The 144,179-nt window shown below is 42.0% G+C and overlaps 1 protein-coding gene across 1 annotated transcript; it reads right to left on the bottom strand.

Annotated features, from left to right (window-relative positions):
• Nucleotides 1-29,325: 29,325 nt before the first annotated feature.
• Nucleotides 29,326-133,715, bottom strand: PXDC1 (PX domain containing 1). The gene is made up of 5 exons (XM_089682213.1): nt 131,437-133,715; nt 80,829-80,920; nt 73,919-74,036; nt 56,544-56,655; nt 29,326-31,364 (listed from the first exon to the last, which is right to left on the bottom strand). The coding sequence occupies exons 1-5, from the start codon at nt 131,690-131,692 to the stop codon at nt 31,247-31,249; spliced, it is 696 nt and encodes a 231-aa protein (XP_089538339.1). The 5' UTR covers nt 131,693-133,715; the 3' UTR covers nt 29,326-31,246.
• Nucleotides 133,716-144,179: the final 10,464 nt, after the last annotated feature.

The following is a 144,179-nucleotide window of genomic DNA, read 5'->3' as shown; positions in this document are numbered from 1 at the left end:
ATAAAGTGACCTTATAAAATTAGAGAATTCAATTTATTACATGACATTTTCATCACTTAACCAAATTCCTCTTCCAAACCTCCATGAACTCCTTTGAAAGTTTGAAGAAATATCAGTGTAGTGCAACCCATGAGGGTCACTGGCTGATGATGGTCAGAGGCACAGTCATTGCACACTTCCAGCACAGATGTCGATGATGATGACCAAAGTTCTCCATCACTAGTGCAGGTTGCCAGTACACAGAGCACAGTCCAGGCACACTGACAAAAACAGCAGTCTACGGGATTTTCTTTTTTTGTGATTTTATTAAGTAACTTGGAAGGGGTGTAGGGTGGTATAGGATATTCCAGAACCACTAACAGAAAGAAGAATACGCACTTCTATATGTTGCAAACATCAAGAACAGATCCTCTGCTCAGCTCAAGGTATAATTCTGCCGTGACAGCCTAGTGGAGGCCAGAAGTATGTACCCCTCAGGAGGGGAACTACTTGACCCAAGTTCAGAGGACCTTTCTCCCATGAGAAAACCAAAGGAAACTAACTGTATGAACCTTTCAAGAGAGGAACTAATTAGCCCAAAGTTAGCATAAAGTCTTTCTGAGAAACTAGACTAGTTGGTGTGCACCGCTCAGGAGAGGACCTATGTGGCCCAGCAAACCCAATAGTCCACAGTCACCAGGACCTTGCAGTGAAACAGTACTTACGAGGCTAAGGGAGCAGTTGTGCCCATTCAGCTTCCTCCAGGTGCCTTCCACTGATATTGCACAGAGCAGTCTCTTACATCTTTTTCTGAAGTCCCCCACCTGTGCTGTTTGCTCCTCCGAATGCCTTCTCAGCAAGCCATGTGCTGAGGGGGTACCTGTGCACACATGCACCTGACCCAGGCTGTGTACATCCATAGACACACACGGTGCGCGTTGGCCCTGCCCCCATCCCTCCTTATTAGATGTGACTGACAATGGCTTCCACTGTTTACAGAGTCTCCTGTGAGAGCAGGGAGTGAAGAGAGAATAGCTGGATCGTTAGAGGAGATAGGTAAGTGTTTAAAGACAGTGGTTGAAACAAATGGTGAAATGTTTCACATAACTTTAAAGCTGGAGTAAATTCTTCATTGTGATTTTTACCTACAAGTAAGCATATAATAAAGCCTACCTATAGGTTAAATGAATATCTCCCAAATGTGCACCATTTAGGAGATATTCGCTTGTTTGGCAGCTGGTGGCGTCACCGGTCCATGTGCTCTGAAGGGAAGGCATACCCATTCTTTCGTGACTCCCAGACTGATGTCATCATGGCTCAGCCATTCAAACGGCCATGAACCGGGAAATAAGACTGGATGAAGATGGAAGCCTCTGCAGCAGTGACAGCACACTGCTGGAGGGCTTAGTTTCAAGGTAAGTACTCCATAATGTGCTAGTATGAAATGTATGCTTGCACATTATGCCTTTACCTTGCAGGGAGAAAGTTTTTTTTTTTTCGTTTCAATGCTTACTACGGCTTTAATGCAGGGAAACTTTAGAAAAACTTTAAAAATATATAGCTAAAGCCTTCAACTTCCTTCCAATTGACCAGTGGCAAAACAGCTTCATATTATAGCTTGGTCATTTCTCTTTTGCAGTAGTACACTGTATTGTTTTAAAAGTTTAAAGGATACGTTCACCTTTGGAACATGTTATATGTTACACCCGTTTTTAGGGTGGAACATGTAACATGTTTCCATAGCTACAGCCTTGCCTGCCACCCCCTTTCCCCTCCCACTGACAGATAGTACGGGGAGAAGACTTTTCTCTTTTTCCAACCAGGCTAACTAGGTAAGTTTCCCTGTACTATATGTCAGATTTGAAAACAAATCTGGGCTCTGCCCACATGGCTGCATCACTCATTTACAGAGTTCTGTGAATGAGTGTCTACAAGTCCCGACAGCCTTAGCGGCTGTGGGCTTAAAGTTTTCAATGAACTACCATGGCACTGTGGAGTGCTGTAGTAGTTCATTCAGGTTTCCTGTCAGAATATCTGTTTGCTCATACATCCTGTACGGCAAGCAGATATTCTGACAGGTCTGCAATCCAAGCTGCAATCCAAGCTGGTTGATCAACAGCTTGAGGATCTCCCCATCACCACTGATCTTGTGTTCAGATGGATACCGCATCATAATCATCCTTAGGGGCCCCTAAAATTGGACTTTGCTACAACATTCACCTGGAGGTATGTATCTCTATTAATAACAATATATGCCTGGGTATATGTACAAGATTCCACCAAGACTCTTGTTGGGTCCTTTGCTAGTAATACAGTATCTCTTTGTACATTTCCATGCTGGTGTGCATCTTTATACTTGTGGTTAATGTTACATGTGGTTGCAGTAGTTCCCATGCTTCCAATTACTTTGATTAGATTACTATTTAATTTCCCAGGAAGGGAATCCCCTCTGTTCACAGAGGCCCAGTCCTGGGAGGAGGCACTTCCAACTTAGGGTTCTGGTTTTCTTTTCTACTTACAGGTTTAGAGCACTATCCTGTTAGGGGAGGGTCATATCTCATACCCCCCTTCCGAAAGATTGATAGTCTTACTGCACAGACCCAACATTTTAAAGGGTATTGGTTACAATCTAAATTTACCCAAACTCAACCTTTTAAAAAAGAAATGTTCCCCCTAAAAACATACATACAACTGCCACCCCCTTCCTAGTCAGAGTGACCTTACTGGCCACGGTGGCAATCTTTTTGGACATTGGAATGTCAGTTGGCAGTGCTTGGCCATGAAGTCAGAGAAAGTAATTCCGTAGCGTGCACAAAATAAATTTTTTGTGATATCTGTACTTGGTCAGGACATTTAATTTCAAATGTTTGAATTATAGGACAGGTTTTCTTGAGTTTGCTTAGTAACCTAAACCCAGCTCTATTTCAACTCTGAACTTTAAGACAAAAGTTTAAAGTGGTTGCAATGGCTTAAGGTTTTTTATTTTCATGCATTCTATGCATAAAGGTAAAAAACCTTCTGTGTACAGCAGCCCCCCCAGCCCCCTCAATACTTACCTGAGCCTCATAACGATCCCGCAATTGGAATGGCAGCCTCAGCTGTCATGGGTCTCTGCCTCCTCATTGGCTGAGACAGCAAGCGGGAGCCATTGACTTCCACTACTGTCAATCACAGCCAGTCAGCCAAGGAGGAGAGAGGGGGTCGGGGCCAAGCCATGGCTCCGTGTGTGAATGGACACATGGAGATGCCGGTGCCCCATAGCAAGCTGCTTGTCGATCACAGCCAGTCAGCCAATGAGGAGAGAGGGGGTGGGGCCAAGCCATGGCTCCGTGTGTGAATGGACATGTGGAGATGCAGTTGACCTGTAGCAAGTTGCTTGCTTTGGGGGCACCCGACGGACAAGAGGAGCCAGGAGAGCCTGTGGGGGACCCAAGAAGAGAAGGATCTCGGCTGCTCTGTACAAAACCACTGCACACAGCAGGTAAGTATAGACATGTTTGTTATTTTACAACAAAAAAAATAAACCTTTAGAATCACTTTATTAAAAATCAGATAACTTTAAAAAGCACTTTTTGAGGATTTATGACACATGCTGTTTAGTATGTCTTTCCCCTTGGTCAATTACTGGACTTAAAAATCCCCTCTCGAAGGCATACTTTCTGTATTTGCAGCATATGCCCATGTGCGTACAGGTGCTTTTGCAACCCCCAGTGCATAACCGCTTAAAGCCGCATGTTCTAATTCTTCTCAATGGGCAGCTGAACGCGGCAACAACAGGTCCCAGGAAATTGATTATGCAAGCTCTGCATGCTGCATGGAACCTGTGATCAGGCCTTACTTACTGTCCCAAAGACCCATTAGAAAGCTAGAAAAACTCTCCCATCGTAAGATTCCCTCTTGAGCTTCATTTACACTTGCGGTTGGGGCACAGTAATGCACAGTCATGTGGTTGAGTCATCTTTTAACCCCCCCCCCAAATGCTCCCCCTTTAAACTGCAATGGCATTGCACATACACGTCATGACCGTGATGCTTTGCCTTCCCCTTACCTCCTGTTCTTGTGGCAAGACTAAAATTTTGGATTTCTACTCCATAAGAATGATCACTAGTGCAAATAGAGAGGGTGACGGTGACACAAACAGCAATAAAAACTGCCCCCACTCGATCCAAAACAAAAAAATGTTCTCTTTACATACATTTTAAGCTCACCCTTTTCTATGAAAATAAAATTATATTCCAAAATAGGAGCCTCATATATTACAATGGAAGCACATGTAAAATTAATAACCAACCCTAGACCTGTCTGTCCCCATGCTGCCTGGTACATCTGTCAATTGCTTGGTAACACAAATTGCTAATCAGCCAATCACATGGCAGCAATTCAGTGCATTTAGGCATCTGGGAATGGTGAAGACAACTTGTTCAAACCAAGCATCAGAATAGGGAAGAAAGGAGATTTAAATGACTTTGAACATGGCATGGTTGTTGGTGCCAGACGGGCTGGCCTGAGTATTTAAAAAACTGCTGATCTACTGGAATTTTCGCACACAACCATCTCTAGGGTTTCCAGAAAATGGTCTGAAAAAGAAAAAATATCTAATGAGCGGCAGTTGTGTGAATGTAAATGCCTGGTTGATGTCAGAGATCAGAGGAGAATGGGCAGACTGGTTCAAGATGATAGAAAGGCAACAGTAACCAATGGCAATATGGGCCAAAATCTCTGGGGAATGTTTCCAACACCTTGTTGAATCTATGCCATGAAGAATTAAGGCAGTTCTGAAGGCAAAAGCAAGGTGTACCTAACAAAGTGGCTGGTGAGTGTAGATCAATTATGGGAGATCACTTCTCATACAAGGGTGCAGTTAACCAGCCCGTCAATACTTTCATCTCTTCATTATAGCTGATGAAGGGTTCCCTGTGAAGCAGACAGTTGGCGGTTTAGGCAGAGGCAACCAGTCAATACCTCCTTCTCATATAGAACGCACACTTGGAAGTAGCACATGATCAGCAGTTCAGACAGAATCTGTTGAAGTCATTTTTTGCAATGATTACACTGTTCAACAAATTTTTATTTTTTGCCAGTTTTGGAAACAAAAGGATCCATTTCTTAATGAATTTCACATTCTGAGTTCAAATATAACAATGAAATTTGTCAATTGGCTCTAGTTTTTCTGTAAACGGAAAGTTTTCTACTATAGGCGTAATGACTACATAATGCACAAAAATTATATAGATAGATGTCTTTCCACAAATATAAAGCAAGTGATATTGACTACATAACAAAGCCTAAATGGCATAATATATTGCATAGGATTACCAAGAAAAATTATAGCCATAAGCTAAGTTGAATCATTTTAATACTTAGGATTCTCACTAGTTTTGTCTTCAGTTTGTGTCGGTTTTGCTTCTCTTGGCTTTTCTCTTGTATTCGAGGAAAGGGCTATCTCTTACAACTGTCCAGCAATAGTCAGCAAGCATTGATGGGCTCCATTTACCTCTCTGTGTTCATCACTCACTGCTCCACAGTTTGGTAGGAAAAAATCCAGATGCGAATGTAGAAAATGAATTTTTAGAGACATGTTGCAACCCAGATTTCTGTAAGTCTGGATGAGTTTTTCTACCACTTTCTTGTAGTCTGGTGTTTTATTGTTTCCAAGAAAATTTGATGTCACTGATACAAATGCTGTCCAGGCAGCCTTTTCCTTTCCACGCAACAGAGAAAGAAACTCACCATCATGAATAAGTTTACGAATCTGTGGCCCAACAAAGACTCCTTCATTTATTTTTGCAGCACTAAGTGCTGGAAATTTGCTAATCAGGTACTTGAAACCTGCTTTATTCTTGTCCATTGCCTTAACAAAGTTTTTCATTAATCCCAAATTGATGTGTAATGGAGGTAATAAGATCTTATTGCTGTCTACAAGTGCTGGATAGTTAACATTTTTTTCTCCAGGCTGCAATGACTGGCGTAATGGCCAGTCTCTTTTGGCATAGTGCATTTCTCTCGCACGACTGTCCCACTCACAGAGGAAGCAGCAGTACTTAGTATATCCACCTTGAAGTCCAAGTAGGATAGCAATCACCTTCAGGTCACCACAAATCGACCATTGATGTTCATCATAGTTGATGCACCTTAAAAGCTCTTTCAATTTTTCATACGTTTCTTTCATTGAAACTGCGTAAGCAACTGGAACTGACGGCAGCTGATTGCCATTATGGAGCAAAACAGCTTTAAGACTCGCATTTGAAGCATCAATGAACAGCCTCCACTCATCGGGATCATAGCATACGCCGATGGCTGAGATTAAACCATGAACATTGTTACATACAGCAATATCACCTTCCTGGACGAAGAATGGGATCAGATCTTTCTGACGATGACGGTAGAAAGACGTACGAACATCACTTGCTAGGAGATTCCACTGTTGTAGTCTTGACCCCAAAAGCTCTGCCTTGTTCTTCGGAAGATCCAGGTCTCTGATAAGATCGCTCAATTCCACTTGTGTAATGAGGTGTGGTTCAGTGGGTGTGGATGGAAGAAAGTCTGGGTCATGTGAGGTTGACGGTTGATGACTACACGCTTCAGGTTCTTCCTCACTTGACTCAACCACGAAGGATTCTGGTGCTTTAGGAATTGGTAGCCCCTCTCCATGAGGAACTGGACGTATTGCCGATGGAATATTTGGATAGTGCACAGATAACTTTTTCTTCTTATTTAGCCCTTTTGTTGGAGGCACCATACAAAAGTAACAATTACTAACATGATCTGTTGGCTCTCTCCAAATCATTGGCACAGCGAAAGGCATAGATGCCTTTTTTCCATTCAACCATTGCTCCAGTGCCGTCCCACAAGAATTGCAGCATATATGTGGTGCCCAGCTCTTGTCCCGGTCTCCTATCTTCCAGCCAAAATACAAGTTGTAGGCTTTCTTAATCATTCCTGTTATCCTCCTTTTTTGTGAGATAAAAGTAATTTCACCGCAGATATAGCAGAAATTATCTGCTTTATTCACACAAGTTCGAGGCATTACTGAGTAGCCTATATAAGCATAAAACGAAATGTAAAGACGCTGTCGAACTACAATCAGCTACAGATACTGCAGCTTTTATGCAGTGAAGTGATGCAATTAAAGGCTAATATTGCATCATCTCAGTATACATGCAATTTTCTATTGGTCACCAGTATCAATTGCGCAATATGCAGCTGAAGTTGCATCATAATTTTGAATGGCTTACGTCATTAGATGGGTGAATATATCATGGAAACTAGAGCCAATCAACATTTTTTAGGGTCATTTTCGTTTTCAGCACCCCAAAATTATGTAAGATTAGCTAATTTTATGCCCAAAACTTTTTACCTGTTGAACAGTGTTATCTATCTGGATATTAGGCATCATAGGGATGCAGTTTTAGAGTTTATGGCCACTTTAAAGTGGACAAGTGTTTATAAATTATATATATTGTAAGCTCCAAGGAGCAGGGCCCTCCTAACCCTCTTGTATTGAACTGTATTGTTGCTGTATTGTCTCCCGTTATATTGTAAAGTGCTGAGCAAACTGTTGGCGCTATATAAATCCTGTATTAACTGCTTGCCGACCCGCCGCAGTGTTTTTACTGCGGCAGGGCGGCACCTGTACGCACAGCGCTGTCTTTTAACGTCGCTGTGCAAAACAGGTAGGCGGCGCGCGCGAGACCCACCCTACCTGTCCCGCCGATCGTGGCAGCGGGTGTCCATCACCGGCTTTCGGCAGGTCATTTCCCGCCGGGTGCCGGCGATTACAAGTAATCACTGACAGATAGCACGGCTGAAGTATTTACATTGCAGCTCTGCTGTCAGGGATCCCCTCGATCCCCGCCGCGATGGTCCCGGCGCAGGCGCAGTGTGCCGCCCTGTGCAGGGACTCGAGCATTAGGTCCGGGCCAGCCGCGGCGTTCGAGTTCGCGCATGCGCAGTAGAAGCCGCGGCTGCCCGCTGGGCACCAATGGCAGCGCAGGGCGGGATATTTAAATGGCCCTGAGCTGTCATTCAGTGCCTTGTGGTCTTACCTGTATCCTGTATCTGCGAACCTGTGAATTGTAAGTTGCTGACCCGGATTGTGCTTTGACCTTGCTGTATTTCTCCTGCCCTGACCCTTGCTTTGCCTGACCTCTCTCTTGAATGCCGCCTATTGGATCTGACCTGCTGTTGCTGACCTGGCGTGTGACCCGACTATTCTCTGCCCACTGCCTTGTACCGTACCGTCCTCCCTGTTACCGACCCGGCTTGTCTGACCTCGCACCTGCTCAGCCATCCATCCGTCCATCCCTCCCAGTGGGGTCTTCTGACCTCCTCATATCAGGCTCTTCCCCGCGGGAGCCCTCGGCGATTACCACTAACGGGTTTGCCCAGTAGTCACGACCTGGTCTCGGGGGGCTCCAAGTCCATCCCACCATCAGGGGCCCTGGTGAACAAGCACCCTGGGACTTAGACTCCGTGCTCTGGGAACGCCTATTTAGTGGAGTGCTAGTGGTACCGCCGGGTGGTCCCTTACATCTGCTATCTGTCAGTTCAGAGCACGCTGAACCTGAGAGAAGACTTTATCTCTCGGGATCAGCATGTTCCTGTGAAGTACACACCCCCGCCCACTAGTAAAACACTCCCCTCACACAGTTAACCCTTTCAGTGCCTAATAAAAGTTAACCCCTTCCTCCCCAGTGCCATTAGTACAGTGTCAGTGTTTTTTTTTTTCACTGATCACTGTATTGGTGTCACTGGGATGTCAATGACCCCAAGGCAGTTCCCCCACAGTGTCAAAATGTCTGCTGCAGTCCCACAGTCCCGCCATAAGTCACTGATCACTGTCATAAATCGCTGATCACCGCCATAAGTCACTGATTGTCCGTTAAACTAGCGCAGTGCTGTATAGCAAAAAAATGGCGTAAATTGCAGTATCTATACCAGGGGTGGCGAACACGAGGCTCTCGAGCCGCGTGCGGCTCCCGGCCAAAATGAATGCGGCTCTTTGCCTCTTATCATATTTTGTATACTGTGGCTCTTTGCCAAGTTTCATTGTTCTTCTTTGTTCTTTGATCTTACCTGTTCCTCTATCCAGCGACGCGCTGTCTTCCGGCTTCGGTAGTGTGGGCACTGGGCATGACAGCCGGGTGCCAAGTGCGCAAGCGCAAGAAGCGGTGCTTTTTGTGAATGGTAAGGCGGTACCTGGGACACATGACAGATCCCAGAAGCCGCCGGACCAATCACAAAGCGCAAGTGCTTTCTCGCTCATGCGCACTGGGCACCCGGCTGTCATGCCGAGCGCCATTACAAAAGCCGGGAAGACAGCGTGCGGCTGGATCGAGGAACAGGTAAGATCAAACAAAAACTCTGCGGAAGTAAGAGCGGGTACCTGTCAAATTCAGGTACCCGCTCCCCACCTCCTCACCTCCCCAAAGGTCAGCAGTCATCTGTACTGTCCGCAGTCTTTGGTCATCCCTGTGCTGTCTGCAGTCTCTGGTCATCCCTGTGCTGTCCGCAGTCTCTGGTCATCCCTGTGCTGTCCGCAGTCTTTGGTCATCCCTGTGTTTTGTAAGGGGAAGAAATTGTTATGGTGAATAATATGGTTTTAATTATGTGTTTTTGTGTGAGTGTTTGTCTGTTTTGGCAGGTCACTGCATGGTGTGGCTCTCTGACTTTCACAGTTTAAAATTTTGGCTCTTTGTGTCTAACTTGTTCGCCACCCCTGATCTATACCATAATTTGTAGACGCTATAACTTTCACACAAAGCAATCAATATATTTTACCAAAAACATGTAGCAGAATACATGTTGGCCTAAATTTATAACTAACTTTGAGTTTACTATATATTTTTTATAGCTGAAAGTAAAAAATATCGTTTTTCTTTAAAATTTTTGGTCTTTTTTTGTTTATAACGTGAAAAATAAAAAGCGCACAGGTGATCAAATACCACTGAAAGAAAGCTCTATTTGTGTGAAAAAAGGACGTAAATTTTGTTTGGGTGCAGCATTGCATGACCGCGCAATCATCAGTTGAATTAGTGCAGCGCCGAGTAGCAAAAAGAGGTCTGGTGAGGAATGGGGGGTAAATCCTCAGGAGGGCAAGTGGTTAATAATAATAATAATAATAATAATAGTAAGCTAATATTTCCAGTGGTGTTTCAACATAGTATCTTTTTCCATCAACGTTAGGATTAAAATAATGCCATTCAGTTTAAACAGTGCAAAAGTAACCCATCTTGTTTGTACTGTTTGATAAATGCATTCTAAAGCTACTCTGTTCTGACCCATCTGACAGAAGGACCACCAGGGATTATGATTTAGAGGAAGGTTCGGCCTAATGCTGCATGCCTAAAGCTACTGTTGCCTTTTTGGGCTTTGCACTAAAACATCAAACATGAAAATAAAAAGTGAAGTGTCTGAGTCAGAATTGTGAAGGGGGTTTTGCATAGTTTACTGTATGCCCTTTACACTGGACAAGTCATAGGTAAGGATAACACGTTTAATTGGCTGTAGGTTGCCAGCTGCTTTCTAGAAAAAATACAGTGCTTCCAGCAATACACGTAATTGCCAGTGCATTTTATACAAGGTAATCCTTTTCTACAGTGTACTTTGGTTACCTCTTTTCAAACATACTGTAGTCTTAAGTGCATAGTCTTTTATAATCTTTAGTTCAAGGGTGTAGCATAAGTCCTTTATGGTCATTGTTGGGGCTGGAAAAATGGAAAAGAAATTTTAAAGCAAACCTGTATTTTGACCATGCAAGAAAAAAATCGATTTTAATGGATTTTATCAAGGCATTTCTGATTTAGATAAATTTGGTTTATACCTCCACCTTGGACACTGGCAAACCAAAAAAAAATCTTTAATAGTCTCACTGCCCGGGAGATTGCTAATCACTTCAAAAATAAGATTGATACAATTCGTGACGAGATCTCCACTGTACAGATATCTCCCTCACCCTACACTCCTTGTCCACCTGCACAATCTATACTTAGTATACTTAGTTTGTCATCTTCGCCCTGGGAGCTAGATGACCTTGTCCTGGCACCACACACAGGGCAGTCAATAGATCTCCACCTTCTCACTCAACACATTGCTGAAATCGGATTCCCTTACAGACTCAGCCTCGATCCACAGTGTATAGCTGGCTGCTTTGTTGCAGTTCTGACCCTGTCCTCTCTTCTTCTGACCCCTGTCCTCTACCCTGCTGACCCTCTGTACCCTGCCCTGCTGACCTCTGTCCTCCATCCTGCTGACCCCCATACACTGCCCTTCTGACCACTGTCCTCTGTCCTGCTGACCCCTTTTCTGTGCCTTGCTGACCCCCTTTTTTCTGCCCTACCCTGTTCCCCACCCTGCTGACCTCTGTTATCTGGTCTGTTGACCCCTGTCCTTTGCCTTGCTGACCCCTATCTTCTGTCCTACTGAACCCCTGTATACTGCCCTACTGACTCTTACACACTCCCCTGCTGATCTCCCATCCTCTGCTTGCTGACCCCTATCCTGTGCCCTACTGAACCCCTGTATACTGCCCCACTGACTCTTGTACACCCCCCTGCTGATCTCCCATCCTCTGCCTGGCTGACCCCTATTTTGTGCCCTACTGACCTGACCTGCTAACCCCTGTACACTGCCTTAATAATCCGCTGAAACTTCCCTACAAACTAATGGCCTCTGTTCTCTGCCCTACAAACTGCTGTCCCTATGTCTCTGCCCTGCTGGCCCCCCTGTACACTGCCCTACTGACTTCTATACACTGCCCTGTTTAACTTGCATCCTCTGCCACCCTGATGTTTTTTTACTGCACCCCCACATCATCCAGGCTAGATCCAGCCCTGGCATAGACACACTGATTTTACTGTTGTGGGTTTAGTAACAATGTAATCCCTGCACTGCCTTCTCTATGTTGTACACCATACTGCATATTAATGTTGTATTCATTTATTACAGGTAATGAAATAGCGCTGTCAATTTACACAGTGATTTACATATACATTGTACATTCACATCAGTCCCTAACCCTCAAGGGGTGCACAATCTAACTTCCATTCATACATTCACATACTAGGGCCAATTTAGACAAGATCCAATTAACCTACCAGCATGTACATTATGGTTCTGAACTCTGCACTAACGTAAGGGAATTCCTGTATGTGACTGGCGCATAGAAATGTGCACAGGTGCATTGCTAATGAAAATGAGCATAGGCTCACGCATGCAGGAAAGATGTGTGCACACGGGTGCATGAACGCGGGAGCGTGCTCACAGTTTCTGGCGCCAGACGGACTATTTAATGAAGGCTCTTACTCTCTGTCGCTGACTGGTCTTCAGCTATTTCTTTGTGTCCTGCTGTATCCTGTGTGTTATCCGTTGCTGACTCAGCTTGCCATTGACCTGCTCTTGGATCCTGTTTATGCTTCTGCTCATTGGTTTCTAAACCTGGCTTCCTCCTGACCTCGTCCCTGTCTGATGTTCCGGTACCTCATTGCCTGCTCATTGCTGACCCTGGCTATTACTTTGACTACACTTCCGGCTCCAGTTCAGCTCTACAGTCCTGCCGAGTGCTTGTCCTGGCTATCTATTATATCAGCTCCGGTTGTCACGGTGTGTTCAGGCCTCATGCTTCTTAAAAGGTCCGGCAAGCCATGCACTCAGATCTTTCAGTTCCAGTGGAGTGCTTCCTTAACCTCAGCTGGTCGTCCCTGCATCTTCTCTGTTCCTGACCGAATGCCCTGCTTGATTTACCAAGGTTACACCTTTAGCCGCAAATTCTGCAATCACCATCCACAGGCACTCGTGTTTCTCCTGTCCATCGGCACCATCTGTTCCACCTTCAGTGGGGCCTGGGCTGGAGATACAAGAGAGGCTGACCTTGTCAATTCAGACTTCTGTCAGGTTTGTGACAACTGTATACACTCTATTGTATGTTATAGTCCTGACCACTGCACTGTATATGCTATGAAGTACATTATACTCCTGACCCCTGCACTGCATTCACTATGTTGTACATTACACTCCTGCCCCCAGCACTGTCTATGCTATGTTGCACATTTTAGTACATAGTAAGAATTAGTGGTGCGCACATGTAAAATAATTACTGTTAAAAATTGAGAAATTGAAAAAGTGAGCAAGTTGGTTTGTGATTTATGTACATCAGGTTTATGTCACAGATAATTTATGGTATTTTGTTTTAATATTGACTACGCAGATTTTCTTTCACTTTACACTTTAATAAGACATGGTTATTTTCCCTGTCTCCTAGTAAAATCTGTAGAAAACAATAAAAGAAACTGTTTTGTTGAATATCCTGGGATATCTACTGTTAGCGATTTTAGTAACAACTTTTGATCCACAGCAAGTTCAATCGTTTGATCTTGAAGCATGGGCAAGCTAGGCATAAGCCTAACCCCTTGAAATCTGAAAGAGTACCATATACCAATATTATATGTATCAAGTGTATACATATTTGGGCTCTTTGTAATCAGAATAAAGATATCAATATATGTTAGCAAATTAATATTGGTAGCTAGTATGTTATGCATTCACATTTAATGTGTTATTTTCTTTGTTTCTCCATTAACAGTACAAATTACATCACAAGGCTTGATAAAACAGCTATGCCAAATTAAAACCTAGTTTGTCCTGAAACAGGGGCGGACTGACCATTTGGAAACTCGGCACTGCCCGAGGGCCCCGGGTCAGGAGGGCGCCCCATGAGATGCCCCTGGTATCTTTTTCATAGGTTTTTTTGAGTTTGGGCAAGGACACAGGGGCCCCATGATCCCCTATTGCCCGGGGGTCCCATGAGTTGTTAGTCTGCCCCTGTCCTGAAAAGAAGAGTTTGGAGTATTACTGTTAAAACTCAACTCCAACCAATGTTCAAACTTCCACTAACAGTTGACCGTGGAATATTTACTAGCAACAAAATTTCATGGATGGACTTATTGCACAGGTGGCAACCTATCATGGTACCATGCTTGAATTCACTGAGCTCCTGAGAGCGACCCATTCTTTCACAAGTGTTTGTAGAAGCAGTCTGCATGCCTGGGTGCTTGATTTTATACACCTGTGGCCATGGAGGTGATTGGAACTCCTAAATCCAGTGATTTGGATTGGTGTCCCAATACTTTTGGCAATATATATATGTATGTGCTAGGGGATGCTTTGAAAGGGGAGAGGGCTATTGCTAGCGGTGGGGGTCCGATATGTGCTGGGGTGGCGCTTTGGGAGGGGAAAGAGCTAGTGCTAGCAGGGGGGTGGAGGGAGATTGATATGTGCTGGGGGTGCTCCGGGAGGGGAGAGGGCTACTGCTAGCATGGGGGAGTTAGATATGTGCTGGGAGAGGTTTGTAAGGGGAGAGGGTCAGATATGTCCTGGGGGGGCACTTTAGGAGGAAAGAGGGCTAGTGTTAGCAGGGGGATCAGATATGTGCTGGGGGTGGTTTGGGAGGGGAGAGAGCTAGTGCTAACATGGGGGATGAAGTGGTCGGATATGTAAAGGGGGGCACTTTGGGAGGGGAGAAGGAGTTGGATATGTGCTGGGGGGAGTTTTGGGAGGGAGGGGGCTAATGCTAGTGGGGGGGTTGGGGGTCAGATATATGCTGGGGGGGTGCTCTGGGAGGGGAGAGGGCTTGTGCCAGCACATATCCACTTAACCCCCAATCACTCCACGAAAAGTACATCTTTTTTAACTCGTCCCCTTCCCAGCCACTCTGTGCCCCTCCCTCCCCTGTCCATCTACAGAGTATAATAACCTTTCTACAGATTTCAGATCAGCGTGTGTCCCTTCTCCCCCCTCCTTCTGTATGTGTAAACAGAGCTTTGGCCAATTCATCTGGGAGTGAGATGGGCTGCCAGCGGGGAGGGAAGACATTCAGGAGATAGACAAGCAGACTTGTCACAGGTTAGCATGCCCCTGCTGATGGTCCTGGCACAATCCCTTTTGAATAATGTGCCGGATCTAAGGCAGACAGAAACCCGTACACATCATTCAAAACCTGGACCATCCGGGTTAAACCTGTACAGGTGGCAACCCTGCGCAGCCTCCTGCCTTCAGCCTCACATCTTCCTCCCTGTATTCCACCAAACATCTCTTGCAGCTGAGCAGGCTCCAACAATTTTAATGGTGTCCTAGCCCCTTTCTAACCACCTGTTGGAGATTGGCCACGATCCCTCAAGAGTGCAAGCCTGCTACTCCTCAGATCCACCCACTGCCTCTAAGACCTTCCTCCAAAACCCTAGAGCAGGGGTAAATTCCAGAGGGACCATCCTGCAGAGCCTCTCAGCTCCTGACCGCAATTTGACCTTCTGGCCATTATACCCAGGCAGCTATTCAGCCTTGGTCACATGACAGCCCAGCCTCCTTTGTCTCCTTTTTCTCCTTAGTCTGGAGTGTTGCCTCTACAGTAAATGAGCAGCCACAATTTAATGCAAAGGTATCCAAACTTTTGACTTTCCTGGGCCACACTGGAAGAAGAGGAATTGCCTTGGGCCACACATAAAATACACTAACAATAAGGACAGATGATGAGCTATCCTATTTTATTATAAAAGTAAAAGGGCAACATACAACTAGAGCAATATTTGACACTGTTTTTGATAAACGAATGCATCAATATCTGGTTCGAAAGATGTAGTAGCAATCCTCAATGAATTCTTAAGGTGCTCATCAGATGTTTTGGTTCATCCCCTTCATTACAATGATCGTTCTTTTACAGCTCATCGGACTACAAGGCTCAGCTACAACTAAAATAACCCCACCACAGGTTTTTGGCAGATAGGAATATTAAACATAATGTCCCTAGATATTTTGCTGATTTTCATGGAAAATCCTCTGAGGGTCTTAGAATAAGGATCGAGTCCATTTCTAGCAAATTACCACCTGCTGAACATTTAAAAAAATTGTGCAAGCAAGAGACCTTCACACTGAACTTGCTAACCTCAGGGGGCTTAAATGAAGAAAGAGAGATTAACACAGACATTTCATTATGTGCCTGTAGTCAGTAAGTTCCCGATATGTACCATCTCTTCCTCTAGTGGCATTTTATTATTATTACTATTATTGTTCTTTTACCATTACTAGTATTTTTCTTTTTTGCATTATTTTTCACTAGTTCCAGTGTCCAGTGTTTCAGAAGTTCCAGTATCCAGTGTTTCACTAGTTCCAGTGTCCAGTGCTTCACTAGTTCCATTGTCCAGTGTTTCACTAATTCCAGTGTCCACTGTTTCAGTAGTTCCAGTGTCCAGTGTTTCACTAGTTCTAGTGTCCAGTGTTTCAGTAATTCCAGTGTCTAGTGTTTCTCTAGTTCCAGTGTCCAGTGTTTCAGTAGTTCCAGTGTCCAGTGTTTCACTAGTTCCAGTGTCCAGTGTTTCAGTAGTTCCAGTGTCCAGTGTTTCTCTAGTTCCAGTGTCCAGTGTTTCACTAGTTCCAGTGTCCAGTGTTTCACTAATTCCAGTGTCCAGTGTTTCAGTAGTTCCAGTGTCCAGTGTTTCACTAGTTCCAGTGTCCAGTGTTTCACTAATTCCAGTGTCCATTCTTTCAGTAGTTCCAGTGTCCAGTGTTTCTCTAGTTCCAGTGTCCAGTGTTTCACTAGTTCCAGTGTCCAGTGTTTCACTAATTCCAGTGTCCAGTGTTTCACTAGTTCCAGTGTCCAGTGTTTCACTAGTTCCAATGTCCAGTGTTTCAGTAGTTCCAGTGTCCAGTGTTTCACTAATTCCAGTGTCCAGTGTTTCAGTAGTTCCAGTGTCCAGTGTTTCACTAGTTCCAGTGTCCAGTGTTTCAGTAGTTCCAGTGTCCAGTGTTTCTCTAGTTCCAGTGTCCAGTGTTTTACTAGTTCCAGTGTCCAGTGTTTCACTAATTCCAGTGTCCAGTGTTTCAGTACTTCCAGTGTCCAGTGTTTCACTAGTTCCAGTGTCCAGTGTTTCAGTAGTTCCAGTGTCCAGTGTTTTACTAGTTCCAGTGTCCAGTGTTTCAGTACTTCCAGTGTCCAGTGTTTCAGTAGTTCCAGTGTCCAGTGTTTCACTAGTTCCAGTGTCCAGTGTTTCACTAGTTCCAGTGTTTCTCTTGTTCCAGTGTCCAGTGTTTCACTAGTTCCAGTGTCCAGAGTTTCAGTAGTTCCAGTGTCCACCAGAGGGTGTCTCTCAGCAGCCAACAGTTCCTGGCAACCAGTAATAACCTGATTCCGGCTGCTGGGAGCATATTCAGCCCTCATGCACGCTTAACGTTTTTACCCCTCATACACACTTGACGTTTTGAATAACGCTTGTAACGTTAGCTATGTAAAGTCACATTAAAACCGTGAGTTTTTCAGCTTTTTTTAGCATTTTTGCATTAGCGTTTAGCGGCATTTAGCTGCGTTTAGCTGCATTTTCCCACATTTGCGTTTTTTAGCATTTTTTTTTTTACCAAAAGCCCTCTTGCACACTTGACATTTTGATAATGCTGGTAACATTAGCTGTGTAAAGTTACGTTAAAAATGTGAGTTTTGCTGCTTTTTTTTTTAGCATTTTAGCATTACGATTTACCTGCGTTTTTCCACGTTTAGGGGTGGTTTTCCGTGTTTGCGTTTTTTTTTTACAAAAAAAACATTTTTTTCTGGTCAAAAAAACTTACAAAAATGCTTGTTTGCAGCGTTTTATCACGTTTTGCTGTGACTTTCATGGACACATAGGATAACATGCTGGGGGGTTTACTAGCTGTAGAGAAAAAACTCAAAAGCCAAAAAAAGCAGCTGTAAAAACGTCAAGTGTGCATGAGGGCCAAAAAAAAATGGGGGGGGGGGGGGGTAAAAAAAATTTCAAAAAAGCTGGTGTGTGGCGTTTTATCGCAGTTTACCGTGTTTTGTTGCGTTTTTCAGTGTTAGAGCGTTTTTACAGCTAAAAACCTCCTCTAGAAATGCACTAGTCCTGGGTTTTGTTCCAGCCAAAAAGTGTTGCTTACAGTCTATGTGTGCATGGACACATAAGTTAACATGCTGGGGAGTTTAATGGCTGTAGAAAAAAACATCAAAAGCCAAAAAAAGCAGCTGTAAAAACGTAAAGTGTGCATGAGGGCAAAACAAATGTTGGGGGGGGGGTCAAAAAAAGTCCAAAAATGCTGGTTTGCAGCGTTTTACCACAGTTTACCATGTTTTTCAGCATTAGAGCGTTTTCCAGCTAAAAAACTCCTCTAGAAACTGACTAGTCCTGGGTTTTTTTCAAGCCAAAAAACATTGATTACAGTGTATGTGTGCATGGACACATAGGATAACATGCTGGGGAGTTTACTAGCTGTAGAAAAAAATGTCAAAAGCCAAAAACAGCAGCTGTGAAAATGTCAAGTGTGCATGAGGGCTCAGTCTTTCCTCTGGTACTCCATCTTGCATCGGTGTTCTGTCAGGTGCCTTGAGCCATGTGCTTCATGACCTGATACCCTATCCCTGTTCCTGATCCTTCACTGGCCTGCTTCTTCCTACTCTGGTGTTCCCTGTCCTGGCTTGCTTCCTTCTACCTGACCTTCTGTGTATGACCTTGGCTCTGACACTGACGACTCTTAGCCTTACCCTGCTATTTGTATATAGTTAGCTTGGTTTAGGTAGTTTATTTATTTTGATCACTCTACTCATTAGATTTACTGGTTTAGGTTCATGGGTTTTTGGTACCTTGGTGTATTGGATGCGTGTTTATACTTTATTGTATAGTTATTTTACTAGTATTGTCTTTAACCGCTTGCCTTCCAGAAGGTTTACCCTCCTTCCTGACCAGGTCATTTTTTGCGTTACGGTGCTGCGTTACTTTAACTGACAATTGAGCGGTCATGCGACACTGCACCCAAATGAAATTTACGTCCTTTTTTTCCCACAAATTGAGCTTTCTTTTGGGGTATTTGATCACCTGTGTGTTATTTTTTTCACAATAAAAAAAGACTGACAATTTTGAGAAAAAAAACATGTCCAGTAAAAATAAATTTAAAAAATCAAATTTCGTCATAAATTTAGGCCAAAATGTATTCTGCTACGTCTTTGCTAGTAAAAAAAAATCCCAATACATATAAATTAATTGAAAGATGTAGCGTTTACAAATGGTGGTATATATTCTGGGATTTTTTTACTAGTAATGGCGGCGATCAGCGCATTATAGCGGAACTGCAGTGGGAATTCTGACACTGGGGGGGAACCGACTTGGTGTCACTGACATCCCCAGTGACACCAATACAGTGATCAGTACTAATAAAAAGCACTGACACTGTACTAATGGCACTGGGCAGGAAGGAGTTAACATGCGGGGCGATCAAAGGGTTAACTGTGGGCTGTTTTACTGTAAGCTGTGTGCTGTGTGTGTTTTCAACTGTAAGCACACTGCTTTGTATGGTTCTGCTATGCTATGCAGAGCCATACAAAGCAGTGTGCAGGAGCTGACAGGGGAGAGAACTGTATTGTTTACATACAGTTCTCTCCCCCCTTCAGTAAAGCTTGGCGATCACAGGGTGCCACCGAATAATCACCAACCAGGACCCAGTGATTGACAGCCGAGGCCACGAATGTATACGTGATTTTGCGCACCCCTTCCACCCTGTAGCAGTATATCTGCTATAGGGCGGCGAGAAAACAGTTAACATTATTTATATACCATATTTGCACCTGGTGTTCTCTGTGCAAGTCTATACATTTCTGGTGTATTCTGTTTCACATTATACTGTAGCACACCCTTGGGTGATGCTTGGCTAGATATGTAGGTTCAGCTCCCACCTGAATCTGGTGACACCTCCGATTATACCCAGAACACTCCGACACTCTGAGAATATTTTTTATGGGTTTTATTGAAGAAGACAAACCCTGAAAAAGAACTAGCTGATTTAACACAGGTAATGTACATAAAACACAGATACCACTTTGCATAACACAGTTAGTAAGAAGTCACAATTCACCCGCCAAAGACTCCAAAAACTGACTAGTATCACACTGACTAGGGTGACATATGAGAGTGACATTGACACATGAAACAATAACTGTTAATGAGATTTAGCAGTTTATTGACATATGTTATAGCAGTGCTATCTAAAGCAGAAATATCCTACCTAACCACTGGCCAGTGAGATGAAACTTAAAGTCTCTCAACGTTGGGGCCCTTTAATCAATGGAAGAGCGCTCACTCTCTGCATGGGAGAGTATTTGTAATCCAGGGGTAGCAGGATAGCACAGTCTCCTTTAAGCAGAATCCTCCAGTGAACATTGCAATAGGACAAAACAACACTTCAAAAAATCTTTACCATACAGGTGAAATCCTGATGTACTGACACTTGCTCAGTATATTCAGAGCAGCAAGCTTCTGTGGGGATTTGGAACTAAACACACTCTTCAGCCACAGCACAAGTTTTTAGGAGACAATCACCAGTAATATTCAGAGACAGAGTTCTCTCATCAATCAGCAGCAGGAATAGCTAATTCTGAGCAGCTTGGGCTTTCCAAGATCTGTGTCACTCTGAGAATTAGAGAGCAGGCTTTCTCATGACCATTCTCCAGAGATGAACAGCAAATGCAGCAATATCAAAATCCCCTTTCATCACTGAGTTCTCACTGTTTCTGGATTGTCCTCTAGATAGCATTAGACAGTAGTAGAAATCCTCTCTCTTTCAGCAGCTCCAAACCTTGAGAGACACATGCACTTGAGTGGCTGTAATCCTGAGTGTCAGGCAGGACAATCCTTGATTTGCACACTGTCCTCCTGCAACAATTTCTCTGCTACACACTCCCAGCCCAGCCCATGGGCTCTAGCAGCACAGAGAGTGAGATTCTGTGACTTTACACCAGGAGCCCTTGCTCCATGCGGTCCCCTGAAAATGTCTGCTACCCCACATGTGCTTCTTCTTCCTTTTTCCTCTCCACAGACAATCATAAGTTCAGCTGCAACAGTGCTGCTATGGGTGGATCCTTCTCAGCTGTAGCAACAACCAATCAGAGCACAGTCCTGCTTTCCCTGTCTGTCACTCACAAGGGAAAAGAAAAAAAATGCTTTGCAACTGCTGTTTAAGATTTAAAGCAACCAGCACATCTCTACAATACCATCATATGAGATTCCTGACATAACACCAAGGCCAGCGACCAGGATCATTGCACAGGAAAACCCTTTTGATTCTTCTATTAATTGCTGCAAGATGCTTCCAGAGAAGGAGATCGGGACCTTTCCGTGAGTACCCTCAGAAATCCTCATCAACTGCTCCCTCTTTTTCATCATCTCTCAGTTCTTCTTTTCCATCAGCTGCACCCCCTTTTCACAGCCCTGCAATCACTTGCAGAGCTTCAGCGTCTAAGATAAAAAGGAAAGGAAATTCTCCTCAACTCACACAGTTCTGTCACTATTCACTCCTGCCTCCATGCCTGCTGATGAGGTCAATTCTGCCTCTACATCTGCTGATCCAGTCCAGTCTGCCCCTACAATGGCCAGTGTGGTCCAGTCTGCCTCTATGCCTGCCAATACGGTCCAGCCTCTACTCATGCCAATACGGTTGTCTGCCTCTGCACCTGACAATGCGGTCCAGTCTGCCTCTATGCCTGCTGCTCCAGTCCAGTCTGCCTCTACACCTCCTGATCCAGTCCAATCATCCTCTACACCTGCTGGTTTGGTCCAGTTTGCCTCCACGCCTGCAGATCTGGTCCAGTCTGCCAGTCCGGTCCAGTCTGCTTCCACATCCATTATCATATATTATCAAGCCCATGCCGACTGAGCCTCCTGCTTTTTCATATTCGGGACTTTCAGTAACCTGGCTTTACCACACATCTACTCAAGCCTGTCTATGAAGTTCCATCCATCCAATGGATAGACTGCCTCATTTATCCAGGTGGAGTCCTTGACCATTTCTTCAAATTACTCTGCACCCTGCCTGTGTTCCAACTACCCAGTTTGGTTCCAGTGAAATACTACCCACTATCCTGCCTGATGTTACTGGCCCTCCTTCTTCTGTCCAGTTTGGCTCCATAGATCCTCTGCCTGCTAAAGAACATGACCTCACTGAGCCTCTTACCGCTGCTCAACCTTATGGTTCTGTGCCTGTTGCTTAGACTGGTGGTTATGTGCTGCTACCCAGCCTGATGGTTCCATGTCCACTGCTTAGTCTGATTATTCTGTACCTGCTGCCCAGCCTGATGGTTCTGTGCCTGCTGTCCAGCTTCATGGTTCCATGCCTGATGCCTAGCATGATGGTTCCGTGCCTGTTGCCTAGCCTGACTCTGATGGTCTGGTGCTCAATATCCAGCATGCCTATGATGGTCTGGTGCCCAATAACTAGCCTGCCACTAATGGTCCAGGGCTTGATCTCCAGCCTTTCTCTAAAGGTCTGGTGCTCGATGTTCAGCCTGCCTCTCATGGTCCAGTGCCCAATGTCAAGCCTGCCTCTGATGGTCTGGTGTCCGATGTCCAGCCTGCCTCTCATGGTCCTGAGCCCAATGTCCAGCCTGCCTCTCATGGTCCCATGCCTGATGTCCAGCCTGCCTGGAATGGTCCAATGCTCGATGTCCAGCCTGCCCTCGATGGTTTGGCGCCCAATGCTCAGCCTGATGCGTCATTGCTTGATGCCTGGCCAGTCTCTGATGGTCCATTGCCTGATGCTCAGCCTGCCTTGGATGGGCCACTGCTTGATGCCCAGCCTGCCTCTGATGGTCTTCTGCCCAATGTGCTGCGCAGGCTCTGATGATCTGGTGCTTGATGCCCAGCCTGTCACTGATGGTCCAGTGCCCGATGTCAAGCCTGGTCATGATGGTCTGGTGCCCGATATCCATCCTGTCTCTAATGGTCCAGTGCCCAATGCCCAATGCCCAGCCTATCTCTAAAGGTCTGGTGCCTGATGTCCAGCCTGCCACTCATGGTCTGATGCCTGATGTCCAGTCTGCCACTGATAGTCCAATGCCCGATGTCCAGCTTGCCTCTGATCGTCTGGTGCCCAATGTCCAGCCTGCCTCTCATGGTCCAGTGCCTGCTGTCCAGCCTGCCTCTGATGGTCAGGTGCTCAATGTCCAGCCTGCTTCTCATGGTCCTGAGCCCAATGTCCAGCCTGCCTCTCATGGTCTGATGCCTGAAGTCCAGCCTGCCTCTGATGATCCAGTGCCTGATGTCCAGCCTGCCTCTGATGGTCCACTGCCTGATGCCCAGCTTGCCTCGGATGGTCCGCTACCTGATGCCTAGCCTACCTCGGATGGTCCGCTGCCTGATGCCCAGCCTGCCTCTGATGGTCCACTGCCTGATGCCCAGTTTGCTTCTAATGGTCCACTGCCTGATGCCCAGCCTGCCCCTGATGGCCTGCTGCCTGATGTTCAGCCTGACTTTAGCAAGCCTCTACTTGTTGCCCAGCCTGATTTTTCTAACTCTATGCCTGCTGTCCAGCTGGATTCTAGTGCAAAGGCTGGACTTCCACCTGCTGATGGGTCTGAGGCTTCTGAGTTTCCATTATTGTCCTGTGCCTGGTGTGGATTGCCTGTTTGGCCTGAGATTCTTTTCATAGTCAGCTTGTTTAGGTCTCTCTTGCAGCATGTTGCTCCTGTGGCAGCAAAGCCTGTTGGTCCAAACATAACTTCTGTAACTGATCTGGTAGTGGTAGGCTCCTGGGGAGTGCCATTTGTGCCTTGCCATAGCCCGGATGCAATTGCTACAATTCCAGGTGCACTAGGGGCCCCCGAGTCAAGTAACCAGTGCCTTGGAGAGACCTAAGTGGCCTCTAGTGTGCAGAATAAGTCCTAGGAACCAGGCAAGCTATGCGATTTTAACACAACACTCCGGTATCAGAATTGTGGTGTTGTCAAAAGACCCCATGGCTAAGGATGCACATACGCTACGATACTCCAGCGTTGAGATAGCTATCTTGAGAGACTTGAGGTATCAAATTTCTTATCTCTCTGAGAATCTGACCAACAGGACATCCAGCCAGTCACTAAACCATAGTGTTGGGGTACCCAGTCAGCTGTCAGACCCTGGTGGTGGGGCGTCTAGCCTGTTATTTTCATCCCAGTGGCAGGGCATCTCATTAAGAATCCGGAAGTTCTTTGGCCTATGAGGAACTTACTCTTTGGATTTATTCAGCAGGCCAATATCTCTTATGGACTCGTGTAACTAAGACTGGTTGGTGCGTCTGAAAGCTGATCCTGAATGGGGGGGAACTGTCAGAAATAGGATCACCTGCTAGTGGCACTGTGGCTCCTAGACCTATAGGCTGTAGCTGCAGTGTCCACCAACAGGTGCCTCTCAGCAGCCAGCAGTTCTTGGCAGTTAGTCATCACCTGAAGCTACTTGCTTGGGGCATATTTAGTCCCTCATCTGCTACTCCATCTTGGCTTGGTATTCTGTCATGTGCCCTTGAGATGTGTGCCTGTACCTGCTACCCTGCTTTTGTTCCTGATCCTTTGCCAGCCTGCTTCTTCCTGCTCTGGAGTTCCCTCTCCCTGTCCTGGCCTGTTCCCTGCTTCCTCTGCCAGAACCACTTAGCCTCACCCTGCCATATGTGAAGTGTGATTTGGATGCCTGGTTAGATCAGACTGTACTCCAGAGCACTTCCACCACTTGTAAGGAAGAAAAAGAGGGCCTGTCTCTTCAAGATTGAAAGAGACAAATCACAGAAACTCTTATTTCTGTCTGAGGCCTTGAACTGAATCACAGCACATGTCGGGAGAACCATAGGAGGGTGCCCTGGGTCTGGAAAGAGACTAACATTGCTTCATGTTCTTTCTTCAAGGGCTCCAACCTTTCTTCTTTTTCATCACTCACTGGCCAGTGGGAAAAAAGCAGGGAGTGTAAGGGAACTGTATATACTATTGCTAGGTAAAAGCAATTCAGTTCTGTTAACTACAGATAGAATACTGCAGTTGTTTAACCATGTCTCTCAGAGTAACATTATTGTCTTATAATTATTTATACATGTACAGTTACTAATCTTCTCTTCATTCAGTCTTGGCTTGGCCTAATCATTTCTTTGAAAAATATCAGGGTAAGTGCTGGGTGAGCAAGGTGTGTCATCTTCAGATGTGCACAGAGATCACAAAATCTCAAAATACCTTTGGAGGTAGTGCTACAGTTGCAAGGTCTTTTTTAAAAAAAGTCCATATGGGGGAATGCTTTTCAGGAATCATGGAAAGAACATGTTAAATGCTTCTCTCAGTTAGCCAATGTAACAGGCTTGCTCAATATGATGCACCATGAGATATCCACAGCTACCCTTCTCCTTTAAGCTCGCCCTTCACCCAAGTTGGAAGGGATAATGTGATATTTCCCACACCTGCAGGGATCATGTATTTTTCAAGGCTAATTATCCTAGGCCTTTTGGTTTAGTAGCATTATTATTGCCAGGAGACTGATGAAATTCTAAAAGGCTTTGCAGTAACAGAGGCAATTTTCAAATTAGCATAAATATGCTACATCTTTTTTTGCGGGAATGTGAAGTTTCCCTTTGAATGCCAGTTGGTATGCTCATTGAATATGCACCTAATTTGAACTAAATTTGGGCTCATTAGCCATTGGTGCTCACAGCATGGCTCTGGAAACTTTTGGCACAGTTTTATGAGGATTCAGTCTAGCCAGACCCACATAAAATTGTATATCACAATTTGATCCATTCTCACCCTGTCAGGCAGTTCTGAGTCCTATTCAGTGGGCTGAAAATGATGTATTTTGAAGTGACAGAAATGTGACTTTTAAGCATTTCAACAGAGATATGACCAGAGAAAAATACAGATCATTCCAAGGGCATCAAATATAATGGCATATGCAAGACACTGTGAACTGTGTAATAGTCTCTAACTCTAAGAGAAGTGTTGATTTGGTTCCATTCTTGTCTTTGTACTGAATACCTAACCTCTAAAAGGCGTGTTTTATTACATTCTATTTCTAAACATCTAATTCAAACTCGAGAGTAAACTGATTTTCATTTTCAGCTGAGAAAACCCTGACATATTTTGCCTTGTTGTCAAGGCTACATGCTACCAATGCAATTCAAAGCAAGGAATACATTTTTATGTAGTGAGTTTTCTATTTTGGGTGCTTCATCACCAGCCAACTCCTACTCACTAATTCTCAGTCTGTGAATATAGAGGTCAGTAGATGACACAACAATGTCACCAGTAGACTAAATTACTGACTGGCATAAGCCTGCAATACTTAGATGGAAAAGAACAAATACTTTCCATCATTGTAAAGCAACAGTAATCTAAAATTGCAAGGGATTTAAAAACAAAATATACTTTTCAACTGTACTTTTAACAGTACTCTTTTTCAATGGGCTGGTAAACAAAATATAACAAACATAGTTTGTATAAAACAACTACAAATAGTATTCACAAATATGAAAAGTTCTGTACTTGCACAGTAAATGATTTCATTGATATTTTTGTAACTCTGTTGTACTATGTAAGGTTTTTTTTTAGATTAAAATGTATGTCATGATAAAATAAAATATATATAAATGCAGTGTATCTCTGCAGTACATGCACATTTCCCTATGTTTTATCCCTTTAAAACCCTGCAAGTATAGAAAAATACCCTTTGATCTGCCAGAAATGCACTTAAGTCTTGTTGTAAGCTGAAAACACACAGTATTTTCTGTGGACTGAGTGGTGTTGGCTTGGCTAAGTGTTCTTTGCTTCAATGACATATTTACTCTACCAAAAGGAAACAATAAGGCCAAGTTAAATTTTAGGAATTATATGCACTTTAAGTGGCAACTGGCAATATTCTATTATAGGAGTATAAAAAAAAATGGGTGGGTAAACCTGAGTCATAGGCTGCTATGTCCCTGAACTATATCAAAAAGAAAATCGTCTCCCATGGGACTTTAATGCAGCCATGGCAACATAAATACGTAAAAAAATATATTTTTATTGGTAAAAAATTCATTATTACAAAAGAAATATTAAAACCAATTTTATATCTCTGGCTTCAGAAAGACCTGGAATTAGCAGGTACAATTGTTTCAAAGAAAACAATAAGTAATACACTCAACTGCCATGGCGTGTATGCATGCTCACCACGCAAGACTCCATTGCTGAAGAAAAAGCATGTTGAAGCTTGTCTGCTGCACAACATTTAGACAAGCCTGTGAAATACTAGAATATAGTCTGGTCAGATAAGGCCAAAATTGAACTCTTTGGATGCCATAATACACACCATGTTTGGAGGTCAAATGGCACTGCACATCACCCCAAAAACACCATAATAATAGTGAAGTTTGGAGGTGGGGACATCATGGTGTGGGGCTGTTTTTCAGCATACAGTACCGGCCAACTTCATAGCAAGGATGAATGGAAAAATGTACCATGACATTCTTGATGAAACTCTGCTGCCATCTACCAAGATGATGAGGGTGACGTGAGGGTGGATATTTCAGCAAGACAATGATCTCAAACACAAAGCCAAGGAAAATCTCAATTGGTTTCAAAGAAAGAAAATAAAGCTGCTAGAATGGCCCAGCCAATCACTTGACTTGAATCCAATAGAAAAACTATGGAAAGAACTAAGGACCAGAGTTCATGGAGGAGGCCCACGGAACCTTCAAGATTTGAAGACTGTGTGGAAGATTGGGCCAAAATCACACCTGAGCAATGCATGCGACTAGTTTCTCCATACAGGAGGTGTCCTGAAGCTGTCATTGCCAACAAAGGATTTTGTACAAAGTATTAAATGAATTTCAGTTAGCGTGTTCAATACTTTTTCCTGTGTCTTTCCATTTTATTCCACATAACTTAATTTCTGAACGTATTTGTTTTGGTTTCTTTGTGTGTATGGATTGCATGGTTTGTTACCGACATGTGGTGAAAATTTCATGTCAATAGCACCTTTAGAAATGTATTTACTGATTAAAATGGTGATGTGTTGAATACTTATTTTACCTGCTGTATATATATATATATATATATATATATATATATTAGGAGAGGGGAGGAGACAGCGTTAGGGGTAGTTAGGTGTAAGTTAGAATTCCAATTTAATGGATTTCACACATCATAAGACAACACCATTTTTTCTATTGAAAATTATTGTAAGCCACATATTCTGAGGTCCAAACAATGATGGAATAAGGGTTTACACTTATGGCCTCACCTTAATAAACTATCACCAGCTTTATTTAACACATTTGGAAAAGCTCCCTAACATATTTATGAGTTGTTCATCAAACCTCTTTTGCATAAACTAACTTGTATGCTTAGGCACCATGAAAATGGCTTCATTTGCATGGGCTGGGGGGCACTTGGACAACACATATGACACTTTGAAAAAAAAAAAAAAGGTGTACAAAACTATCTTGTGGCCCCTGAATTTCAGAGCTTAGGCTACTATGACATTTAGAAGTTTGTAAAAGGCTCAATTTAAGGTAACAAATAAAAAATAATTTATTTATTTTCCTTTTTACATTCTAAATAATAAAGTTACAAGGTAAAAATCTGTACAGTGAGTTGTTCGGATTCACTTGTAATTTGGATGGAAATAGAGTGAGACCCTCAAGTTATTCATGTCATCTATCTTCTAATTTTGTTACATGTTAAAGTAAATGTAAAGCTAAAACTTATTTTTTCTTCATTTTGGATACAGTAGGGAATGGTTAATATCCCTCTTAATTTTATTTCCCATCTCAAGTCATAATGGGAATATTTTTCCTTTACTTCTGATCTTGTTCACTTAAAAGAAAGAACGAGGAAATCTCTCCAAAATGAGCTACATCTCCTCTCTGATGTATGTCACTGGAACAAGTGTCCACATTGGAAGACTTTCCCTTATTCCTGTTTTCTTTCACTTTCAGTACCGATGACAATGGTCACCAGGACATAGGACAGAGAATGAAAGCGAATCTCCCAAAGGACACAGACAGCAATAGAAAAACTCACAGTGGTTCTAACTTCAAATGGTTCTATCCAAAAGAAAAAAAATAGCTTTTCCATACACTTTAGGTCTTAGAATGTGATGAGCACTAGGATTTGAGAAAGACTATAGCAGTGAGAGCCAAAAGAGCCTTTGAGGCTATACTTTATTGCAAGAATGGTCTATTCAGGTATCTCCCTGGAGAGATTGTAAGTGACCCAGAGCTCACTAGTTGAACAACGGTAGACTTTGTATGGCTGGCAATTACTATAAAGTTAGGACCAACCCAGCAGCCATTTTATCTATTGACATGGGGAGCTCCATGGTTTGCCATATCATCAATGAGAACTAAAAAAAAGATTTGGCCAGAAGGGCACAGCAAAATGATGTATTGTAAAACAAAGGGGAAGAGCTAAATAATCATACATAAGATACAAAAAATACATTATAGATCGAAACTATACACATTGAGAGTTCTTGTTGAATTAATCTATTCATTTATTTTAAAAACAAATAAATAAATAAATAAAAACATCACTCACAACAGATTTCAAATATATTTATTGAGGGTAATATTTTTTCATTTCAATAAAATAGATTTTCAAATGTATAAAAGAATTAGGCTTTTTCAATAATTTACTATTATTTACATTAGAATGTTGTTTCTGTTAGTAAACAGAACTGTTTATTTCCATCCAGCAAATATATTTCCCAACACAGGAAATTTCACCGCAGCAAAAAGCCCAATACAAAACACTTAAAAATGTTAATATTGCACAAGAACTTACAATGGAATGTAGATGATGTAACTGCATAAAAACAGCTAGCCCATTGGTAGGCATGTATAGAAGAGGGTCCCTTTGAAGGGACACTGTTTAGACCAGTCTTTTTCAACCAGGGTGCCCAGGCACCCTGGAGTTCCTTTTGGGTTCTTCAGGGGTGCCTTGGAAAGTGTTTAAAAATTGCCCTATATTCCCCAAACATTGTAGACAAGACAGCAAGTGGATCAAACCTGCCTTTTTATTACAAAAACCACAAGTTTGTATTGTGCAGCATTACAATCTTGTACTCTTTGGGGGCCATCCACTGGCATTCTAACAACCGATGATGTAATTGGTTGATAAGGAGGATATCAGTCACCTGGATCCTTGTTTGCCCCTCTCCACCAGCACTGGGGTCACTTTAAGGGAGAAGAGGAACGTTGGAATACTAATCGGTACCAGTGTGCAAAGGTGCAATAGCTTTGAAAGAATAAACCACTTCTAAAGTTGGATGTTGCTGCGCTATGCAAAACTATTTGTTTAGTTTACTTTACATTTTAGAATGGGGTGCCTTGAGATTGTGTGGAATTTTAAAGGACGTCTTGACTGAAAAAAGGTTGAGAAACACTGGTTTAGACCCTCCTTTAAAGCCACTAGCTGTTTCACTTACCGTACATGCATGAGCTCTTGAAATGAGTGCCACCTGGCCAGAGTCTTTCTTCACAGTACAATACCATGGTACAATACACTACCACAGTACTTGTATTAGCAAGGGAAACTGCCCATTGTACCTCTACCATTACCATGTCCATCCATTTATTCCTCTATTTACTACATATTTGAACCTAATATCCGCAATACTACTGGTGACACTTTCTCTGATTTTATCAGTACTAGTGAACCTGACTGTGCTTCAAACTTTAAAAATAAGAATACTCACATTGGTCTCGTCCTTGTGCAAAGGGGCCTTTATAATCGGCTCTGGAACAGAGTGTCTTCCTCTATGCTGACCACCAAGCCCATAGTATGGCTTGTGCTCATCTCTAATGGGCTCCCCCAGTCTATTTGGGCTCCTAAACTTGTCATTATCACTTGTCTTTATCTCACATACAATTGCTGTATTTCTTAACATACTCATGTCCCTCATATCACAATATACTAAAACAACAAACAAATCCATTCCATTTGGTCTTCATTACACCTACTCTGGATACATTCTAGACAACTGTAGGCATTGAAAAATATAGCTTACGTTTGGTTGTTTAGGATCATTCTTTAAAAAAACATAAATGATTATTGTTCCTATGGAAAGCACTTTTTCTTCAGCATCTGTGATATAAATGACTCCAACATTATAATGATGCTGCTGGTGTATGATTCTTTAATCTTCTGGCAACAATTAGGCAAACAATTCTGATCATGCACTATGTTCGGAAAAAGCCACCGTGCATGCAATTAAAGGCTAGATAAGTATTATGGAATGGATATTTAGAACAAGCAAAACTTTATTTCAAGCTTTCCAGGGCATCTTCTGCCTCTCGTTCACATTAAGGCATTCTGAAAAGTCTATTCATCTTTGCTGACGTCTGTGTGCTAAGTTGCTAAGAGAAATGCATTTTAAAGTTTTAAAAAGGCCACAGGGATAGCAGCACTCAGGAGGTTTCACCTTCATGGTAAATAAATCCTTGCAGGTTCTTGATAGCTTCAGTCTAAAATATCTGTTTCAAATGGAACCAGATGGTAATAGGACAAATTAGTAACATAAGCTGTTGGGTCATCGGCGTCCTCAGCCTCTTGAGGAAAATCTGTTCCATTTCCAAATCTGTAAGAAAGGACAAAGGGAAACTAAACAAGTGAAAACCACCAAAAAGAGTCTCAGACATGCTGTGATAATGCCGCCTGCTTGATTTGTGCACATTTTATAGAACAGTTGGGACGTTCAGGCGTGATCTGACCTCCTTCACACAAGATACTCAAGCTGCTTGGTGCACAAGATATGAATTCTTAGACTGGCCAGTGTTTATGGAGAACACCCATGCAGGCACATACAGATAATGTACAATGCAGACTGTCCCTTCTCTGGCCTATCTCAGTGGACACAATAGTGAATAGTTAGGATTTTGTAACCTGCCAGACTTACCCCCTCCTCCCACCCCCGAAAGCTGTCTGTCCATAGCTGCAAATATACATAAGAATCTCACCAGTTTATGTCAGCATCTTAAAGGAACACTGCAATGGTTTTTGGGCAATTGTATTCTTAAGTTCAAAGCAGTGTTAAACTCAGAGCCAAAAATGTAACATATTGCAGCTTACCAATTGTTAGATGTGGTGGCTGTGTTAGTTGTTATTTTTTTTAGTCTTTTTCCCTCTGTTTTCACCTTGTGTTCTGGCCAGTAAAACACTTTCTGTATTGTATTGTATTGTAGTGCCCCACTCTTGATGAAGGAGCAAAAGAGACACCTTTGGACAGCAGCATTGTCAGTCTGGGAAGAGGGGATTGTTAGATGTACTAGCAGATTTAAATACACTAACAAACTGAAGCCAAACTCCATCTAACACTCTTTACACAGTTACAGAGGTTTTAAATAAATGAATAAAAGCTAAACATTGTAAGCACCCCTGTCAGTGATGAATGGTTTGTTTTAGTCCTCTAACTGCTACATCTCTACATATTTAGACAGCTTATGTTGAAAAATAACAGATTTATTGGCTAGATCAACAGGTGAAAATATAGGAAAGCTTAAAAAAGAATTTTATATATAATGTTTTTGTGTTTATTTATTACAGGTTCTTATATAGCAATGTCAATTTGTGCAACACTTTACATATATATATATATATATTTTGTACATTCACATGAGTCCCTGCCCTCAAGGAGCTTACAATCTAAGGTCCCTATCTCACATTTACACATACCAGGGCCAGTTAAGACAGGAGCCAATTAACCTTAATGTCTTTAGAGTGTGGGAGGAAACCCACGCAGGCAGAGGGAGAACATACAAACTCCAAGCAGGTAGTGCCATGGTTAGGATGGGAACTGATGACCCTAGTGCTGCTAGGCGTAAGTAATAACCACTTAGCCACTGTGCTGCTCATTTGTGTTACAAATTAACACATACCAAAGGATTCCCAAAGCACTAGGGTTAGAAACAGAGAAAGCATGGAATTGGTTATCCTCTTTTCAGCTAGTGAGTATCTTTTCTGCTTACTAATTCAGCTGAACCTATTGTACTATTGCATGGGCTTTTACTACAAGGTGGGTACAAGGTTGGATAAAAAAAAACCTTTTTTTATTCATATGTAATATTTCATATTTACAATACTAAAAAGATTTTGACTATAGCAAGGTAAGAAAATAAGTACAAAGCTCTATATAATGGCCATATAAAGTGAAAGTGTGCAATACAGAATTAGTGTGCCTACATTTGCTTTCTGATATGTTGTTTTACATTGGATCCAGAAAGGCAGGGCACTCTGCTGGGAAACAGCTAGCAGCTTCCATAGTCATTGGCTCTGGTCTGCTACTTTCCCATAACTGGTGCCTCGCTATTGTGCTATAACTAATGAATAGCCTCAACCAACCAATACCAAGGTACAGGAGGTGGGAGGAGATGGGCCATAGTCAGCAGCTATGGAAGCTAGTTGCTGTTTCTTCATCAGAGCACTGCTTTTTCACCAATGTTTTCCATCAAAAATAGCATATAACAGGAGTTCAGCAAACTGTAGTACAACTAAAGAGATCGGGTGGTTTCAGCTACAGCATTCTTTTTTTTTTTAAAGATTTAAGTCATGTGAATAAAAGGTGACATTCACAAGCTGAGTGTAGCCTTGATAGATTTTAGCCTGTCCCAGGTACTCTGATTTCCTCCCACCCTCCAAAGGCATGGCAATAGGTAATTGGTTCCTGTCTAAATTGGCCATAGTATGTGTATGTATGAGTGTGAGTTAGGGACTTTAGACTGTAAGCTCCTTGAGGGCAGGGACTGATGTGAATGTACAATATATGTTTATGTACATATATGTGAAGCGCTGTGTAAATTGACAGTGCTATATAACTATGTGTAATACATAAATAAAATAAGCTATGTCCCATGAAGTAAAAAATGAATAAATAGATTAAATACTATCATTATATGAATAACCACAGTTATAATAACACAACATTCTTTGCAATATTTGTCCTTTGTGTGTTCTCCCTCTGGTTTATCACATACAAACTGTGAGGAAATATACATCTATTTATCGTGTACTTCTTTTATTAGCCATAGGCAGATCATGTTTCCATCATTACAGGTATATGCAACTAAATAATTACTACCTATGAAACAGGTGGAGGGGATAGGTTCTCTTTAAGGAGACTTTGAGGTCACCTCTGCCGTCCAATGAAGCTGATCAAATCCACATCCTGCTCAATCAGCTTCTTCTCTGGCCACAGTTTGAAGATCTGGCTAACAATGAGTTGCCCTTGAAACTATCTTTCCTCTGTACAGGAACTTGAAGGGGAAGTCCACTCTAAAGTGATGCTTTGGATTTTGGGGATACAAGAAGACTGATTTACTAATTTATTGATAGAGAGATAGACTACAGAGAACCCCTGTGCACAGAAAGAGTTTGGGCTTCCCTTTTTATCGTATTCCCTGCCACATCTCAACGTTCAGTATTGCACTTATTCTGGGAGCAGACAGTCAGGTCCTAATAAGTGTGGAGAGGAAGGTTTTGCGGGCCACCTACTCTCTTCCCACTGTCATAGAACAGGCTGGTGTCCATCCCTGCATCCCGTAACTTCATATCCAAGGGGGACTAGATTGAGACCCCATAACCTGATCTTCTTTCATACCACAGCCATAACCTTGCTGAAAGATTCTCGATTTAGTATTCTATGTTACACTACCAACTTTATTTATTAAATCCCAAACACAAATGCATACTCAAACAATAAAAAAGCAGGCAAAACAGATGGCATCTGACCATATACCACACGGTTGGAAGGATCAAGTGTTTCGGGGGACATGCCCCCTTACTCAGAGCTGCACAAGATTTTGCACTCTCCAATTTAGTAAATCAACCCCTAATACTTTTTACTAAAAACGTACATCGCCTTTTAAATTGTATCTAACCCAAAATACAAAAATCTTACCATTCCTTCGATGTGATGGCAGTATTAGATTTCTTTTTTACACCATTTTTCCTTTATTTTTGCCTGGTGGTCCTGCCATTAGCACACTTCCTGTTTAAAGGGACAACGCTCACTCACTGTACTGTATCTATGGAGGAGTAGCCTTCTCACTCTAGGAAAAGAAAACACTTCGCCCTCTCCTCAAAAACATGGGGAGCAGGCACTCTGCAGTCCGCAGAGATGGTTGGGAACAATGTACTTGATCTCTATGTGGCACAGACAGAAAGTGCATACGTTTTAAGCTCTCAAGATATCTAGATCAACAAGCATTTTTTTTTACATTTATCGGTTACAATACAACCAAACACTTTTAATAGTATATTTATTAGCTTAGTTCACATTTCTTGCACATTTCCATCAAAACCCCAAAGCAATTCAGCATCCCCAGCTCATTACATACCGCTACTCAGCTTTTTAAAAAGGTTCTCTTTTTTCACTCCATTTCTATGGGCTATGCAAAAACTCCCAGGTAGCCTAACCCGCTCTATCCTTCCTATACTTGAGGACAGGCCTGGGGTTAGAAGTGAAAAAGGGGGGATATAGGCACTAAAGAAGCAAATATTGCCAAGGCCCATACAGGAATATAACCACAAAAAAGTCTATAGTAAGTCCATCAAATGTCCATGACTTAAACTGTATGAAGGCACCAGCGGCAGCACCCTCCAGAGTGAAGCTGAAGCTCTGACTCCTGTATGTAAAGAAAACACAGAGGGACGCCAAACTAAGTGCAGCATGGGACAATTCCATTTATTGAAATATAGCAAATTGGAAACTCACTATTGAGCAGATAAAATGGGCATGTAAAACCATCTCAGGAGGTTCCCCAATGTAATCCGGCTGATATTCCATGGCCTGCTGTTGTCCAAGCCCGGGAAGGAAGCAGCAACGAGCGGCCAAACGCCGCTGGAACCAGCATGGAACACAAGATGGCGTTGCATCGCACGTGATGGCACCACCGTAAAGTGGGCGGTAATGTGGTTCAAAGCTTCCGCTTCTTCGTCAGATCTCTGGGGTTTGAAGTGTGCCCCTGTGGGTTTTATTAAAACAGCACATGTTCTCGTTATCCTTCTAGGAAAAGATGCCACACAATGCTGAGTTAATCCATTTTTGCTGGAGGAAGAGAGCGTACCCTATGCATGCATGCAATTTTAACGGAACATTCAACCATCAGAGGGGGTTCAACTACCTGGGAATTTTTGCAAACAGGCCAGAACAGCAACACGGTATGTAATGAGCAGGGGATGCTAAACTGTAGGGAGGTGGGGGGAGGGTTGTTAGAAATATGCAGGAAAGGTGAAATAACCCTTTAACAGACCAAAATTAAGCAAATAAAGGACGTCCATTGCTAGGCTTTATATACACTTTAAGCAATTCTTGCTATTGGGCAGTAAGACAACCCAGTATGAACATAGTTACATAGTTAGTCTAGCTGAAAAAAGACAAAAGTCCATCCAGTTCAACCATTAAAAAAAAAAGTTATAATCCTATACCCACAGTTGATCCAGAGGAAGGTAAAAAACTCAGCAAAGCACGATCCAATTTGCTCCTGCAGGGAAACAAATTCCTTCCTGATCACTCGAGAGGCAATCGGATATTCCCTGGATCAACTTTACCTATAAATGTTAGCATCCAGTTATATTCTGTGTATCTAAAAAAGAATCCAGGCCTTTTTTAAAGCAATCCACTGAGCTGGCCAGAACTCTTGAGGGAGTCTATTCCACATTTTCACAGCTCTTACTGTGAAGAAAACTTTCCGTGTTTGGAGATTAAAATTATTTTCCTCCAGATGTAAAGAGTGCCCCTTTGTCCTCCCACCCACATGTGGTGGGTGGGATGGATTGGCAAGTTTTGACACTATCAGAAAGTGTTGGACCATTCCCAAATAGAAAAGCCTACAATGAGCCATAGCGGCAAGGAAACTTCTTCAGGAAGGAATAGGGTCACTTTATAAGTAATATGAAATTTTGGATCAAGCGGAATTGTATAGCCTAGCTTTTACAGAAAATCCATTTTTCACCATCTACAGTCCTCTTGTCACTGTTGCCACATTGTACTGTTGTTTTGAAAAGTTATTGACCAATATTTCATTATATAAGAAGAAAATGTCATAGTCCTAAACCCAGAGCGGAGACAATTGACTGTGAAAACTGAAAATCCTTTTTCATTTCTTCTTTGAAGCAGGAAGCAAAAAAGAGCTCTGAACATAATTTTAGTGACTCTGTGGGCAGTGATAAAAATATCAGACTTTTGTCATCACAGAGGTTGTCATGAGAACAATCCAAAGACAAATAAGTATGACCTACTTGCATTACTTTAACATATTATTTTTATATGAAATCTATATATAAATCAATTTCTTACCTTGTTCTATTTTTTAAAATAAAATCTAGCTTTTTTATAAATGTCACACTCACATCACTGTTCTTAACCACACTTTTGGCTGAACCTGCTCTTTCAAGATAAGGCTGGGGCTACAAGGGGGGCATATATAGTTCCTGAGGCCCAGTTTGCTTCTAGCTTCATTAAAGTGGAACTCTAACTAAGACAATGTTATTAGGGATGCCCAATACTGTTTTTTTATCGGCGAGTACAAGTACCGATACTTTCGGTCAAGTACTTGCCAATACCTATTATTGACACTTTGTGGTGCTATTTGCGTTATTGGGCGCAAATTGCACCGCAAAGAATAGCATGTGATTTGAACAGGAATTTAATTCCTGTCCAAATCGCATGCGGTTTCCCCACTGCTTCTGCGTGAACCCAGACTTGTCATTGCCCGAGTTCACACAGGAGCGGAGTGGGAATCCTCCCTGCAGGCATCCCATGCTGAGTCTTGGTGGTAAGAGAGGAGAGAAAGCAGTGGGGATTTGAAATCCCTGCCGCTTTCTTTCCTCTCCTTGCAGTGATGACAGAGGACTTTTGATTGGTCAGCAGCACCATCACATGGATGGTGCTGACAAATCACATGCCGTCTATTCAGGAAAATACTCAGTATCAGCACCAATACTTGTATCAGTATCAGTGCATCCCTAAATTTTACTTTTGCAAAAAGTAGTGCTGCTAAAGGGTTAATTTGGAGGATACAGTGACCATAAAGAGAGGTGGATTATCTACAGAGGAAAGGATACTATTTTACCCCCATTAGGAGGGGAGATGCCAGTTTGACCTGTCTTTCATATGGATCAATACTTGAAGGTGAGGGTCCACCTATATATTATGGGCACCATGGTGATGCACATCATTTAGAGACTTACAGCACCGGGATAGCGGGTACTCCCACTAATATTGTTGAAGAGACTTCCTTCTTCTCCTCTTTTGGACTTATGCTGTTGAGTGTTTCACATATTATTTGGATTTATTTATGTTATGTTATGCTTTAGTGTTTTGAGCAGCCAGGGTGACTCCATTCACACCTGGACGTTTTGAGATCGCAGCAGAATCGCTGATTGCAAAATGCAGGTTCAGGTGCCATTATTTCCATGGCGCCTAAAACGTGTTGCAGTTTTGCCATGATTATCATGTGGCAAACCGCTTCAAGTAAAGTTCCAGTCGCTGAAAACCCACGCTATGCTAAAAAAAGCTGGCTCCTAACTTTTTTAGCTGGCTCCTAGATTCAAAGCAAATTTATCGAGCCCTGCTCTACAGAATGGCTAGTTTTTGAATTCCTTTTGATTTTGAAAGAAAAAGATTAATCTGAAGTATCCCTAAGGCTAGGTATACATCTATGCAGGTTGCGGTTGATGTGTTTTTCTTGTGCGTTTTGCATTTTTGAACATGCATTTTTTGGCTAATAGGAAGGTATGACAGCTCTGTTCATGTAGTCCAATCTTGATGTGACTTTACACTTTTTGGCACTCAAGTCGCATCAAAGTAGTGCAGGAACCTGTATGTTTCTAAAGTAGCATGCTAGGACTAGGGTTAAGGGTTAGTTTTAAATATTAGAGTTAAGGGCTAGGGTTAGCTGTGATTGTTAGTCTTCTAACCCTAAAAATGACCACTAACTCCCTAACCCTTAACCCTAACATTTAACCCTAACCCAGCCCTTAACCCTAAACTTAGCCCTTAACTTTCAGTCTGACATTTAAGCCTAACCCAGCCCTTAACCCTAGCCATAACATTTAACCCTAATACTAACCCTTAACCCTAACATTTAACCCTAACCCAGACCTTAACCCTAACATTTATCCCTAACTCAGCCCTTAACCCTAACATTTAACCGTAACCCAGCCCTTAACCCTAACATTTAACCCTAACATTTAACCGTAACCCAGCCCTTAACCCTAACATTTAACCCTAACCCAGACCTTAACCCTAACATTTATCCCTAACCCAGCCCTTAACCCTAACATTTAACCCTAACCATAGCCCTTAACCCTAACATTTACCTTAACCACAGCCCTTAACCTTAACATTTAACCCTAACCCAAGCTTTTAACCCTAGCCATAACATTTAACCCTAATACTAGCCCTTAACCCTAACCCAAGCCCTTAACCCTAACATTTATCCCTAACCCAGCCCTTAACCCTAACATTTAACCCTAACCCAGCCCTTAACCCTAACATTTAACCCTAACCCAGCCCTTAACCCTAACATTTAACCCTAACCCAAGCCCTTAACCCTAACATTTATCCTTAACCCAGCCCTTAACCCTAACATTTAACCCTAACCCAGCCCTTAACCCTAACATTTAACCCTAACCATAGCCATTAACCCTAACATTTAACCATAATCCTAGCCCTTAACCCTAATCTTAGCCTTTAACTTTCAGTCTAACATGTAACCCTAACCCAAGCTCTTACCCCTAACCCTAACATTTAACCCTAACCCAGCCCTTAACCCTAATCTTAGCCTTTAACTTTCAGTCTAACATGTAACCCTAACCCAAGCTCTTAACCCTAACCCTAACATTTAACCCTAACCTAAGCTCTTAACCCTAACATTTAACCCTAACCCTTAACCTTCAGCCTAACATTTAACCCTGTCCCTAGCCCTGAACCCTAACATATAACTCTAACCCTAGCCCCTAACCCTAGCCCTTACATGCGACATTGGACACATAAAGGTGCTTACATGCTTTCCTATTAGCCAAATAAAATATGACATTGGACACATGAAGGCTCCTGTGCTACTTTGATGTGACTTTGTTGCTACTCAAGTGCCAAAGGATGTAAAGTCACACTACATGAACAGAACTGCCATACTTTCCTATTAGCCAAGAAAAAAAAAAATTCAAAACTTGCGTTAAAAATGCAACACTTATATTTTTGGTGCAGGTTCATTGCAGTCTATTACACGCAAACTGTAATCTGCTGTGGGATAAAAGTCCCTGACCCTTTACAAAAAATGCACAGTCTCAAAATGCACTAATGTGAACTAGATGTGTTCATCAATCATGTTAAATGGACTGTAGTGCGTTTCTGAAAAACACAAAATTAAGTAAAAAATGCAAAGCTGTGAACCAAGGCTTAAACCTGCTGGGCTACACCCAGGGGCGGACTGACCATTTGGAAACTTGGGCACTGCCCGAGGGCTCGGGGTCAGCAGGGGGCCCCATGAGATGCCACTGGTACCTTTTTCATAGGCTTTTTTGAGTTTGGGCAAGGACACAGGGGCCCCATGATGCCCTATTGCCCGGGGGCCCCATGAGTTGTCAGTCCGCCCCTGGCTACACCCTAAAAAAAAGTATTTTTCCTATACCTAAAGCTGCAGCTTCCATCTGCTTTTGGATAGCACATAATGTGCCGCCATCCAAATTTTGGAGACCTGTTTCCTATAATCTGTGAGCAGCAAGGCAATCAGTTCTCTGCAATCTGCGCTCATCAGCACTTTGACATTTACAGCTGAAACCTGCTAATAAATTTCTGAGCACGTCTGCAGATAAAGAGTTTGGGATCAAAGCAGCAATCTGAACAAAGCCGATGTTGCTTGGTGCAGATAAGATTAGATTCTTCTAGTAGACTGGCAATTTGTGAAGATTTCCCTCTCTGGCACTTCAGGAAAATGTTTTTTTCCTATGCTGAATTCTGTTTATATCAGTTCTTTAGATGAGTTCGGTGTAAAGGTGGTTATATACTTCTTTGTTTTTTCACCTAATACAAATTACTTTTATATTTGCTTTCCCCAATAATGTAAGTTGTGGAAAATATAGTGAAACATAAGTTCTGTATGCAATTTATCAACTGGCAAAAATGTTAGACAATTTAGGGGCCAGTCCACACCAAATGAGTAAATTCTTTGAGGATTCCAAAGTACCAAGCTACCCAAGTTTCTAGAACAGCAATGGGCAAACTACGGCCCGCGGGCCGTATACGGCCCGGCGGACCTTTTAATCCGGCCCGCGGAGCTAGGCTCCCGCAAGGCCAGTGGTCGGCAAGCCGCGGCTCTTTACAAATTTAGATGCGGCTCTCCTGTGTGCCGGGCGCCCGCTCCCCTCCCTCCTCTCCTCCTCTCCCCTCCCTCCTCTCCTCCTCTCCCCTCCTCTCCTCTCGGATGGCCGCCCCCCCTCTCGGATGGCCGCCCCCCTCCCTCCTCTCGGACGTCAGGACTCTGCAGCTGTCAGGATGTAGGCGGGGCAGCCAGGATGTAGGCGGGGCAGCGTGACGAACTCCTCTCACAGTCCTCCCTGAAGACCAGAACGGCGCGGGAATACGAGAGGAACGCGCGGACCAAAGGTAAGTGAATTGACACAGGGGGGGGACTTACTATATGGGGGATGAATTACTATATGGGGGACTTACTATATGGGGGATGAATTACTATATGGGGGACTTACTATATGGGGGATGAATTACTATATGGGGGACTTACTATATGGGGGACTTACTATATGGGGAATGAATTACTATATGGAGGACTTACTATATGGGGAATGAATTACTATATGGGGGACTTACTATATGGGGAATGAATTACTATATGGAGGACTTACTATATGGGGAATGAATTACTATATGGGGGACTTACTATATGGGGAATGAATTACTATATGGGGGACTTACTATATGGGGAATTAATTACTATATGGAGGACTTACTATATGGGGAATGAATTACTATATGGGGGACTTACTATATGGGGAATGAATTACTATATGGGGGACTTACTATATGGGGAATGAATTACTATATGGGGGACTTACTATATGGGGGATGAATTACTATATGGGGGATGAATTAATATGGGGGATGAATTAATATGGGGGATGAATTACTATGTGGGGGATGAATTACTATGTGGGGGATGAATTACTATGGGGGATGAATTACTATATGGGGGATGAATTACTATGGGGGATGAATTACTATAGGGGGGATGAATTACTATGGGGGACGAATTACTATATGGGGGACGAATTACTATATGGGGGATTAATTACTATGGGGGATTAATTACTATGCTTACTATGGGGGAATATTACTATACTTACTATGGATGACACATACACATCATTCATCTACTCTTGGTCCGGCCCCCGGGTCCAATATATGAACCCATTGCGGCCCTCAAGTCAAAAAGTTTGCCCACCCCTGTTCTAGAATCTCCCAGAGACTCCATTTATAGGATTTCAGTTCCTGGGTCTAAACACCTGCGATGACCATTGTAAAGGACCTACACTCTCCCTGTTGGGTTCCATAATTATTTTCTATTACAGAGACTGGAACAAGCTGCACAGTGAACACCCCTAGTCCCAGGTGAGGGGGAACAGAATCCTGAACTATGAAAGGGATATCTCATTGGTAGGAGTATCCAAGACCTACAATTAAAATAGTATTTATGGGTGAACTGACCCGTTAACACTAGGTTCACACCTCTGATGTGTCTTTACGACTTGTTTTGCAGTGCGTTTTTGAAAATGACTTTTTGCTGCGTTTTTGATGCTTTTTTTTTTTGCCAATAGGAAAGTATTGAATTTGATGTGTGCAGCTTGGATGGGACTTTGTATGGATGTAACTTTGGATGGGTGTGACTTTGCTGCAACTTTATTTCAGGTGCTTATATAGTGCTGTCAACAGTGCTTTACATATATATTGTACATTCTCATCAGTCACTGCCCTCAAGGAGCTTACAATCTAAGGTTCCTAACTCACATTCATACATACACATACTAGGGACAATTTAGACAAGAGCCAATTCACCTACCAGCATGTCTATGGATTGTGGGAGGAAACCAGAGTACCCGGAGGAAGCCCACACAGGTACAGGGAGAACATACAAACTCCAGGCAGGTGGTGCTGTGATTGGGATTCAAAACAATGACCCTAGTACTGCCAGGTGGAAATGCTAACCATTTAGGCTAGGTTCACATATGTGCGGGTGGTTCCACTGTGGATCTGCACAAAATTCTGTGCAGCCGTACCACCCGCACAGAGGAATGCGGACCCGCGGGCCGGTGCCATTAATTCTAATGGCACGCCGCCCTCACTGAAAATCGCAACCGTCCTGGGAACCGAGGTTCCCATGCGGGCTGCGTTTTCAGAAGAAGTGCAGGGACTTCTTCCCTGCATGTCCCGGGGCACGGGAGTCCATTCAAATGAAAGGCCTCTAGCACCTGTGCAAAGCGCGGACCACAGGAATGCGGATATGTGAACCAGGGGTTAGCCACTATGCTGCCCCAGAGACTGGATTCAACTTTGGATGCGTGCAGCTTGGATGCGACTTTGATGCTACTTCATGTCCAAGAGAGTGTAAGCCCTGGTTCACACTGAATGTGACTTTGAAAGATCAGTGCAATTTGTACCGCTCAGAAGTCAATGCAAGTCGCAATGAATAGGAAACAAGTAGTGCAGGATATATTTTCTTCACTTCATATCACACTGATTAAGACCATTCCATAGAAATACATTACATGTAACTTCAGGTGTGATTTGTAAATCACATGTTGCCCCTGAAGTTGAACCGGTGTTTAACAAGGCTAAAGTCGCATCAAAGTCACACTACATGGACAGAACTGTCATACTTTTTTTTTTGCTAATAGGAAAGTATGACAGTTTTGGTAATGTAGTGTGACTTTGATGTGACTTTACACTCTCTAGGACTCAAGTAGCAGTAGCATCCAAAGTCGCACCCATCCAAAGTCACATCCAAGTTGCACCTATCCAAAGTTGCATCAAAGTTGTATCCAAATAGCATTCAAGTCTCACCCATCCAAAGTCGCATCAAAGTCACATCCGAGTTGCACCCATCCAAAGTCGCATCAAAGTCAATACTTTCCTATTGGCAAAAAAAACGCAAAATGGATCACAAATGCACTACATGCATTTCTGCCGCATGTCCATTGAAGTCCATTGAACCAAAAACAAACCATGTTGTGTTTAAAAAAGTCCCTGACCCTTTCCAAAAATGCAGCGGCTGAAAAATGCAAAGAATGTAAACGTGTCCCAAAGGGAATCATGTTAAATGGACTGTAGTGCATTTCTGCAAAATGTACTAAAAAATGCATAAGTGTGAACCAGGCCTTAATCCTTTCGCTACCAGGTCCGTACGCCGTATGGGCCTGACAACAGGGGGTTTTATACTGAAGCCAGCGGGATTGTGTATAAAACTGACAGGCAGACTGCTGCCTGTCGGGTGGAAGCATTCAGACGGCTCCACTGCTGCCGATTGCTTCCATGGTCCCGGTTCCAGTGCCGCCACCCTCCCGCACCCCCTGCGGGCGCACTCCCACCATGTAACCAGGCTCCGCTTGCCCATCTGTGGGCCTGAGAAGAGTCATGGCAGGCGTCGATGGGTGGAGGGGAGAGAGGGTGTCGATGGGTGACCTGGAAGACGACATCCATGTCACTTCCGGGTCACGGCTGTCACTTTCTTGGCTAGAATAGCCAGGGAAAGATGTATTGCAATGCGGTTTGCATTGCAATACTTCTAATGGATCACAGAGGAGACAAGCATGTCTCAATAAAGAGAACCTGGCACCAAAAAATCATCACATGGGGTCCCCTATGTGATGAAAAAGAAAGTTAAGTAAGAAAAAAATGAAGTTACACCCAAGAACATAACATCCCCCCCAAAAAAAAATTGAGCCACCCCCACCCCCACATATATGCATGTATGAACATAAACAAACACGTTAGGGCGCCTACGTTCAAAAACGTTGATGGCGATGTACATGTTGCATATAGCCATGCACGCCGGACTGAGAGCAATAATTCTAGCACCAGACCTCCTCTGTAATGCTAAACTGATGACCTTTAGGGGCTTTTGAAGCATTGTCTATAGAAATATAGGGTACTGAAGTTTGACACAATTTCATAGGTGCACACAAATGTGTCAGGAATGGACTTGCCAATAATGGTGGGACTCACCTGCCTTGTGGACTGCAGTACCAGGGCTGGCCAGCGGGTGCTCTCAGCAATCAGAGACTCACCCCTGCAGTCAGCCAAACACCTGAAGCTGATTGCAGGGGTTGTATTTAAGGAATGGCCAGACTCACAGTCAGGGCCTTGGTGTGTGTTTTTCCATGGGCCCCTGTATCTTGTATCCTGTGTTCCTGTTCCTGTTTCTGCCTGACTTGTTGCCGACCCTGCCTGATCCTGACCTCTGCTGACTTCTCCTGTTTGATCCCTGGCTTGTGACCCTGACCATTCTCTGACTGACCCTCTGTACCGCGCTGCCCGTGAGTTACTGAACCCAGCTTGTGACCCCGACCACTCTCCCGCCTGTTCCTGGTACTCCGTTTGCCACTGACCCGGCCTGCCTGATGACTCTTGCATTGTATGTATTGTTATCTGTAGGTGGTTTGGTTTGGTTTGTTTGCACTGTTTATGTTTAGTTTTGCACTGCGTTTTGTATTGTTAGTCTTAATAAATCATATTGTTTATACTATATCTGAAGCCTGCGTTTCCCTGTGTCAGTCCACACACCTCTGGTCATACCCGGAGCAGTGACAGTAAGGTGACATGTAGCATACTGAGTATCTATTTACGCAGCAAAAACCTCTTCTTTTATACTTTACCAAAAATGTGGGTAATTTATTGCGTCCGTTTGCCCTAAAATTCACTTTAGTGTGATTTTTTTATTGAAATGTTGCGTTTCCTAGACCTTTGCAATATTATCGTGTGGCATAAAAAATTGGAAGTACCACTATTTTATTCTCTAGGGTGTCTGCTTTCAGAAAATATATAATGTTTGGGGGTTTTGTGTAATCTTCAGGCCTAAAATGATTCATGTGTGCAAAAAAATATGCAAAAATGGCTTTGGCAGCGAAAGGGTTAAAGACTATTTCTGTTTCTCCACAAGTACAGTATGCACACCTTCAAGAGAAAGCTGTTCCTTTGTGCCTCTTGGAGCACCATTCTGAATGATGTCCTCCACCTTGGTGCTAACTGCTAGAATAAAATACTGTGTAATCAATAATAGCATTCGGTGCAGGACTGCCCCACAGGCAAGGCTGTATTTACAAGGCAAACAAGGCATTTGCCTAGGGCAGCATTTTTCAGGGGGGCAGCAGCATTTTTCAGGGGGGCATTGCTGTCCACCGAAAGAAGGAAATGAAGATGGGACACACACAGCACAGGGACCAGGTGGGATCTGAGAGAGGCTGCGGGCTGCTTGACGGTGTATGCAGAGCCTGACTCTTGTTCCCGGGGATGTCTGGAGCTATGAAGGTGAGTGTCTTATCTCTTGTCAGGGTAGCGGTGGGGGTTGCCAGTGTATGGTTGGCAGGGGTAGTGGAAGGCTCTCTCGGGTGGGGGGCGGGGCTGGGGTGTTGTTGGTCAATGGGGGGAGCCATTTTTTGTGTCACCTAGGGCAGTACGAAACCTAAATACACCACTTCCCACAGGCAGGAGGGTACAGGAGAGGGCCTCTGCTCCATAAGAAGCCTCATGACTGTGTACACTGGGGGGATTGGTTGTCTGTATGTCAGCTGACTCTGCACTTCACAAGAAGCTCCTTAAAACAAAGTGCAGAGGATAGCTTCCACATGGACATTGATTACACTGGGAAACCTGATCTCCCAGTTTAATCTGCAGTGCTACAGTATGCTGTCCATGTGACAACTCAGTCCGCTTAGAGTTCTAGTGATTTTTCCAAAATAATCAGTATTAATTATACATTAGTGTTCTTGTGAACTGGAAAGCAATTAAAATCCCCTTAACTTGATATTGTTTTTAACATGTTAATTACACTTAAGAACTCACTTTGTCAGAGTTTTGTAAGATAACTTATTTCCGAGATGGAGGAACAAATTGTGGTTATTATGTTAAAGTGGTGAAGTAACATGCCCCAGGTGACACAGAGATGAAACAAATCCACCTACATAAGTTGTACCTGTCTTCTCTTCTCTACATCCATTCAAAGTCTAGAAATTACAAAAGTTGCCTGAGATTTCAGAAAACAGGGGGCGGAGTTGTAATTACACACTGTAGAGCTCACTGAGGAGAGTTTTGAACAGTGATTAGAGTCTTGTGACTTCTATCAATGTCCAGCTGAGCAGTGGTTAAAGCTTGTAGGAGGACTTTCCATTCTCCTCTGACTGTTCTATGAGGCTGCATAACCCCTGACCCTCTGTCTGGACAGTGCTGATTGGTCCTGTGCTGATCACCTGCACCCTCCCAACCCTCCCCAAAAAAAAAAAAAAAACTCTAGAAACCCACACTAAACTGAGCATGTGCATAGTGACTCCTACAGCTCTGTACTATCAACAGATGGTAAAGCAAAACAGCCTTGTTTAGAGCCGCACAACCTTTGATGCTTTGGTGGTGAATTTTTTCACGTTCCGTGTCCATCTATCCACCCTTGCTCTGGGCCATAGTGCGCAGGAGGTGTTGTTTTTTTGTTTCCACTATCAACAGATGGATTGGGGACTGTGGAAGAAGGGGAGGATCAGAGAAGACAGGATCAAACAGCCTTTTTACAGTGCTGATTGGCTCTAGCAATGCACACTAACCTGAGCATGTGCAGAGTGTCTCAACACAATATGTTTTATCAGGCGATAAGAGGGGGACTCTGTAAGAAGGGGAGGATCAGAGAAGTCAGGATCAAACAGCATTTTTACACAATGCGGATGATTAACCCCTTAGGCTCCACAGTGAGTATAATAAGCATGCTTTACTGCATATACAGACTGATTTTACCGTTGTGGGTTTAGTAACACTGTAAATGCAAAAATATTCATTTTGATTGGTTGTTATGGGCTATTGCAGTCTGAACTTAATAGCTCTTGCCACTGGGGTTTTACGCTATATCCTAGAATTTCCATGCACACCAAATACATCTTAGACTTCACTCTGGTCACAATACATCCACAATATATAAACATTTACTTCTGCTGTCACATCACATCAAGTGATAACTTACAATATCACAGCTTTAGTAACAACATAAAAGGTTTGAAAGAAAGAACATAATCTTGAAAGAATCAAAGCCATATTATTTTTCAGCTCCGATCTGTGAGTTTAAATAATATATGCTGTAGTGCCACAACAACAAAGTGAATTAGGATATAATTTTGTTCATCCGTCCAAGTGCCAAAATGTGTAATAGAGCAGCATGCTGCAGACGTTTTGGCACCAAAGCTACATGATCAAATGGTTTCATTTTGTATCAGAGCCAAGTAAACAAATTCATATTCGTTCTCCTTAATCCCCTCTCAGCAACCCTTACAAGAGCCCAGCGTGGTCAGGGCAGAAGTGATCTGCAAGATACCAAGGAGTCATGTAACATTGAAGGAACATTCAGATGCATCGCAAAGGTGACCTGATTCAAAGCAGCGGGATAACTGCCCCAGACCGCTGCCATGTGTCTTGCTGTGAAAGGTCCATAACCCCGCTTTGTAGTCTTGCTAACCAGTTCAGCACCGACAGCAGTTAATCAATTTACTTCACCGTAATGAGACAGCAGCCAGGTGTGAGAAATAATATTCAGCTAGTAATGTTGTGTTTCACGCCTCTGAATAATGAGGAAGCTCATCCACTGAGGTGTGCCAGACGCAAAAAAAAAAAAATCACATCATGTGTTGTATCTGTGAAATACCATCAGTATCTATCACATAAAGTTTATACTGAAAGCTGTTTTTCTTTTACAAGGTTTTTATTGAAAAAATACAAATAGAGCAATAGGGCAATAAAGTATTACATATAGTCTGCCACACAGAATAAAATGACCTCACATGTAATATAGACCAAAATAGCAGGTGGATGTAAAAACATAGCAGGATTTAATGAAGAATAAAATGATCCAACATGGGTATCATCAAAATGTGTGAACTAATGATGACAGAGGGATCTCTAGGTCAATCTGAGTCACAGGAGGACAGGGTAGGCACAGTGAGAATACAGTAAAAAGAATACAGTGAAGAAGAAAGAAGGGGGGGTTTAAAGGCAGTCTACGGTGGTGTGACTGGTAAGGGGAGCGGGGGATCAAGTTCAAAGGGAGTCATCCGGGTTGACTAGGGAGGGGCACCCAACTCTAATAAACGCAAGCACCAAAAAGGATGTTTGTCTTTTCTGAACAATGATAATATGATAGCCAAGACTGCTAAATCTTTAGAAATGTATAATGAAAGTCAATAATAATTTCTGTCAATTTCTCCTGTGTGAGTATACACTGTAAATGGTTTTTCACTTTTATAGAGTCAAGGACTTCCAGGCACGGACTTTGGTCTATCACTACCAGGAAAACCGTGCTAGTGCAAATAAAATATTCCCAAATAGAATAAGCAACAAGCACACCAATTTTGAAAGAGAGCGTGATGTACTAATTCTTAACACTAAAACATGAACATCTTAATTAAAAAATAAATTATCAATCACATAATTGTTCATAAAAAAAAACTAGGGAAAAAACAGCAATCGTAAATCATGTGATCATTTGAAAATTGATAAGGGGTCTCAATTATGTGCATATATATATATATATATATATATATATATATATATATATGAAATAAAATAAAGACACAAGTCAACAGTCAAATAAATTCCCACAAATACACGTGAATGTCCATCCGTTCACATGAATGTCCAACAACAGTCAATTAAATTCCCACAAATCATTCACATGAATGTTCATCAACAGTCAATTAAAGTCCCACAAATCATTCACGTGAATGTCCAAAGAAAATATGAAAAATATTGTAAACTTCCACCATAGAATTCTTGAAAAAGGTGTCCAAAGATAGGTTCAAAGCCTCCACCAGGTTGTAGCAAAATGCAGGCTTACCAAATATCAATGACCGTCTAGCTCAACCTTTTCAATGCAGAGGAACCCTTGACATAACTTTCTGGTCTTGGGGAACCCCTGCTAAAAACGACTTTATCTACAATTCATGATACATTAGTGTGATAGTCAGAGGTAAGAATGCTCCTCACACTTGTGTTCATTAGGAAGAATTACCCCCTTACAGATAGCTAAAAAGATCAATGGTGTCATTGGGAACTTACCTGAAAGGCAGAAATTGCTCATTTCTCAAGGAACCCCTGGCAACTTCTAAAGGAACCCTGGGGTTCCATATAATCCTGGTTGGGAAACCCTGCTCTAAAGAGAAGTCAAAGAAAGCATAAATAGTGCCCAGTCACACCACGTGCAATTTGCCATGCGATTTGCCATGCCATGAGAGTTTTAAATCACATGGCAAGTTACACCCTGTTGTCCGCAATTAAAGCGAAAATATCAGTTTGAAGCTGACTTGGTCGGAGCCGCACTGATTTCTAAAGTAGTGCATGCACTACTTCAGGTGTGCAGATGTCTTGCAAGTCGCACCGCAAGCCAGAATGACATACGACTTCAAAATCGTGCAACTTCACTGGAAGGGATCGGTGTGACCGAGGACTTATTCCACAAGGGCCCCCGTCTCTCCTACTCCTTTTCAGGGTCCACTGTAGGCCCGATTCATCTAGGGTCCGCAAATACCCAATTCAACTGGGATCTCAGTATTTGACCAACCCATTAAAATAATCCTATTCCCCATGCACACATTTGAGGTGGATGGGGGAACATGCCCTCTGTGCTACTGTGTTCTAACAGTGGGGAAGGCTCCCTCTACCATCAGAACACAGTGGCACTGATCATTTGGGAAAAAAACCTGATAGGCTGGTTGAACAGAAGTCAATAGTTAGACTAACTTCTGTACAACCAGCCTGTCCATACAAGGATTGAAATTATAACCATTGTAAACCCTTATCCAAAGTCATCTAGCCTTAGGGCATGACCACTAGATGTGTACCACACTGTCCAGGCAACCTCTGAAACATGTGTCAGAAGGTATTTGGCAATCCTCGCTGTAGTGAACTACCAGTGTGTGAGAACTTTTATGAGCTCTGCAGTGCTAGAACACTGCTAGAATGTTTAGGTATTTCCAGTCATATATTCCCCCCAATCTATGTGCTAGGATGCCATCAAACTCCCTTTTCCAACCCTTACAGTAAGAATGAGTGTCTTGGGTCTTGTTTGCCTGAAAAGATGTATATAAAACAGAGATTACTCCAGTAGCAGATGGATTTGTTCTGCACTTATTTGGCCTTTAAGCTCAGATTAAATAACCCTAAATAAGGAGGCAACATATAAAGCCCCATTGGAAAAATCTGTAGATTTTCAGTATAATTATTGAAGAATTGTTGATATTTCACATTCATTTTAAACCATCGATCCAGCTTTGAACAGGCAGAGCTTCCTATTATAACCAGAAAACTCTCCTATTAAGGGGTTTCTCTGATTTAGTTTATTTTTGCTACTAAGAGTCTAACTTTTGTCAAGCCATATTCCTGCAACCTCTACAACAAATGTACCCCTTAAAGAGAACTATTCATAATTGGTCTTTTGCAGGAATCTGAGTATTCAGTCTAATTAGAAAAATTTTGTAGGCTAAGATATGACTTATATTACCCCCATATTTATTTTGACTTAGTTCCAACCTGGTACTTTAGCTGGGATGTCGTTGTGTATATTTAGCTTGATTTGAGTATGTGAAATATAAAATTATTAATTTGCAATTTCATACTTACCTAACAAATATATATAAAATATATTTTTTTTTAACATTGCATTTTGGTCCTGAACATAAAGAGTAAAAGAAAATATGAACAAACCACTATAAACTCCCTTTTAAAACATACTTGAAAGGTTGGTGAAGATGTCTAGAATAACATTTTTACAAGAAATAGGACACAGTGCATGATTTACTAAACAAGTAAAGCCTTCTCACTTTCCAAATTGAATTTTCAGTTACCTTAGTGAATAAAGTGAAGCTATGCTTCCTTCTATCATACAGTCATATGCAAGCAAAAATCCTGCTTTTTTATTTTCATTACAAGTGGCTGGGTATTCTTTGTACCGCATTCACTAAGGAAATTGCAAATTCCCTTGCAAAATGAAAAATATTCATACTGCAATAGAAGCAGGCTTAACCAGGACAAATACTGGTAGATTACTATACAAATGTTAGTACGAAAAATCTCATCAGTACATTTCATAATTCCATCAAAGACTTGACAAATGTTTTTCAGAAGTACTTTAACATTTAATTTGCTTTTTAAATTACATTTTTAAATTAATGGAATTTACCAAATGAAAACCACATTCACTGCTGGAATTTTGCTTCCAGAAAAAATATTCCATTCTGCTCCTTTGATTTTTTTGGTTTTATTGTGGGTTTTTTTAAAATAGTGGGGTCAAAAATGATTGTCAATTTGACCCCATTAGCTGTTGGAAAATAGAACGAATGTTCCGAAAAGGAAAGGTTTTTGAACTAAATTTTACTGATGTATGGCCAGCTTAACTCCTTTAGTAAATTGGGCACAATGATTGTGAGCACAGCTGAGATGTACCAGAACAGAAGTGGAAGGTTCGATGGATATACAGGTGAAATTCTAAAAATTAGAATATCGTGCAAAAGTTCATTTATTTCAGTAATGCAACTTAAAAGGTGAAACTAATATATGAGATAGACTCATTACATGTAAAGCAAGATAGTTCAAGCTGTGATTTGTCATAATTGTGATGATTATGGCTTACAGCTCATGAAATCCCCAAATCCACAATCTCAGAAAATTAAACTTAAAATATTATATGCAATCAATAAAACAAGGATTGTACATAGAACAATATCAGACCTCTGAAAAGTATAAGCATGCATATGTACTCAGTACTTAGTTTGGGCACCTTTTACAGCAATTACTGCCTCAATGCGGCGTGGCATGGAAGCTATCAGCCTGTGGCACTGCTGAGGTGTTATGGAAGACCAGGATGCTTCAATAGCGGTTTTTAGCTCTTCTGCATTGTTCGGTCTCATGTCTCTCATCTTTCTCTTGGCAATGCCCCATAGATTCTCTATGGGGTTCAGGTCAGGCGAGTTTGCTGGCCAATCAAGCACAGTAATCCCACTGTCATTGAACCAGGTTTTGGTGCTTTTGGCAGTGTGGGCAGGTGCCAAGTCCTGCTGGGAAATGAAGTCAGCATCCCCATAAAGCTCGTCTGCGGAAGGAAGCAGGAAGTGCTCCAAAATCTCCTGGTAGACGGCTGCGTTGACCCTGGACTTAATGAAGCACAGTGGACCAACACCAGCAGATGACATGGCTCCCCAAATCAACACAGACTGTGGAAACTTCACACTGGACTTCAAGCATCTTGCAGTGTGCGCCTCTCCATTCTTCCTCCATACTCTGGGTCCTTGGTTTCCAAATGAGATGCAAAAGTTGCACTCATCAGAAAAGAGGACTTTGAACCACTGAGTAACAGACCAGGTCTGTTTTTCTTTAGCCCAGGTAAGACACTTCTGATGTTGTTTGTTGTTCAGGAGCGGCTTGACAAGAGGAATACGACATTTGAAGCCCATGTCCAGGATCCGTCTGTGTGTGGTGGCTCTTGATGCACTGACTCCAGCCTCAGTCCACTCCTTGTGAAAGTCCCAAACACTTTTGAATGGCCTTTTCCTGACAATCCTCTCCAGGCTGCGGTCATCCCTGCTGCTTGTGCACCTTTTTCTTCCACACTTTTCCCTCCCACATAACTTTCTATTAATGTGCTTTGATACAGCACTTTGGGAACATCCAACTTCTTTTGCAATTACCTTTTGAGGCTTTCCCTCCTTATAGAGGGTGTCAATGATGGTTTTCTGCACAACTGTCAGGTCAGCAGACTTTCCCATGATTGTAATTCCTACTGAACCAGACTGAGAGACCATTTAAAGGCTCAGGAACCCTTTGCAGGTGTTATGGCTTAATTAGCTGATTACAGTGGGAAACTTTGAGCCTACAACATTGCACCTTTTCACAACATTCTAATTTTCTGAGATTGTGGATTTGGGGTTTTCATGAGCTGTAAGCCATAGTCATCACAATTATGACAAATCACAGCTTGAACTATCTTGCTTTGCATGTAATGAGTCTATCTCATATATTAGTTTCACCTTTTAAGTTGCATTACTGAAATAAATGCACTTTTGCATGATATTCTAATTTTTCGAGTTTCACCTGTACAGTTAGGTCCATATATATTTGGATACAGGCACAATTTTAGGTTTTTTCAGGTATTGACCAAAACGTATTCAAGCTGTAGTTATGTAATGGATATGGACTGAAAGTGCACACTCTCAGGTTTAATTTGAGGGTGTGTACATCCAAATTGGAGGAATGGTTTAGGAATTACAACTCTGAAGAGCAGCCACCCCCCCTTTTTCAAGGGACCAAAAGTAATTGGACAATTTAATATAATCATAAATAAAATGTTCATTTTGAATATTTTGTTGAGAATCCTTTACTGGCAATGACTGCCTGAAGTCTGGAACCCATGGACATTACCAAAGACTGGGTTTCCTCCTTTCTAATGCTTTGCCAGGCTCTAACTGCAGCTGTCTTCATTTGTTCTTTGTTTGTGGGTCTTTCTGCCTTTAGTTTTGCCTTCAGCAAGTGAAATGCATGCTCAGCTGGGTTGAGATCAGGTGATTGACTTGGCCATTGCAGCATATTCCACTTCTTTTCCTTCAAAAGCTCCTGGGTTGCTTTTGCAGTGTTTTTTGGATCATTGTCCATCTGTACTGTGAAGCGCCGTCCAATCAACTTTGCAGCATTTGGCTGAATCTGGGCTGACAGTATATCTCTAAACACTGCAGAATTCATCTGGCTGCTTCTGTCTTCTGTCACATCATCAATAAACACCAATGACCCAGTGCCACTGGAAGCCAGGCATGCCCATGCCATCACACTGCCTCCACCATGTTTTACAGATGACATTGTGTGCTTTGGATCATGAGCTGTTCCAAGCCTTCTCCACACTTTTTTCTTCCTGTTATTCTGGTACAGATTAATCTTTGTTTCATTCATCCAGAAAAAGGCTTTTCCAGAACTGGATTTTTTAGATGTTTTTTGGCAAAGTCTAATCTGGCTTTTCTATTCTTCAGGCTTATGAATGGTTTGCACCTTGTGGTGAACACACTGTATTTGCTCTCGTGAAGTCTTCTCTTGATTGTAGACTTTGACAATGATACATCCACCTCCTGGAGAATGTCCTTCACTTGTCTGGATGTTTTGAATGGATTTTTCTTTACCATAGAGAGGATCCTGCAATCATCCACCACTATTGTCTTCATCCATGCATTTTTATGTTGCTGAACTTCCCAGTGCATTCTTCTTCTTCCCTCAGAATGTACCAAACTGTTTATTTGGCCACTCCTAATGTTGCTGCTATCTCTCTGATGGATTTGTTTCATTTTTGAAGCCTTACAATGGCCTCCTTCACTTGCATGGAGAGCTCCTTTGAACGCATGATGTATGTTCACAGCAATAGATTCCAAATGCAAATCCCACACTTAAAATCAACTCCAGACCTTTTACCTGCTTAATTGATGAAGAAATAACAAAGGAGTAGCCCATGCCTGGCCATGAAACAGCTTTTGACAGAATTGTCCAATTACTTTTGGTCCCTTGAAAAAGGGGAGATGGCTACTCTTAAAGCAGAGTTCCAGTCGCACTGTGAAAAAATAAAAGGCTGCAGCTGCAAAAACTGTAGCTGCTGACTTTTAAAAAACAGCCACTCACCTGTCCCACAATCCCTCGGTGTTCTCCCCGCAGCCGGTTTCACTAGCCATCTGGTGTTCCAGGTGCTGGCATCTTCAGTGTGAGCACACGGCTGTGACAGCTTGCGGCTTCACAACCAGGTGCCCACTGCGCATACGCGAGTAGCGCTGCGCTTCCTGAATGGCCCCATAGTCTTCTGGAACCTGTCACATGTCCCAGAAGACTACGGGGAGGGAGGGGGGAGGACAACTTCCAGTTCTGATCACCTAGGCGATCGCAGTGGAAGTGGGAGCGGGTGCCTGTCAATTTCCCCCAATCCCCAAAAGTGCCAATCCTTAATGGGGAGTGGGGAACCAGTCTTTAAGAGCTGTAACTCCTAAACCCTTCCTCCAGTTTGGATGTACATACCCTCATATTAAACCTGTGAGTGTGCACTTTCAACCCATATCCGTTATATAACTATAGGTTGAATATGTTTTGGTCAATACCTGAAAAAAACTAAAATTGTGCCAGTGTCCAAATATATATGTCTCTTATGATGTCACATGATTATGCCCTATAGCCACAAGGTATTTGAGTAACTTTAGAGAAATAGTTCAACTGCTCATTTTCTATGTATGCTATAAGAAAAATAGCAACTATTCAAATCTAGGTTGGAAAGCTTGCTTTGTTTCATTTGTGGCCACATGTGACTTGTTGACATTTTAATATAGCTAAATACTAGGTAGCGAGTGACTACTTTCCATATCCCAGGATGTAAAATGACAAGGTAAGGTCATTGCAAAGAGTTTAAACTGGTAGTCTGGTAAGAAGATATCCTGGCAAGCAGACAAACCTTTGGAATTCATTTTACTGCAGCATGAACAAGATACTCACAAGTGATCTGTTGAATCTACATCCAGGTCAGGATCCTTTACATGGGGAATGCTGTGGTCAATGACTATCGTTTCTGTATTGGCTAAACAAAAGCCATTGGAACGCATGATTTCTATTAAAACAAATAGGAATGAAACAGAGAAAAAAATTACATGTTGAAGAATAAAAATTACATTTCCAGTTACAATCACTTTATATTATCTAGTTCAATAAGAAGTCAATACAATATGTAATCTATTTTTGAGTCTGTCTCTAAATCTAAATCTGCTTTTGCCTAAGGAGTTAAAAATAGGTATGAGTAAAATTGGGTGGCAGAATGTACCTGAAAGATCAGCAAAAACCAGCAGATTTCAGTGAAACTTCACCATTTTGGCAAAATGCATTGAAGTTAATGGAGAAAGAAAAAATAATGTCTTGCAATGCAGTGGGGCTGTGCCCACACTGCACAGGTCAACTCTACATTTTTGTCTAGGGGAGAGGAGAAAGTTGATTTACTTACCTAATATTCCAATTCTCTCAGCACAAGACCAGTTCGGCACCCCCGCGCTCCAGCGATTTTGAGTTGTGGACTGTTTCTAATGTCATCAAGCTCCATAGACCAGGGCAGGCTCCATAGACCATGAACAGTAATCCACTAGACTGTGAAGGGGGGGTGCCATTTTTGAAGGAACGAAGGATTAGGTGAATATAAGCTTTCTCCTCATCCTTGGACAAAGCAAGCAGTAGACCCAACCCAACTGCATAGGAAAACTTTTTTTTGGAAGATGGTCTTTAGGGTGGTTGTTGGTGGTTTTTAAGGGTGCAATGGGCTTTAAATACCTCCTGAGGGTTACAGAAGCTCCTTTCAATTCTCCCAACCATGGCACTACCTCCCTGTGTCTGCGTGGTTTTCCTCTGGGTACTCTGGTTTCCTTCCACACTCCAAAGACATGCTGGTAGGTAAATTGGCTCCTGTCTAAACTGGCTCTAGTATGTGTATGTATGAATGTGAGTTAGGGACCTTAGACTGTACGCCCCTTGACAGTTAGGGACTGATATGAATGTACAATATATATGTAAAGCACTGCGTAAATTGACGGCACTACATAAGTACCATAAATAAATGAAAATAAATAAATAAATATCCTATCACTCATTAGCCTCTTTATTTTTTTCCACAAAAAAAAAGAAATGTACAGGAGAAAAAAGATAAAAATAAAGTAACAGCAAGCAAATAATGACCAAATAAACACACACACACACATACAAAAAAACCCTCCACAAATATAAAAAGCACTAAATATAATAAACTACTCTAAATACATTTTCTACCCCCCCCCCCCCAAATGAAAACATTTGTAGTAATGGATGCTTTTATAAGCACACTTCACCTAAATAGCACAGTGCGTGAAATTTAGAGGTTCTGAGGCTCTTTGAGGAAACTTTATGCCCAAATCAATTTTAATGAAAATTACTGGGCTTATCTCTAGTTGCAAGCTTGTTTAACAAAAGGAAGTGTTAACTGTTACTAGTATTGTTTGTTGAGAATGTTTTCAATATCAGTGTGCTCAACTTTAGTCTTCAAGGGCTACAAAGAGTGTGTGGTCCCTTACTAGCAGGTAAAACCAAAGGTAACTAAAGGTAAATCTTTTTTTGGTCTTGGATAGAGTGGAGAGGTATTAGAACATCTGTCAGTTCTTTTTCTGCTGTCTGTGCCACTGTTAAGGAGATTCTTCTTCTCTATTTGTTCTGTTTACCATATCATCAGAAGAGGAAAGTAAACCGCAAATTTTGGGTTAACCCCAGAATAGGAATAATGGGGATATCTTCCAATAAAGACACTAGTTCTGATGACCCTGATGACAACCAGGGATTCCCTCACTTTACAGGAATTTTCTGTCCCTTCCTGTTTTGACAAGGGGACAGGAAATGAAGGGAAATCTCCCTAGTGATGGCAAAAATAATGAGATAAATAATAAAAAAAAAAAATAAACAGATGGCAAAAATTAACCTGTCAAGAGTTATGGCCCTCCCTTGCTATATCCAAAATTTACTTTAAGCAGTAACCTATAAAATGCTGACATATGAGTCTTCCTGTGCCCAAAGGACATCTGAAAACCCCACCATGCAGCATTATGCCAACTTAATACCATGCCTATCATTATGTCATCTTCTAGTTGCTCTTGACCATCCTGACCATGGATATTCATGTAAAACACTGTTTAGAAAAGTGTTTTATCTTGTTGACATACTTGTGTTTAAAGGATAAGTTCACTTAAAAAAAAAAAAAAATAAATACCCATTATTTTGCATGTAAAAAATGTGAATTTACTATTTATTTATTTTTTTGAGCCTGGAAAGCATTATACCAGCGATCAGCAAATCGCTGGTGCCATGCAGGACTGCAAATCTCTTAGTGTATCTTGTGCTTCTACCTCATATGGCCAAGTAGATACACTAGAGTTGATTTACTAAAACCAGAGAGCACAAAATCTGGTGCAGCTCTACATTGAAACCAATCAGCTTCCAGGTTTTATTGTCAAAGCTTAATTGAACAAGCTTAAGTTAGAAGCTGATTGGCTACCATGGACAACTGCACCGGACTTTGCACTCTCCAGTTTTAGTATCTCAACCCCAATGAGACAGGAAGAATCGATGAACGACCACAATGCTCAACAGCGCCGTAGTAGTTCAATTGAGAACCATAAGGCGCAGCCACAAAGGCTGTCGGGCCTTGTAGTTCATTCACAGAACGTGTGGGCGGAGCCCCTTGCGGCCGCACTGTTTTCAAAAAGTGACCGCTATCCATATGGAAGAAAAATATATTTGAAATATATTTTAAAAATATTCTTCCCAAATATATTAACATATATTTGAAATGCTGCAATTTTGGCCATATTCAATGTATTTCAAAATATATTTATTTATATATATATATATATAATATATATATATATACTGTATGTTGAAATGTGTTTTTATTACAAAATATATGAAAAATATTTATAACAATACATTTCAAATATACTGTATGTCTTTAAAAATCCAAATTTTTGGAATGCATTTACAAATATATGTAAAAATATATGTTAAAAAGATTTTTTTTATATGTTATTTTTTAAATATATTATTCAGATTGGATGGAATATGTAACATGGTTCCAAAGGTGAACTTCTCTTTTAAAGTGCATGGTGTCAGAAAGCCTATAACACACATAACAATAAATTAACTATCGATTAATTTGTAAACAATCCTTTGCCTCAAAATAGTTGTCCTATGTGTCAAGGAAAAAATCTAATTAAATTGGATTTTAAGTTGCTACCTAGATGCTATCGATATCCCGTAAGGTTACATGAAATTTTCCCCCATTGGTCTGTAGTATGTTGGAGGTGCTGACGTTATCCAGTCATGCTTTTACATCTATGGTGGTCATGTCCAACAGTTGCACCATTTTGGGACTTGCATTTTTGATTTACATCAGTGGTCTCCAAACTGCCCGGGGGCCCTTTGCTTGCTTTTATCTGGCTCTTGGGGCACTATTTAATCCACTGACACCACCAAATTCCTCCTAGTGTTACCAACGATGGGGCACAATTCCCACCAATGACACCAACGATGAGGCACAGTTCATCCCAATGATACCAAGAATGGGGCCTAATGACACCAATGATGGATCACAATTTCTCCCAAGGACACAATCGATGGGGCACAATTCCTCTCACTAACACCAAAGATGGGGCATTGTTTATTCCTACTGATGCCGAGACATTTTCCAGTCCAGCCCCCCTAAAGTCTGAAATACAGTAAACTGGCCCTTTGCTTAGAAAGTTTGGAGACCCCTGATTTACATGATCACATATCAGGGACTCAAATAGCCTGCGTCACCTAAATAACATTACTGTCTATTTTTCTGGGTTCTATGGAAGATGCTAAGAGGGGTCTCTTGTGATTCTTTTGATGGCCACTAGAGCAATTATACAAAAACATTGGAAGTCACCTTTTCCACCTAACTTGAGGGAGTGGGTGGATGAAATACAATATCTACAAAGAATGGAGGAACTATCAGCTATTCTATATTATAACAGTGCTACATTTTTGGAGGTGTGGTTCCCGTGGAGATCTTTCTACACTTCTTTGAAATTTAGGGAGTTGTGTTAAATATGGGTATCCTCATAGGAGCATTGTGAATTTGAAGATGGAGGGGTGCAGGGGGGGTGTGGCATTTTTCCATGCGGAGGAAATAAACCCCATTGTTTTCTTTCTCTCCCTTTTTTTTAACCTTTATTTACAGTGAATATTGGGGGTATTCTTTATATAGAAAGATATTATTGATAATTTATGTGTGGCAGTGGCATTAAATGTTTGAAGATTATTGGTTTATATCGATTTATAAGTAGTGAGAATTGTATTTAAAGATATTGTGTAAGAATGTGAAAACTTTTTTTCAGAAAATGTAATAGAAATTGTAATATTTTAAACAAAATTAAAAGAAATTAAGCTGGATTTTTGCCAGGAAGGCTTGTTTCTCCTCCATGACAATGATCATTCATGGGCTGAAATGATTAGTCAGGAGGCAAACTTGGCACTCCACCTGTCATAGAACTACAAGTCCCATAAGGAACTGGAAGACTCTGAAAGCCACAGGAAGGATTAAAAAAGGGCATGATGGGACTTGTAGTTTCATAACAGGTGGAGTGCCAAGGTTACCTACCACTGGGAGCAATCAATTTCTGGAAATAAAATCCTTCCATGAAGATGACTGTTAAATCTAACAATCACACTATTACACATCCAGCAGAAGAAATTAAATCTTTTTATTTTGATGTAAGTTTGAAAGGAAGAAGTGTAAGGAGGAACCAGGGGCTGAAATTTCCACTGCTTTACAACCTGAACTAAATTCTAGGCAGCAGAGTTTGGGCTGTATTTTTATTTATTTTTTTTATTTGACCTACTAATGCTGCCGCAACCTGTCTATAACCCTTAAACACCAATGACAATTTATAGTTGTTGCAGGGGAAAGGTGACTAGCAGTGCCTGGCAGATTTATTTCAGAGACAGCACCATGAATTCTGTTACATTGCACACTATAAAATCTGCCCCGGCGAAGCTCTTAATATAATAAATGCTGGAACATTATTTATAAACAGGTTCAACCAGCAACTACTAATAATTACAGAGGAACATCATTCTCGTAATAACCTTTTGTGCCACCTACTGGCAGAAGAACATAATGAAGAATGTATCTCTACTTTGAATCTCATAAAACTTGTTCTGGATGAACTGCCGCCTCTCAGTGAGACCAGAAATAAACATATTCTTCATGTTTGTAATTATTTGGTAACTGATTTTTATATTAAAGTTTGTCAATAAGACAGAGTAATTTCACATAACACAGTCCACGATTGCATATCAAACTTTACATTGTCCAGATCCCTTTGCAGAACCAATGGAGAAACAGAAAAAGGGCACACCGACCTAGTGCATTATCGTTTAAAATAATTTATTAAAGAAACAAAAATAGGTGTCATACTCACAATGGACATAATAACACAGGCATGTCAAACTGAACAAGATGTATGATCCAAACAACATCTGAGTCCATACGATGGAACCCTGGATGACCAACTTTCTAACGCGTTTCGTGGACACAACCTCTTCCTCAGATGGTTGGCTCTGAGGAAGAGGTTGTGTCCTCGAAACGCGTTAGCCAGTTGGTCATCCAAGGTTCCATCGTATGGATTCAGATGTTGTTTGGATCATACATCTTGTTCAGTTTGACATGCCTGTGTTATTATGTCCATTGTGAGTATGATACCTATTTTTGTTTCTTTAATAAATTATTTTAAACGATAATGCACCAGGTCGGTGCGCCCTTTTTCTGTTTCTCCATTTGTATCCAGTGTATTCGGACCACCCCGGTCTGCTGAGGGCAGCAAGCCGTGCATATTCCAGAATATTCCAGAAAATTCCAGAACATTCCTATTGGGTCTACTGAGTCCTTTCCTAGTGCAGGAGTAAAGTGTTTGTTGTGTTGGATTTCCCTTTGCAGAACCGCAGGTGACGTGAAAAACTGCTGGATCCAGTTTGCAAACCATCAGTTTACAATGGCTATCCTAAAGAGCCTCATGCACTGCAAATATTGATTTTCATACAATTCTGTGTGTATAGGACATTTTATTTATTTAGTTCAGGTACTTACTGTATATAGCACTGTCAATTTGTGCAGCGCTTTACATATACAGCATATTGTACATTCACATCAGTCCCTAACCCTCAAGGGGTGTACAATCTAAGGTCCCTAACTCACATTCATACATATACTAGGGCCAATTTAGACAGGATCCAATTAACCCTGTCAGCTCCAGCACACTGCTTTGTATGGCTCTGCATAGCAGAGCCATACAAAGCAGTGTGCTTACAGTGGAAAGCACAGACACAGTCCCATAGTAAAACACACACATATACAGTTAACCCTTTGATCACCCCACATGTTAACCCCTTCCTGCCCAGTGACATTAGTACAGTGTCAGTGCTTTTTATTAGCACTGATCACTATATCGGTGTCACTGGGGATGTCAATGACACCAAGTCAGTTCCCCCGTGTGTCAGAATGCCCGCCGCAGTCCCGCAATAAGTCACTGATCGCCGCCATTACTAGAAAAAAAAAATTCCTGTATATATAATGCCATTTGTAAATGCTATAACTTTTGCGTAAACCAATTAATTTACATGTATAGGGATTTTTTTTTAGCAAAGACACGTAGCAGAATACATTTTGCCCTAAATGTATGATGAAATTAGATTTTTTACATTTTTTTACTGGACATGTTTAAGAGCAATAAGTAAAAAGTATTGTTTTTTTTTCTCAAAATTGTCGGTCTTTTTTTGCTTATAGTGCAAAAATTAAAAACCGCCCAGGTGATCAAATACCACCGAAAGAAAGCTCACTTTGTGGGAAAAAAGGACATACATTTCATTTGGATGCAGCACTGCATGACCACGCAACTGTCAGTTAAATAACGCAGTGCTGTAACGCAAAAAATGGCCTGGTCGGGAGGAGGTGTAAATCCTCTGGAGGGCAAGTGGTTAATCTTGAACAGAACCTGCAGATAGCTTGTTTAAATCTATAGCAAACTATTGTTAAACCAAAAAAATCCTTGTGATTGAGACATCTGCTATTTAACTCTCCAGTTGCATGCTTATTTCATCTGTGAAAATATTAATTCCCTGAATGTCATGCTAAGCCTCTTGCTTCCATACTTTGAGTCACTGACTTTTCTTCAACCTGTTTTGGGTCAGTGGAAGAATTGATGCCAGGTTTTGTGCAAGACTAAGCACTGCTTAAAGCTGCTAAAAGCAAGCAGAAACCTTTTTACATCTTGTTTAAACCTTCAGGCAGCACATCTATTAACAACTGTATTTATCATTCCCAGAATAGAGCAAAAGGGTGCTTTATAAACGTTAGTAAAGCCGCTCAAGGCTTGACATGACATGGTGTATACAGGTTTCTTTTGATGGCTAGTAAATGAACTTGGTAAAACACTTTGGTACTCTTGCTTTAACCACTTGCCTACAGGGCACTTTTACCCCCTTCCTGCCCAGGCCAATTTTTTAGCTTTCAGTGCTGTCGCACTTTGAATGACAATTGCGTGGTCCTGCAACATTGTACCATATGAAATTTTTATACATTTTTTCACACAAATAGAGCTTTCTTTTGGTGGTATTTAATCGCCACTAGGTTTTTTTCATTTTTTGCACTATGAACAAAAAAAGCACAAAACTGAAAAAAAAAACATTTTTCTTTGTTTCTATTATAACATTTTGCAAACAGGTACATTTTCTCCTTCACTGATGTGCGTTGATGAGGCTGCACTGATAGGCAGCATTGATGGGCACTGATAGGCTGCACTGGTGGTAATTGATGAGGAGGCACTGATATGCACTGACTGGTGGCACTGTTGGGCACTGATGGGCAGGACAGTTGGGTGGCACTGATGGGTGCTACTGCTGAGCACTGATGGACATCACTGCTGGGCACTTTTGGGGCTGCACTAATAATCAGTGCCCTGATAATCAGTGCAGATGTCCTCTGTGACACTTGCTGGTTATCGGCAGTACTTTCCTCATGCTGGGAGAGTGTGAGGAAAGCCGCTGTGATTGGCCTTTTACCTTGTCATGTGATCAGCTGTGTCGGTAGCGGGTGCGCACTGCTGGGATGTGTTCTAGGAGGACATCATATGACGCCCTCCCAGATCTAGACAACTGCCCTGTAGCCATGGTTAATTAATGTTCTTTAGATTAGCAGCTATAAGCTGAAGCCTCTGTGTTACTACTTAAAGTGACTGCAAAGGCAGATTGTTTACATAACAAACATGTTATACTTATCTGCTCTGTTCAGTGGTTTTGCACACAGAAGACCTAATCCTCTTCTTCTCGGGTCCCTCAAATGTGCTCCTGGCCCCTACCCTCCAGCCCAGGGGTGGGCAACTGTGGCCCTCCAGCTGTTGTAGAACTACAAGTCCCATGAGGCATTGCAAAACTGACAGTTACAAGCATGACTCCCAAAGGCAGAGGCATGATGGGACTTGCTGGAAGGCCACAGTTGCCCACCCCTGCTCCAGCCTATTGCCCCTCGTAGCAAGCAGCTTGCTATGGGGGCTCCTAAGCAGGCTCACTCCCGAGCCGCTGCTCTGTGTGTCCATTCACACATAGAGCCCCATTCTCTCTCCTCATTGTCTCACTGGCTGTGACTGACAGTAGCAGGAGCCAATGACGCCTACCGCTGTCTCAGCCAATGAGGAGGCAGAGTCCCGGGAGAGACGCTGCTCTTGTGTGCATTATGGGGGGGGGGGCTGTGTGGGCTACTGCACGCAGGTTTTTTAACATCATGCATAGAAAGCATGAAGGTAAAAACCCTTCAGCCTTTACAACCACTTTAAGATGTGCTACTGCTATAAAATCTGGAAAACCTGAATAGTCAGGTACTAAAGGATATGAGAAACATTACTGTAAAGAAAGAGATGCACACCAATGAATGCAGATATGCCCACAGCACAGTGTTGGAAGAGCAACCTTTACATAAATATGTGATCCAGGGAGACCACTGAAGTGAACGATTACTGCAGTGTCAGCTAACCAGTGCTGCAGTCTGCAATCCTTTTATCCTTGAGCAAAGAAAGCCCTTGACTTCCTCATCTATATACTGAGCCATATGACTCTATACACTTGTACCCCAAACACCAAGGCGTGCTCGGAGATCCAAGCTGCATCCTGCTAGAATACCAACCCCCCAAAAATGTCATCATTCTGGAATAGCTATTAATACAATATTAGGGTTTTTTTTAAAACATGCCTAGTTAAAAACAGGTGCAATATTAACAATGTTTTCAAATCAAATTTGTAAAATATTAATGTAGTATTTCAATAAAAAAAAAATCCGTAATAAGGATGGTTCAAACGCTATTTTAATTTTGTATGGAAAAAAATGACTTCACCTGTAGGTGGCAATGTAACATAAGAGATAAACTTGCTAACACAAATGTACAAGTTCACTATATTTCTACTCTAAATAAAGTGTGAAAGGGTCATCTAATTATCACAGCAAATAAGAACATACTGCTTAAAGCACAACTAATGAACTACTAATATACTTTGATTCAGAAACCTTTTACTGTTCTGCTTTTTTATATGTTTTTGCTTTGCAGTGGCTCTTAACCTCCCTAGCGGTCTGATTATCTCAGTATTTCTGTGCTCAAAGCAGTACATTGTTTTCAATGGAAATATGTTGTTTTTTTTATTGTAGGTCTGTAATTCTTAGGAATAACTCACTGAAATCTGTCCAAACAAGAGTCTAGTAAACATCCCGGGTATGATAAAATTTGAAACATGAAATCATAAATTATAATATAATAAATAATCATAAAAAATAATATAATAATAATAAATTTAATTCAATAATGTAATTAAATAAAAAACACTGAAATTTGAAATATAGTGCCAAGTTCGCACATCGCTGAGCTTAGTCGCAAAATCGTTTTCAGTGTCAGATGACGAATTTCCCCCACGAATCATTATCACTCAAGTGGTTCTAATTTACTATCGCTGTTCTCTAGCTGGTCTAAAACCACTTTTGACCTAAAGGGATGCTTTTTTGATGCCATGGACCTTTCTCAGTTTCCAGGCAGAAAGAACAGTAAAATGCAGGCAGGGCACAGGACAAAGCACTCGGGGCAAAATGTATGTGAAATGGTTTGATACAGTAATGGAATACTATCAGATTTTAGTGTATTGAGTGAATGTAAAATTTTTACATTCTTTAAATTCCCGCTAGTTCCGTCCCCCGTAAGTCTCGTATGTCCTGACACTCGCAGGGAACAGAACCTGGAAGACGGATATCGCCCCGGAGGAGATGGCCAGGGATGCTGCAGGAGGGACATCGCAGGAGCGCAGGACAAGGTAAGTGCTGGAGGGATCCCAGAGCAACGCCGCAGTGTAATCCCGAGTGTAGCTCGGGGTTACCGCTTCTGGTACTGAAAGTTAACCCTGAGCTACACTTGGGAACACCGCCAGGGGGTTAAAGTGACACTAAACTCTGGTTTAAAAAGAGAAATTGTTATATAAGTATCAGGGGCGGACTGACAACTCATGGGGCCCCTCTGCCCTTGCCCAAACTCACAAAAGCCTATGAAAAAGGTACCAGGGGCATCTCATGGGGCCCCCTACTGACCCCAGGCCCTCGGGCAGTGCCCAAGTTTCCAAATGGTCAGTCCGCCCCTGATAAGTATGCATTCTTAACTCACCTTCTCTTGTTCTCAGCCTCCTCCAAATCTCTAAATTCTTTTTGCTTTGTTTTTTTTTTTTCTTTGCTGCTGTAAGCAAACCTCCTGCTAGATGGTGGCCACATCATTCTCCATTGTCCCGTTGTATGTGGGGACATAGCCACCCTCTCTTTTTTTGCTCCGAAGATGGACTAGGGACTTAAGACTATGGGATTTGTAGTGTGCATAGAACAGCGTTCAGGAACGCAACTAACTTGCACTGCTTGTTGCAAAAAAAAGGAAGTGATGGGGGAAAAAGGAGAAGTTCCGGAGATCACAGAGGACGTTTAATGAGGAGGCAGATAAATACAGTAAGAAATTATTTTCATGAAAAATAGATCACAGGACCAGTAAGTAGTGGACGCGTATGCATTATTTTTGGAGAATAAGGATATTGTTTAGTGTCACTTTGAACACCCATTTTTCTCAAGCTCAGCTGTCCTCTACAGCACAGGTGTCAAACTGGAGGCCCTTCGGCTGTTGCAGAACTACAAGTCCCATGAGGCATTGCAAGGCTGACAGTTACAAACATGGCTCCCACAAACAGAGGCATGATGGGAGCTGTAGTTCCATAACAGCTGGAGGGCCGTCAGTTGGACACCCCTGCTACAGTAATGAGCTAAACTCCCTCCTCTAATTCTTAGCAGCAGCAATGGCTCTGACTGAAGAACCTGGAAGAGAACAGCATCTGGGGGTACATATCCTATGTCAAATCTTTGTGCAGGCAGAACCACTGATTGGCTGACTCTGCCTGCACACTGATCCTTCCTCTGCTCAGCTCTGTGCCCAGACTGTAGATAAGGAATGTTGTTGTTAAAGTGTTACTAAACCCAGGACCCTGCACTCACTATATCTGGTCTCCCACAGTACACACAATGTGGAAATGCAATTATTTTAGTAAATATAAAATGCTAAATACCTTTTCTCATGAGCAGTTAGAGCAATCTTGTGACTTCTATCTGTGTCCAGCAGAGCACTGGTTAAAGCTTGTAGGAGGAGTTTTCTTTCTGCTCTAGGAGGATGCAAAACCTCTGGCCTGTCTGGACATCACTGATTGGCCCTGTGCTGATCGCATGCACTCTCCCAAGAAAAAGAAAAAAAACCTCTCCAGCCATACACACCAAACTGAGCATGTGTCGTTTGCTCTCAAGGCTCTGTTCAATCAGCAGATGGATTGGGGACAGTAGAAGGGGAGGATCAGAGAAGACAGGATCAAACATCCTTTTACACAATGCAGAGGATTAACCCTTTAGGTTCCACAGTAAGTATAACAAGCATGCTTTACTGCATATACAGACTGATTTTACTGTTGTGGGTTTTGTCACACTTTAAGTATCTTATTTGGTGGGTTCAATTTGACTTTAGTTTTGCTTCAATTAAACTTGTCACAAACCTGGGCAAGGTAAACTGAGCATATGATGAATAAAACACCTAAGCATAACTACCTTCAGTGAAAATATTATTCTACAAATTATTATTGGATCTAGTAGGTGGTACAAACAGCAGTGCTGATACACACAATCCTATAATTCATAGCAACCAATCAGAATTTTGATTTGATACTACTGACTTCTCTGCTTACTTTGTGATTTATCACAGCAGAGCTTCCTTCCTGGGCATATCCATACCCCTTGGGGTATTGGAAAACAAATAATTAGGGATATAGGACAGGACCTCTAAATGAATCAAAGCAAAATTGAAAAAAGATTCTCTGCATTTTTATACCGCAAAGCAGAGAAATCAACTTTCTGTGTTAGATGATATGTGAGTAACCCTACCAATAGATACAGGAAAAATCACATTAGTTGTAAAAATCTTACAAGCTGTAGCTAGCTTTTGTATTTGGGATTGTATAAATAAATATGTGAAAATTAAGATTTTATTTCAGCTGTTCTATCCCTATGGCTCCATGTACACGGAACATTTGGAAAACACTTCTGAATGATGGAAACTGACTTCTGGAAAACATAGGTTAAAAAACGCCTGTTTAGGCGTGTTTGCATATTGCGTTTATGCGCGTTTATGAGCATTTGCGTTTAGATGCGTTTTTTAAAGATAACCTCAGGAGACCTTCCAAAATGCCCAGAATGCACTGAAAAACAGTAAAACATTAACTATTTCAGACATTTTGAGAGAAATAGAGAGAGCAGAAGCAGAGAGAGCAGTATTTGTTGAGATTAGCTGTCTTTTTTTCTTCTTTTTTTTTGTGGTGTTTGGACGTGTTCCAGCTCATTTCTGTGCAGAAATTATTGCAGCAGCATCTAACATATTTTCTTTCATGCAAAACCTCAAGGTATGGCGTCAGGGATCAGTGTCCCTGTCGCGATACGCCGGGCGGCGCATGCGCAGGACACCGATGCATTCCAATCAGCGGGCAGCGGGACCCGGGCGATCACGATGGCCGCGCATGCGCACTCGCGATCACGGACGCGTGCCTGGCACCAATGACAGCGCAGGGCGGGCTATTTAAACGAGGATAGAGGTATGTCAGATTGCCGTTTGGTCTTTTGTTCCTGTGTTCCTGTACCTGATCCTGTGTTACTCCGTTGCCGACCTCTGCATTGTACCTGACTCTGATTGTATCCTGCTTAACCCTTGGCTTGCCTAACCATCCTTCTGCCTGACCCTTGTACCGCGCTGTCCGCTAGTTACTGAACCCGGCTTGTGACCTCGACCATTCTCTGCCTGCTCCTCTGGTACCTCGCTGCCCGCACGTTGCTGACCTTGCCCGCCTGACTACGCTTTCTGCCACCCAGACGATCCATCCATCCATCCATCCCGCACGGATCACTATTAGTAGTCTGCCTGCCTCTTCAGACTCCATTCCCCCAGTCCCCTGCTGGTGCTCTCTACCACAGCCAGATGCACTCGGGGGTCGCGACCTGGTTCCAGTCTGCACCAAGTCCATCCCCACCATCAGGGGCCCTGGTGAATAGCAGGCTGGGACTTAGACCCCGCGCCCTAAAGAAATCCGTGCTGTGGGCTGCTAGAGACACTGCCAGGCGGTTCCTGACATATGGTGTACCAGGTCCATTTGAGTACCGGGAAAACGCTTTGCATGCATTGTTCATGATGAAAAAAGGCTCTGGACAGCATCTGGAAATGGCAGAGTTAAAAAAAAATTCCGACCGCAAATGCTTATAAATGCGGATAGCCGTATTTACACGCATTTACAAGTGTTTGGCGTTTGAAACACTGATAAAATCTACTCCTGAATGCAAGTTTGGTGCGTTCAAAAAAAACAACTGTAAATTCAACTGCCTGTAAATGACTGTAAACGACGATGTGTACAGGACACATAGGAAAACATTAGGGAGAGTTCAGGGGCTGCTGAAAAAAATGCTGAACAGCTCCTGAATGTGAGTTTATCAGCTGCAGTGTACATGGAGCCTAAAAGTGAAAACTACAGTAAATAAACCTGCTAAGAAACAGCATTATGTACCCAAGCTGCAGGAGGTATTGTTTATTGTATATTTTTAGCTTCAGCACTAACTATAAGGCTTGGTTCACACTGCCGCGACTTGGAATCCGACGTGAGACCCCAAGTCACGACATGTGAAATCCCATGTTAGTCAATGAGAGCTGTCTTACCTAGCCCTACTGAAGTCGCTCCGACTTTAGAAAAGGTTCCTGTACTACTTCAAGGAGACTTCTATCCAACTTGGACCCATAGACTTTAATAGAAGTCACCTGCAAGCAGGGGCGGACTGACAACTCATGGGGCCCCCAGGCAATAGGGGATCATGGGGCCCCTGTGTCCCTGCCCAAACTCAAAAAAGCCTATGAAAAAGGTACCAGGGCATCTCATGGGGCCCCCTACTGACCCTGGGCTCTCAGGCAGTGCCCGAGTTTCCAAATGGTCAGTCCGCCCCTGCCTGCAAATTGGATCCTCATCTAAATTGATGTCGTTTGGATCTGACATTACAGGAAAATTACTGAGCCATTCCCTGAATGTTGCTTCAAAGTAGTACTAAAGTTGCCTGGCAAAGTTGCACTGCAAGTGGCGCGACTTTCAGGTAGCAGTAGTGTGAACAGAGACTTAGACTGAACTTACATCTATGGACATGTCACAAGGAGCTGAATGCAGTATACAGTATGTGCATTACGATACATTGCTTTTCATATACAGTATAAACAAATACATCTGCCCTTTAGTGCACCACAACTCACGACAATGACAATGTGCGGTGATGTGTTTCACAAAAATAGTGCAGGTGATTTTTTTTTTTCACGCATTGAGGCTTGTCAAATCTCATTCTGAGAGAATGTGCTACCCTAGCAGGAAAACCAGCACACGTTAATATGTGTATACCTGTCAATGGGCCCTTGTGTGATGGGTCTCACTGCTTAAATCTGCATAGACCTTAGTTAGCTACATCTCTAGATCTATGTAATGGAAAAAGACAAAAATGGTTGTCACTAAAGATAACCCATGCTTGTGCATTTTTTTTCATCACATATTTAGTTTGAATTGCACTTATTTTCAACAGTACTTAAAATGTGACTAAAATGCAAAAACACAATGCAGCATATGCATCAAGAACTGTGCACACAACAGAATACTTCATTATGATTTGTGAAGCATGAACAAACTCAATTACGCTCAGTTGGGGCCAGGGGTGGACTGACAACTCATGGGGCCCCCGGGCAATAGGGGATCATGGGGCCCCTGTGTCCTTGCCCAAACTCAAAAAAGCCTATGAAAAAGGTACCAGGGGCTAGCATGTTAAAAGCTGAAACTAAAGATAACAGATATAAGGGAAGTTAATATATCTTTCAAGATTACGGTGCTTTCTTCAAGCTAAATATATAACAGCAAAAAAATGATAACAGCAAAAAAAAAAAAAAAGAAAAATTGTTTTACACACACACATATATATATATATATATATATATATATATATATATATATATATATATATAATGTGTTTTCAAAGTGTTCCTTTAATTTGTTTTGAGCAGTATATATATATATATATATATATATATATATATATATATATATATATATATATATATATATACACATACACTGCTCAAAAAAAATTAAAGGAACACTTTGAAAACACATGGTACTGAGTTGCTGCAATGATATCCAGCATTATATTTTTCCCGATTGAGATCTGATAAGTTTTCAAAGTGATCCTTTATTTTTTTTTTATATATATATATGTATATACTGCTCAAAACAAATTAAAGGAACACTTTGAAAACACATCAGATCTCAATGGGGAAAGATATCATGCTGGATATCATTGCAGCAACTCAGTAGCATTCTGAGTTGCTGCAATGAAAATGGACTAGCCTGCTGCATCATTTTTGCACTTTGATTTTTGGGGTGTCTTTGAATTCAGTCCTCTGTAGGTTGATAATTTTCATTTCCATCAAACGATGGGGCACCCTTACATTCCTAACACATTACCCAGTCCATATCAGTATAGATATCCAGCATGATATTTTTCCCCATTGAGATCTGCTGTGTTTTCAATGTGTTCCTTTCATTTTAATTAGCAGTGTATATACACAGCTCAACTTGCGGGTGGATTTACTAAAGGCAAATAGACTATGCTTGTGTGCAACAGAGCTTAGTAAATAAGGGGAAGCTCTACTGACTTCCATCATCCAATCATATGCAGTCAAAAATACTTTTTTATTTTGCTTTTTTTAATTTTCCTTTCATATGATTGGGTATTCTTTGCAAAGTGAAGCTTCATCTCATGTACTCACAGTACTATTCTCTGGGGCTGGGGTCTCCAAACTTTCTAAACAAAGGGCCAGTTTTCTGTCCTTTAGACTTCGAGGGGCCGGACTTTGGCCAGTGGGAGTAGAAAAGGTCCATATGTCAGTGGGAGTAAACCATGCCCCTTCGTTGGTGTCAGTGGCAGGAATAACACCCTATTGTTGGTGTCATTGTGACAAATTGTGCCCCATCATTGGTGTCATTGGGCCCCATTGTTGGTGTCATTGTGAGGAATAGTGCCCCATAATTGGTGTCAGTGGAGGGAATTATGCCCCATTATTGGTATCAGTGGATAAAATAGTGCCCCAAGGGCCAGATAAAAGTAAGCCAAGGGCCACACCTGGCCCCAGGGCCTCAGTTTGGAGACCACTGCTCAGGAGCATCTGCACTTGCAGAGTGCATAGTCTGACTTACCAAAGGCAAATAATCTCTTGATCACTTTAGAAAACAAAGAGGGGCGATGTCTTACTGGTTTATTAGAACCACACTTTCTGATTTTGGAGGTATTAGAACAACTACACATACTGTACCTAATGGGCCTTTCTTATTCAGTTCAAGAATTTAGGGATGCAAGATAAATTGATGTTTCACAGCATGCTCACTTGGTACAGTTTACATTCAAATGAATACCATACTGTTACATATAAAGGCATATTCAATAAACCAACAAGAAAGTATGGTAACCAACATCAACAAATCAAAATCAATCTTACTCATTAAACGCCTCTTTTGCGCATTGATTGGTTACTATAGGTTCTTGCACCTTGCATATAATTGCAGCTATTTGTACTGCACCACTGAATTGAGGCAGTAATATTCAAAGCTGCACATCCTCTTACCAGATATTTTAATGGGGCTCTGGAAACTTGGCTGAATCTTGTGAACATTATCATTTTTTAACACTTGGTCCAGTGGGGACCTCTCAAAGAAAGTGAGAACAACCTCTGATCTTGAATACTGTAAAAAAAGGAGAGAAAGAAATATAAGTATAGATGAGTGAATTAATAAATGAAGAGTCGTTACGTGTACATACTATTGCACTGCTTCAGAACACTGCTACACAGGCATTTGCAATTTATGAAGTTGTTAAATCATAAAATGCTGACATTATGATGTCTATTCTAACAGCCCCTGAGAAAACATTGTGAAAGCTTGGGATGCTCCTACTTTAGATCCACTGGAGAATAAAAATGGGTATGGATGATGTCAAATGCCAACTATTTTAATTGACAAATTGACCCTTTTTTCAGAAGGCATCGTTTTTTTACTTCCTGGTTGACTGAGGCGCTGGTGATGCAACCCTGGCCTCAAAGCTGCATTTTGGGAAGTTCATGTCACATCCTCCTGGAGGCAAACCCAGAGATCCAGGAAGTAAAGGGAGGCTGAGTCATCTTCCCTTAGTATGAAGTCTCAGAAGAAGAAAAAAAAGGTATGCAAAGAATAAAAAGCCTGTTCAGTACCTTTATTTTATTACACGTACTTATATAGCACTGTCAATTTACGCAGCGCTTTACATATATATATTGTACATTCACATAAGTCCCTAACCCTCAAGGGGTGTAAAATCTAAGGTCCCTAACTCACATATACACACTAGGGCCAATTTAGACAGGAGCCAATTACCCTACCAGCATGTCTTTGGAGTGTGGGAGGAAGCTGGAATACCCGGAGGAAACCCACGCAGGCACAGGGAGAACATGCAAACTCCAGGCAGGTGGTGCCATGGCTGGGAATTGAACCAACAACCCTAGTACTGCCAGGCAGAAGTGCTAACCATTTAGCCACTGTGCTGCCCATTTTAGTGTTCCATCAACACTAGCAGGTTCCCACAACAGGGATGGTGAAAGAAAGCCTGAAGCATCAGTGACCTTGCATACATAAAAGTCGATGGACAGCTGAGATAATATTGAGGTCTGCTACCAGGTAAGATGTGGACATAGGAATGAAGGCTTTATCCCACCAAAAAGCTCTACAAAGACCCAAGCTTCAGGGCTCAGATAAGGACTTATTAAGATTCTAAAAAAATAAAAGTGTGTTTTCTATGTATTAGCCGTAGCCCTCACCATGTGTCTGTGAGAAACCTAGGTTCATGTGTACACTGTTACACTGTCCACAATTCTGACAGCCATTGTCTCATTTTATTTATTATATATATATATATATATATATATATATAATTATTATTATTATAGAGGATTTATACAGCGCCAACAGTTTGCTCAGCGCTTTACAATATAAAGAAAGACAATACAGCAACCATACAGTTCAATACAAGAGGGATAGGAGGGCCCTGCTCCTTGGAGCTTACAATCTAGGATATATATATATATATATATATACGCAAGCACATTCAGTCCCAAGGATAGCCACTGCACTCTACATGTAATAATGTCATACTGTGCAAAATGTACTGTGAAAATGGTGATGTCACACTGTGCAAAAGGTAAAAAACACATCAAGGGTGAGGGTCAATGGCCCCAAGAGTGGAAATTCACAGAATGGCACATCGTGTCAAAGTAAATACAGTACATATTGGTAAAGCTAAACATACAACAGTAGTATATATGCACTAAAAATGGCAAAATATCCATATCAGCGGATACATGGCTGCCCGTGAGCATAATATACGCAATGCCAGGGTGGAGCAAAAGCAAAACAACAAAAAGTACTAGTGAGAAAACGTAACCTACTAAAACAAAATAGTGTTGCTTCTACCTTCCTTTTTGACATCACAATACTATGGGTTTGGTTTACTAAAACTGGAGCACTCAGAATCTGGTGCAGATGTGCATGGTAAGAAATCACCTTCTAATTTTATCTTGTTCAATACGTTTTGGCAATAAAACCTGGAAGCTGATTGGTTTCCAGATAAAGCTACAGCAGATTTTGCATGCTCCAGTTTTAGTAAATAAGCCCCACTGTATTTTTGACACTGAATTCCAAAGCACGCGTTTTCATACTTGCCTACTTCATTTCTGATGCATTGCAAAGTAGAGATATGCATGACAAAAACATTAGTTTCATTTCGGATTCATACGTTAAGGTAATCATTTTGTTTCATTATATTCCTTATGTTAGAATGATTTGTTTTTGGAATTAGTTTTGTATATTTGGATTCGTTTTGTATACATGTATTTTGAAAGATTGGCTATATTCGTTTTAACGTGTTAATTAATTGTTTCGGGAGATTAGTTATTCACTTATTCAGCAGATTCATTCCTGCTAGTTCAACCCATAAATGGAATGAGCTGATTTATATACATTATAATAATGAAAAATGTTAATTCAAAATAAAAAAAAAATAGATCTGAAAGAACGAATGGAACAAAATTAATTTCAGATTCATTAGTTATGTTTCAGAGATTCTTCTGATGGATCCACCTCCATCCGACCCAAACACAACAATTAGGAATCATCATATTTCACTTTTATACCTTACTGTATTTATTGCACTATGTTTCTATTTCATATGTAGTGAATTTTTTATAATAATTAAAAGTGTTAATGCAATAGAAAAATACTGGATCTAAAATAATGAATGGAATTAAATTCATTTTGGATTAATTCGTTATGTCGTTATGTTATTTCGAATGCTTCAAATTTTAAAGTGTTACTAAACCCACAACAGTAAAATCATTTTGTAAAGCATGTTTGTTATACTCACTGTGGAACCAAAGGGGTTAATCCTCAGCATTGTGTAAAAAGGCTATTTGATCCTGTCTTCTCTGATCCTCCTCTTCTACTCTCTCCAATCTATCTGCTAATAGAACAGAGCCTTGGGGGCAAGCTGCACATGCTCGGATTGGTGTGTATAGCTAAAGAGTTTTTTTTGGGGGGTAGAATGCATAAGATCTGCCCAGGGCCAATCAGCACTCTCCAGACTGAGGGCCAGGGGTCCTGCAGCTTCATAGGACAATCAGAGCAGAATGAAAACTTCTCATACAAGCTTTTAGGCCACATGTACACGGCACACTTCTGAACGCTGGAAAACGTGGGTTAAAAAAACGTCTGTTTAGCCGCGTTTGCATAATGCGTTTATACACCTTTATGTGCGTTTGCGTTTAGAAGCGGTTTTTAAAGATAAGCACAGGAGAACCTCCCAAATGCCCAGAATGCACTGAAAAGTGGTAAATTATTAACTATTTCAGACTGTTTCAGAGAAATACAGAGAGTAGAAGTAGAGACAGCAGTATGTGTTCAGATAATTAGGTGTGAGATGCTCATTAACATTTCTTTTGTTTCCAAGGGTGGGAAAGGTGGCTGGTGAATTGAGTCATTCAGGCCACCTGGCAGGGGGTCTGCATGAGGAATTTGAGGTGTGAGTGGTCATTAACATATCTTTTGTTTCCAAGGGTGGGAGAGGTCTGAGGTGTGAATCGGTCATTTCAATGTGTGAAAAGCTTGGTAGGAACATCCTGTGTTCAGTGTTTTGTCCATCTGAGTACCTTGAAAACTCTTTGCATGCATTTTTCATGATGAAAAAAGGATGAAAGACAGCATCGGGAACTGGAAGAGTTAAAAAAGCATTTTGCGTTTGAAACGCTGATAAAATTGACTGCTGAACGCAAGTTTTCTGCGTTCAAAAAAACGACTGTAAACTCAAATGCCTGTAAATGACTGTAAACGAAGATGTGTACATGGACACATAGGAAAACATTAGGGAGAGTTCAGGGGCTGCTGAAAAAAATGCTGAACAGCTCCTAAACGCGAGTTTATCAGCTGCAGTGTACATGAGTCCTTACCAGTGCTCTGCTGGACACTGCTGAAGAGAAAAGGTATTTAGCAATATATAATTACTAAAATAATTGCATTTCCATGTTGTGTGTACTGTGGAAGACCAGATATAGTGAATGCAGGGTCTTGGGTTTAGTAACACTTTAACAAAAGGCCCAAACTATTGCATCATGTCATCTTAATGAATACGAATGAATTCATTGTTTCGGTATAATTTATTTCAGATTTGTTGAAATTTGTTACTTTTATGATTTGGTGATCCGTATACATCTGACTCTTTGAATAACAAAAATGTCGTCCGAATTTTAATTCATAGCAAAGGGAATCGCACATGTCTATTACAAAGAACACAGACCTCCCATCATCTCTCACCTCAACTCCTTATTTCCTTAACCCTGCCTTGTGTACAGGAAGTTATCAGTTCTCAAGATTTCTAGCAAAACCAACAGTTATCAGATAACAAAAAACTTGCAATGTTATCTTTAGCAGACCAAAAGAGGAGCAAATAAAAGAAGTGAATTGTGACAATTTACATGCACTTTATTACTCTGTAGTATCACAGATGTATAGGTTTTTATAATACTTAGCAATGTTACTGTAAAGTGAAAAGTTTAAAAAGATAATACATTCTGGCTACTAATGACACATGTAACAAGATTGTCTCAATGTCCTTGCAGTTTTTCATATCAAAAGATATATTTTGTTTGAACAAGACAGCATTTCAAGAGGAAACATGCAAAGTTGTAATCATTAAAAATAATGGGATGAATTGAAAGTAGGTTGTTAGATCCTCTTCCGGGAATTGAGCTGTTTAATTGTGGCCCAGGAACTTTCCAGCTAACAAAAATCATTTCATAGGTGTTTCTGTGATGTGTGAAGGTCAACCAATTTTTTTTGTTTTGTTTTGGATTGTGGGGAAGGGTTAAACCTCTTCCAGGTTTTTATTGCTAATTGCTAATCCTCATGGGGACATCAAATCCTTCATGTAGTTTTAGAAATGTTCAATGACCCCGTAACATTTACATGAAAATAATTAATTTATGAAATTAATTTAATAAATGCTGCTTTAAATAATAGTACTATGTATTATTACTATGTAATAGTACTATGAATAATATTTGTAATAATAATATTTTTTAATACCGTTGACATGTGCACTTAGTATCAGCAGCTGCCATTATGTTTGTTACAATGTTGAATTTTTAGTAAATGTACAGTAGTTGTGATTTTTTGGAACTCCCAGCACTATGGATGTTCTTGCTGGCTCTCCAACAGAGTTTTAGGTTGGGGATACATTCAGTAAAAGAAAATAAACATGAATTTATATCCTTAGAAAGTGTTGAAGTGTTTAGGGTCATAGACAGACAACACAAAGCAAGGCCAGTAATAACCTGATTTTACTGTTGTGGGTTTAGTAACACTTCAAGAATAAGGACTGGCGTAGGGCTCCACAGAGACCTTGATGGATTAAATGGCGGCCGAGTGAACAGCTCGTCCCTCCGGGTAGATGCCATATGGCGTCCTTCCAGGCAAGCACATTGCGCCTGCCTGCAGGGCCAAACAGCGGCGCGATCTGTCACCGGCCGTGTACCTCGGACACGGCCGATGACAGATCTCTGTACCAGCCCCGTTGCCAGTACCATGTGACCTGCCATGACCAATCACAGCAGGTCACATGACAGTTGTATACAATGGATGGCTTCCTTTCATGCCATCCATTGTATACAAGTGTGTCTAGCTGTGAATGGTCACAGCGATCACATGCACAATCTGGGCCAATCACAGCCCAGCTTAGTCATGTGATTAGCTGTGGCCAAATCACAGCTAAGCACAAAAAAAACCCTGAATGAATCGATTTCATTCAGGTAAATGCTTGCTTATAACAAAGAAATTCTTTGCTATAAGCAAATTGTGTGAAAAAAAAACAAAAAGAAAAACTGATCACTTCCCCAAGGCAGTACCATGTTACTATGGTAACATTATATTACTTTGGTTATAGTGAAATATGAAAAAAAAATCTTAAAAAAAGAGAAAAAAATGTAGTAAAAAATAAAATTAAAATTAAAAAAAATTTTAAAAAAATTATCAATTTTTTTTTCGCACTGTCACCAGTCAGTGTCCCTGATCACCGCCATGCCAGTTACATGATGACACTGTACTGCACTGGTGACAGTATGTAAAAAAAAAATAGTGAAAATCAATTTTTTAATTTCTTAATTTCCGAAAAATTATGACAAAAAAATTACAACTTTAAAAAACTCGCCATGGCCGTCAGTACTTCAGGATCGATCAATTTTCAGATATATCCCATAGTTTGTGAACTCTATAACTTTCCTAGAGATTAAAAAATACATCCTAATTTGGGTTATTTTCACCAAAGAAATGTAGTAGAATACATTTTGGCCTAAATTTCTGAAGAACAATTTTTTATTTGCAAGCTTTTAACAGAAACAAAGAAAAACGTGTTTTTTTTTTAAATTTTTAGTCTTTTTTTGTTAATTTAGCAAACAATAAAAACCCCAGCAGTGATTAAATACCACCAAAAGAAAGCTCTAGTTGTGTGAAGAAAATGATAACATTTTAGTTTGGGTACAAAGCTGTATGACTGCGCAATTGTCATTCAAAGTGTGAGAGCGCTGAAACCTGAAAATTGGCCTGGGCAGGAAGGGGGTAAAAGTGCCCTGTATGGAAGCGATTAACCACCTATAAGACCCCCTTTTAGTCCCAGTCATCTATTGACCCCTAGGATGCTCTCATTTACTTTTGGAGGTTACTATATTCCATTTTATGGAACCCTAGTTTAAAGAGAATATGCCATTCTGTGGAAAATCCAGGTGTTATATGTAAAGCCTTCTGCAATGTTTAGCACCTTTGCCTACTTGACAATTCAGTTAGTCAAAAATGTGTTATGAAAATGACTAATGAATGTATCAGGATACATATAAAATATACTATGATACTTCCATTCACTTATCACTTTTCAACAAAAGGAAATGTCGTGTATGACATACTTACTTTACAAGGCATATTTATGACAGTCTTCAGGAGTTTTTCAACTTCATTCAGTCTTGCCTCTATTTCATGGGCATCTTTTATTGTGATGAGCCCTGAAAAAGAGAGAACGAGAGATAAAAATGTGGCTAAATATATCTATTATTTCCAACAAAGTTTAATTTATTACAACTAGGCAAATTCAATAAAGAATTAAAACAAATATGGGGTTTTAAATTCAGTAGCCCATAAGAATTCCCAAATTTAACTTCAGAGCAGTTGAATCAAGTTAGCCTGAACACTAATTGGTTACTGTTTGGCACACTCTACATTAACCTCCCTAGCGGTCTGATTATGTCCATATTTCTGTGCTCAAAGCGGTACATTTTTTTGCATGGAAATATGTATTTTTTTTATTGTAGGACTGTAATTTTTAGGAATAACTCACTGAAATCTGTCCGAACAAGAGTCTAGAAAACATACCAGGTATGTTAAAATTTTAAACACGAAATCATAAATTATAATTTAATAAATAATCATAAAAAATAATAATATAATAATAAATTTAATTCAATAATATAATCAAACCAAAAACACTGAAATTTGAAATATAGCGCCAAGTTCGCACATCACTGAGCAAAGTCGCAGAATTGTTTTCAGTGTCTGATGACAAATTTCCCCACGAATCATTATCACTCAATTCTGCAAGTGGTTCTAATTTACTGTCGCTGTTCTCTAGCTGGTCTAAAACCGCTTTTGACCTAAAGTGACGCTTTTTGGATGCCATGGACGTTTCTCAGTTTCCAGGCAGAAAGAACGGTAAAAATGTAGGCAGGGCACAGGACAAAGCACTCGGGACAAAATGTATGTGAAATGGTTTGATACAGTAATGTTTTACTATGTGACTTTAGTGAATTTAGTGAATGTCACTTTTTGTCATTTTCAAATTTCCCGCCGTTCTGTCCCCGTACATCCAGACGCTCGCAGGGGACGGAACCCAGATGACAGATCCCGGCATCCGCCGGAGGACATTACTGGGGACACTGCAGGAGGGTCATCGCGGGAGCGCAGGACAAGGTAAGTGATCGAGGGATCCCAGAGCAACGCCGCATGGTAAGCCTGAGTGTAGCTCGGGGTTACCGCTTGTGGTACTGAAACTTTACCCCGAGCTACACTCGGAAATACCGCCAGGGAGGCTACGACCAATGGTAGGATGGTAAGAATGGTAAGATGAGACCAAGCTTTAACAGAGCTCACTGATGAAGAGAGTGGCACAGACATAATGATGCCAGTGCCCTTCTTTACAGCAATGCACTGTGAGCACAAGGTGCAGTGATGATGAACCCTTAGGAGTTGGGTTCAATGGGCCCTGAAATCATAGGAAGTCAGTTGAATGAAGCTGGGTATCATTCAACCCAGAAGAGGACTGATACTGGACTACAGAATGATGATTAAGTTATGTGAAAAATCTAATGTAAATGTAATATATATAGGTGAGCGCTGGAAATGAGTAAATATATATAAACCAGCTAGCACAAAAGGTAGAGGTAACAATCCCTATAAAAATATAATATAAAGGTGCAGCGCTAAAAAAAATATAAATATATATATAAAATGTCGAGTGGAACAATCAAGTATAAAAAAATCATATTTTATATTTCTTTTACTTATATGATGCACTTGATTTTTTCCACTCGATATATTATATATATATTTATATTTATTCTAGCACTGCGCCTTTATATTATATATGAAAAATCTGCCTAAAAAATGGAGTTAGACTAATCTAAAAAAAAAAGGTTGACCATTTGCCTAAAGGCAAATTATTATGGTTATTTTATTTTTTTATGTTTTTACATTTTCAAATCAAGTTTTATATATTTTTAAAATTCGAGCACAGAAGAATCTGTTCACTTTATAATATCTCTCTCTCTCTAGTTTTAAGTCTGTAAGGAGCTGTATGAACATAGCAAGCATGGAATAGAAGAGAGAAGGTTGTGTCAATTCTCTGACTAATTCACTTGTGTGTCTGTATATCTGAATTTGAGCTATTGAGATCCTTATACAACGCAATTTTTTTTTTTTGCAAAACAGATAATGCCAGACAGGTAACTGCTTGAAAAGAAACCGAGAGCTGTTAGATGAAAATAAAAATCAACAATACCCAGGTGCAGTATTTCATATTTTCCTAAAAAAAATATATTGTGTTTTTTTGCCCTGCCCACAATACACAATAAGGAAAATATTAGAAAACAAAAGAGCTTTATGACAAGCATTATCTACAAATTAAAACATTAGGTATACAGATAGTGGGGGGTATTTACTAAAACTGTACAGTGGAAAATCTGGTGCAGCTCTGCACAGAAACCAATCAGCTTCCAGGTTTTGTTGTCAAAGTTTCACTGAACAAGCTGAAGTTAGAAGCTGATTGGCTACCATGAACAGCTGCACCAGATTTTGCACTCTCCAGTTTTGGGACATCAACCAAAATAGGGGCATATTGTATTGCATAGTACTATCCATACTGAGAGAACACTCTTCTGCTCCTGCAACATATTTCTCCTGCTAGCCAATTCTACAAGATGTGTTTCCATAACTGCTCCCTCACTGGCCAGTGGAGGAAGGGGTGATGTAGGTTAAAGGGCTGTGTGACATGGCCCTAACATGTTTCTAGCACTGGAGGAATAGGTGTTAGGGCAAGTTTACAGAAGTAATGGATCACAAGGAGAACATCTAAAAGTGGGACAGCAACATAGGAAGCTAGAAGGTGTTGAAGGCTGTAAATAATGGTGATTAACTCCCTCTCAGGCAAGTTCCCACTGATACCATTGATCTGTTTAGCTATCTGTAAGGGGGTAATTCTTCTCAATGACCACAAGTGTAAGGAGCATTCTTAGCTCTGACTATCAAACTAATGAATCAAGAATTGTAGATAAAGTCATTTTTAGCAGGGGTTCCCTGAGACCGAAAAGTTATGTCAAGGGTTCCTCTGTGTTGAAAAGGTTGAGAAAGGCTGGTCTAGCCATTTACAGATAAAAGCACCTAAACATTACCATTATATCTTTAGCGTAAAGGACGATCATCAGAAACTATGAGTAACGCTCCAGCGCTCACTCAGAAGATGGAAAATACATAGGAAATTAGGTGGACTGTGAAATAAAAAGAAATTAAAAGGAAAAAGAATAAAAAGGAAAAAAAAAGTCCACGGATTAATGGACGGGGACAGGATTCCGGGCGCAATCAGTGTGTTCAGGATGCAGCAGTCAGTAAGTTCCATCCTACTGGTGTGCAGAATGGGAAAAAGACCATAGAAACTGAAGAACCACATGAGCGGACCGGCAGCTCCTCGTCAAGGACCGTCAGAGGAACAAGCAGGGCGCCAGGTCAGTGTGGATAAAAACAGTAATACTTTAATTAAAAGAAACTTACATCTAAAACTCCCTCGACGTGTGTGGCAGGTGAGAACACCGGAGCCAGGGGCATCAGAAGAGCGGATCCGATGATTTGTGCATGGCCCGGGGAGAGAACCGCTGTGGTGGATAATTGGCGCCTCTGTGTGCCTTCCCTGGTAGGGAGAAGTGACAGGTACTGTGAATGGAACAGGGGGGCGGGCTGCAATGCGTTTCAGAAGCTCCGCTTCCTTTGTCAAGCAAACTTGCACAGATCATCGGATCCGCTCTTCTGATGCCCCTGGCTTCAGTGTTCTCACCTGCCACACACACCGAGGGAGTTTTAGATGCAAGCGTCTTTTAAATAAAGTATTACTGCTTTTATCCACGATTACTATTATATCTGACTGTTCAAGTTATGATACCAACAATAGCTAAGCTTCAGTTTTGTTTTAAAGTGTAAAGACCCCTTTGATCTTTATCTCGCTTGACTTGATAATAAACATTACAGTCAGTCAATTCAGCAGCACACAGATTATACATATCCACCTTCTACAATAAAATGAAATATGAAATATGAATATCTCTTAGTTAGACTGAAAGAATGTATTTGACATTTTTTGTACAATTTGTCAGACCATAGCACTGGCTATAGTAATCTGGAGTCAAGAGTGACCACGTGTTACAAATAAGTGTACTGCACTGACCTGACTTCTATCTAATGCAGTTTAACCTAATTGAAAGCATGTGCTTTGGCCTGAAGCCAATGACGAACTGTGCTAATTAAACTATAAAAGCCTTAAGCTTAAGGACTTGTAAATCCTTAGTGTGTTAGTGCAGTGTGTGTATTCAAATATTTGGTTGGGATTTGCTGGTATAGTTAGCAAGTCAACCACATCATTTTACTACGATAAAATCTGTGTTGCAAAGCAAATGTTCTTTGTTTGATAATTATTCAGAGATTGACTTAAAGCAGAACATTAGTAAAACATTTACAAATTTGTGAAAAGGAAAGTTTTTTTATTGCAGAAGAGAAATAGGGGTTGATTTACTAAAACTGGATAGTGCAAAATCTTATGCAGCTCTGCATAGAAACCAATCAGCTTCCAGGTTTTTTTTTTTGCCAAAGCTTAACCTCTTCACGCTGGCCGAACGCAAATGTGCGGCCTCCCGGTGTCTGGGCCTAGACGCCGAGTGGCCGCACATTTCCGTTCTATTAAAAAAGGACATATTTGCTGAGAGTGTGCGCCCTGCGCGCTCCCAGCACAAATGTTCGGTACTCACGGAAAGGTCCCGATCTCCTCTTTCGATCGGGACCTTTCCCGATCATGTGACCGCCGTGACGGCGTGTCACGGCGGTCACATGACCCTAAACCCTGCCTGCCGGCTTCTGAAACCCTTAAAGGGCCAGGAGGCACCGGCACAAAGGGGTTAAAGTGTCACTAAACCCACAACAGTAAAATCAGTCTGTATATGTAGTAGAACATGCTTGTTATACTCACTGTGGAACCTAAGGGGTAAATCCTCTGTATTGTGTAAAAAGGCTGTTTGATTCTGACTTCTCTGCCCCTCCTCTTGTTGAAATGACCATCTGATACAGACTGAACCGGTGGTCACATGCACATGCTCAGTTTGGAGTGTATTGCTACAGAGCTTTTATTTTTTTTCTTGGGAGAGTGCATGTGATTAGCACAGAGCCAATCAGCACTGTCCAGACAGAGGGTCATGGGATTTCCGTCCTCCTAGAGCACGGGTGTCAAACAGCTGTCGCCAAACTACAAGTCTCATGAGGCATTACAAGATTAACAGTTACAAGTATGATTCCCAAAGGCAGAGGCATGATGGGACTTGTAGTTTTGCAACAGCTGGAGGGCCACCAGTTTGACACTAGAGCATAAAGAACACTCCTCCTACAAGCTTTAGCTAGTGGTGGGCTGGACACTGATAGAAGTCACAAGACTGCTCTAACTTCTGATGAGAAAAGGTATTTAGCAGTTTATATTTACTACAATAACTGCACTTCCATGTTCGGTTTACTGTGGGAGACCAGATACAGTGAATGCAGGGTTCTGGGTTTAGTAACACTTTAATTGAACAAGCTAAAGTTAGTAGCTGATTGGCAACCATGCACAGCTGCACCAGATTTTGATCTCTCCAGTTTTGGTAAATCAACTATTTGGGATATACATAAAGTGTCATAGACACTCTGGAATTCCCTCGCTCCTCCACACCACAAGTGTCAGCGCACGTGACAGATCCAAGTACCTGTCGGGTACAAGGACATGAATCTAGGGCAGCACTGAGGCTGGAGTGTTCATACAGTGGACCATTTTGTTTAATTTCAGTTCTCAGACAGGGAATCCCCAGAAGCTGACTAAGGCCAGAGTAGAGTAATCGGTTGTCATGGCCTTTGGGGTCTTAGCAATTACGAGCCCTGTGGGGGCAGCTGTCCATGAAATTTCTGGCGAATGCCAACTTTGATATTCAAATGTAGCACAAGTTGTTTGAATGCAAAAAGCTGTAGGATCCACTGCATTGAGAGGATCGCAATGCAAAGCAGGTCAAATGCAGGCCCAGAACTGTCATCCACTGTACCATTAAGGGAAATAAGACTCTCCTGAGCTGTTTTTTATGAGCTTTCCCAACGCTTGTTAAACTCCGGTTAACTACACCTCTGTACATAAGCCATTAAAGAAAGTGAAAAAAAAAGACTATAATGAAAGGTTTGCTTTCATATATTTTCCTACATTAGCCCTTTCTCTTTACGTCTGCTCTGTAGACATAGCAATCTCACTCTCGGAAAATTTTGTACCGAATTTTCCATGACTATGCATGTGTGAAAACACATTTCACTGTTTTATTTGCTCCTTGAGTCCAGGTGAGAGTAAAGTATTAGAACGGGATGTAAAAGCTTAGCATGGCCTGTGGATAATGCTACTTCTGACATATCTCATTACAAATACTAACGACTGTCCACAATCAAATTGTAACAGCATGTGCTGGGTCTTCCCAAGCCTGCATAAGTCCAGAAACAAATTATCACATTATTTTAGAAGCTTATAAACCAGAAACTTAACATACGCCTGTGCAAGCATCAGAGGGGGCATGATTGGCTCATGATGTTCACAGCTTTTAACGTATGAACAAAGCAGGTAGTGGTTGCATATTATTCCACAGTAATTTATAGTTATTGATCTAGGACAGTGTGTGAATGCAGTTTGCAGGGTAATGTATGCAAGACAGCCCTAGTTATGGTGGTAACAGAAGCTTCCAAGAATTGTTTTACAAGGAAAAGCTTTAAAGGACCACTAGGTATTGTGTAAGCAACTGAAACCTTCACAAGACACAGTAACCACATCTTACCCTAACAGTCAAAACTTTGTTTTGGATAGAATAGGGATAGAGTAAATCCCTGACTTGTTTTTATCATTGCCTATGTCCCAAATAGGTTGATTTACCCCCTCATTTATCCTGTTGTCCATGGCCATAGAGCAGGAACGTAACTACAATTCATCTGGCTTCATAGCAAACTTTTGATAACCCTCCACCATGACCTCTCTGTGTGACACCTGAAAATGTCAACAAGCACAATAGTGTAACTGATCCTAACATAAAGTATGTTTAAGGATGTACTCACACTAGGGTGAATGTGCCATGCATGAGAAGGCCAGTTAATTTGAGTGGTGTAATCACTCCGTACTGTGCTCTAATAAGGTTCAGTGTACTGTGCCCTGGCCTGCTTGAGAGGTGGTCTGGAGCATGGTTAAGATGTATGCCGGTACATCTGCCACTCTGGCAGCTGTCAGGGGGCAGGAAGTGAAGGAAAATTAAGGACACGGAAAAAAATAAAACCTTTAATAACTAAAAAATGTTTTGGCTGGAGTTACACTATTAATGACTTTCCTTCTGGGTTTGTAGCCTTGGACTTACGCATGCCATATGGTATAAGTGTGTCTGTGCCCCTCTATGGTCATCATTGTTTAGACAAGGTATAGTACCATATAATGTACATATGTACGCTTGGAGAATAATTTTGCCACATTTTATATCTGAGGGAAAAAGGATAGAATGCACATAACGTTTTCAAGCAGTGATCTTATGGCCAGCAGTCGCTTGCTATCGTCTGACAATGAAACATCTTTGCGTTCCCTGATATTTTATTATCAAACACAAAGTTCATCATATCTATCAGGTTTCATGCAATAAATGTTTTCGTTACTCAGAAAAATATTTCAGTAATGCTATTTGTGTACTTTGAAGGTCATCTAGCATAACTAAGATGCCTAAAAAAAATTACATTTCAGGTATGACTATCCTGATCTTCCTCTGGCATTATTCACTGCTTTATGGCTATTAACATCCTACAACTGGATCTGTACTGCAGTACACTAGTATACTACTGGCAACACCTTCCTTCCTTCCATTCTCCCTTTAATCAGATTTAGGTAATTAACCTACGTATGAACCCCATTAATCAAACTTCCAAGTCAAAATGGATACATTTAGAAAAACTTAATAAATTCCTTAAAAACTATATTGTCAAAAGTATTGGGACACCCTTCCTAATTATTGAATTCAGGTGTTCCAATCACCTCCATGGCCACAGGTGTATAAAATCAAGCACTTAGGCATGCAGACTGTTTTTACAAACATTTGTGAAAGAATGGGTCACTCTCAGGAGCTCAGTGAATTCAAGCGTGGTACCGTGATAGGTTGCACCTATGCAATAAGTCCATCCTTGAAACTCCCTTGCCACTAAGTATTCCACGGACAACTGTTAGTGGTATTATAACAAAGTGGAAGCAAATGGGAACAGCAACTCAGCCACGTAAAATGACAGAGCGGGGTCAGCGCATGCTGAAGTGCACAGTGTGCAGAAGTCGCCAACTGTCTGCAGAGTCAATAGCTGAAGACCTCCAAACTTTGTGTGGCCTTCAGATTAGCACAACAGCAGTGCATAGAGAACTTCATGGAATGGGTTTCCATGGCCGAGCAGCTGCATCCAAGCCTTACATCACCAAGTGCAATACAAAGTGTCAAATGCAGTGGTGTAAAGCATGCCACCACTGGACTCTAGAGCAGTGGAGACACGTTCTCTGGAGTGACCAATCATGCTTCTCTGTCTGGCAATCCAACGGACTTGTCTGGGTTTGGCGGTTGCCAGGAGAGCGGTACTTGCCTGACTGCATTGTGCCAAGCGTAAAGTTTTTGGTAGAGGGGGGATTGTGGTGTGGGGTTGTTTTTCAGGGGTGGGGTTGGCCCTTAGTTCCAGTGAAGGGAATTCTTAAGGCATCAGCATAACAAGACATTTTGCACAATTTCATGCTCCCAACTTTGTGGGAACAGTTTGGGGATGGCCCCTTCCTGTTCCAACATGACTGAGCACCAGTGCGCAAAGCAAGGTCCATAAAGACATGGATGAGGGAGTTTGGGGTGCAGGAACTTGACTGGCCTGCACAGAGTCCTGACCTCAATCTGTTAGAACACCTTTGGGATGAATTATAGTGGAGACTGCAAGCCAGGCTTTCTCGTTCGACATTGGTGTCTGACCTCACAAATGCTTTTCTGGAAGAATGGTCTAACCTTCCCGTAGACACCCTCCTATACCTTGTGGACAGCCTTCCCAGAAGAGTTGAAGCTGTTATAGCTGTAAGGGGTGGGCCAACTCAATATTGAACCCTACGGACTAAGACTGGGATGCCATTAAAGTTCATGTGCGTGTAGAGGCAGGCGTCCCAATACTTTTGGCAATATAGTATACTTAATGAGTGAAATAAAAGTATTAGTACACCTCCTGCTCTTGTCTTATTAAACACCATGTTAAAGTCCACATACAAAATTTACAATTATTACTTACATAATTTAATTCCAAAATATAACAACAATAACAAAGATCATGGAAGACCAGCTGTGCAATATATTTCCTTGAGAATTTTTAAACTTCTTCAGAATTATCAGTTGGTGACCAAACTAAGATATATGGGTAACACAGTGGCTAAGTGGGTAGCACTTCTGCTTAGCAGCACTAGAGTTGCTGATTTGCATCCCAACCATGGGACTACCTGCCTGGAGTTTGCATGTTCTCCCTGTGTCTGCGTGGGTTTCCTCCCACACGCCAAAGGTTAATTGGATCCAATCTAAATAGGCCCTAGTATCTGTATGTATGAATGTGAGTTAAGGACTTTAGATTGTAAGTGCCTTGATGACAGGGACTGATGTGAATGTACTATATATAGTATACAGGGGTTGGACAGAATAATGCAAACACTAGGTAAAGGAACAACAAAATTGTTGGTTTTGGACCCCCTTTGGCATCCAAGCCTGAATTATAAGTCTTGGGTGGTGGATAATGGAATCTGACACCACTCTTCATGCAAAAATCATTCCAGTTCTTGCAGAGATGCCGGGGGTGGAACAAGAGCCAGAACCTTGTTCTCCAATATTGACCATAGTGGCTCTATGATATTGAGGTCCAGCAACTGCGGCGCCCATGGAAGGTACCAGACTTCATCTGCATGCTCATCAAACCTCGATTTGACAAAACCCGCTGTGTGAATCGGAGCATTACTGTCTTGGTAAATGGCGCTGACTTTGGGAAACATTTTTTGCACCATGGGGTGCACGTGGTTGGCCAAAATTTGTACATAGTTACTGGCAGTGACTCTACTTTTCAAAGTGATGATGGGGCCTGCAGAATACCAAGATATGGCTGCCCAAACCATGACTGTGTCACCACCATGCTTTACCATCGACACCAGATAGTCCTGGTTGTAAGCTTGGGATGGTGTTCTCCATATGTAAACACATCCAGTGGCTGGGAACAGTGTGAAGCTTGATTCATCGGACCATATTACAGTGTTCCATTGATCGATAGTCCACAATTTATGGGCGATGAAGCACTCTCTCCTCTTCTGAGTACTAATATCGGTCACTAGTGTGACTAGCAATTGCAGCTTGCCCGTGAATGTTTTGCTTATGGAATTCTCTCCTCACAGTTTTTGGAAGACTGAGATTGAGCTCTGCAGTCACTTTTCAGTAGTTGTTTTCCTTTTCCGGATCACAATTCTGCACAATGTCCTGTTGTCTCTTTCGGTCAGTTGACCATGTCGACCGCGCTTCTGCTTATCAGACAACATTTTCCTGGAAACTGTATATGCGGCCATAACATTTGATACTGTACCTTGCGACAAATACACTGGCAACTTCAGTAACAGAGGCACCAACACCTGGCCCTCTTTAAAGCTCATTAAGTGCTGACATGACTCCATATTACCAGCAACACATGCAGTGAATAACGAAAGTGAGGCTTCCCACCTGTCATCTAGGTGTCTCATCACACAGAAGCAAAAGAATGTTTCATCATTTCCTCTTTCAAATTGAAACATGTTGTCACTTCCACTCCTGGAAATCATGTAGTGTTTACATATTTTTGTCCAACCCGTGTATATGCATATGCTGTGTGTATGTATACATATAAGGCTTGACAAATTTGCTTTGAATCTAGGAGCCAGCTAAAAACGTTAGGAGACAATTTTTTTTTTCAGCATAGCATGGGTTGTCCGTGCTCAGGACATCATACAATACAATTTGTGATGCAAAAGTATTATGTAAATTGATTGCGCTATACAAGTACCTTAAACAAATAAATAAACCGTAATGAGTAAGATACATTTGTCATGTAATACATATATCTTCCATGTAATACATTCGCAAGGAATTGTTCTCAAAAAATGTTATGCATGCAGGGGCGGACTGACAACTCATGGGGCCCCCGGGCAATAGGGGATCATGGGGCCCCTGTGTCCTTGCCCAAACTCAAAAAAGCCTATCAAAAAGGTACCAGGGGCATCTCATGGGGCCCCTACTGACCCCAGGCCCTCGGGCAGTGCCCGAGTTTCCAAATGGTCAGTCCGCCCCTGTATGCATGTGTATTGATAACAAATGCATCTTACTCATGAATATTATGTTAGATTGGTCACCAACTGACACTCCTTAAGAAGTTGAAATCCTCTCAACAAACCATGTAAAGTCCATTGCTTAGCTGGTCTCCCACCATTGTTGTTATTGTAAAGTTGATATACTTTGGAATGGTATTGTATAGCTAGTAAATTGTAAATTGTGTATGTGGGCTTCAGCATAGTGTTTAATAACACATGAGCAGGGGGGGTGTACCAAAATATCTTTTATCTCACTTTATGAAGTGTGGTTTATGTAATTTATAAATAAGGCTTTCCTAACTCTATAAATTATAATTATTGAGACATTTTTTGGTACTTTGAGGGCTCGTTCATACCATGGTGTTTTTCTGCATGCGTTCTGCCAGGGCACAACAAAATCAATTGTTCTCTATGTGCTCTGTTCACACCACAACACTGGTATCACATGCAGATTTTTTCTACGCAGGAATCTGCAACTTGCATAAAACTCATTGAAGCGTGCATGAAAACCGGTATTAATCAATGTCTCTGCAAGTGAAATCTGCGTGTCAGTTTCCAGCAGTTTTTCTGTACGAATGGTGTGAACAAAGCCTCAAAGTCCTATTTTTTACATTTGAAAGTTTGATTATGTAATAGGGATGTCAGTAGATACAATTGATTATTGAATAATTTTAATCCATATATGTCTCTAAATCAATGAACATCACCCAAATCTCGGTGTTTGACAAAACATAAAGCACAACAGTACAATACAGAAGACTGATACACTAAACTGAGTACATGGTGCGCAAAGTTGATATGGGCAGCACAAGCAGGTCATCATTCAGACATATAAATGTTTGTTTTCCATGAATATACATCTTGTATAAATTCTCAAGTACAACATACTTAAAAAAGCAACTGTTTTTTTTAATGTAAGTTTCATAAACTCTCCTTTTGCTGAAGACTAGATTAGCTTACTTAAATTATTCATTACCTTTGAAGTAAGCTATAAAGCAGGTTCACTTATCATACATTTGGCAACAGCTGAAAGCAGCTAGCTCATTAAATGATGCATGGACCTGCTGAAAGGAAAACAAAAGACAGCTTCGCTGAAGATAAATATAGTGTCTCAATCAGTCTCTGCAAATTTCCACTGACTGAAAGTTGATGAAAAAAATGGGATCTAAGTAATTCCAGGATAGGCTGTCATACACAGTCAGATCTCAGGTGTTGAATGAATCAATGCAAAACCCTTCTCTTTATAGCCTCATTTACACAGCTGCATGGGTGTTCTCATGATGTGTATGTATATGTGCATTGTGCTGCATTCATAACCGATGGCACACCAATGCACAGATGCTGAGAAAACAAATGCATCTGACATCAGTGCAAAAAGAAACACATGCTGCATTGCAATGCACTGAATAAAAAGCTTGAAGTGTTACTAAACCCAGGACCCTGCATTCACTATATCTGGTCTCCCACAGTACACAGAACATGGAAATGCAATTATTTTAGTAAATATAAACTGCTAAATACCTTTTCTCATCAGCAGTTACAACAGTTTTGTGACTTCTATCAGTGTCCAGCAGCGCACTTGTTAAAGCTTGCAGGAGGAGTTTTCTTTCTGCTCTAGGAGGATGCAAAACCTCTGACCTGTCTGGACAGTGTTGATTGGCCCTGTGCTGATCACATGCACTCTACCAAGAAAAAAAAAACCTCTCTAGCAATACACACTAAACTGAGCATGTGCAGAGTGTCTCCACACAATATGTCTTATCAGGAGATAAGAGGGTGACACTGGAAGAAGAGGAAGGATCAGAGAAGTCAGGATCACACAGCCTTTTTAAACAATGCAAAGGATTAACCCCTTAGGTTCCACAGTGAGTATAACAAGCATGCTTTACTGCATATACAGACTGTTATTACTGCTGTGGGTTTAGTAACACTTTAAGGACCTACTGAAAATGAATGAATACGCTCTAAGATGGGTGCAAAAACGCAGGCACACATGTGAAGGAGTCCTAAATGAAACCAGTACTATGAAAATATAAAAGCCTGCAACTGCTGACTTCAGCTTCTAAATATGCTAGTTACCTGGTTGTCATTTGGTCCAATGGTTCCAATACATTCTCAGACACTGACCTGTAACAAGTATACAGATCAAGAGCTCTGATTAATCTTTTTTTTTCTTTCTTTTATAATTTCTTAGTCAGAGACTAAGAAATTATTATTTATTACAGATATTTAAAGCAGAAGTCAGGTCTAAACCTATCTTAGCATCTTCAGTAAGGGAAACTAGAAGTGAAGTCTTGCGGCTTCGCAGCCAGTTTCCTACTGCGCATGCACAAAGCACGCTGCTCTTTATGAATGGGCTACATTCTTTTGGGACCTGTGAAGTTTCCCAGAAGGCTGTGGGAGTTAGGAGAGAGGGGCTGGACCTCCGACTCAGCTCACCACGGGGATCTGACCCAGAAGTGGGAATGGGTACTTGTAAAAAACCAGGTACCTGCTCCCCCCAAAAAAGTGCCAAATGTGGCCTTTTGGGTGGAGTTCTACTTTAAACCCACACCCACCAGCATTCTAACCCCTACACTAACTAACCTGGAAAGGAAAGATGTATATACTTACCTAATCTATACTTACCTAATCTAAGGGTGCTCCAATCATGTGATCGGCTTCCAGTCCTGGCTTCAGAGAAGAGGAAGGACAGTGGACAACAGATGGCCCATCGTAAGTCTAGGGCTGACTTAAGTCTAGGTCTGAACGTTAATGTTCTCTCCTCTCCCCTGAAGCTGGCTGCCTGGGATCTCATATAACTGGACTGGGGTGCCCTTACATTAGGTAAGTATGCACATCTTTTCCTTCACAGGCTAGTTAGTATATGGCTTACAATGGGGTAGGAGCAGTTTTAAGCTTAGATAGTGAAAAGTGAAACAAAAAACAAGAAGCGCACCAACCTTGCGCATCACCTCAGTAACAGAATTTATTAATAGAAGATAGGTACTCACAAACAGCGAATAAAATCAGGCATGTAGTCCTCAAAGGGACTTCCTCTGAGGAAGAAGGCATAGCCTTCGAAATGCGTCAGCTATACTGAGTGTCTACCCCCATGATGGGATTCGCGCTGGCTTCTTATCTTTGAAGTCCCTTTGAGGACTACATGCCTGATTTTATTCGCTGTTTGTGAGTACCTATCTTCTATTAATAAATTCTGTTACGGAGGTAATGCGCAAGGTTGGAGCACTTCTTGTTTTTTGTTTCACCTTGCAGTATCGATCGGACTTCCCCAGCCCTGTTTTTGGAGCTGCACAACCTTGAAATATACTGGTGGTCGCTTGCTCTGGTGTTGGTTCCATCTATTTGCCACCGGTCTGGGCCCTAGAGCGCAGGAGAAATCGCAGCTGGTCTTAAGCTTAGATAGGTTTAGACTGGACTTCTACCTTAAAATAGCACAAACAAGTTTGTCCCTGCCCTCAAGGAGCTTACAATCTAAGGTCCAAATCTTACACGCAAACATACATAGTAGGGCTGACTTTGGAAAGGAGCCAATAAACAATCAGCATTAATTTGGAGTATGGCACGAGGCCAAGAAACCAACACAAGCACAAGGAGAATATACATCTCAATGCAGGCAGTGTCCTGACCAGGATTCATACCAGGGATCATACTGCTGCAAGGCAGATGCTAACCACTCAACCCAACGCTCAATGCTGCCCATTATGGAAGATAAAGACAGCAAGTCAATTAGCATACTTGCAACGTCAACTCCTATATTTCCCTCAGCAAAGGTTTTTCACAACAGATTTGGACCAACATGGTCACCAAAGATCACAAATCCTCTTCTTACAAAGAGTGTCCCAAGCACACGTTGCTGGTAATTAGACTCCATGTACACTGCAGCTGATAAACTCACATTTAGGAGCTCTTCTGCGTTTTTCTCAGCAGCCCCTGAACTCTCCCTAATGTTTTCCTATGTGTCCATGTACACATCGTCGTTTACAGTCGTTTACAGGCAGTTGAGTTTACAGTCGTTTTTTTGAACGCAGAAAACTTGCGTTCAGGAGTAGATTTTAGCAGCGTTTCAAACGCCAACCGCTTGTAAACACGTGTAAATGCGGCTAACCGCGTTTATAAGTGTTTGCATTTGGAAAATCTTTTTAACTCTTCCATTTCCAGATGCCGTCCAGAGCCATTTTTCATCCTGAAAAATGCATGCAAAGCGTTTTCCCAAAACTCAAATGGACCTGGTACACCATACTATGAGATTTCTCATGAAATAAAATATGTTAGACACTGCTGCAATACTTTCTGCACAGTAATGAGCTGGAACACATCCAAACACCACAAAAAATAAAAAAGACAGCTAATCTCAACAAATACTGCTCTCTCTGCTTCTGCTCTCTCTATTTCTCTCAAAATGTCTGAAACAGTTATTTTTTTACTGTTTTTCAGTGCATTCTGGGCATTTTGGAAGGTCTCCTGAGGTTATCTTTAAAAAACGCTTCTAAACGCAAACGTGAATAAATGCGGTATGCAAACGCAGCTAAAAAGACGTTTTTTAACCTACATTTTCCAGCAGTCAGTTTTCATTGTTCAGAAGTGTCCTGTGTACATGGAGCCTAAGTATTACGTTGGTTTTCTTAGCAGCAGGGAGGAGGATGTCCTTCCAAGAATAACGCTACTGAACTACAGATCAAGGACCAAACAGACTATTATTTCTCTCTGATATGAAAAGAATGCAAATAAAACAATGGTAAGGAAGGCCTAAAAATGCTCTTAATTACTAACCAAGTTTATTGAATAAAGGCATTGCAAACATCAATAGTGAACAAATACTTTTGCTCTCCTGTGAAACGCTATTGCCTGCTATCAGCTGACGTCACAGAGTTGCACCAAGCTCTGGAAGGTTCCCAACCATATTGTTGGGAGTAACCCAGATGTTGGACTGACAGCTGGCTCTGCCTCTCAGCACATGGCTGAGAGCTGAAGTCAACTGTTCCCATCCCCTCTCCAGCCCATTGCTCCAGTTAGTGCTGGAGGAGGAGAATGGAGAGCGATGACTGAAAGTCCATTTACACCCAATTACCCTCTGATCCTATCCAATGGATCCTCTCCCATTTGTTTTTTGTGGATTTGATCAGATTGGAGGTAGGCGGTTGCAAACGGACACACGTCCATTTACACCTGCTGATCCATAGAGATGAATGGAGAGTTAGATCAGGTCCGCCAGAAAAACTCCCAGGTGGACCGGGTTGGAACGGTCATGTGAAATGGGCCTTAAAGGCTAGCCCAACAACCTCCTACAACTTCCTACTGAAACATCAGCATATTGGTTATCCTTACTAGCCAAAGGGATGGTGTGGTAGGTGGCAAGGAAAGGTCAGCCCTTGACACCAAAGAAAAGTGTACAAATATGAATACAAAAATGTCTTGAAGTGGTTTGCAATAATAAATAAAAGTGTTAATTGATTATACTTAGTGCTTTTTTTTAGAGCTTCCCAAGTACACCAGCATTCTTTTTGAACTATTCTAGTTCTATGAAATTAACAATTACCCTGTAATACGTACTATTACATTTACCAAGCATAGATATTACAGCCTTAAAAAGTGGGGGTATATGGATGTTATATATACTGTGTGTGTGTATATACTGTATATATATATATATATATATATATATATATATATATATATATATATATACACAGTGCTCAGCATAAATGAGTACACCACTTTCTAAAAGTAAGATTTTATTCAATATCTCAATGAACAGAAGAACAATTTACACAGTTTTGACAAAACTGAGTTTTATAGAACATTTCATTAGCTCATTAGCTCAAAGTAAGGTTAATAGTAGAACTTAGATTACAAAATCTTCAGTTTTACTCAAATTAGTTGTTGCAAAAATGAATACACTCCCCAACAAAAACTACTAAATCTAGTATTTTGTATGACCTCCATGATTTGTAAGGACAGCACCAAGTCTTCTAGGCACAGAATGAACAAGTTGGCGACATATTGCAACATCTATCTTTTTCATTCTTCAAGAACGACCTCTTTTAGAGCATGGATTCTGGATGGAGAGTGATGTTCAATTTGTCTTTTCAAAATTCCCCATAGGTGTTCAATTGGGTTCAGATCAGATGACATACTTGGCCACTGAATCATTTTCACCCTGTTCTTCTTCAGAAATGCAACAGTGGTTTTAGATGTGTGTTTTGTCATGTTAGAATGTCAACCAAGGGCACGGAGTGATGGTAGCATCTTCTCTTTCAATATAGAGCAGTACATCTGTGAATTTGTGATACCATCAACGAAATGCAGCTCCCTGACACCAGCAGCACCCATGCAGCCCCACAGAAGGACACTGGCACCACCAGGTTTCACTGTAGGCACCGTGCATTGAGTCGTTTTCAGCATGGGCCCTGGCAAATTGTAGACAGGCTTTTCTGTGCTTGGGAGAGTCTTCCTTCATGGAGAAAACCCATGCATGCCATTCCTCTGCAGCTTACTCTGTATTGTCATGCAGCCCCACAGAAGGACACTGCCACCACCATGTTTCACTATAGACACCATGCATTTTACTTTTTACCCCTCTCCCTGGTGATGCCATACAGTTTTGAAGCCACCAGTTCCAAACACATTTATCTTAGTTTCATCACTCCAGAGCACAGAATCCCAGTAGTCTTCTTTTTCAGCATCGGCCCTGGCAAATTCTAGGTGGACTTTTTTGTGCATAGGCTTTAGGAGAGGCTTCCTTCCTGAACGACACCCATCCATGCCATTCCTCTGCAGTGTATGCCGTATTGTGTCACAGGAAACAATCACTCCAGTTTTGTTTTATACTTCTTTAGCTAACTGCAGTGAACTTGCATGGCAATTTTCTTCAACCCTTCTCATCAGAAGATGCTTCTGTCAATGTGTTAACTTCCATGGATGGCCAGGATGTCTCTGTGAGATGGTTGCAGTTTTATCTTTGGTAAATGTTTGTATCACTTTTGCTACAGTATTCTGACTGATAAGTAAAGCTTTGCTGATCTTCTTGTAGCCTTCATCTTTCTTGTGTAAAGAAATAATTTTCTTTCTCGGGCCTTGTGACATTTCTCTTCCATGTGGTGCCATCAGTTCCAAAACCATTTATCTTGGTCTCATCACTCCAGAGTATAGAATCCCAGTAGTATTCTTTTGCAGCATGAGCCCTGGCAAATTCTAGGTGGGCTTTTTTGTGCATGGTCATGGGATTCCTTTGCGAACGACACCAAATGATCTGCAGTGTACACCATATTGTGTCATGGGAAACAATCACCCTAGTTTGGCTTTCTACTTCTTTAGTTAACTGCAGTAAACTTGTATGGTGATTTTCTTCAACCCTTCTCATCAGAAGACACTTCTGCTGAGGTGATAACTTCCGTGGACGGCCTGGATGTCTGTGAGATGGTTGCAGCTCCATCTGTTTTTGTATCACTTTTGCTACAATATTCTGACTGATAAGTAAAGCTTTACTGATCTTCTTGTAGCCATCACCTTTCTGTGTAAAGAAATGATTTTCTTTCTGGGGCCTTGTGACATTTTTCTTCCATGTGGTGCCATTGCTGAAAATAGGAGGAGGTTTTCTTTGTTAAGTAACGCCCTTTTATAATCAGCTGCCTGCTGGACACCTGTTTAATGAATAATTAGACTCACCTGTAATTGAATTCTTGTTAATTTGCATTTTGTTGTCTAAAACTTAGCTTTGCTCCTAAGACTTTCATTGGGGTGTATTCATTTTTGCAAATTGGACTTGAATTAACTTTTTAGAAAAAATACTTTTTTTGTGTGTGCAAATTAAGAAATATTTTTTGCAATCAATGGCCCGCACTTGTGGGAGTATTTTGTAGTATAGTGTCCCATAGAAAATGTTGATTCTGAAAGGAAAGGAAAGGTTTTCTGACAAATCTGTTGGGATGTACTCATTTATGCTGAGCACTGTATGTATATATATACTGTATGTCCAAAGTGAAACTAAACCCTCCCGTTTTCAGCCAAGGAAACTGACATCTTGGCTTCTGTTTCATCTTCAACTGCCATGATGCTTCACATGTGATCAGTTATGACACCAGTCATTTGATGGTTTTATAGTTTGGTTAGGAGCAAAAGCAAATGTGACAGCATTCTGGGCATACTGGAAATGTACCTGTTTTTTTGTTAAATCAATAGGTTTAGTTCCACTTTAAATAACCTCCTTTTATATATTTTCTGCTGTTGTATCTTTGCAACCCTGATGAAAGGTCTCTGACCTTCGAAACGTATTGGTTCTGTGATAAAATCTTTTTACTTGATCCTATTTTGAAATAAATATCTATTTGACCCTTAACCTGGTGTGGTGCTTTAATTACATTAAGCTTTTTATTTTCTCTGTCCCCCTGCTACAAATCCTCCATCTCTTTTTGTCCATTAAATCCATTAAAATTATGACAATAAGTGAGGAAAAATCTTTCTATCAGAGCCCCAGACAGCAGTAAAAACCAGACAGGGGTACTAATATTCAGGGCTTTTTTTTCTCAAAATAAGCATGACGTTTTGGCTGGACATACACTTTAACCACTTGCCCTCCAGAGGATTTACCCCCCTTCCTGACCAGGCCATTGTTTGCGATACAGCGCTGCGTTACTTTAACTGACAATTGCATGGTAATGCAATGATGCACCCAAATTAAATTTATGTCCTTTTTTCCCCACAAATGGAGCTATCTTTTGGTGGTATTTGATCACCTCTGCGGTTTTTATTTTTTGCGCTATATAAAAAAAAACCTGTCAATTTTGAGAAAAAAAAACAATATTTTTGACTTTTTGCTATTAAACATGTTCACTAAAAAAATAAAAAAAATAAAATTTCCTCATAAATGTATTCTGCTACATTTCTTTGCTAAAAAAAATCCCAATACTTTTAAATTAATTGGTTAACGTGAAAGTTGTAGCGTCTACAAATGGCATTATATATACTGTTATTTTTTTTTTCTTATACTAGTAATGGCAGTGATCAGCAACTTATAGAGGGACTGCGGCAACCATTCTGACACTGGGGGGAACTGACTAACTGTCACTGACATCCCCAGTGACACCAATACAGTGATCAGTCCAATAAAAAGTACTGACACTGTACTAATGACACTGGGCAGAAAGGGGTTGACATCTGGGGCAATCAAAGGGTTAACTGTGTGCTGTGTGAGTTTTACTGTGTGCTATGTGTGTGCTGTAAGCAGGCTGCTTTGTGTGGCTCTGCTATGCTGAGCCATTAAAGCCATTAAAGCAGTGCACTGGAGCTGACAGGGGAGAGATCTGTATTGTTTACATACAGACCTCTCCCCCGTCGGTGATGGGTGATGCCCGGTGATCGCCGGGTGCCGGTGGAAAAATGGACAGGACCGGGTCATCGACAGCTGAAGCCACCAGTGGCAGCACGCACGCGCGCCCCCTACCCTATTATGCATAATCATGTATATATATGTAATTTTCTGCAGCCCTGCTGCCCTGTAGCAGTATTTCTGCTATAGGGCGGCGGGCAAGCAGTACTGGATAAAAAAATAAATAATTCCTGGATATTCTCCCTAAAAAACCTGAAAGTAGAAACACTAAATTTTCCTTTTAGAGTCGTTCCTGCTATTGCAGAGTTTTCTGATCCCAGACAAACTGTACTTTGATGAATAAGCAATAAGAAGGCAGCACATCTGGAAACAGCATGCTTGGCCTCTGATGTGTACAATCGGTTACTCACTGCTTCAAGTGTCTGCCTGAGGCATAAGTGATGGCTGGCTTTTATCCTGGACCTATAGATAATATAGCTACAATACTACTTTTCCCATGAAAGAGCGGTTTGTAATGCATCTTATATCTAAAGATGAATGGAACATACATACACGTGGCAGACAGTTCTCTGCACCATTTCATTTACTTTGCAAACCTGTTGATTGAGACCTACTCACTGACCAGACAGATGTCAGGACCTCCAGACAATAAAACACAATATAGTAATTATACACTGCATGCGTTGGGACTGTATTAAAGTCCTAACAGGGTCTACTGGGGCAGGAGGAGGTATAATATGTATGGTGAATTCAACTAGTATGTGCAGAATAATATAACTTCTGCCCATATTTTAAATTATAACTTGTTAGATTTCTAATTATAAAATAATGGCATGGCTATATGTTTTACAGGTAAAACACTCATACGACCCCGAGCAAAGATTTGGGCAGCCTTTGTGAAATTATATATTTTATTGACTTTCCAAGGGCTCGTTCATACTGGCAGCTAAGGGGAGGTAGAAGCAGGTGTTTGAGCAGATCACTTTTCAGAGGAGCAGACATAATAGCCTTTAATCACTTCCCATCCGACCCACGTATATAAACGGCCGGACGAGAGCAGTGCAGGAGCGGGTGGCCGTTTATAAACGTCCTCCTGCATCCATTGCCTGTGCGCAATCCCTGGGAGCATGCAGAATTGCAATCCAGTGCCCGCTGTGTCCGCAACACCGATCGCTGTACGGGACCTCTGTGTGACTGGCCAATCAGTGATCACATGAATAGTAGTAAGAAAGATGTCACTTGCTGACATCATTGCTTAATACTAGTGAAAGCTGTGAATGATCACAAAGGTCACATGGTATAAGGCTATTCACAACAGCCTTGTACCATGTGACAAGCTGTGACCAATCACAGCTCACACAGTATTTCTCATTGGCTGCAGGAATGCAGCCAGAGAGAAGAAGAAGTGATTGCTATTACAGCCTTTATGGGTATAAAAGCAATAAGTGTAAAAAAAAAAAAAAATCTTCATCACCCCCCACAAGTAATACAGTGTCACTATGGTGACACTGTACTACTAGGGTGACAGTATGTTAAAAAAAAAAATAATATTCTAAAAAAATAAAATAAAAATGTAAAAAATTATTTTTTTTTAAATTAGAATTTTTGGTTATAAACTAATTTGGGTTATTATTTGTTTACTAAAAATATAGCTGAATACATTCTGGCCAAGATTTATGAAGAAAGATTATTTATTTGCAAAATTTTATAAGAAAAACACTTTTTTTTTCAAAATGTTTGGACTTTTTCACTTATATAGCAAAAAAATAAAAATCCCAGTGGTGAATAAATACCACCAAAATAAAGTTTTATCTGTCTCACAAAAATGCTAAAAAAAAGTCATATGGGTACAGTGTTGCATGACCGCGCAATTGTCATTCAGAGTGTGATAGCACTGAAAGCTGAAAATTGGCCTGGACAAGAAGGGGGTGAAAGTGTCCAGACTTGAAGTGGTTAAAGAAAACAAATTAACAAAATCCCTGTGAGAGATACATTTTAAACTCTAGGCAGACATAATAGACAGATAAATGCAGCTTTGTAAATATTAATACATCATTAAGTGTTTTTATAGTATGAGCTGTGTAAGTATCTGAAATTGATTTGCTATCATTCTCTTGCAGTCAACTTTACATTCTTTATGGCAGTGCTCAGAGAGAGAGAGAGAGAGAGAGAGAAGCAGTACAAAAGAGCCTATCAGATGTGCTGTACTGCAAGGAGCATACTGATAAGGGTAGAGAGAAGAGTGACAAGGAGTTGAGCTGCCTCTCCTTTCACAGGGTAGGAATGGAGAGGAAACCAGAAAGTGAAAGTGAAACTGCAGCTTTAAATCTCTTTTATATGTGTTTTACCCGTGTATTGATCAGTTTGTCTGACATTCAGCATTTTAAGTCTTTATGCACACTGGACGTTTTTACAACTGCTGTTTTTGGCTATTGACATCTTTTTTTCTATAGCCAGTAAACTCCCCAGCATGTTATCCTATGTGTCTGAATGACAGCTACAGCGCAGTTGTCCAGTTCTGGGAAGGTGTCATATGATGTAGGGATCGGGTCCGAGCGACAGTCCTGTCTGGACCGTGGCTATGCCAATTTTCCGCCTGGGTCTTCTCTTTCTCTGGTCTCCCACCTGGTGTGGGGACTCAGGAGACACAACTCTAGTCCTTACATGCAAAGGTGGCAAGAGAAAGAGGCCACCCTAAAAGAGGAAATCTGGGGCAGCAGTCATGGCACCATCTTAAATAGGAACATAGGCAAGAAATAAATGATAAAAAAATCTTCATGTTCGGTAAGTGATTAAAGCGAAGCTCCACCCAAAGGGGACGTTCCGCTTTAAGTCTTTGTTCCCCGCTCCCCATTAAGGATTGGCACCTTTGGGGAGCGGGTACCTGAATTTGACGGGTACCCGCTCCCACTTCCACTGCGATCACCTAAGGCGATCGGAAGCAGAAGTTGTTCCCCCCCCTCCTTCCCCATAGTCTTCTGGGACACATGAAAGGTCCCAGAAGACTACGGGACCATTCACAAAGCGCAGCGTTTCTCGCGCATGTGCAGTGGGTGCCCAGCTACAGTTTTTTTTTTTTGTTTTTTTAGCTGGAACTCTGCTTTAAATTAGCTGCTGAACGTGCTTTAAAAACAGTGCAGTTTCCAGTTAGTCTGTTACCTTAGAAAAGGGGGAAGAGAAGGGTGGTGCAGGGGACAGCCCTGCCATCCTAAGTCATGGGGCTGTGTGTTTCTATTGATGCACACAGTGTAGGGAAACACAACACTCTACATACAAGGGTGGCCACATATGATGCTGCAAGAGAAAGGAGCCACTCAGTAACATGTAACCATGGTACCAGTAACCATGGTACCAGCTTAAATTGGAACATAGGCATGGTATAAAAGATGAAGAAGCCTCATACTCAGTAAGTGAGTCAATCATCTGCTGAAAGTGCATAAAAACTGAGAGTTGAATTTAATTTTAATATAAACATCAAGGCCACTGGACGTTTGCCTCTCTTTCTTAGACGCCTTTCCTCCTGACAGCAGTGTTTTCGCAGAACAAACGCTTGACACTTGTAAACATGTGTTATGCGTTTAAGCGCATAAAGTGTTTGGGTGTTAATTCATTTAATTGACCAGAATAATAATTTATTCTGGCCACTGAAAAGAATTAATGCTCAAGCGCTAAACGCTGCTAGTGTTTATGTGCGTTTAAATGCGTTTACATACATTTAGGCGCATTGCGCATTTTTTCTGCCAAAATGCTGCTGCTCCTTGACTTGCTGGCAGTGGGCTTTTTTCTGCCTCTAAACTCCTGTTCAGGGATGCATAGGCTAATAAGTAGGGGCATTTAGAGGCAGCAAAAAAAAATGCCAGATGCCCCTAAGAGCAACTTTAAAAAGTCCACTGTGCATGAGGCCTAAATAGGTTTCAATTAGTAAACAGGGCTGCACAATACTCAAAAGTGTTGTGTTATGCATCAAATGAATGACACAACCATTAAAAATCTGTGAAACATGAGTCCATAAATATAATTATCAGCCCCTGACAAAGTCAAGTGACCTATGACATAACATGTAGGGGGGAGCTCATGATGTCATGCCACAAAACTGAAGGTGAGCAGGCCGCCATCTTGTATGGTACCAGAGATACTGATTTTTAAGGGGAAACGCACACCTTTATATCTGAAGTGCAGCAGAGCATTGCAAAGGTTCATGTGAGAGTAATTTGTAACATTTTAAAAAACTATTGGTGGGAAAGTAGAGGGAGCTATGATTGTTTACTCTCTTTGCATTTTGTGGGACATTGTGTTCATGGATTGAAAAGGAAGGATGTGGATTGAGAAGGTCCAACCATGGCTATACCAACCCCTGGGTAAAGAGAACGGAGCATTAGACCTTTATGGGTCATATATGGAAGTTGAGAGCAATCATATGTCTGTGATGGGAATTGCATGGTGTATGGTGTGACCAGTCGTGGTGATAATAGCCCCAATTTAAAGGGGAAAGTGCACTGAGATTGAGGTTAGGTCATATAGATAATGTGTGAGCAATTTTTGCTAGTGATGGTCAATTACACAGTGTATGGTGGAGATTGAAGTAAGATCACATGGAAACTGCATTTTTGTGGAAGTTACATAACCAAATATTTAAAGGAAATACACTGCACAAATATATGGTGGACTGATTATATTTAAAGCTCAACCCAAAAGGGGAAGTTCCGCTTTAAGGACTGGTTCCCCGCTCCCCATTAAGGATTGGCACCTTTGGGGAGCGGGGAGCAAAAATTGACAGATACCCGCTCCCACTTCCACTGCGATCGCCTAGGCGATAGGAAGTGGAAGTTGTCCTTCCCCCCTCCCTCCCTGTAGTCTTTTGGGACACGTGACAGGTCCCAGAAGACTACGGGACCATTCAGAAATGCAGCGCTACTCGCGCATGTGCAGTGGGCACCCGGATGTGAGGCCGCAAGCTGTCACAGCCGGGCGCACACACTGAAGATGTCAGCACCGGGAACACTGACCGGCTGGCGAAACAGGCTGCGGAGAGGACACCGTGGGATCGTGGGACAGGTGAGTGGCTGTTTTTTAAAAGTCAGCAGCTACAGTTCTTGTAGCTGCTGACTTTTATTTTGTTATAGTTTCACTGGAACTCTGCTTTAAGGACAACATTTATTATGGTTGTTTTATTCATTTCATGCATAGCACAACACATTTGAGTATTGTGCAACACTGTATACTAAATGAAATGTATTCTTGATATATGTGGGAACACATGTAGCAGTTACAGCAGTATATAATACGTCTGGTTCACATCTATGTGGGTTTTGCGTGGGCGGGGCAGCCTATTCGTTAGAAAGGGATATCTTGCCTGCGTTTCCTGCTTTAAAAAAGTTCCTGCATCATTCTAAAAACGCAGCAGCCGGGAAATCGCATGGGTCTTTTGGACCATGCAATATCCCTGCAGTTCCGGCATCTTGTAAACCTGATGCATTTATAAATGTGTGGGGGGGTGCCATTCAGAATGAATGGCATCCCTGCACGTGTTCAAACAGCAACACGGATTGACTGCAAGTGTGGGAAACGCTGCGATTCCTGCCCCCGCAACCACTGGCATAGATTTGAACCTAGGTAGAGGGTTTTTGGCACATCATTTTTATTTTTTGCACATAGCTGCACTTCATTTTTAAAAAAAATAATAAATAGGTGCTTATGCTGTTTCTTTTCACTGGGGTCTGTTGCAATTCATGCTCATCGATGGCTCTGATGAAAGAAGTCTCAGTTCTCCTGTCTAAATGTTCTCTATTTTCTCCTACAGACCATATCTAACAAATGCGTTTTGTTGCTGGGGCTTCAGAGCGGAGTAGCAGCAGTCAGTCCAGTGGCACTGTTTAGCTAACAAGGCACACACAGTATACATTCTACTCATTAAGGGACACACACACTACTTTCTATGTGACCTGTTTAAAAACACAGGATCAAACTACAATCAGCAAAACAGATCCTGTTTCCACTAGAATAAAGGGCATGCAGAATAAAATTCCCTGGCATTTCTCTATTGAATCAGATCTCCTTATCCAACGAGGCTGGATAGATCTAATGCCATTTAGCTATAAATATTACACACAACATCTGCTTGGGTGGAGAGAGACAATAACTTTCAGTGCTGAAAAGACTTATGGGGCAAAGTTGAAGTTAGGAGTAAAGAGCATCCCCAGGCACACTGCGGGGTGCACACAGAGCTTCTCTGTCAGCATCTGGCACCTAGCTAATGCTTCCCTGCCAAATATACAGGATCGCTTTCAGGGCGATAGAAGAGGGACAACAGCAATTTGGGACTGTGTTAAAAAGAAACCAAGAGAAATGTGCTCATCAAAGTCAAAAATGGCAGCGAAATGAGGGAGACCGGGGGATTTCAGCTTTAGAAAGCAGATGAGGTCATTAGACATTAACTACTTGCCTACCGGGCACTTTTACCCCCTTCCTGCCCAGACCAATTTTCAGCTTTCAGCGTTGTCACGGTTGAATGACAAATAGAAATTCTGAAGGACCCTCTGCACACTGGTATATACCCTTTCAAGCAGACTATGCAATAAATAGGGATAGTTAGTTCACACATATTGCAATACATGTTAAGCTGGCCAACTGCGTCAAAGTAATCCCTCTATGGCCAGTCCTACTCTGCTCTTCCTACGCAAATGCTACTGTGGACACAATGCTAGCATAGGGGAAAAGACACAATGGGGAGAGCTACAAGGTTCAGGTCTGGCTACTGACCCAACAATACAACAAACAAGAGATCCCTGTGCTCAAATCCATACAGCTAGTGCATGCATGCACTAGCTGTTAGGATTTGAGCACAGGGATCTCTTGTTGGTTGAATGACAAATGCGCGGTCAGGCAGCACTGTACCCAAACAATATTTTTATCATTTTTTTAAAACAGATAGAGCTTGCTTTTGGTGGTATTTAATCACCATTGTTTTTTTATTTTTTGCTAAACACACTATAAAATACTGAAAATTTAGAAAAAAAGTTTTTTCTTAGTTTCTGTTATACAATTTTGCAAATAAGTAATTTTTCTCCTTCACTGATGTGCGCTAATGAGGCTGCAGTGATGGGAACTGATAGGCTGCACTGATGGGCACTGACGGGTATTTACAGGCATCACTGGTGGGTATTGACAGGCATCACTGGTGGGCACTGAAAGGCAGCACTCATATATGGCACTGATAGGCGGCACTGATGGGCACCAATAGGTGGCACTGATAGGCGGTACTGACTGGTACCAATAGGCAGACTGATTGGAACTGCAAGGTGGCACTGACGGGCACTGATAGGCAGCATTTCCTGGCACTGATAGGCAGCAATGACTGGCACTGATAGTTGGCACTGAAAGGCAGCTCTGATGGACACTGATATGAGGCATTAATGTGCATTGACATGTGGCATTGATGTGCACTGATGGGCACTGTTATGTGGTATTGATGGGCACTGACAGGTGACAATTATGGGCACTGACAGGTGGCACTGATGGGGCTAAACTGATAATTGCACTGAATATTAGTGCCCTGATGATCAGTGTACATGTCCCCTCTGAGAAATGCCACTTACTGGCTGACAGCGTGTGAGAAGAGGACTGCCGATAACCGGTATTTCCAATTTATATTGATTGGATACAGCTGATCACTTGATAGAGCCTATGTCATTGGCTCTTTACTTTGATCGGTGATCCCAGGGCGCAACACTGATCGTCGTGTGCCCCACAGGGGCTTGCACGCGCAGCTAGAGTGGGAGGACATCATATGACGTCCTCCCAGAACAAGAGGACCGCCGCCCTCCCATCATTTCCTTGTATGGTGGGCGGGAGGAAGTTAAATAAAACATATTGGGACTCTTTTCTAATGGCTGAAACCTGGCTACTGTTACAAGACACCACTACATTTCCCTGCAGAGAGGTCATGCTATGTCAGTGTTTGTTATCCTTATTTTAGCCAAAGCTCCCTTTAAAATTCTGTACAATCTTGAGGCACCCCATCAGCACACATAACATAGCAGCGTCCAAACATGTGGGACACTCAACATTAGATGGGAATCATTTTTACAATGTAAGTATGCCTTTGCACATTGGTAATGATTGTCTTCCAGCGTTTCTCTTCTTCCTCAGTTTTGCTCCATTACGCAGCTAACATGACCCCAGTCCTGGCAGAGGAGCAAACAAGGAGGTGCTCCTTATCAATCGCTAAAATCATCAGTTATTAGCAGACCAGAGAGTCGCCCCTACGGTATCCGAGGTTTTACTACTGCGCAATACAAACCCGTGGCTTTATGTAAAAAAAAAAAAAAGGCAGGCTTGATCCACTCACTGGTTAGTTGTCAATTTTTGGTCAACATTGGGGCAATTTTTAGACATTTAGCCATAGCACTCCTGAAGAATCTAGAGGGAATCCCAGGGTGCTGCAGAACCCTTATTACAAAAGCCTGTGCTATGCATATTTTTTAAGCAATTAAAGCTCCATTCACAGTTGTGTGACTTGTCACTCGACTTTGGACACTAAAGTTGCACGACAAGTCACACCCTTTGTCACAACTGTTCAAATATGTGTGACTTTAAAAAGGGTCCTGCACTACTTTGGTCCTACTTGAGTGCCATAGACTGCAATGTAAACCAAAAGTCAAATGAAATGTACACCTGAATGCAACAGTTGTCCATTATCATTGGTCAAAGCCAAAGTCGCATCCAAGTCTCACCCATCCAAAGTTGCATCAAAATTGTACTCCAAAGTCTCACTCAAAATTGAGCTACTTTGGAGTCGCACTAATGTGAAGGGAGCCTAAAGCAGCCTATATTTTCTTTTTACCCCTGAGGAACCCTTGAAATCATTTTACATTTTCAGGGGACCCTGCTAAAAATATTACACCTGCAGCTCACAGTAAACAAGCACAATCAGTAAACTGTACAAAGTTTAAATCAATTAATAAAGAATGGAGCTTACATAAAGTATTTTACAACTAGGCCAGATCATTTTTTCACGTGCTTCCAATGCTTTGACATGTTCCCCGGGCTCTTGGAGGCAGCAGGGAAGGGTGGAAGTGGAGCGGTGCCTCTCCCAGTTGTTGCTATATTGTCGCCTAGAGTTCTGGGAAGAAGAAGCTCAGGATTAAGGCTGGCCATACATGGATCTAAATTCAACCAATTTTTCATCTGAAAATCGGACCTAAGAATAATCGTCCAATTTTTGCTGTTAGTGGGTCAATGGCACCAGCCAATTTTCGTGGTTCCTCCCCTTTTTGGTGATCGCCATGTTGGAAAATTTGTGAAAAACTACCGATTTTAGACTTAATGATGGTCAAATCGTACGATCATTTTTCCAAAAAGAATATGCGCATGAGCCGTGACCTGGAAGGAACAGAACTTTCGCCTGTTATATGGGGTGAACTTTATGACTTGGTCGGACGATTTTCAAAATCATTGATGTGTAACAACTGGGAGAGGCACCGCTCCACTTCCACCCTTCTCTGCTGCCTCCAAGAGCTTCAGGGAACATGTCAAAGCATTGGAAGCCAGTGAAAAAATGATCTGGCCTAGTTGTCAAATACTTTATGTAAGCTCCATTCTTTATTAATTTATTTTAACTTTAACAGTTTACTGATAGTACTTGTGTACTGTGAGCTGCAGGTGTAATATTTTTAGCAGGGTCCCCTGAAAATGTAAAATTATCAGGTTACTGAGCGAACGACGTTTTCGATTTCCGGATGAAAAATTGTTCGTAATTCGAACCATGTATGGCAGGGGTGTCCAAACTTTTTTCAAAGAGGGCCAGATTGGATGAAGTGAACATGGTGGAGGGCCGAACATTTTTCCGAACATTCTTTGAACCATTACAATTAAATGCAAATAAATTATTTTATGCCAAGTTAATTGCAAACGACATACTTTTCATTTCATAACATTAAGATCAACTGACAGCTGAGTTTTCACAATGTATTGAAAATAAATTTAAAAAAAACTTACCTGCACTAATGTGAAGGGTGAAAAAGGTAGCTGGAGCTGAAGTTTCTGCTCGGAGGGGAAGAGAAACACACTTCATGCTGGAAGCCCGGCCCTGACGTCACCGCCCTCTGTCGCTCCCAGCGCGACGCAGTCACGCATGCGCACTGCTCTCAAGCAGAAGACTGTCTGCCACAGAAGGGAGGGCCGTGCGACAGCCGCATTTACACAGACCAGGGAGAACGCGCCGCAGTCAGGCATGCGCACTGCCCTCTGCTCTCAAGCAGAAGACTGTCTGCCATAGAAGGGAGGGCCGTGGGAGGGCCACATTACACAGAGCAGGGAGGGCTGTTGGAGAGCCGTATTAAACCGACCCCCAGGCCGTAAATGGCCCGCGGGCCGGACTTTGGACATGCCTGATGTATGGCCTGCATTAGTGTCCATCTGCAGTGCCTGCTGGACACCCTCCCACACACACTTCCTGTGCTGTAGACACAACAAGAACTAACAGGAAATCTCCAAAGTGAAGAAAATCCCCTCTTAGACAACTGTCACCTGAACACATTTCCCTCTATTTCCTGTTGTGATGACAACTCAAAATTTAGATTTGGGCCTTAGTGCACTTTAATGTAAAAAAAAAAAGGGGGGGGAGGGGAAGATACTCAACCATTCACTATTCTTGTAATGAACATACATTATTTTTTTTTTCTTAAAGTGTTTGGAAAACTTTATTAGGGCTCTTTCACATAGGCAATATAAAATAGGCAGATGGGTTTTGCCTTTACTGCTTCCTAAATGTCTAGCAACACCAATCAAAATTAGTAAAATAGAGAATAGCAAAAAATAACACTGATGTTGACACTTTGCAACTGCCGTTCACTTCTATGGAAATGATCCACAAGTGTGCCGTAAACATACTGTAAACATACTGTAAACGCACCTAACAAGTCCAAAAGGCTCATTAACGCTATGGGTGTGTTAATGCGCCCTAAAAGCTGCTTTATAATTCAACACCTGTGTGAAAAAAAAAACCTAGTGCAAAGCAAAAGCTTATTCCTTTCGCCCGCGTGAACAAAACCTTTGGCCCCTTTCACACAGCTGTCATCTGTTCCGAGTCAGCAATGGACTTGTAAACAGACCCTCTTCTAAATTGGATCAGAACAGGATGGATGAAAACTCTATTGGATCATGGATGTGGGCAGATATGCATCGCAAACTTTTTCTGCTTGTTTTTGGGGACCTAATCGGAGCTGGATGAGGACCGATGTACATCTGCCCAGCCAGAGAGGTACACTGCATTTTGTCTAGTTCCAGAAAAAGAACGAACAAACAGAATGCTCAGCTAAAAGGAGCCTTAGAGGTTGAATCTGTACAGATATCTGTTCATTGTTCATTACTGTGGCATAGTAACACTTCATGAGGTATTAAATGCTTTATTATCACAGCAGAGCAAACAGTTCTGTAGCAGTTTAGCAAATTAGGCTCATTAGTTCTAACCTTACCACAGTGGCTAATCTAATGTGTCACTTTCAAAGAGGCTAATCTGACACACCATGCTCAACCACCACAAACTGACTAAATACACTGAAAATAACATAGAGAAATGTAGGGAGGGCAGTTATGCCAATGCCACCTAATAAGCATTTATGGCACTAGGGGTAAGTAATCCAAATGAACACAGAACGATAATATCTATATTTGAGTAACATATTTAACTTGTACAGAGCCGAAAATGATAATATAAAGCAGGCGTGTCCCACTAGATTTCCGTGGAACCATAGGGTTCCTACAAAGGTTGCTAGGGATTCCTTGAACTGTGACTAGCTGACCTTCCATCCTTTGGTGACTTCATAGTTCCAGGTCCATTGCCTCCTTCCACTAACCACCAATATAAGGGGAATTTTCCTTATGACCCCTGATGGACGAATCTTCACAGGGGTTCCCTGGTACCTAAAATTTATTTCAAGGGTTCCTCTGGGGTAAAAAGGTCAAGAAAGGCTAACCTAAAGGATGCACAAGGACACATATGTTACAGTAAGTAGAAAACAGAAGTCTAGCCAAAACATATTTAACGTGTGCAGAGCCAAAAATGAATAATATAAAGCAGACGTGTCCAACTAGGGTTCCGTGGAACCATAGGGTTCCTACAAAGGTTGCTAGGGGCTCCTTGAACTATGACTAGATGACCTTCCATCTTTTGGTGCCTTCATAGTTCCAGGTCCATTGCCTCCTTCCACTGACCACCAATGTAAGGGGAATTTTCCTTATGACCCCTGATGGACTAATCTTAACAGGGGTTCCCTGGTACCTGAAATTTATTTCAAGGGTTCCTCTGGGGTAAAAAGGTCAAGAAAGGCTGACCTAAAGGATGCATAAGGACACAATTGTTACAGTAAGAAGAAAACAGAAGTCTAGCCAAAACATTTTTTTTAGTGGGTAAAGGTTACTACAGGTCTGCATTTCCGTTCAGAATTCCTCCCACTTCTTGTTTTGGTGACTGGTGCCACTTGTAAACAGGAAGTGAGGGTAATTATACCTAGCACACGGACAGCAAAACAATTTTTTTTGGTTGAGTGGGGAAATTTTGAAACTTTATGCGAACATGGGTAGGATGCATATCTTTCTTCAACACATTATCTAATCCTGATTTGGCAGATAAATCTTACACCCATTGTTTGGGAAAGATCATTGTTTTGTCTAGTATGCTATATTGCAATGGAACTGGCTTATCCTACACTCTGAGCTTCTTGTCTGGGAACCATTCCTATCTGTATGTTAAACCTTTATATAAAGAATGTTAAAAAAAAGAAAAAGAAATGGGATATTCACCTCAGTGGAGACACTAACCAATATACAAACCTGACAGAGATTCCCTTATCCATCTATCTAAAACTAACAGTAGCTACATGGCAATCATCTTTTAATAATAGTCAATAAATCAGTCCCACATAAAGAATATGTCCTTATCCATGCTCATTTGTATCCAATGAGTATACAGCCCTGGCCAAAAGTTTTGAGAAAGACACAAATATTAATTTTCACAAAGTCTGTTGCTTCAGTATTTTTAGATCTTTTTGTCAGATGTTACTATGGTATACTGAAGTATAATTACAAGCATTTCACAAGTGTCAGAGGCTTTTACTGACAATTACATGAAGTTTATGCAAAGAGCCAATATTTTCAGTGTTGACCCTTCTTTTTCAAGACCTCTGCAATTCGCCCTGGCATGCTTACAATCAACTTTTGTGCCACATCCTGACTGATGGCAGCCCATTCTTGCATAATCAATGCTTGGAGTTTGTCAACATTTGTGTGGGGGGGTTTCTGCTTACCCGCCTCTTGAGGATTGACCACAAGTTCTCAACGGGATTAAGGTCTGTGTAGTTTCTTGGCCATGGACCCAAAATTTTGATGTTTTGTTCCCCAAGCCACTTAGTTATCACTTTTGCCTTATGACAAAGTGCTCCATCATGCTGGACAAGGCATTGTTCGTCACCAAACTCTTCTTGGATGGTTGGGAGAAGTTGCTCTCGGAGGATGTTTTTGTACCATTCTTTATTCATAGCTGTGTTCCTAGGCAAAATTGTGAGTGAGCCCACTACCTTAACTGAGAAGCAACCCCACACATGAATAGTCTCAGGATGCTTTACTGTTGGCATGACACAGGACTGATGGTAGAGCTCACCTTTTCTTCCCCGGACAAGGTTTTTTTTTTTCTGGATGCCCCAAACAATTAGAAAGGGGATTCATCAGAGAATGACTTTACCCCAGTCCTCAGAAGTCCAATCCCTGTACCTTTTGCAGAATATTAGTCTGTCCCTGATGTTTTTCCTGGAGAGAAGTGGCTTCTATGCTGCCTTCTTGACACCATGCCATCCTCCAAAAGTATTTGCCTCACTGTGCATGCAGATGCACTCACACCTGCCTGCCGCAACTCCTGAGCAAGCTCTGCACTGGTGGCGCCCCGATTACGCAGCTGAACCAACTTTAGGAGATGGTCCTGGCACTTGTTGGACTTTCTTGGGCACCCTGAAGCCTTCTTCACAACAATTGTACCTCTCTCCTTGAAGTTCTTGATGATCGATAAATGGTTGATTTAGGTGCAACCTCAGTAGCAGCAATATCTTTGCTTGTGAATCCCTTTTTGTGCAAAGCAATGATGACTGCATGTGTTTTCTTGAAGGTAAATTGATATTTATGTCATTCTCAAAACGTTTGGCCAGGGCTGTACATCCTTATGTGCTCATCAGACAGCCCCAGCACTGCTCATTATTCTGGAAATCAGGGGCTCATCATTTATCCTGGAGATGTTACACCTAAAATACATTGGCTGATGTTACACCTAAAATACATTGGCTGATGGATCATCTGATTCCTGCTGTGGACCTGCGTGGCTAGATGCGGCCATTGGCCCCGTTCACGATAATGACAGGTTGCTGGCAGTCGCAGGTATTCTCGGCTGGACACACTTTGTGTGTGTCCAGCTGCGATCACCACAGGTAATTAATGGCTGTGCAGACAGCCACAAATACTTCAGACCACCAGCTCCCTGTTATTATTAGTGAACAGGGCCAGCATACACAGATAGCCGCTCAGAACCGCAGTATCAGAAATTGCAAATTTCTTCAAGATCTTCAAGAACTTCAAGATCATTCATATTAATAAGAGTAGGTTAGAAATAATCGCAATGCAATGTAGAAATGAAGATATGATTTTACATTTTCACCACAGATATGCTTTAACATACAGCATATTCCCATTTTGTGAATTAACATGTTAGAAATGGAACTCAGGACTTTTGCATTATTTAATAGTGCCGGTAAGTCAGAAGCCCAGAAACTATATTTAAATGTCTAATCAATTTTTATTCCCTCTAATCATGCTGACGCAATAATGCCAAGCTTACATAGTTACACAGTACATTTCTGTTAGCTTTGGATAGAGCAGGGAAAATGTAAAGGTTTTGTCAGATTTGTATTGCAGTTTGTGTCCTTTATTGGGTAGATTTCTCCTTACTATAGGTTCATGCACACAAGGTATTTTCAATGTCTACTGCAATGGCTGCACCCAAGGAGACATACCTGCCATGTACAGCCTGCCATACAAGTGAATGGCTGTACATGGCCATGCTCTTGTAAACGCTTCTTTGCATCAGCATTTATCGGCGCACCTGTGTCCAACATTTTTTCCGAACATGAAATTTCTGTGTTTGGGAAAATGCATTGACGCACATGCGCATGCAAATAAGCATTACCGTTTACAAGAGCACGGCTGCATACAGCCATTCACTTGCATGGCAAGCTGTATGCAGTAGTCACAGCTTCTAGAGGGGGAAAGTGCCAGGAAATTACACTAGGCAATTGCCTATAAAAACCCAGTGTGCAACAATTGTTGCTGTGAGAAAAAAGAAAATTATTATTATTATTATACAGGATTTATATAGCGCCAACAGTTTGCTCAGCACTTTACAATATAACGGGAGACAATACAGCAACAATACAGTTCAATACAAGAGGGTTAGGAGGGCCCTGCTCCTTGGAGCTTACAATAGAGAAAAGACGAGAAACCTCCCCAAAGGGGACACAGACAAAACACATATTTTTAGTATAGTGGGGAAAAGATTACAGTAGAACATCTGCCCAAGCTTTTATGCTATCTGTGCTTTTCTCTCTTGGTGATAATCATTCCCTGCTATTTCTTGGCCTGTTGTCACAGGGACAGAAAATGATGGAAAATCACTGCACTGGAGTCACAGATAGCAATGAAAACCTGAAAGAAATGTAATCTCTGTCTTAGGCTGCTTTCACACGGATCCGTTTTTTATCCCCTTTTGCGTTAAAAAAAGCAGAAGAAAAATGTGTGCCCATGTAATCCTATGGATCTCTTCACACTGATCCTGATCCATTGCAGGTGTTTAGCAAAATAATGCTTGATGCATTTTCAGTGAAAACAGAAAAAAAATGCACTTACCCACTGAAATGCATAGAAAATGCATCAAAAACGCATAACAAAATGCACCCATGTTGCATTTTTGATGTGGTATTTGAGTCACATGTCCTGTGTAAAACGCACTGCAAGCACGGTTAAAAACGCAGAAAAAACACATGCATTTTTGCAAGTTTTTGCTATGGATCAGTGTGAAAGTAGCCTTACTCTGTTTAAGTAAAAAAAAAAAGATTACAATTACCCTCTAAATAAGAACTGGAGTTTGAACTTTGCTCCTGCCCTCACCAATATGACAAAATGCTACATTACAGTTTTGGGGGATGCCTTAAAGCTGCACAGCTGCACATGGTGTTACAGATCCAGCACAGTTTTCAGGCACAGCCTCAGTAAAAGCACATGTTGGAAGTGTAATCTTGACTGTGGGAATTTATATTTGTTTATTTTCAATTAATTTTACCTATAGCGAGCAGAAGCACCCCAATCTGATTTTACTTTTTTCAGTTAACCACTTGCCCTCCAGAGGATTTACCCCACTTCCTGAACAGGACATTTTTTGCAATATGGCGCTGTGTTACTTTAACTGACAATTACGCGGTCATGCAACGCTGCACTCAAATGAAATGTATGTCCTTTTTTCCCACAAAGAGCTTTCTTTTGGTGGTATTTTATTTTTTGCGCTATCAATTAAAAAAGACAGACAATTTTGAAAAAAGATATATATTTTTGACTTTTTGCTATTAAACATGTCCAGTGAAAAATGTAAAAATCAAGTTTTGTTATAAGTTTAGGCCAAAATGTATTCTGCTACATGTCTTTGCTAATAAAAACCCTAATACAGGTAAATGAGTTGGCTTACGTGAACGTTACAGCGTCTACAAATGGCGGTATAGATACCGGAATTAAAAGAAAAATTTATACTAGTAATGTCGGCAATCAGCGAATTATAGCGGGACTGCGGCGGGCATTCTGACACTGGGGGGAACTGACTTGGTGTCACTGACATCCCCAGTGACACTAATACAGTGATGAGTGCTAATAAAAAGCACTGACACTGTGCTAACGGCACTGGGCAGGAAGGGGTTAACATGTGGGGCAATCAAAGGGTTAACTGTGTTCTGTTTTGCTATGGGGGCTGTGTGCTGTTTTGCTATGGGGGCTGTTTTGCTATAGGGGATGTGTTTCACTGTAAGCACGCTGCTTTGTATAGCTGCTATGCAGAGCCATACAAAGCAGTGTGCAGAAGATGATAGGGGAGAGATCTGTATTGTTTACATACAGGTTTCTTCCCCATTGGAAATCCTTGGAGACCGCCTGGTGCTGGCGGGGAATCACTGGTGATTGACAGCCAAGGCTACGAATGGTGGCACAGGCAGTGCATGTGCGCGCCCCCTACCTGGTACTGCAATATCACGTGTATGTGTATATATATATATATATATATATATATGCGCAAAATCACACACATATATATATATATATATATGTGATTTTGCGCACCTGTGCCGCCCTGTAGCAGTGTTTCTGCTATAGGGCAGTGCAGAAACATTTAATCAACAACTTTTTTTCTGGTAGTTTTAGCGGCGGCAACATGTGTGTTTTCATCTTGCAGTACTAGGCCTGCTTTGACTGGTGAAGGTAGCAGTCACCACATACCTTCACACTAAGGCCCTTTTCACATGGGTGACCCAGTCGGAGGGTCCATGCATTCCCACAGACAGATGGGTGTAAACAAACTTCTGGGTCCGATCTGGTCCCCCCAAAAAAAACAGAAGTGGATCCGCCCTCTTCCGTTTATAGATCAGATTGTAGGGTAGTCAGGTATAAATGGACAGCAGAGTCCGTTATCTCCCAGCTGACCATACAGCAAAATGGGCCTAAGTGGAAAGCCACAGAGAGGTGCCTTCCTAAAGCCCTCAGGTGCCAGTGGGTAAAAAATGAACCAGTGACGAATCCACGCAGGCGTAACGCTGCATATTGGAGTGAGTGACATACATATACCAGCATATCGTCTCACCAATGACGGGTCCATACGGACTATAGTGACTAGACACTATCAGGGGACGAGAGGGGAGAGAGCATACTGATTCTACCCACGGAGCTTCCACCAGCTGTGACAGTCATACCATTCTGATACCCCTGTTACCTGTAGTGCACCAGGAATGTGCACGCTATTTGTGTTGCTTAAAATTTTTTCTAATAAATTTTACATATGGGTACACACTATGTTAGCTTATCTCTTTATATAATTGGTGAATCGTTCACATTGGAAATCGCTTACATTGGAACTTTGGAGGACCCATACCTGAAGGATATCCCCATAAGCCAGGGACAATAGGGTTAAAGGCGTGATTAGACCAAAGTTTAGTAGGTCTACCCATTAGGTGAGAGGCTAAAGGTGAAGGTTCCTCACTAGTGGTAATGCTTTTTGAGCACCTGGATGGAAGGAAGTTCTTTTAAAACCGCTGATTGAGACTTTTATTTGAACATTGTACATGTTATTGTGATGAATGATTGTTACAATGTCACTTTTATAACATGTATTCAGTGAGAATCCTGATATGTACAGAAAAGTTGTTACATTAACTCTTCCGTTCTTCCAGTATATTATCTATTATCTGTAGCACTGTCCTATTTACTATATTGCACATACTTTAAATGTTTCCAAGCCCAAAATATATTCTGTGACATATGCTTCTAATGCACGCTATCTGCATTCGAAGGATAATTCCAAGCTCGTGCTTTAAGGAACCTCCGGCACACAACTGCATACAGCTGCATCTTCTAATTCATCTCAACGGGTGGCTGAATGTGGCAGCTGAGGGTCCCAAAACAGTAATTACGCAGACTCTGCAAGCAATATGGCCCCTGTACAGCTGTGCATGAAGCCTTCAACTGTTATGACATCCATTAATATCTTCTGGGTTGAAGTTAGTACTTCACTTGCAAAAAGGTTTTCCTACTGCAAACTGAAAAACATGCTAATATTTAGACTTGTTTTACACTACTGCCATCCAACTTTGATGCAATTTACAGTGGGATTATGTGGTGTGACTTTGCATATTCTTTGGGGCCAAGTCAGACTGTAAATCGCACCAAAGTAGTACATGAACCTTTTCCAAAATTGCACTGTACTGAGTTGCATTAACTAGAATGGGCACTTTTGAAAACCGTGAGACTGTCATGCGATTTAGCACAACTCAAGTCCCATCAGAAGTTGTACTAGTATGAACCAGACCTAAATGCCCTGTTTTGCATTAGACTTCTTCATAGTCAACAAGGTCCATGGTCTAGGGCAGTGTTGTTGCCTGGAGCTCTATACAGGCAGCCACAAATTATTTTACAGGGGGCAACATATTCTCAGGTATCATGAAAGGTTCAAGACTGCCTTCTTGCCTGCCACTACAATCTAGTCAGGTCCTCACTGTTACTGTTGTATATTTTGTTGTTGGAATATAGTAATGTAGATGTTCAGTTCATTCACTCTGCGTTCATTCATCTAGAACGGGGGTCTCCAGACTTTCTAAACAAAGGGCCAATTTACTGTCCTTCAGACTTTAGGGGGGCCAGACTGTGGTCAGTGGGAGTATAAAATGCCCCAATGTCAGTGGGATAAAACAATGGCTCAGGCTTGGTGGTCAGTGGGAGTAAAAAATTACCTAATGCCTGTGGTCAGTAGGAAGAGGAAGTAATTCCCCATCAATGGTATTAGTGGCAGGAATAGTGCCCCTTTGTTGGTATCAGCGGGAGCTATAGTGCCCCTTTGTTGGTATCAGCAGGAGGGATGGTGCCCCTTTGTTGGTATCAGCAGGAGGGATATTGTCCCTTTGTTCGTATCAGGGGGAGGAGTAGTGACCCTTTGTTGGTATCAGCAGGAGGGATCGCACCCCTTTGTTGGTATCAGCAGGAGGGATATTGTCCCTTTGTTGGTATCCGCGGGAGGAGTAGTGCCCCTTTGTTGGTATCAGCAGGAGGGATCGTGCCCCTTTGTTGGTATCAGCAGGAGTGATAGTGTCCCTTTGTTGGTATCAGTGGGAAGAATAGTACCCTTTAGCTGGTATCACTGCAAGGAATAGTGTCCCATTGGTGGTATCAGTGAAAGCAATAGTGTCCCATCATTGGTATCAGTGGGAGGAATGCTGCCTTATTGTTAGTATCAGTAGGAGTTGATTTCAGTGGGGGGAATAGTGCCCCTTCATTGGTGTTAGTGAAAGGGATTGTGTTTCATAGTTGGTGTAAGTGGGGAAAATAGTGCCCCATGGTTGGCATCAATAAGAGGAATAATGCTCCACCATTGGTGTCAGTGAAAGGAATGGTGTCCCATTGTTGGTTTCAGTGCCCCAAGGGCTGGAAAAGGCAAGCAAAGGACCACATCCAGCCTCCAAGCCACAGTTTGGAGACCTCTGATCTAGAACAGATTTGGGTGACAGATTGCTTGCTCTTCTGATCACTGATTCTGCTTTTAAGTGTAATAATGCAGAGAAGTCTCCTTTAACCTCTCCACCTCGGCATGCCTTGTTAGTGCGTTACTAAATGCTGCCAGTCCACTGGGCAAAGAGGGAACAGTACAAAATTGTTGGCCTGGAGGGGGGCAGGAAGAAAAAAATATGTCCCTGCTAGCAACAAAGGGCCCCTGGATTTTTACTGAATATTGGAAACTATAACTAAAGTTCTGTCCAGCTGTTTCTTTCATTCTAAATTTGAGCTACAGAAGTCAGTGTATTGACATGTGAAAATCAAAGCACCTCTACCTTCCCAGCTGCTAAAATGACTGGTTAGATCTTGGTAAGCAGGGCCTCATCAGTTGGCACTCATGGAGGCATGTTGCGGCATGGGTGCCCAAAAATGTGACACTCTGTTTTCAGCGCATGTTTAGTCCTGGGCTGCACAGTATCATTAGTTGTTTTGGTCCAGCCTTCTGTATCCTAGCAACCAGTGTTGCCATGCAGCCTGGCCGCCTGTGCCCTAGCAGCCAATGAGGCCATGTAACCCAACTGCCAGCATCCTAACAACTGACCAAAAGAAGGGGGCAGAAAAATGGCTGCCCCAGGCACCATCCGGGGCTCTGTTGGTGAGTCTAATTTTGCCTTCAATCACACATTCTGTAATGGCTAGTGATGGTGATAAATGGTTTTTGCCACAGTGCATCCAAACCGCAAACACTGCTATTGTTTTTACAACTTGGGCTAGCCACAGACAAGTGGATATTTCCATGCAAACAATGCAGAAAGACATCTGTTCTTGCTATAACAGCTACTTGAGGTGGCTTCAGGCATACATTTTTCAACTCGATCAGTAAGGAAAACTTTTTTGCTTTCTACCACTTATTTCAGTGATAGGTTTTTCAGCACAATGGGGACCAATGTGACTGATGCAATGGAAAGTGCTTATTATTGCCCCTTTGGGTATTCCTAAACCACTTGACTCTTGCAGTAGCATTGCTATGGGCTGATGAGTCAGGTCTACTCAGGACTTCAGTTTTGCAATATATCAGGCATTACTGTTCTGCAGAGGTCCATCTATTCCATTCTGCATCTCTCTATGTCTGTAGTGCATATTTTGCCCTGGTCGCCTGCAACATAACAACCAATAAGACTGTGCATCCGAGCCGCCTGCATCCTAGCAACCAAAGCCACTGTGCAGCTTGGGCTACCAGAAACCTAGCAACCAAACTCTGGGCCACCAGTGTTCCTGGCACAACCCAGAGTCCAGAAGCAGTGTTTATTGTACATCCTTAGTAGCCCACTGAATATTTTCACATGTTGGCAAGAAATGCTTTTTATGCTCTATTTACACCTATGCAGGGGCAACAGTGAGCTCGCATTTTTGCATATTTAGGTGTGTCATATTTAGGGCAGCCTATTCATTTCAATGGGCAGCCCTACGCTTGAAAATTGCACAGAAGAAGCCCTTTTTATCTTAAAGGCATTGCACTACAACACATGGCGAGAAGTTGCCATAAGCTAAGTTGCATTGCGCTTTAGCGCACGTTTGTTGGCTGATGTGTTTGGTGTGTTATTAAGAATGAATGGTACCTCAGCGTTCTGACAGAAAATAATGTGTTTTAATGTACTGCAGGAATGCGTGTGATATCACAAATGTTCACACTTTGCATAAGTGTTAAGAGAGCCTGAGCCACTTCAAGTCCGGACACTTTCACCCCCTTCCTGTCCAGGCCAATTTTCAGCTTTCAGCGCTATCACACTTTGAATGACAATTGCGCGGTCATGCAACACTGTACCCATATGAATGTTTTAGCATTTTTTTTAGACAGATAAAACTTTATTTTGGTGTTATTTATTTACCACTGGGATTTTTATTTTCTTGCTATATAATTAAAAAGTCCAAACATTTTGAAAAAAAAATGTTTTTCTAATTAAAATTTTGCAAATAAAAATTCTTTCTTCATAAATCTTAGCCAAAATGTATTAATCTATCTTTTTAGTAAAAAAAAAAAATTATAATTTAAAAAAAAAAAGTGACATTTGTATTTTATTTTTTATATATTATTATTTATGTTTTTTAACATACTGTCACCCTAGCAGTACAGAGTCACCATAGTGACACTGTACTACTTGTGGGGAGTGATGAAGATTTTTTTTTTTTTTTTTTACAATCTTTTACCCATAAAAGCTGTAAAAGCAATCATTTCTCCTTCTCTCTAGCTGCATTCTTGCAGCCATTGAGAAATACTGTGCGAGCTGTAATTGGTCACAGCTTGTCACATGGTACAAGGCTGTTGAATAGCCTTGTACCATGTGACCTCTGTGATCATTAACAGATTTCACTAGTAGTAAGCAATGATGTCAGAAGTGGCATCTTGCTTACTACTATTCATGTGATCACTGATTGGCCAATCAGTGATCACATGATCTGGACCTCACACAGAGATCCCGTACAGGGAGCGTGCACAGGCGGGGAGCAGGGAGGACGTTTATAAACAGCCACCTGCTCCTGCAATGCTCCCGTCCAGCCATTTATATACATGGGCTGGACAGGAAGTGGTTAAAGGATAAGTTCACTTTTGGAACATGTCACATGTTCCACCCGTTTTTAGGGTGGAAAATGTAACATGTTCCCATAGCTGCAGCCACGCCCGCCACACCCCTCCCTCTGACAGTCTCCCCATACTATCTGTCAGATTTGAAAACGGCATGGCCGTATGGGGCTCCCCCCACACAGCTTTGTCATCCAATCACAGAGTTCTGTGAATGAGTGCCTACAAGTCTCAGCAGCCTTAGCGGCTGTCGGCTTGTAGTTTTTAATGAACTTTTCTGTCAGTATATCTGCTTGGCCGTACATCCCATACGGCAAGCAGATAAATATTCTAACAGGTCTGCAGGAGACCTGCATGGCACCAGGGATCTAGTGATCACTGATGCAATGCTTTACAGGCTTCTTTGGACAAAAATAATAAATGCACATTGTTACCTGCAAAAAAATGTACATTTATTATTTTTGTCCAAAAGATGAACTTATCCTTTAAATTCCTCTGCACATGCCTGGATTCGGGCAAACATCCTTTCCCTTCCACCCCCACCTAACAATCTAACAATGTTTATTGCCACAATTTACCCCGCAGTAACCAATAAGGCTCCTAGCACACTGCACATTTAACCCTGGTACGTGAGGCTCCGGCATTTAGCTGAGGTACATGAGGCTATGGGGTTTATGGGCTATTACAGGTGCACCATCCAGCCTGTAAAAGTCTATGAGAGGCTGACAGCTTCTATGGCTGGGTGCAGACGGTTGAATTCTGGGCATTTGTCTCTGCGAACAAAATGCCCTGAATATTAGTACCACTCGGTGCACTGACCAGCCACAGCAGCTGTCAGACTCTCATAGACATTTACAGCTGCCGACTGGGCAGAGCGACCTTCCACCCACTAATACAAGTGTACAATCCAAACGCATATGTTCCTGCGTTAAAAATGGCTGTGTGTATAAGTGAGTACTGCAGCGACCGTTGGCTGGAACCGAACAGAATCAGCAAGGGAAAATGTCACCAGCATACCGAGGATCACCAATATGGGTCCAAACGTTTTAATGAAAGATCACATAGTTACAGAAAGGCAACGTTTCGGAGTCTCGCAGGACCCCTTCATCAGGCATGTGACATCACATGCCTGATGAAGGGGTCTTGCAAGAGTCCGAAACGTTGCCTTGCTGTAACTATGTGATCATTCATTAAAACGTTTGGATCCATATTGGTGATCCTTGGTGTGCTGGTGACATTTTTCCTTGCTTCCACCCACTAATAAACGCCAGAGTCTCAAGTATCTGTGTTAAACGCTGAATGACAGAAAAAGAGGGTTTTGCTGTTTTCTTCCCCCCTTTTGCTCATGGGGCTGTGGCAGTTTGCGGGAAAACCCCCATTTATCATTAGGATGAATGGGGTTTAATTTCATCGCCTGCCAAAGGTCACATGTTAGGGAACCTTCTGGAATCTTGGGAGGCTGAAGCCTGATTAGTTAAGGGGAGTCAGATGACACCCCAGAAAATTCCAGAAGGCTTGGGGTTCCCTATTTAAAGGAGCTGTCAGAAGGGTTCCATGCTAGTTGCCAGAGAGACAGCGGCAAGAGGAGCTCCCCTTCCCCCCTCCCCAGTCGTGGCCGGTTTATGCGATGGGTCTCTTTGTTTGTAAAGCAAAGGGGACATGTAAGAAGATGGTTTATATTAATGATTTGTCAGCTCGAGTTGTATTGGCTGGGCTGAGTTGTTGATACAAGTATTATTTATTAACCACTTGCCCTCCTGAGGATTTACCCCCCTTCCTGACCAGGCCATTTTTTGCGCGGTCATGCAATGCACCAAAATGACATTTACGTCCTTTTGTTCCCACAAATAGAGCTTTCTTTTGGTGGTATTTCATTGCCTGTGCTTTTTTATTTTTTGCGCTATAAACTAAAAAAAAAGACCGATAATTTTGAGAAAAAAAACAATATTTTTTACTTTTTGCTATTCATGACCAATAAAAAAAATGTAAAAAAAATATCACATTTTGTCATAAATTTAGGGTAAAATGTATTCTGATACATGTCTTTACTAAAAAAAAATCCCAATACGTGTAAATGACTTGGTTTACGTGAAAGCTATAGCGTTTACAAATGGCGGTATATATATTGGAATTTTTTTTTTACTAGTAATGGCAGCGATCAGCGACTTATAGCAGGACTGTGGCGGGCATTCTGACACTGGGCGGAACTGATTTGGTGTCACTGACATCCCCAGTGACACCAATACAGTGATCAGTGCTAATAAAAAGCACTGACACTGTACTAATGGCACTGGGCAGGAAGGGGGTTAACATGTGGGGCAATCAAAGGGTTAACTGTGTGCTGTACACATTATGTGCTGTGTTTGCTTTCAACTGTAAGCACACTGCTTTGTATGGCTCTGATATGCTATGCAGAGCCATACAAAGCAGTGTGCAGGAGCTGACAGGGGAGAGAACTGTATTGTTTACATACAGTTTTCTCCCCCGTAGGTAATACTTGGGGATCACCAGACGCTGGCGATTAATCACCGGCCGGGACCCAGTGATTGATAGCCGAGGCCACGAACTGCAAAATCACGTATATATCTTTGATTTTGCTCACCCGTGCTGCCCTGCAGCAGTATTTCTGTTTAAGGGCAGATGGGAAGCGGTTAAATAAAGGTATGGTGTGATAAATAATTTATTGTTCTGATATTTTAAAACCAATAATCCAGGCCGTGGCCTATGTATATCCAATAAAGTGTTGTTCTAATATTCATTACATGTTTGTAGACTGGCCTGCTCCCTACGGTCCCATGCTAAATGCCCAGTATGAATGAGGCCTAAAGCATCTTCAACAGAATACGTAATCACCAAACTGAGCTAAGCTGCACCTCAGCAAATTCTTGGGTGGCTTTTGTACAGCACTCTGTTTATTGTTTTTGATTTCATTTCCTTTTGACGTGTCCCACAAAGCTCATGTAAGTCATTTGCCATGTTTGCAGAAGGAAGATTTCAGTAAAAAGCAATAGTCAGGACACAGCAATTCACACAGAAGACCTTAGCGTGTTGTTGCCTAGAAAGCAGGAAGTGATATATTGTTGAAGCAAGTCTGTTTCTTTAACTAGGAGTGGAAGAGCACATCTGTAAATACTTAACTATGATTTACACTGCCTGGACAGCTCTGACTATGTGTGTAGACAGGTATTCGTTTTGCATTGAATCCAGAATACTGCCCATCCAGTATATACTGTGCCTTACCAACCACTTATATTAAAGATAAATAAAACAATCCATATATAGTATACAGTACATAGCAATCAAATTGTGCTTTACATATTTCCTAGCAATGATTGCTAGAATGGTTCATAAGGGCAACGCCTACTGTACACTTTTGTTTCCATCAAGTACTTGAAATTCACCCTCATTGATAGCCTCTAAGATCATACACTATGCTTTGACAATCTAGCAAAGCATCGCTTAGTAAAAATGAAAATAAAGATGCATCATGGGCAGCACAGCGGCTAAATGGTTAGCACTTCCCCCTGGCAGTACTTGGGTCGTTGGTTCAAATCCCAACCACAGCACCACCTGCCTGGAGTTTGCATGTTCTCCTTGTGCCTGTGTGGGTTTCCTCCAGTACTCCAGTTTCCTCCGACACTCCAGTTTCCTCCGACACTCCAAAGACATGCTGGTAGGTTAATTAAATCCTGTCTAAATTGGCCCTAGTATGTGTATGTATGAATGCAAGCTGGGGACCTTAGATTGTATGCCCCTTGAGCGTTAGGGACTGATGTGAATGTACAATTTATATGTAAAGCACTGCGTAAATTGACAGAGCTATACAAGTACCTGAAATAAATAAATGCATCTAATAATTATGGACACTGTATGTATCCACTAAAGCAGAGGTCTCCAAACTGCGGCCCAGGGGCCAGATGTGACCCTTTGCTTGCTTTCATGCGGCCCTCAGGGCACTATTTCATCCATTGACAACAATGATGGGGCACAATTCCTCCCATTGACACCAATGATAGGGCACAATTCCTCCCATTGAGACCAATGATGGGGCACAATTCTTCCCATTGACACAATGATGGGGCACAATTCCTCTCATTGACACCAATGATGGGGCACAAATCCTCCCATTGATACCAATGATGGGGTACAATTCCTCCCATTGACACCAATGATGGGGCACAATTCTTCCCATTGACACCAATGATGGGGCACAATTCCTCTCATTGACACCAATGATGGGGCACAATTCCTCTCATTGACACCAATGATGGGGTACAATTCCTCCCACTGACAACAAAGATGAGGCATTGTTTTTTTCCAATGACGTCTACTCCAAATAGCCCCCCTAAAGTCTGAAGTCCAATAAACTGGCCCTTTGTATAGAAAGTGTGGAGACCCCTGCACTAAAGGATGCAAATAGTAAGCTTCTTGTAAACCAAACATTTGGTTTTGGTTAGATCATGTTTATATCTCTTCATGATTGTAGGGCCAGTTCACACCTGAATCGCACAGGGATGAGGTATACATTCCTGTGTGATTTCTGTGCATTCCCATGCAGATCGCACTAAAAGTAACACAAATACTACTTTTAAAAAAAATGTGCAATGCCAAATCACATGGTACTGAGGTATCATGTGATTTGGTGGCTGCAAACGCCCTGTGTTTACGATCTGTGTTTGGGGTGTCGTTAACAATATATTAACACCTGCTGCAGACCACAAAGGCAGTGATTGCGGAGTGTGGTGTGGGAAACATGCAATGAATGCGCCTTTCTCATGTGAACTGGCTCCACAGACTAAACCTGTGATTTGTACAAATTGGAAGTAGCTCATCTTCCATTCCATCAGTTCAATTCAGTATATACTACAGTAATTAGTGTTCCTCACTGGATATTGATCCACATCTGAATTCATTCATGTCCAATAAACAAGTATTATTGGACAATCTGACAGCCTAATTAACTGTCACCACTTCCATTAGCTTCCACTGCCTATATCCACTGTGACAGGGCCCACTAAATTTTGTTCAATTACATCAGCCTTTCTCAACCTCTTCTTACCTGAACCCATGAAATAATTTTCAGGGCTCAGGGAACCCCTAATAAACCAAGTCATTGGAGTCTGTGGGAAAAAATGTTTCTTATATTGGTGGCCAGTAGGAGGAATGCCCCACACAGGGGTCGTCATAATTCTACACTTAGCAGGTGGTTGAACCATGGTTTTACCTTCCCCCCCAACAGCCGCATAAGGCTTTACACATGCTGCGGCTGCGATGCTTTGCCAGGGCAAAACTGGATGGCATGCCGTATTCAACGTGTGGTACTGCCACTGAATGTGACCCATTCAAGTGCCTCGCAGATAGCCTAAAAAGATCACTGGTATCATGAAGCTGGCTCTGCCAAGTGGTGTTGGTTCTGTGACCATGCATCAAAAGGGAGGCTAAAGCTCAAGGAACCCCCAGCAACCTCTGGAGGATTGCAGGCAACACTGGTTGGGAATGGCTGATGGATATGCATACTAAAACTATCATGGCTGAACCATAGAATTTAGGTCTTATGTTCAAATCTTGGTTATCAACATTAAAGATGTGTGTATTTTCACTGGATTTCTACTGTGACCTATTTCAGCGGTGAATGATCAGATGTCATCATTGTGTTGTTTTTATCAGTAACAATTTATTAACCATTATTAATGTAGATCTAAACCTACCTGGGTGACATTTTGTTTCCTAAAGCACTGTGTATAAATAATTTCCATGTTTCTTTTTTCATAAAGCACTATTGGCATCTTTTTTTCAATGATATTCTCCAGTCACTTCCTGTCTATATGCACTATGTGTTAAAATTTAAAGACAGTTTTTCATAGTATGGGTTCATGCACGTGGATGTATTTGCGCATACAGCTTCAGAGTCCATAGGTGCAGCATACAGCCTCAGCCAGCAGCTGTGTGTCCGCACCCAGAGCCGCTCGTTCGTCACTGTATGTGGTTACAGGTGTAAAGTCGTGGGGTCTGACAGCCTGTCATTGATTTGTACTGTCTGTGGACTCCTGGGCACAGAAATATGCTGGATTCTGCCATCTGAGGCAAGAATTAAGAGGTTTCCTGCGGCTGTATTCAGAGGTGGATGCTGACAGTCCTGTACAAAGCAATGACAGGGTAACAGCAAATGCAGCTGTCCGCTGGTGTCCATGTGTAATTGCACATGGAGCGATTACCTGTAGTTAGAGACCAATGATAACCCCTGGACACAAGCAGCATGCCTCCAGGAGCAATCTTTCCCTAACCTCAAGCTTTGTATGGACACATATGAACAACTGTGGACAGCTAGACAGCGGTGGCCATTGTCAGCCTGTCATAGGTTTGTACAGGCTGAGCGACCACAACTTTCCACATCCACCCGTTGATTCATCTGTGCTGTATTCTTGCTGCAGCTGGCACTTCAAATACCATGAAGGGAATTTACTAAACCTGGAGCAGACATAATCTGGAGCAGTTGTGCATGGCAACCAATCAACTTCTAGCTTTTATTGTTAATGGTTAACTGAACAAGCTGAAGATAGAGGCTGATTGGTTACTGTGCACAGCTGCTTCAGATTCTGTCTGCTTCAGTTTTAATAAGTTCCTCCCGCATGTATAAGAGGCCTAATAGTTGCAATATCTTTCAAAGGGGAACTACAAGTAGTCAAATATAGTAGCTTCATTTTGCGATCTTGAGTATCGAAAATTCTAGAAAAAAACTGCAACAGATCAACAGAAAGCAAACTGCGGAAAAGTGCACGTGATCACACACAACCATGAGATATTAATTATTCTGTAGCTGTGTGCAGGAAAAGTATCCTGGCAATTCTGTCCTATAACTGTAACAAATACATTTACATTACATTGTTTAGCTTTACACTGCAAAGTACACAATTTGTTTTTGGCTACAAAGGTAACCTATAGCCTTCCAGTCATTGACTAATCACAAAGCTGCCTTCACCATTGCTAAATGAGATATTTACAAACAACTAGCCAGCCACAGATAAGACTGTGTCCTACTGTGTGGCCTTACTGACAAATGACCAACCTTCCAGCAGAGATGACTGTGACAGCTCCCCATGGTCTTCAGGAAATGATTCAAGCAACTTCTTAAAGAGCCTCCCCAGGTCTGAATAACTCCTGTGCAAATACAAAATATTCCTGTCTGACCACTCAGTCCTGATCTCGAAGAATTCCTCCTCGTCACCTTTCCGGTTTATGATAAGTCTCCTGATCCCATTAACCCAGCAGTCCTTCACAAACATGTTCACCAGGGAGGTGCCCTCAAACACAGCTGATGCCATCCTCAGCCCCCTGTAGACTCTGGCACCCACATCCCAACAGGATTCCTCTAGATGGTCCCTGATGTGCCCAGATGTCTGATCTCTGCAATGCCAGAGTTTTCGTTGGTCCCTGATGTGCCCAGATGTCTGATCTCTACAGATTCAAGACTTTAGATGGTCCCTGATGTGCCCAAATGTTTGATCTATACAATGCCAAGGCCAGATGTTTGATCTCCACAGATCCAAGGCTTTAGATGGTCCCTGATGTGCCCAGATGTTTGAGCTATACAGTGCCAGGGCCTGATGTCCGATCTCTGTAGGCTTTTGTTGGTCCTTGATGTGTTCAGATGTCTGTCAGTGCCAGTTCTTTAGATGACCCCTGATGTGCCCAGGGGACTCTCTACAACTCCAGAAATTAAGATGGCCCCCGAAGTGCCCAGATGTCTGATCTCTACAGTGCCAGGGTTTTAGATGGTCCCTAATGTACCCAGATATATGATCTCTACAGTGCCAAAACTTCAGATTGCTCCTTGTGTGCCCAGATGCCTGATCTCCACAGTGTCAGGGCTTTAGATTGTTAGATTGCCCCTGTTGTGCCCAGTTGTCTGCTCTTCACAATTCCAGGGCTTTAGATTGCCTTTGATGTGCCCAGATATCTGATCTCCACAGTGCCAAAGCTTTAGATTGCCCCTGATGTGCCCAGATGTCTGATCTCCACAGTGCCAGGGCTTTAGATGGCTCCTGATGTGCCCAGATGTCTGATCTCCACAGTGCCAAGGCTTTAGATGGCCCCAGATGTGCCCAGTTGTTCAATCTCCACCAGTGCCAGGGCTTTTAAATTGCCTGTGATGTGCCCAGATGTCTGATCTCCTCCAGTGCACAGGGCTTTAGATTGCCTGCAAAGTGCCCAGATGTCTGATCTCCACCAGTGCCAGGGCTTTAGATTGCCCGCGATGCGCCCAGATTTCTGATCTCCACCAGTGCCAGGGCTTTAGATTGCCCGCGATGCGCCCAGATGTCTGATCTCCACCAGTGCCAGGGCTTTAGATTGCCCGCGATGCGCTCAGATGTCTGATCTCCACCAGTGCCAGGGCTTTAGATTGCCCGCGATGCGCCCAGATTTCTGATCTCCACCAGTGCCAGGGCTTTAGATTGCCCGCGATGCGCCCAGATGTCTGATCTCCACCAGTGCCAGGGCTTTAGATTGCCCGCGATGCGCCCAGATGTCTGATCTCCACCAGTGCCAGGGCTTTAGATTGCCCCTGATGCGCCCAAATGTCTGATCTCCACAGTGCCAGGGCTTTAGATTGCCCGCGATGTGCCCAGAGGCCTGATCTCCACAGTGCCAGGGCTTTAGATTGCCCCTGATGCGCCCAGAGGTCTGATCTCCACAGTGCCAGGGCTTTAGATTGCCCCTGATGTGCCCAGTTGTTCAATCTCCACCAGTGCCAGGGCTTTAGATTGCCCCTGATGTGCCCAGAGGTGTGATCTCCACAGTGCCAGGGCTTTAGATTGCCCCTGATGTGCCCAGAGGTGTGATCTCCACAGTGCCAGGGCTCATCAGACTGTCATGGAACTAGATGCAGGCTGGCCAGGACACATCCATATCGGTTACATGGGCAGTAGCAATGTCACCAGATCTGCTTATACTGTTACTTTCTAACTTGTGTGAGAACTTCCATCCTCAGGGCTTCTCCCAGAGCTGCATCCAGACACATCCACTCTCCGATCCGTTACATTACAATCCCAGGCAGGTCCTGCTCTCCATAGCAGCCGATGGGAAGTTTGTAGACAGGCAGAATAAAGTGCCTCTGAGTGGCTGGAAGGTGCCCGATGGAGGCCAAGCCACAGGAAAAGGGAAGATGCAGTGAGATGAGGGCGATGGCAGGCTACGTGTCCGCTTCAACTTCTTGCTTCCCACCCCCTGGCTGAGTGTGGATGTCTTGTGTTCCTGAGCACACTGGACCTCCCTCTCTCCCACATGCTGCTCACTGCTCAGCCCTGGCAGGAAGACGGAGGAGAGGCTCCAACTTTGCTGCTCTGTATCCGCTGACAGGGGCTGGCTGTACTATGTCAGGAATGCTGATCACTCCACACTGAGATCACACTCCCTAGCAGAGCTGTCACATGCCACCCCAACCAGACACTCATCACATAGCCAAGCATGACTAGTCTTCCTCCACATTCACATCATGCAAATAAAAGAAGAAACACAGGACAACAATAGCAAATACATTGTGCTTGAATGAGTCACATTTAAAGGATAGGAGTATGCTGATGTGCATGGAAATTATTGTCATATGTCTGAGTGACATTATACAGAATATTATTATTATTATACAGTATTTATAAAGAGCCAACAGTTCGCTCAGTGCTGTACATTACAATGGGAGACAATACATGCGACAGTACAATAACAATACAATGTGATACACGAGGGGTTCGAGGGCCCTGCTCCTTGGAGCTTACAATCTAGGAGGGTTAGACAAAATATGGAAACGCTACATGGTTTGCAGGTGTGAAAGTATCCGCATGTTTTGCGCTGAAAGCCGAAGTGATGTAACATTCGTTAGCTTCCGCTGCGTGATTTTATTACTATTATTAATATTATACAGGATTTATAAAGCGCCAACAGTTTGCTCAGCGCTTTACAATATAACGGGAGACAATACAGCCAATGATGAGACACCTGAAAAGTGAAGGGAAGAATCACTTTCATCATTCACTGCGTGCGCTGCGAGGTACAGTGGCAAAGATTATGACGGCATATACAGTTCCCACAAAAAACATCATCTGGTAAGCATAAGCACAGTCCACATGGTCAGAGCTTACTGAGCTTCAAAAAGGGCAAATTGATGGTGACCACTTAGCTGGTGCCTCTGTTACTGAAGTTGCCAATTTATTTGCCATGTCGCGAGGTACAGTATTAAAGGTTATGACGGCATATACAGTTTCCACGAAAACATCATCTGGTAAGCATAAGCACAGTCCACATGGTCAGAGCTTACTGAGCTTCAAAGAGGGCAAATTGTTGGTGACCACTTAGCTGGTTCCTCTGTGACTGAAGTTGCCAATTTATTTGCCGCATCGTAAGGCACAAAATCAAAGGTTACGATGGCATATACAGTTTCCACAAAAACGTCATCTGATAAGCAGAAGCGCAGTCCACATGGTCAGAGCTTACTGAGCTTCAAAAAGGGCAAATTGTTGGTGTCTGCTTAGCTGGTGCCTCTGTGACTGAAGTTGCCAATTTATTTGCCGTATCACGAGGTACAAAATCAAAGGTTAGGACGGCGTATACAGTTTCCAGGAAAAAGTCGTCTGAAAAGCATAAGCGTGGTCCACATGGTCAGAGCTTACTGAGCTTCAAAAAGGGCAAATTGATGGTGACCACTTAGCTGGTGCCTCTGTGACTGAAGTTACCAATTTATTTGCCACTTCGAGAGGTACAAAATCAAAGGTTATGATGGCATATACAGTTTCTGGGAATACGTCTGATAAGCAGAAGCACGGTACATATGGTCAGAGCTTACTGAGCTTCAGAGAGGTCAAATTGTTGGTGTCTGCTTAGCTGGTGCCTCTGTGACTGACGTTGCCAATTTATTTGCCATGTCGCAAGGTACAGTATCAAAGATTATGACGGCATATGCAGTTTCCGGGAAAAAAGTCGTCTGTTAAGCATAAGCACGGTACACATGGTCAGAGCTTACTGAACTTCAAAAAGGGCAAATTGTTGGTGACCACTTAGCTGGTGCCTCTGTTACTGAAGTTGCCAATTTATTTACCATGTCGCGAGGTACAGTATTAAAGGTTATGACGGCATATACAGTTTCCACGAAAACATCATCTGGTAAGCATAAGCACAGTCCACATGGTCAGAGTTTACTGAGCTTCAAAAAGGGCAAATTGTTGGTATCCGCTTATCTGGTGCCTCTGTGAATGAAGTTGCCAATTTATTTGCCATATCACGAGGTACAAAATCAAAGGTTATGACGGCATATGCTTTCCACAAAAATGTCATCTGATAAGCAGAAGTGCAATCCACATGGTCAGAGCTTACTGAGCTTCAAAAATGGCAAATTGTTGGTGTCCGCTTAGATGGTGCCTCTGTGACTGAAGTTGCCAATGTATTTGCCAAGTCATGAGGTACAAAATCAAAGGTTATGGCGGTATATACAGTTTCCGGGAAAACATCTGATAAGCAAAAGCGTGGCACACATGGTCAGAGCTTTCTGAGCTTCAGAGAGGTCAAATTGTTGGTGCCCACTTAGCTGGTGCCTCTGTGACTGGAGTTGCCAATTTATATGCCACATCGTGAGGCACAAACTCAAATGTTATGGTGGTTTATACAGTGTCCATGAAAAAGTTGTCTGAAAAGCATAAGCGTGGTCCACATGGTAAGAGCTTACTGAGCTTCAAAAAGTGCAAATTGTTGGTGCCCACTTAGCTGGTGCCTCTATGACTGAAGTTGCCAATTTATTTGCCACGTCTCTAGGTACAAATCAAAGGTTATGACGGCATATACAGTTTCCGGGAACACATCGTCTGATAAGCAGAAGCGTGGTACAAATGGTCAGAGCTTACTGAGTTTCAGAGAGGGCAAATTGTTGGTGCCCACTTAGCTGGTGCCTCTATGACTGAAGTTGCCAATTTATTTGCCACGTCTCTAGGTACAAATCAAAGGTTATGACGGCATATACAGTTTCCGGGAACACATCGTCTGATAAGCAGAAGCGTGGTACAAATGGTCAGAGCTTACTGAGCTTCAGAGAGGGCAAATTGTTGGTGCCCACTTAGCTGGTGCCTAAGTGACTGAAGTTGCCAATTTATTTGCCATGTCGCAAGGTACAGTATCGAAGGTTTTGACGGCATATACAGTTTCTGGGAAAACGTCGTCTGATAAGTATAAGCACAGTCCACATGATCAACTGACCAAAAGAGGCAAAAGGACATTGCGCAGAATTGTGACCTGTAAAATGAAAACAACTGCTGCGAAAGTGACTGCAGAGCTCAATCTCAGTCTTACAAAGCCTGTGTCCACAAAAACTGTACAGAGGGAACTCCATAAGCAAAACATTCATGGATGAGCTGCAATTGGCAAACCACTAGTGACCGATATTATTGCTCAGAAGAGGAGTGGTGCAACACCCATAAATCATGGACTATCGATCAATGAAGACTGTAATATGGTCCGATGAATTGAGCTTCGCAATGTTCCCAACCATCAGCCTTGTTTACGTGTGGCAAACACCATCCCAAGCTTTGGACCAGGACTGTCTTGTGTCAATGGTAAAGCACGGCACAATCATGGTTTGGGCAACCATATCTTGGTATTCTGTAAGCACCATCATCACCTTGAAAGGCAGAATCACTGCCAGCAACTATGTGCAAATTTTGGCCGGCCATGGTGCAGTTCCATTTACCAAGATGATAATGCTCCAATTCACACAGCTGGTGTTGTCAAATCGTGTTATCGAGCATGAAAATAAAGTCTTGCACCTTCCCTGGGCCCCAAAGACGCCGAACCTCAATATCATATAGCCAATATGGTCAACAAGGAGCCAAAATAAAGAACAAGGCTTGCTTTATGCCTCTGTGAGAATTGGAACAATGTTTGCATGAAGAGTAGTATCAGATCAGATTTGTCAATTCCCAGGAGAATTCAGGCCCTCTTGGATGCCAAAGGTGGTCCAACACCATATTAGGTAACAATTTCATTCTTTTACCTTGTGTTTCCATAATTTTGTCCAACCCCTGTATCTCTGTCTTTGTATGCCAGGGCAGCTATTTATGAGTTTACAGCACCTATTTTCAAACAGGGGTCTGTAAAGCTCTAGGGTTCCTTCAGAGAGTGCCGGGACAAGGTCATCCAGTGCCCAGGGCAAAGATTCACTACTTTTTTCAGGGAAGTGCAAGGCAACCTACTGCCTCACATTATGCTGTGGCCAGTAGAACTGGGTGTGAACGTATTCAAAACCATTCATACCTCAGAGACTGCTGTGAGGTCAGGGAAGCACTGGGGACAGTTCTGCCAACTTTTATGTACAGTTGCACTGACAAATTGGGATTTTTCAGAGTTGCTTACTAGTCCCCCCACCTTCAATTTCTCCTGCCAGTGGTGGGAGGAGGTGGTCAGGGATGGGGGTGGTGTTGGGTGTAAAATAACAGAAGAAATCTGCTGGTGGGGGGTGGGTAAACAAACCCTGCAAAGTCAGATCTGTCATTGCACCTGTATGCCGAAGCCGGCAGCTGTGTTTAAAGGTTACAGGAGCACTGCAGTGACAGGAGGGAGGAGCTGGAGGGAGAGAGTACAGCTCCGCCTTATCCCTGCTCTCTCCTGGACATTTTTTGCTTGGCTATGGATTGTGTTCTTGCTTCCCTCCTCCCTTTTGTCAGTGCAGTGCTCCTGTGTGTATGTGTACACCGCTGCCGGATTATGAATACAGGAGCACTGCACTGGCAGAAAGGGGGAGGGGGAGAGAGAACACAGCCCACACCACCTCCCTGCTCTCATCTCGCTGCTCCCAGCACTGGGCTGACAGGAGTAGTGATGCTGCTGTCACTGCTCCTGTCAGACTTGTAACAGAAGGAAGGTGCCCCTGTCCCTACAGTAAACCATTGCGCCCAGGGCAGCTGCTCCAGCCCTGCCTCCAGAGGTTGTAGGAGTTTCCTTAAATGGTGGTTGCTTGGCCTCACATTTGATGGTGCCTGCATGGTTCTGGGGCTAACATCATTTTGCACAGCCAGTGGCATGACACCAATATTCGTTTTAGATGTCTGTAAGGGGGCATTCTTCCCTGACCATCTAGGTAAAGGTTGTGTTCATGTCAAGGTCCTGCCTTTTCCCAGAGGTTATGTTACTCCATGTGCTGGCATCCATCTTGGATTTCTGCTGAGCATGGTGGGAATCTTTTATGCCTTCAGGTCTCTGAGGTCCATCCCCCAGAGGGGTGTGGCTGATTACATATAAGCCTGTGGTCCGCACATGCTCTTTGCACTTGTGTCTTTGTGTTGCTATAACTCTGTTCTGACTCTCGTGACTCTCCTGGAATCTGACTCGGCTTGTGACTCTACTATTCTTTGTGTTCTCCTTTGATCTGACCCTCTGTTGCTGAACCCGGCTCGTGACCTGTGATTCTCGTCTGCTGTCCTGTACTGTTTTGTCCCGTTGTTGTCGACCCGGCTTGCCTGAATACTCTATTGTCTTTTCCACCAGCTACACGCCATTGGCGGCGGCCATTACCGCAACTGAGGTGTCTCGGGGGCCGCGATCTGGTTACTGGCTGCGTCAAGTCCATCCCCACCATCAGGGGCCCTGGTGAAGGGCAGCCTGGGACTTAGACTCCGCACCCTGAGGGACTTCGGTCTGTGGGTGGTGGTTGTCGTCAGCCAGTGCGTTACATTGTTATTAGGCCTGCCTGTCCGTTCCTCAGCTCCTGCCCTGACAGTTCATCTCTGATCACCAATGTCAGGGAGTTTTTCTTTCGTGACCACCAATGTAAGATGGAAATTTTTTACTAACCATTAATGTAAGAGGGGGCTTCACTGCTGCTTACCATTGCTGGGGGTGGGCATTCTTTCCTACCATGAAAATAAGGCAATATTCTTCCCTGAACACCAGTGTAAAGGGGGCATTCTTCCCAGACCACCAATGTAAAGGGGGAATTCTTCTCTGACCACTAATCTAAGGGGGTATTTTTTCCTGACCTTAAATATAAATGAAGCATTCTTCTCTGATGGCCAATGTCAGGGGGGAATTCTCCCTGACCAACAATGTAAGGGTGGAGGAAGCAGGCATTCTTCTGTGACCACTGGGTTGCACTCTTCTTTGACCACCTGTGTAAGTGGGATGCTCTCTGCTGACCACCAAAGTAAGAGTGTCACTATTTCCTGACCATCAACATAAGGGGGCACTCTTCCCTGACCACCAATGTAAGGGGGGCATTCTTCCCTGATCACCAATGTAACTGGGGCATTCTTCTCTGACCACTGGGGGCACTCTTCCATGACCACCAGTGTAAGGGGGATGCTCTTTACTGACCACAAAAGTAAGGGGGGGGGCGCTGTTCCCTGAGCACCAATGTAAAGGGGATGCTCTCCGCTGACCACCAAAGTAAGAGGGGCACTCTTCCCTGACCAACAACGTAAGGTAACGCTGTGGGAAAGATTCCCTCATCAACACTGATTGTATTGATGGGGAAATTAAACAAATTTCTTTTCTTCCACCCGTGGTGGAAGGAAAGAAAATCGAATCATCTTTGGCCTGCTTAAGAGATGCTAGCTCTGTACTTGTATCCTTCTCTTTTCTTCTGTAGCAATTATGTGTATATCAGATGATATACAAAGTAGTAAAGAAAATATAACACACTGGCATATGCACATTCAAAAACAAGTTAGCAATGGCAGCTCAAATGTATTTGCCCTGACAAGTTCCTTTTTAAAGTGAACTTTTAGTCAGACAAATAAGTCTAGCTCTAGCTAGATCACTTCAGGCTGGTCCCTTTTGCAGGTATAGCTATTTAAAACATTAAAATAAGTGCCTATACTGTTTAAAATCCAGTAATACACTGTCTCACCCTGCTCTGCACATGCCCAGTTGCTCTCTATTTTCAGCACTGTGCCAAAAATGTAGAGGTTGATCTGCTGACAGCTTAAAGGTTTACTGCTGCTCAGGGGCTCTGGGCTTCAGCAAAATAACAGCCTCCAGCAAGTAGAAACAGAAACAATGCTGGAGGCAATTTACAGCACACACTAATTTTGGTAGCATAATTATTAACCACTTGCCTACTGGGAATTTTCACCCCCTTCCTGCCCAGGCCAATTTTCAGCTTTCAGTGCACTTTGAATGACTATTGTGCAGTTATGCAACACTGAACCCAAATTATATTTTTATTATTTTTTTGAGACATATAGAGCTTTCTTTTGGTGCTATTTAATCACCACTGTGTTTTTATTTTTTGCTAAACAAACGAAAAAAGACCAAAAATGTTGAAAAAACTTTTTTTTCTTAGTTTCTGTTTTTGAAAAGAGGTAATTTTTCTCCTTCATTGATGTGTGCTGATGAGGCTGTGCTCATGGGCACTAATATGCAGCACTGATGGGCACTGATAGGCTGCACTGATGGGGCTGCACTGATACGAGGCACTGATGGGCACTGATCGGTGACACTGAAGGTCACTGATATATGGCACTTGCTGGTGGCACTGATGGACACTGACTGGCAGCACTGATGGACACTGTTGGGACTGCACTGATGGACACTTCTAGGACTGCACTGATGGACATTGTTGGGGCCGCACTGATGTCCTAATGTGTATATACAGTTGCCGATTACTGGCTCTCTTCTCTCCTCACACTGTGAGGAAAGTGCAGCCAATAACCAGCAACTTTGTTTCCATTGTGATCAGCTGTGTCATTGGACACAGCTGATCACGTTGTAAAAGGGCGCTGTGATTGGCACTTTACCATGTCATGTGATCAACTGTGTCCAAAGGACACAGCAATCACAGAGAGAGCCTGGTGTGCGCCGCTGGAGGCACATTCTGGGAGGACATCATATGATGCCCTCCCATATCTAGATGACCGTGCAGTAGCCATTATTCAGATATAGCCCAGTTGTCATGTGGTTAATGTGGAATGTACTGTATGTACCTTGCTAATGAACATTCTCTTTTATCAAGTTAATATGGATAAAGTTCCACATTAAGTTTTACATTTAAATGAAATATTTTTTAAAGCACTATCGATTAAAGTACATTGGATAGCAAATGGATCATGATTAACAATAGGCTAAGTATCCAAACAATGTTGAACACAAATCTGAACTAATGTGGCAACATTGGATTCACTACAAAGCTACTGAATAATTCATATATTCAGACAACTGTGGCAGAGATCTCTGACTCTCTTTTTCTTTTCTATTGTTTTCTGGCTTTCCCTTTTTTCTGTCTTCTTCTATATAGATTTCTTGTTTTTACTGTCAATAGTCTTCTTTACCAAAAATGGCAAACAGATATTTACCATTTTTGGTAAAGATTGGGCCTACGTCTGGAAACTTTGTTTTGGTGTTGAAACAGGGTTACGAGTATCTGAATATTATCCAGTCCTGTTAGATGGGTTTGTTTTAGTAGGTTACTAGGTGTCCATGGTGCATGCAACAAACGCTCATTCTTTATTTATATCCCCTTACATATATAAGTCAATGGCAATTGTCTAATTTTGGTAAAGTTGATCTTACATATCATGATGTCTTCTATGTCTCCTATGATATCTGGGGTGCATTATTTTGTGATGACACTGAGGTCCCTAAAAGTATAGGGATAACTAAACAAGCAGCTAATAACAGGGCCAAGTTAGCTGGCAGGCCTGAGCATAATATGAACAAAGTCTATGTTCATTCTGCTCTTTGCCTTCTCAGAAAATATATGTTAGGTAAGACAATAGTCAATACTGACAAAATTAATCATTACCTAGAACATGATTAGGAGCCATCACTGATGTAAACTTTCTTGGGATATATTTGGCTATATTTTTATCAAGAGTTAAAGATCACTATATATTTACATTTTCGCCAGCCCAGAGTTCAGCTTTAAAGGATATTTCATAAATCACTAAAATTCAATTATACTTTAACACGTTAAAGTAATTTCAAATATTTTTTTAAATCTGTAGCTTTCATTTAAAGATTACATGGTAATCCTACAATCAAGGACCTTGTTCAGGGATTTTCTGTTATAAGGTGACTACTGTCTCTGAACTGTGTACCTTCAGTGTCACCCTCTGGTGAAGACTACAAGTGGCCGTGCCAACATATATTGCACAACTATGGTCCACCATTGTCCATATCAGAAAACAAGCCCAGAGCAATGATGTGCAGCCACTGCTGTAACAAGTGATGTAGACAGGAAAAATGCTGGAGGAGATCAGCAGTATTAAGTATAAAAAAAAGGTGGAAAAAAGTATTTATAGTGAAAAACAAGACATTTTTTATGATATACAGTGCCTTGAAAAAGTATTCATACCCCTTGAAATTTTCCACAGAAAGCAATAAAAATCTGAGTTCTGTTCCTTCCCTTTCAGTTGCTGATATTCTATATCACAGTACCTCACTATTGTCACATAGGAATGGGCTTTTGAAATTTAAAGTAGAAGTCTGCTCAAAAGCTAACTAAGCCTAAACCTACTTCCACCCTCATTTTAAGCCCCATGCTTGCTACCTTGAAAAAGAAAGATGGGTATACTTACTGAGGGCACTCCGGTCTGATCACATGAGCGGGCCCCAGCGCTGGCTTCAATGTAGAGGAGGAACAGCTGATAACGGATGCCCCATAGTAACTCTATGGGCGACATCACCATCTAGGTTCTGTAGCCACTTTCACCACTCTCTCCCCGCTGAGGAGATCATGTTTCTGGACTGGTACTCCTTTAGATTAGGTAAGTATACAAATCTTTCCTTTACAGGGTATATAGCATAGGGTTTCAAATGGGATTGGGAGTAGGTTTAAGTTTAGTTAGATTTTGACTGGTCTTCCACTTTAGCAATACTATATCCTGGCCTTCTAGCCCATTTTTACTGATTGCTTTTCACAGAGCATTTAACTAATTTCCATAGATTGTTTTGTTTAAATAGCAGCAGTGGATTTTATGAAGTGACTTTTGCTTATCTCCGAGTGATGATATAGTACATGCAACCATATCTGATTGAAAGTGTCTGTGTTGTAACAGCAGCAAGTAGCTGCCAACTTGTAGTGAAACTAGTTAATGTGCTGAGACAGCGGTTATTATTGATGCTCCAGATGGTTCTATTTTTTTTCAGGAAAGCGTGAGGACCAATTTCCTGTTGCCACATGAACTGACAACAGCCAAAGCTGAGAAGGGTGTCTGTAGCCTAATGGACTGTAGGATTTGTGAAGCTATTAGGCAAAAGAACATTATGCATCATTATAAGTTAAGGTACTGATGAAGAAAAGTCATCTACTGTATCAGCTTTACTTCTACTAAGCTACAGCCTTGTTAGTTATGATATGCTTTTATTCATACTTTCTGTAGTCCAGTAAGTCTTATGATGCAAGAGTTATCTAAAGAACTGTACCATCTGCATATATGGAATTACAGTATATACATTATAAACAGTATATGCCTCAAAGCATGATTTCCCTGAACGCTTAGGTGTCTTACAGTAGACAATGTTGTTAAATGCCAACATTATGTTGGAAAAAGTCTACAACTAGGTATAACCCAACAGCTCTATAAACTAGTGGTTCTCAATTGATGGTCTGCGGTGTCTCCTCTCCTCTCCTAGACCTCCAGCCAGCTGCAGGTCCCTTAGCCCCTCATATTACATCCTAGTTATCCTAGCACCCCCAACCACCCAGGCCCCCTGAGAGCCTTCAACCTCCACAGTGCTCCCAAACCTTCAACAGTGTCCCGCAGTACTCCTGAACCACCCACAATTCTCCCTAGCCTCCTCCAGAAACCACATCATCTACAGGGCCAACATGTCAGCTGC

Source organism: Staurois parvus, unplaced genomic scaffold (genome assembly GCF_062004578.1).
Source record: "Staurois parvus isolate SC_StPar_1 unplaced genomic scaffold, SC_StPar_1.0 ptg000287l, whole genome shotgun sequence".
In the NCBI taxonomy this organism is placed as follows: Eukaryota; Metazoa; Chordata; class Amphibia; order Anura; family Ranidae; genus Staurois; species Staurois parvus.
This window is presented reverse-complemented; position numbering and strand designations above follow the sequence as displayed.

Bases quoted from the DNA above. Each gene is read 5' to 3' on its own strand.
- PXDC1 (XM_089682213.1), bottom strand. From the start codon at position 131,692: ATGGCATCAGCTGTGTTTGAGGGCACCTCCCTGGTGAACATGTTTGTG. The intron at 80,921-131,436 runs GTTGGTCATTTG...TCTCTTTTTCAG, and splicing joins ACAGTCATCTCTGCTGGAAG to GGCTCATCACAATAAAAGAT. The intron at 31,365-56,543 runs GTGAGTATCTTG...CCTTTCTTACAG, and splicing joins GTAGATTCAACAGATCACTT to ATTTGGAAATGGAACAGATT.